The following is a 132,633-nucleotide window of genomic DNA, read 5'->3' as shown; positions in this document are numbered from 1 at the left end:
GCAAGAAACAGCGGGGTTTTTTTGCGATTTTTAAAATTCATAGTCTCACACCTCATGTATGTTTTGATAAGGTTTGTATCACAACTAAAGTAACTTCTTAAAATTAAGCACATTAATCCGCTTCACACCGGGTGTAGAGCCTAACTGGCATACAAACACAACAAGTGAGTTTCAAGTTTGGGGAAGATCATTTACACCATTAAAAAATGCAACTTTATAATAAAAGTATTACGTGCTTATTCGCATTACATCCTCATTGCTATTAAACAGTTTTTTTTTTAGGATCTACCGCATCCCACAACTGCCCCAGGCTATGTTTGGAATATTTCTTTCTCGCAAAGAATAGCATAAGTCAACTTTTGTACTATGTGGGATAACAGATTAACATAGAATAGTGCAGGGATCATCAACTAGATTCAGCCGTGGGCCAATTTTTTCAATATTCTTTTATATATACAGTGCCTTGCGAAAGTATTCGGCCCCCTTGAACTTTGCGACCTTTTGCCACATTTCAGGCTTCAAACATAAAGATATAAAACGGTATTTTTTTGTGAAGAATCAACAACAAGTGGGACACAATCATGAAGTGGAACGACATTTATTGGATATTTCAAACTTTTTTAACAAATCAAAAACGGAAAAATTGGGCGTGCAAAATTATTCAGCCCCTTTACTTTCAGTGCAGCAAACTCTCTCCAGAAGTTCAGTGAGGATCTCTGAATTATCCAATGTTGACCTAAATGACTAATGATGATAAATACAATCCACCTGTGTGTAATCAAGTCTCCGTATAAATGCACCTGCACTGTGATAGTCTCAGAGGTCCGTTAAAAGCGCAGAGAGCATCATGAAGAACAAGGAACACACCAGGCAGGTCCGAGATACTGTTGTGAAGAAGTTTAAAGCATGATTTGGATACAAAAAGATTTCCCAAGCTTTAAACATCCCAAGGAGCACTGTGCAAGCGATAATATTGAAATGGAAGGAGTATCAGACCACTGCAAATCTACCAAGACCTGGCCGTCCCTCTAAACTTTCAGCTCATACAAGGAGAAGACTGATCAGAGATGCAGCCAAGAGGCCCATGATCACTCTGGATGAACTGCAGAGATCTACAGCTGAGGTGGGAGACTCTGTTCATAGGACAACAATCAGTCGTATATTGCACAAATCTGGCCTTTATGGAAGAGTGGCAAGAAGAAAGCCATTTCTTAAAGATATCCATAAAAAATGTTGTTTAAAGTTTGCCACAAGCCACCTGGGAGACACACCAAACATGTGGAAGAAGGTGCTCTGGTCAGATGAAACCAAAATTGAACTTTTTGGCAACAATGCAAAACGTTATGTTTGGCGTAAAAGCAACACAGCTGAACACACCATGGGAAGATGGATGGAACCAAATACAGGACCATTCTGGAAGAAAACCTGATGGAGTCTGCAAAAGACCTGAGACTGGGACGGAGATTTGTCTTCCAACAAGACAATGATCCAAAACATAAAGCAAAATCTACAATGGAATGGTTCAAAAATAAACATATCCAGGTGTTAGAATGGCCAAGTCAAAGTCCAGACCTGAATCCAATCGAGAATCTGTGGAAAGAACTGAAAACTGCTGTTCACAAATGCTCTCCATCCAACCTCACTGAGCTCGAGCTGTTTTGCAAGGAGGAATGGGAAAAAATGTCAGTCTCTCGATGTGCAAAACTGATAGAGACATACCCCAAGCGACTTACAGCTGTAATCGCAGCAAAAGGTGGCGCTACAAAGTATTAACTTAAGGGGGCTGAATAATTTTGCACGCCCAATTTTTCAGTTTTTGATTTGTTAAAAAAGTTTGAAATATCCAATAAATGTCGTTCCACTTCATGATTGTGTCCCACTTGTTGTTGATTCTTCACAAAAAAATACAGTTTTATATCTTTATGTTTGAAGCCTGAAATGTGGCAAAAGGTCGCAAAGTTCAAGGGGGCCGAATACTTTCGCAAGGCACTGTATATATACACACACTACTGGTCAAAAGTTTTAGAACAGCTACTCGTTCAAGGGTTTTACAATTTTTACTATTTTCTACATTGTTGAATAATAGTGAAGACATCACAACTATGAAATAACACATATGGAATCATGTAGTAACCAAAAAAGTGTTAAACAAATCAAAATATATTTTATATTTCAGATTCTTCCAAAAGCCGCCCTTTGCCTTGATGACAGCTTTGCACACTTGGCATTCTTTCAACTAGCTTCATGAGATAGTCACCTGGAATTATTTTCAATTAACAGGTGGGCCTTCTTAAAAGTTCATTTGTGGAAATTCTTCCCATCTTAATGCATTTGAGACAATCATTTGTATTATGACAAGGTAGGGGAGTATACAGAAGATAGCCCTATTTGGTAAAAGACCAAGTCCATATTATGGCAAGAACAGCTCAAATAAGCAAAGAGAAATGACAGTCCATCATTACTTTAAGACATGAAGGTCAATCAATACGGAACATTTCAAGGAACTTTGAAAGTTACTTCAAGTGCAGTTGCAAAAACCATCAAGCGCTATGATGAAACTGGCTCTCATGAGGACCACCACAGGAATGGAAGACCCAGAGTTTCCTCTGCTGCAGAGGACAAGTTCATTAGAGTTGCCAGTCTCAGAACTTGCAGCCAAAATAAATGCATCAGAGTTCATGTAACAGACTCATCTCAACATCAACTGTTCAGAGGAGACTGTGTGAATCAGGCCTTCATGGTTGAATTGCTGCAAAGAAACCACCACGTGCTTTGCTGGTGACACTGTCTGTGATTTATTTCGAATTCAAGGCACACTTAACCAGAATGGCCATCACATTATTCTGCAGCAATACGCCATCCCATCTGGTTTGGTGGGACTATTATTTGTTTTTCAACAGGACAATGACCCAACACACCTCCAGGCTGTGTAAGGGTTATTTGACCAAGAAGGAGAGTGATGGAGTGCTGCATCACATGACCTGGCCTCCACAATCCCCCAACCTCAACCCAATTGAGATGGTTAGGGATGAGTCGGACCGCAGAGTGAACGAAAAGCATCCAGCAAGTGCTCAGCATATGTGGGAACTCCTTCAAGACTGTTGGAAAAGCATTCCAGGTGAAGCTGGTTCAGAGAATTCCAAGAGTGTGCAAAGCTGTCACCAAGGCAAAGGGTGGCTACAATGTAGAAAATAGTAAAAATTAAGAAAAACCCTTGAATGAGTAGGTGTTCTAAAACTTTTGACCGGTAGTGTGTATATACCGCAAATTGGTCGCTAGAAGCCTAAACCGATATAATATTTGACTAAAACATAATAATTTCACACCTTGATTACATCTGGGAACATTTTCCTGCGTTGGGTGCCATCTTTGGATAGGACGTGAAAATGGGTGTCCTGACTCTGGCAATTAGAAATCCCATGGTGCTTATTGTAAGAGTAGGGGTGTTTTCCCCGGTGTCATGGCGAAATTTCCAAACTGTCCACAATCCATCATGGCCACCTAATCATCCCCCTCATTACTAATTGGCGGCAGGTTAACCTAGTGGTTAGAGCATTCGACTCGCAACCGAAAGGTTGCAAAGTTCATATCCCTGAGCTAACAAGGTACAAATCTGCCGTTCTGCCCCTGAACAAGGCAGTTAACCCACTGTTCATTGAAAATAAGGCTGTCATTGAAAATAAGGTAAAAAATATATATATATCACTCCTCACCTCTCTACCTGAAAGCTGAAGTGTGGTTAGAGTTCTGGCACAAAAATGAAAATTCAGCAACAAATAAATTTGCTCAGAAAACTTGTGGGACCAAACAAAACCACCCGCGGGCCACCAGTTGGGGAACCCTGGTGTCGGCTCCATTACATGGATTTATTGGACTTTAAAATGTAATGTTCCAAAGGTCTGCATCAGTGGCTTCTGGGTCATGCATGGAAGCCAGGAGATGCTAAATGTGTTACTGTTAATTAACAGTCAATTACCATGAGACCGGCAGTTATTTGCTCAACAATCACTGGCAGACAAATGTCATGACCACCACAGCCCTCTAGTCTTGCCCATTTTCCCTCTGAATGGCACACACACAATCCCATGTCTCAATTGTCTCAAGGCTTAAAAATCCTTCTTCAACCTCTCTCCTCCCCCTCATCTGCACTGATTGAAGTGGATTTAATTCAAGTGACATCAATAAGGGATTCTATATTTCACCTGGATTCACCTGGTCAGTCTATGTCATTGAAAGAGCAGGTGTTCATAATGTTGTGTACATTCATTATATATGGCAATATTTTTATGACCCACTTTCAAACAACCCCTTATTTACTACTTACTTGTAGGTATATCCCTTTTATATATATCAGTGGCTAACTGGCAAATTAGGAGGGGTGGTAGGTGTTTACATTTCAAATTAAGAAGGTATTAAACAATGGAAGTGTTGATGAATTTACCTGCAAAAAAAGCAGAGAACCATTCACATAGACCTGATACCTGTATTTTGGTTACAGGGTTTGTGAAATTGACGGAATCAGGTCTTTAGGTGGGATTTAATTTGCCATGTTTTTTTTTACCCCCTATCTATTTCAGATACTCAGTAAAGCTAGTATTAAAACCATGGCATGGTAAAATAGTGGGATTTTTGTCTGTATATGAAAGGGATTGGAGACAGAATCTAGGGTCATGTTTATTAGGGCACACCGTAGAAAAATATTTTTTCAACAGAAAATGAAAACAAGGGTTTCTTATTGGACAAGTTCAGATAGTACCCCCCCCCCCCCCGGAACCTGGATCCTCATTCACTAATACTGTACATACTGTACTGTACATCTCTATACTTTCCCCTATCTGAACAGTGCACAAAGGGATGGAGCTCATGTTGTTTTGTGTTCATGTTTTTTTGGGGGGGGGCCCAGATTCATTGGTCGCTCAAGCTAGAATTACGGTAAAAGACCTCAGTGTTCTATATGGGCAGCTTACAAAGTACATGTATTAAATACACGGAACGCTTTAAAACAGATGCATTCAAGTGGCACTATAAGGTTAAGCATACTGTGTACGTATCATAAGTATTTGTTTGAGGGACGTTTGTGTTATGTTGTAAAAAATGTTATTATAAAGTTTTTTTCTACTACTAAAACTACCCTCAAGTGAATCATAAAGATTGCTTCTGGAATTAGTTTGTCTTTTTATTCCCTCCTTAATAATATTTTCAAGCCTGTTATGTATAAGTGGAAGAAGAAAGCCAGAAATATTTTCCTATATTGTATGTGAGAGTAATTTGAAATTCATTTGTCTGGGTTACCATACTATAACACATCGCTTTGGTGCAATTTTCAGAAGTATGTGGTAGATTTTCACAACTCTTAGTAAAAGCCTCAAAACTGATCAGCCAAAGGCATTTGTTTCAAAACTGACCAAGTACAACACAAATTCATATTGAATTTGGTAAAAGGTGACTAAGTGTTTCATCTAGAAATATACTGAGCAAAAATATAGGTGCAACATGCAACAATTTCAATGATTTTACTGAGTTACAGTGCGAATAAGGAAAGCAGTCAATTGAAATGAATTTATTAGGCCCTGATCTATGGATTTCACGACTGGGCAGGGGCGCAGCCATGGGTGGGCCTGGGAGGGCATAGGTCCACCCACTTGGGAGCCAGGCTCACCCACTTGGGAGTCAGGCCCAGCCAATCAGAATGAGTTTTTCCCTACAAAAGATCTTTATTACAGACAGAAATACTCAGTTTCATCAGCTCTTCGGGTGGCTGGTCTCAGACGATCCCGCAGGTGAAGAAGCTAGATGTGGAGGACCTGGGCTGGTGTGGATACACCTGGTCTACAGTTGTCAGGCCGGTTGGACGTACTGCCAAATTCTCTAATATGACGTTGGAGGCGGCTTATGGTAGAGAAATTAACATTCAGTTCTCTGGCAACTGCTCTGGTGGACATTCCTGCAGTCAGCATGCCAATTACACACTCACTCAAAACATGAGACAACTGGCCATTTTTTTACCCCTTTTTCGTGATATCCAATAGGCAGTCTTGTCCCATCGCTGCAACTCCCGTATGGACTCGGGAGAGGTGAAGGTCGAGAGCCATGCACCATCCTCCGAAACACGAAGCCGCCAAGAAGCACTGCTTCTTGACACAATGCTCGCTTAACCTGGAAGCCAGCCGCATGTGTCGGAGGAAACACCGTACACCTGGCGACTGAAGTCAACGTGCACTGCGCCCGGCCTGGCCTGCCACAGGAGTCACTAGAGCGCAAAGGAACAAGGACATCCCGGCCGACCAAACCATCCCCAAACCCGGACGATGCTAGACCAATTATGCACCGCCTCATGGGTATCCCGGTATCAGATATGTCTATGTCCTAGGAAATGTTCTTGTTACTTACAAACTCATGCTAATCGCATTAGCCTACATTAGCTCAACCGTCCCATAGAAGGGACACCGATCCCTGAAGAAGTTTTAATCAGTATCTTAGTATACCACACATGTCAGGTGGATGGATTATCTTGGCAGAGGAGAAGTCCACATTAACAGGGATGTAAACAAATGTGTGCACAAAATTCAAAAGAAATAAGCTTTTTGTGCATATGGAACATTTCTGGGATATTTTATTTCAGCTCATAAAACATGGGACCAACACTGTACATGTTGCGTTTATATTTTTGCGTTTCACTTTGCAATACATAGTCAAAGTAATTGCTTTTCACAATGTAATGCTCACATTACTTTTGATATGATTCTCTTCTCTTTTGTTAAAACAGATTTTAGTATTGCTAAATCCAACTGCCCTTAATTGATGATCACTTTGGTAAACCTATAGATTTTACATGCAAATTGGTTTGTACAGATTTTGAGAGCCACGTGTCCGTAAAGTAAAAAATATATATTCAGAAAATATTCAGACCACTTGACATTTTCCACATTTTGTTATGTTACAGCCTTATTCTAAAAAATACTTATCAATCTACACACAATAACCAATAATTACAAAGGGAAAACAGGTTAATCAAATTTTTTGTCCCCAAAAAATATTGATTTGGAAAGGCACACACCTGTCTAAATAACATCACACAGTTGACAGTGCATGTCAGAGCAAAAAACAATCCACAAGGTCAAAGGAATTATCCGTAGAGCTCCGAGACAGGATTGTATGGAGGAACAGATCTGGGGAAGGGTACCAGTACCAAAAAAATTATTCAGCATTCAAGGTCCCCAAAGAACAGAGTGGACCTCCATGATTCTTAGAGCTGGCTGCCCGGCCAAACTGAGCAATCGGGGGAGAAGGGCCTTGGTCAGGGAGGTGACCAAAAATCCGATGGTCACTCTGACAGAGCTCCAGAGTTCCTCTGTAGAGATTGGGGAACCTTCCAGAAGGACAACCCTCTTTGCAGAACTCCACCAATCAGGCCTTTATGGTAGCGTGGCCAGACAGAAGCAACTACTCAGTAAAATGCACTGCTTTTCCTTCACTCTGAGGTCCATTTCATTGAAGAGGGAAGGAAAAGCATATGTGGGAACCCCTTCAAGACTGTTGGAAAATCATTCCTCTTGAAGCTGGTTGAGAGAATGCCAAGAGTGCGCAAAGCTGTCATCAAGGCAATGGGTGGTTCCTTTGAAGAATCTGAAATATAAACTATATTTTAATATGTTTAACAATTTTTTGGTTACTACATGATACCATATGTGTTAATTCATAGTGTTGATGTCTTTACTATTATTATACAATGTAGAAAATAGTTTTAAAAAATAAGAAAAACCCTTGAATGAGTAGGTGTGTCCAAACTTTTGACTGGTACTGTATATCCAAAATGATTTAAATCCAGAGCTATGTCAGACTTGGATCTGCCTTCCCAAAAGGTATTTCCCCAGGTGCATGAACAGTGAGGATATTTACGGAAGTTTTGATGAGAACCTATGGCCAAATGCTTAAGATAGGCTTGATGCAAACTAGTGCCATCGAAACATCATTGTTGCTTTAATTTCTTTAATTTGTTTATGTTGTGAAAGATGTCTTCAGTGATCACACCTTTGATCCACATGGGATATAAATGATGGAAATTGGACGTTTAGACAATTTTATGAGTAGTGCAAGTGTATTGCCTAGTGTGAAAACAGTGTAATGTACAACACTGTAGCATACTACATTCAAATGGCAATTCTGAAACATGTATCAACACAGTTTTTTGCTATTGGATTAACTGGTTGTTAAACTAACAACATTGAGATGACATCATTGTGTTGTGTTTTGGTGATTAAACAAATGTACTTGGGATCAATGGTTATGTGGTGAAAGACGTCTACAAACAAAATGAATGAAAAATGAAAGGTTTTGAATGTACGACTGGCTGCGTTACAGGTGTTACCAGTTTGGAGTTTTGTACGAAGAGTTTTGAAAATTCACCACATACTTGTAAAGAATTGTGCCAAAGCAATAAAAAAAAGTATTATATTTTAGAAGGAAATATTTGTTTTTGTACATGTGTTTTAAATTATGAAAAAGTTGCCATTATAAGAACTAGAATAAAAAGTAATTTAATCCAACTTTGTCAATGGAATATGTCATTGTTTTAAAGTCACTATGTGGTGAAGATGGTGACAATAATGTTTTGAAGCCAGTTACAAACACAAGACAAAAAAACATTAAAGTATCAAACTCTATGACAAACATGCAAAAACTTCAAGGCCACAAACCTGGCTGGTGCTTTAACGTGCTTCAAGGAGGAGGCCATTTTGAACCAGATGAATCCAGCTACCCAAACGGCTCAAACTGTGTCTTAGCAAAGTACTATTTTATACCAAGATTAAATGGAGGTGGAGAGATGGTTTAATCCTTCATTGACAACGGTAAAAGGTTCCACTTATAAATCCAAGAATTATGAACATCCGGCATATTACATTTACCCAATCTTATGAGAGGGTAAACTTCTCGTTCTAAGGTGAACCCACTTTAACACAGCCCAACGTGTGTGTGTGTGTGTGTGTGTGTGTGTGTGTGTGTGTGTGTGTGTGTGTGTGTGTGTGTGTGTGTGTGTGTGTGTGTGTGTGTGAGCGCACGTGGTGTGTGTGTGATGTGACTGATGCCGCTATAGAACATTGGCGGACACAAGAAACAACCAGGCAGTAATTAAGATGTCATCCACTTGAATTTCATAAGAAGGAGCATTGCACTTCCCCTCGCTACCCATCTGTGCCCCCTTCAAGAGGAGAATACGTTTGAGCGCAGGATGCTCCCCTCAATGGCCTTTTTCCCCTTATGGGTGATTTCACTCCTCTTGAACTGAGACTCTTGTCAGCCTGTCATTCAGTCCCTAAGACCCTCACAGAGTAAACAGGTTGTCACTATTTGGCTATGAACAATTTGAATTGATTTAGCCTAAGATAGGCTAGCCTACTTACTGTACTTTCTAATCATAGTTGTTAAATTGGTACAGAGTTTGCATGCAGAGCGAGCTACACACACACCTACTGGTCATGTAGGCCTAATATAAGAGTTTTACATTTTTCTGTATTCAACTTCAGTGTATGAAAGTGCGAGAAGTTCATTACCTTGAGATTACAAACTGTAGCCTTGACATTCCCTATGTTGACAGACTGATGAGTTCAATGAGGGTAGTAGTGAGATCGTTCAACAAGAAGGAGTCCTCTAAATACCCTGTAGCCTACTTTTAAATCATGAGAAATATTTGGGCAATCATCTTTTCACACTAGACCATTTGTGCAAGTACAATAATGGTAATAGCATACCATGATGCCAAATATTAGAGTTGTGGCCTACTGAGTTGAAGACAGATTTCAGGTCAGTTCATTTAAAAAAATGTCCTGTGTCTCTGAACAGCCTCGGGGTCCAGCAGCTGTGCTCTGTTTCCGGCGGTCCGACTCCCTTCAGACCAGCAGCACAGGGCTGAAATTTAACCCCGACGTCAGCTGCAATCAGCATCATGCGTGAAAATCCTGTCGAGCCGTCAGCTTAATATGCAAATGTGGTTCAAAGCCTCCGTTCAGGGAAGAACCACAGTATTCCTGTTTTATAAATAAAGTGCAGTTTAGCTGGGAGGGCTAAGGGCAATATTTGGATTTCCAAATGGAGACGGAACAATTAATGGAGGATATGAAGGCAGCTATTATGAGACGACAGAGGATTTTCTGTGCTCGTCTGAAACGGGTCTTTCCGCAAGTGATTAGAACCCGAGGCGAACCGTCATTCTGTTAATTAGGAGGACTAATATTGTGTGGATTTATATAATCACATTCACATTTATTCTGTAATGTCTTAAACAGAACTATGATTGTTTAACTGAATAGTCACAGTCAGAGTCTGTGTTTCCACGGTGAATGCTATTGGGTTTGGTTACGTTGTGATTGAACTCAGAGAGGTCGAGGCCTGACTTACCCATGAACCTTCAGAGCCTGGTACCTACTTCCCGCCTCATTTGCCTGCAACAGAGAGGTAATGTCTGTAGGCCAGGTTTACCCTGCAGCCTCAATTTAGGTTTAGGGTGTTTTCACCAAAAAAAGTCATTATCTTTAAATAGTTTCTATACAAGAGTGAAACTGAAAACTCTGTACGGACTTAGGGTAGCGCAGTTATACAGACTCAAAACAAGTTACATGCCGTATCTGCAAGAAGATATTGGTTACTTTGGTTAAACAAAGGATGCCTTTCTTAAAATTAATCACTAAAAAGTCAATATGGTAAATAGATTCAGATGCTTCCATTTCAACCCCTAACTTCTATGCTGACCATGTGGTGTTCAGTTCACTATGACTATCTGAAAGGACTAGACAGTCAGCAATATGGCTGAAGCGCCCCTCTAAAGGCATCACTCTTCTGTCAGATCTATGAGAACACTTAGGGCAGGGGAAAGAGACTTGGGCTGAGCACCTGACTTCTGAAATGGAATTGGACCTGGTCAATCATGTGGAAAGAGCTCACTCTAGAGGTGAGTTCAATCTTAACAAGTAAAACTGAGAAGAAATGTCATCTTTCCGGCTTTATCAATGTGAGAAATTGCCAAATGGTTGACCTTGTGTGCCATTTGATACGGGTTATTTTTGTCTTCAGGTTACAGACTAACAATGACTTTGCCCCCTATAGGCCACCGTAGACAAACCATTATATCCAGTGATTAAAGGTAGAATCTTTAGTTACTACATACAATTTTGGACTTGTTCATTCATGCAATATACTCATTGATTCTTGAAGACTATAGCTCATGAGCTTAGTTCAACTGTCGTACCAATCAGAACCCAAAATATAGGCTTTTTTTTATTCCAATGTTTGTAAACAATGCAAATGCGAACAAAAACTGTATAGCCCGAAAAACATGGTTAAAACTACACTTTTGACATCATGGATGGTCAGTCCTTGGATCCATAGCTCTGTCTATGAATTTGAGAGTGGTTGCATTTCTCCAGGCCCATCCATAAGCTTTTTCAAAAGCAGAGGTGTGATGACCGCTTTGTTGTTGATTAAATTAAGGATTTTTTTTCTTCAATGTTCAGCATAATTAACCAGACATTGTTCAACTTGGCAGATTTAGGGCCAGATTCAAGCAGATCCGCTTTAGCCGATATTCGTATAGCTGGTGTTTTGTTGGAGGTGGAACTGTGATATGCCTCATTCACATTAACCATAAATAAGCACTCTGTTACGCGCCGGATGTCGTTCATTTGAATGGGGAACTATATATTTTTTTTATGGTTAGAAAAACATCAAATATATCAATTTAATTTGAATTTCCACAACCTATCTGCAATTCCATAAAAGTTTCAAACATACTGGGAAGATGTCTTTGACAATCCGTAATCATGGAAGCAGGTCTTCAAACTCACATACAAAACAACAACAGATACATACTCAAGAGCCTTTCAGTTAAAGATATTTATTAAATTTGTCAACAAAGATAATGCTTTGCGTTTGGGGTATTGAGCAAGACTCTAAATGCAGATTCTGTAATGAAGAGGAGGAGGACATAATCCATCTGAATTGGTAATGTCCAACAATGAGCTCATTTTGGCTACAAGTTCAAGGCCGGCTTTCTCATCACTCCATCAAACTACATATTAACCCTTAGCCTACAATTTCCACAACTAATTAACATAATACAAAAAATCAGTCTGTTTAAGGTAGCTGTTTGCATGGACTGATCATCTTAAAACAATTCCATATGTTAGCTTAACCGCCCCCCCCCCCCCTCCCCCGGCTGAGACAGGGCTTAGAATCTAGAGGGATAACCCTCGGCTTGTCATCTTTGGTGACCTCAATGTTCATAGTCCTTCAAATAACAACACGGTACTTATTCTAGGTAAAATATTTATATACAAAACACACATTTTGACATCTCTAACATCAAACCTTTTTGAGCAATTTTCAATACACCGATTCATTTTTTAAAAGTACAATTTACTAGAAATCAGAAAATTCAACAGCATCAAAGAAAGTGGGAGAAGCTAAGCAAGGCGGAGTGTTGGGAAGCTCTTTAGGCATATTTCTTTGACAAAGTCGACTAGTGTTTTTGAACAATAACAATTCAAGTAAATATATGTTACTATAAAGGCAAAATGCTCCATATGCCATGGAATGTAAGCTAACAATGGTTTTCCTTATTTATTTATTTTGGTATTAGGCTACACCATGGCATTGCCGATAACTGTTTTGTCCAAATGTGTTGTATCGTGTGTGTTTGTCTGTTTGAGTATTGTCATGTATATACATCGTCCTCACTTCTCATGATTGTCTTGTCTTGTTGTTGTCATGATCGTGTTTTGTTTAATAAAAAATATATTTTAAAAAGTATGAATTAATTAACAAACAAAGCATACTGACACTTCAGGCACTTCAATATCATGGATTGCATTTTCAACACTACAATAAATAAACTATGTCAATCTTGTCAAAAACAGAAAATACATCCTCCTACCTTGTAGGCTTACCAATTATCGAAGGCTTGGCTCGACAAACTCTGATTGTCATTTTTAAAAATTATGTTTTGTAACAGATGTCTCTTTCCATTCAACAAGTGACCACTGCACAGTTCAGAATGATTGATTTTAGTTATCAGAAGAAAAAAATACATATATATATATATATATACAGTGCCTTGCGAAAGTATTCGGCCCCCTTGAACTTTGTCACCTTTTGCCACATTTCAGGATTCAAACATAAAGATATAAAACTGTATTTTTTTGTGAAGAATCAACAACAAGTGGGACACAATCATGAAGTGGAACGACATTTATTTGATATTTCCAACTTTTTTAACAAATCAAAAACTGAAAAATTGGGCGTGCAAAATTATTCAGCCCCTTTACTTTCAGTGCAGCAAACTCTCTCCAGAAGTTCAGTGAGGATCTCTGAATGATCCAATGTTGACCTAAATGACTAATGATGATAAATACAATCCACCTGTGTGTAATCAAGTCTCCGTATAAATGCACCTGCACTGTGATAGTCTCAGAGGTCCGTTAAAAGCGCAGAGAGCATCATGAAGAACAAGGAACACACCAGGCAGGTCCGAGATACTGTTGTGAAGAAGTTTAAAGCCGGATTTGGATACAAAAATATTTCCCAAGCTTTAAACATCCCAAGGAGCACTGTGCAAGCGATAATATTGAAATGGAAGGAGTATCAGACCACTGCAAATCTACCAAGACCTGGCCGTCCCTCTAAACTTTCAGCTCATACAAGGAGAAGACTGATCAGAGATGCAGCCAAGAGGCCCATGATCACTCTGGATGAACTGCAGAGATCTACAGCTGAGGGGGGAGACTCTGTCCATAGGACAACAATCAGTTGTATATTGCACAAATATGGCCTTTATGGAAGAGTGGCAAGAAGAAAGCCATTTCTTAAAGATATCCATAAAAAGTGTCGTTTAAAGTTTGCCACAAGCCACCTGGGAGACACACCAAACATGTGGAAGAAGGTGCTCTGGTCAGATGAAACCAAAATTGAACTTTTTGGCAACAATGCAAAACGTTATGTTTGGCGTAAAAGCAACACAGCTGAACACACCATCCCCACTGTCAAACATGGTGGTGGCAGCATCATGGTTTGGGCTTGCTTTTCTTCAGCAGGGACAGGGAAGATGGTTCAAATTGATGGGAAGATGGATGGAGCCAAATACAGGACCATTCTGGAAGAAAACCTGATGGAGTCTGCAAAAGACCTGAGACTGGGACGGAGATTTGTCTTCCAACAAGACAATGATCCAAAACATAAAGCAAAATCTACAATGGAATGGTTAAAAAATAAACATATCCAGGTGTTAGAATGGCCAAGTCAAAGTCCAGACCTGAATCCAATCGAGAATCTGTGGAAAGAACTGAAAACTGCTGTTCACAAATGCTCTCCATCCAACCTCACTGAGCTCGAGCTGTTTTGCAAGGAGGAATGGGAAAAAATGTCAGTCTCTCGATGTGCAAAACTGATAGACATACCCCAACCGACTTACAGCTGTAATCGCAGCAAAAGGTGGCGCTACAAAGTATTAACTTAAGGGGGCTGAATAATTTTGCACGGACAATTTTTCAGTTTTTGATTTGTTAAAAAAGTTTGAAATATCCAATAAATGTCGTTCCACTTCATGATTGTGTCCCACTTGTTGTTGATTCTTCACAAAAAAATACATTTTATATCTTTATGTTTGAAGCCTGAAATGTGGCAAAAGGTCGCAAAGTTCAAGGGGGCCGAATACTTTCGCAAGGCACTGTATATATATGCACACACAGTACGCACTGGGCACAGACGTCAATTCATTGTCTATTCCACAGTGATTCAACATCATTTCATTTAAATTACGTGGAAACAACGTTGATTCAACCAGTGTGTGCCCAGTGGGTACAAAGATTTGTTAAAGTGACTGGGATTGCTCAATAAAGTTGGGGACTTATTTCCGTTGTGGTCCCTATTTTTACATAAATACATATACAATTACATAGATACAGACACATTACAGAGATACAAACGAAAAAATGCTCAACCTCCTGATGAGTATGAAGGGGGGATTATCGGAACAATTTTTACAAGCTTGTTTGGCTGGTCTGTAGCTTATTCTTTAGATGTTTGGTTCTGCTGGTGAATCATGATGTGCAGCCATAATCAAAGTGACGCCGGACTAGCGCACTTGGCAGAGTCTTTAGGGTGTCTATAGCTAGGTTTCCATCCAATTGGCGACATATTTTCATGTGAACTAAACATTTAACTAAACATTTAGTTACATATACATACATACATGTCTTATATCGGTTGAGAGCTTAAATTCTTGTTAATCTAACTGCACTGTCTGATTTACAGTAGATATTACAGAGAAAACATGCCATGCAATTGTTTGAGGACGGCGCCCCACGTCAAATTATTTTTCCAGGTTTCATGAATTCACAATTGAATTAAATATTCACTTACTTTTTGAAAATCTTCCACTGATTTGTCATCCAAAGGGTCCCAGCTATAGTGTCGTTTTGTTAGACAAAATCCTTCTTTATATCCCAAAAAGTCAGTTTAGTTGGCACTATCGATTTGAGTAATCCACTCGTTCTACATGCAGAGAAAGTAATCTGAAAATCTAACTTTGTTTCAACAAGTCAAAATACATTTCTATTCACTCCTCTGATACCCTAAAATGTAATCAAACTATAATATTTCTTATGGAAAAAAGTATGCTCAATAGGAAACCGATTTTAGCAGGTGTGTCCTGTTTTCATGGCGCGCACAAACACGAATTTCCAAGACTGTGTCCCTGTACTGTGTCCCTGTTTTTGAAGTTACAAGCCTGAAACCTTGAACATAGACTACTGACACCCTGTGGAAGCCATAGGAATTGCATCCAGGGAGCTAATTCTCAGTATGACCTTATACTTGCCATTCTAAGAGGATGGTCTCTCAATAAACAAAATAAATCTGGTTGTTTTTTCTTTGGATTTTCTCCTACCATATCTACTGTGTTATATTCTCCTACATTATTTTAACATTTCTACAAACTACAAATTGTTTTCTTTCCAATGGTACCAATTATATGCATATTCTGGCTTCAGGGCCTGAGCAACAGGCAGTTTACTTTGGGCACGTCATTCAGGCGGAAATTGAGAAAAAAGGGGCCGAGCCCTAAGAATTAATGCGTTTGAGACGATCAATGATCATCAATATTGTGTTATTGTGTTGTACCTTTAACCAATAGCCTAAAAAATTAACAACTCTTGCAAATAAAGTATAAAGACTTTTACTTAATAAAGCCAACTTTTTATTGGCTTCATTAAGACATCCTCTATATCAAATTTGAGCCAGACTGCCCAGCCATTGTGGGAGGACAACCAACCTTCCAATTAATGGCAATGAATTTCTTAGCTGCTATAAATGCTGGGTTACTCAGTTTCTTCTGATAACAGTCTACAGTATCAACATTTCCAAGCAAACAAAAACAGGGAGAAGGGAAAATCTGTAGACATGCTGAGATAAAAGAACATACTCTTTGCCAGAATTCAGGCAGCCTTCAAAAGACCATAACACATGCAAATACAGTATGTCCCCTATAGTGTTTTACACCTCCAGCAGAGTAATTACATTTCTGAGTGCATGTAATTCAGTGGCATGTGGTACGTTCTGTGGATGGTCTTAGACTGCAGTAATATTATGTCAGATTATATGAACATGACTGGACATTCTAACATATCTGCATCCATTCATCATCAGTAATAGCGTCTCCCAGATATAGCGTCTTCCTCACATGTTTGTTTTATATGCTTTGTGTCAAAGCCTCTATCTACCCTTGATACAGTTTGGAAATCAACTTTAGAGGTTTGTCAGACTGCCTTGAAATAGGTTCAATCTTTGAAGTGTCTTACTTGTCCAGTGTTTGCTGCACAGAGAGAATAAAATGTTACATCTGCAGACGTTCACCTCTGCACCGTCGCAGACTGGTCTTCCCCCTGTCATAATCTGATCCTGCTCAGATGAGGTATGACAAACAATTACATTGGTGTACATTTATACATTATATTATCCATGAATCGAATCAATGGTTCAATAATTGAAATGAGCATTATTCCCAGATCCCAGACTGTATTCTACCCATCAACTCAAGATGGAACTTTGGATCCATTCACTGATTGTTATAATTTACTGCAAAATTCACCTGAGCTCCGTAGACTGGTTTTCCCTGGCTGTCTGACCCTGCAGGAACACCTGTCACCATCTGATCCAGCTAAGACTTGATGAGCATAGTGTTTTGCAGAGCTGTTTATACCGTGTCAGTGTGAAAAGTAGTGAATTAGCTGGGGAAACTGACAGATCAATAACATTAAATACCTATACTGACTAATAAAAAATCAATTCAGAATATCGGTATTCAATCGTTTGGCCGCTGGTTTCATTTGATTCCGGTCTAGTATGATTGAGAAAAAAATAATAGCTAAAGTTAGTGAGCTAGCTAGCTTGCTAACGTTAGCCAACTTTTGGCTAGTTCTAGCCAATGTACAGTGTACATTATGTACATTTATCATATTTACTTCTGTTGAAACGGGACAAAACAAAGGCTACAAAACTTTTCCATTCACACAACAGTTGTTAGATACTGCTACCTGACAGATAGCTAGTCAGAGACAAGCTAGCTGAACTGGCTGTGGTAGCTACTACCTAACTAGCTATTAGTAGTTCATGCACAATGAGTCTCAGACAGTTTGCAATAGAACATACCAGAAGGGGGGCATCGATTACTACCTAAATGATTGGGATAATCTGGTTACCACCAGTGTTTGGAATACATTGAGCTCATTGACAAAACAGACCATGGGACGCCTTTTCACAAGGAGATGTATTTGTCAAAGGTTTGCAGTAAGCTATGCGATTTATATTGGAGACAGGTTTATAACAGTGAATGTCATCTATTTGTTTACTGTTATAGTATTTGTAAGTAGCAGCCAAATTGCAGCCAGGGTCACTAATTGTTCTCACTTTATGATAGAACATTCTGCCTGTGTCACGCCCTGACCTTAGAGATCCTTTTAGTTGCGCTATTTGGTTAGGTCAGGGTGTGACTAGGGTGGGCAATCTATGTTGTCTATTTCTTTTTTGGCCGGGTGTGGTTCCCAATCAGAGGCAGCTGTCTATCGTTGTCTCTGATTGGGCATCATACTTAGGCAGTCTCTTTTTCCACCTTAGTTTGTGGGATCTTGTTTTTGTACTGTTGCTTTCCAGCCCTATAGAACAGTGCGTTTTGTTTTGTATTTGTTGTTTTTTCGGTGTCATCAATAAAAGAAAGATGTACGCCTACCACGCTGCACCTTGGTCTACTCCTTCCAACGACGAGAGTTACAGCCTGACTGGGATGCTCTTTACCTGAATTGTAATTATCGCTGTATAATTCCTTGCAAAGACTTGAGTGGCAATATTGAGTGAGTTTTGCAACTTAAGTCCTGCCCCTGTGTCTACATCACATATTTTCTGGTGTCCCTTTTGGTATAAACACTGAAGAGATGGACATACTTCTACTTCACTGCTATTACTTGCTATTCTACTTGCAAGGGTCCGTTTTGTGCTTTTATTTCGAGTTTTGCAATGCACAATATGTCCATGTTTCAAAGAAACATGGAGAAAGATTTGGGACCGGTGAAGGAGACGGGAATGGGGCCTCTGCCGGTGTGTGTGTCCTGCCAATTGTCCGAAAACTTTATCGGCTTCGTGTTTATGTGAAACATCTTCAGACAGACACCAATATGCCAGATATGGTATGTACTCTTGTCAGGCAGCCAAATCCTTTGGTACAGTGTGTGTGTTTGTGATCTTTTGTTTAAATCAGCTCTTTTCTGGATGGGAAACATTGTGAGTGTGAAATATTTGTTGCCTGTGCTATCATAATGATTAGCCGTGCTAGTTCAAACATCTGAAAACAGACACTGTGGTGCATGTGTGATAATTAAATCGATATGTTTATGAAATCATTTGTTTTGAGTAAGTATTTTATCTTAAAGGAGCCCATGGAGATTATTTAAAGATGTATTTATTTATTTATTTTACCTTTATTTAGTTGGTCAGTTGAGAATAAGTTCTCATTTACAACTGCGACCTGGCCAAGATAAAGCAAAGCAGTGCGACACAAACAACAACACAGAGTTACACATGGAATAAACGAACGTACAGTCAATAACACAATAGAAAAAAGTCTATATACATTGTGTGCAAATGGCATGAGGAGGTAAGGCAATATGTAGGCCATAGTAGCGAAGTAATTACAATTTAGCAAATTAACACTGGAGTGATAGATGTGCAGATGATGATGTGCAAGTAGAAATACTGATGTGCAAAAGAGTAAAAAAGTAAATAAAAACAATATATGAGGTAGGTAGATTGTATGGGGTATTTACAGATGGACTATGTACAGCTGCAGCGATCGGTTAGCTGCTCAGATAGCTGATGTTTAAAGTTAGTGAGGGAGATATAAGTCTCCAACTTCAGCGATTTTTGCAATTCGTTCTAGTCATTGGCAGCAGAGAACTGGAAGGAAAGGTGGCCAAAGGAAGTGTTGGCTTTGGGGATGACAAGTGAGATATACCTGCTGGAGCGTGCTACGGGTGGGTGTTGTTATCGTGACCAGGGAGCTAAGATAAGGCGGAGCTTTACCTAGAAAAGACTTATAGATTACCTGGAGCCTGTGGGTCTGGCGACGAATAGGTAGCGAGGGCCAGCCGACGAGAGCATACAGGTCGCAGTGGTGGGTGGTATTTGGCGCTTTGAGTGAAGGAGGCTTTGTTGTGAAATAGGAAGCAGATTCTAGATTTAATTTTGGATTGGAGATGTTTAATATGATTCTGGAAGGAGAGTTTATAGTCTAGCCAGACACCTAGGTATTTGTAGTTGTCCACATATTCTAAGTCAGAACCGTCCAGAGTAGTGATGCTAGTCGGGCTCCAAAAACACCCAAATATTGTATGTCCTTTTAGAAACGGCAAAGCTCTGAGCGTGGTAATGCAGGTCTTGACATGTTGTACACATGAAATTGTGTCATTCTGAACTTCATCCGCAACTTCATATTCCATTGTGTCTGGACCCTTCTACAGAATGCCATTTAAATCGAAAAATAGAGATTTGGTTGCAAAAAAAAAACGACTTCTCTTTAAAAGAAATGGCAGCAGGAGCTAGAGAAACGGCAGCAGTGTCCAGCAAAGGCCATCTACAACCTCATGGTACCATGGAATGTGTGTCTATTCCTCCTGATCGATGTCTCCCGTTTGTCAGGGACATGACGATGTACTTTCACAGGACCATCGATCAGTGCTGTGTTATTTTCCCACTCGCATGTTGAGGTGGTGGGTAATTTACGGATGTTTACTTTGTGTTTTTCCCTATTATTTGCCCCCTCATCACACTTTTGAGAGCACAGTCTTCTTAATGCATATTTTGTTTGACATGGCAAAATGCTCTTCTTATTGGCACCCTGTGTTTTTTGGGGTTGTTTAAATTGCCAGTCACTCAGTAAACGACATGTATGTCGATTTAGGTACATGTCTTGAGGGTCTAGCCTTCTTGTCTACAGCTGGACAGCCATTCTCACCCATGTACCATAGCAGGAAGGTCCTCCTTGAAAGGCCACTATACACATCACACAACGTTAGGTAAATATCTTCAGGGTCTAGCCTCCAAAAAAGATATGAAAAAATACAACAACATAAGGATGAAGTGACTGTCACTGTGGTAGTCTTTATTGTGATTTGTATGGTGTGAATAACATTTTCGACTCTACAGATAGTTTTGTAACAAAACCTCTGGTCTTGGCACGTGCACACGAGCCAACAGCTGGCATATAGCCAACAGGTAGTCTAGATGATGAAATTATTATGGATAACATCAAGAATATTTGTATTTGTCAAACGGCAGTTAAGCATCGATCATTATCATGACACCAGAATCAGACCGTCGATATTTATTGGAAAGGAGCATCAAGATCACCGTGCACTTTCACCGCCCTGTGAAGTTGATCATAAAGTATTTCATATGTAGCCTAATAAACTGCATGGTTTCCCTAGTCGTAGTGGGAGGACCACGCAACATATCATCGTGTGATTCCAAGTTAACTTCAATATGATGGTCATTCTATCAATATTCCCGCATAAATGCGTTCCCGTCCCCATTCCTCGCATAATTAATTTTACCGACACAAAAAGATCCCACCATGTCGAAGGAAGTAATTATCTGTTGGCATTTACCAAACTTCCGCCTTCCATCACAGCTGTCGAGATTCTTTTTTTTTAAATACACAGTATGACTACTCTCATAAAAACAGTAGATGGAAACGTGGTTATTGTCCCAACAATTTTCGAGCTCACTATAACAGACAGCTCAGCAAACTAAATGCTGAAAGTAGTTGCCTAGTTAATCATGCACCCAAACAAAAATACTGAATAGCAGTTTGGCTTAGTATACCGACACAACTGCGAATGTGAACGAATGAATGCAAACAGAACAAAACAGCGGTACCAAGAAGGCATTGTAAAAAAAAAGATCAGAATATTAATCTATATTTAGGCTAGTTACATTAGCAATAAACAAACGTAATAAACAAATGGCGAATAGAGATCCAAATAACCAAAACATCAGTGAGTTGCAGTGAGATACCTACATCAGTGAGTTGCAGCCATGCACAGTTGCCTTGCCAAACAAATAGGCCTATAAAACCGCTTCAAGCATGGGAAACCATGCCGCTCATGAGTACAGAAACAGGTTATTATATGGCAGCTTACGATGAACACGTTTCCAATACGTACAGTTCCATTTACAACCACGAAATAACAATAGGCTACAAAGAAAACCATAATAGAAGGTATCTATTTCTAGGATGAAACATACCGATATGTAGCTAGACCCAGGGGCGTAATTTGGGTTCTTACATTGGAATTATATTGAATTCTGCTTATATCATCGATACCACAATAAACCTAAAAGTTCAAATGCCGACACCATTGAGTGCTTTTGAAAAGGAAGTGACTGGTTGCAGCGAAATCTCCACTGCGCTCTATCAGCACCATGGACAGCGCCCTACACACTAAAGCAAGGCCGTTGAATAGCTTGCTTGCTATGGAAGTGACTTTGCCATTCCATACTCTCGATTTTTGCTGAAATGACGCCACTGGCTATACCACCAAGATGTTGATCTAAACCAACAAGCTGGATTGTTTTTCTGAGTAATCGATCATTCCATTCTCCTCGAAATATTATTGTAGGATCCCCTTCAATTGCCAGTTGGATTAGTTGAGCTTTCCTCAGGTGTAGCATGTTTCTTCTGTGCGCAGTAAACACATTTATCAAAGTGGAACATGAGTTTTCGCATGTAGCTGTGGACTCCCCACTCATGAGCCCTATTATTTAATTTTGAATATCGTGTGACATGTATGTGGCATAGTGAGGTATGGTGCTAAACACCTCGGCAAGTTAATTGTCTTTTCGGAGAGTATTCTCCATCATAGACAGAAAAAGTATACTGCCCCCTCCTCTCTTTACTCTATCGCGTCTAATGTCCGCCTCTGTGGTTGCTGGTTTGCAACAAGGAATTCAATAATGTCCACAATCGCCGACAAAATATATACGATTTCTTGCCAACTGCCCATCATTAACAAGTGTTGACACCGATGTACCTATAGCACTTGTTTTTCTTTCACAGTGCAATGCATTTCAAATGTTTTTTGCTTGATTCGTTCCTAGCTAATCGTTTGGTAATGTCAATATATAGGAAAAATGTATTTTTCAATATCATGCTTCCGGTTAAAAAACCCAGCTTGGGTGAAGGCCTTGTCTGCGTTAGCATTGGACGCAACACAGAACTTTCGAAATGGTAAACAAAATGCGCATCCGCAGTAACCGAGTACTCCAGCCATTCTCTCCTTATGCACCTGTGTCTAGAAAACCTGCGGCTAGGGTAGGATTCAAATATTACAGGCTGAGGTATATCACGTTATTCACGTAAACAGATGATAAGCATCCCCCCCCCCCCCCCCCCCTTTTTTTTTTTTGCTATTTTAATACAGGGACATCAAAGCAAAACTGAGGGGGCACAAGTTTGGGGAACAAGTTTCAACTGGGGGGGGGGGGGGGGGGGGGTCTGCTCATAGAGCTGATTTATGAGCGCTCTTTGAGATAAGTACTGCTCGTATCATCATAGTGCATCAGCTCGAGTTAACTCACCGCAACAGAGTTTTCGGGAAGCCGCGCTTGTGGATTTGACAGCGCAGTTCCACTTCGTCAAAACATCAGCTATGCGGATTTCGGGTAAAGTGGATCGGATTAAATGGGGACCAAGTGATTAAGACTGTTCTCGCTGTCACCTTGTAGATTATGTTTTATTAGCTTGATGGTTGATACACGAAGACATGAGTCAGACTATTGTGAATGAGATTAACAAAAAAAAATGTATGACGCAATTAGTTGATGTTTTTCAGCACTATAATGCATTTCCTAATAACACCTTGACCAGTATTGTTGGTTTGGGTACTAGCCCCACCTGGCCTCATAGATGAGTCGTTACCCACCTTTAAACAAGGTAAAAAGAGCAGCAAGTATCTTGGAATGAGATTGAGGCTACTGGACTCACTGGCCGTTGGATTGGAGGAAAATTGGTGGCTGATGCCACCTGTTGGAATATAATCGATTTACGGCAATGACGTCTCAAACATATGAGAGACAACTTGCTAAAATGGTTCTTCAAACAGATAAATGATGTGTTTCCATATTATCATCCACTGTGTTATTTACAGTCATTTTCATCTGTATATGTTTTTATTCAGCAATACATTAAATGGGCCAAAATGAAATGGGACAAATAGTTCAGGTTGTATGTCTTGTGTCACGTATGGGTGAAGCCAGGGAATATAGTGGGTCAAGTAATACAATGTCCATATGTTTCACACAAAATGTCTTTATGGAAGTTTAAAGAAAACACAGGGAAAGTAGAGTTTGGATCTGATGTTGTTGTTGTTTTTTTCCCATCAAAAACAGCTAAATTAATCTACACAATCTCTCTCCGTACAAGCTCTGGTAATACTGTATGTCTAGTCAAACAATGAGTAATGGACATAAACATGTTTATAACAATCAGAGGTCAAACGCAAGAGCTGCAAGCGACCTTCAGTCTCTCTCTTCAGTCCCACCCTGAGTTTCATAAGGCACGGATCAGACATACCGAGAGCTTGGGACTTTAAGGTTATATCTGCAAAAAATATGATTCTGAGATAATTGTCTTTAAAGTTCTGAACCCTCATTGGTTTGAATGGTGTCAGTAATTTTGATTGTGTACTGTTTTTTAACTTAACAACATTAATTGGGGGTATTTAGAGTACTATATAGAACACTGAGTAAAACAAGAATGCCAATTACTACATTTTGACAAAAATGCAGATAGAACCTTATAATCCCAATTACACACAATATTCCTCTCACCCACTGTGCAGATAATCAAAATGAATATGTTGTGTATTCAATTTCGTATTCTGTGGACATCTAGTGGACACTGTGTGAAATCCTGAATGAGAAACTACGTGCCCAAATACGCCCTAATGCGTAATGATCGATAATCACAAGTGGATGGTCCTACATTAAGATGTTAGTGACTTCAAATTGTCATTAAATGCTTAATTACTCTAAATTACTCTGTTCTACTCTTGTAATTACATACAGTATGTCCGATGTCGTTTTCTTTAAATATACGTTTTCTAATGGCTTTTCTTATGCCCAATGGGTTTTAATTGTGCGATGTCATGTGACGTGAAAGGTGGTGCCGTTCCCGGAAGAACTCGTGGCAGATAGGGCAGGTAAGTTTCTCCTCTCGCCTCCTCCTCACCTGGGACTCCGCCGCGAACTCCTTCTTGTGGTGCGAGCGCATGTGTAACACTAGGTCAGACGTCATGCGGAAGGAGAGGTTACACTTGGCGCACCAGTTTTGCACTGACACCCCAATGGTGGTAAACGTTGGTGGAAGAATTGTTAAAGACGACGTGGTTTGTAGTTGGTCTCCAATGCTCCTGGACCAGTGCTCTGGCGCGTACGGGAAAGCGTTTCCATTAACCGATGTGGGTAGTGTCTGTGCGCGAGGTAAATCACCATTCAACATATTAGTAGCCAATAGATTGTTGTATCCCAGAACCGTCTTTGAGGTAAAAACGTCTCTCACTTCCTCTAGGCGGTTCAATGGAGCAGGTAATGTGTTGGATGGGTGCGCTGTAGAGGGGTTAGAAGTCCTTTTACAGGGTTTACAGAAAGCGCTTTTCTGCTCCTCCGCTCCACTGCGCAGAACGAATGAAAAGGCACTGCTGTTGCTGTTTGAGTTTAAATCAGCGCTCATCTCCCGCACTGTCTCAGAATCAGCCTCCGTTGGCTTTTCTTTCTCGTGCGTAAAACTCATTTTCGCTGCTCCAACCTCTGTAAACGCACTGTTTTTACATTCCACGTGGTCCTTTTTGAGCTGGTACTTCTCCGCCTTCAGTTTCAATGCAGAGCCAGTTGACTCTGGCGCAGTGGGGTGGTAGTCTCTGGTTATCTGTGTGATGTTGTTGTTGTTCGATATGTTAGTTTTCTCAAGTAGCACAGGTTTCCTCCATCGGGGATAACCCGTCTCCTCGTGTTTCCATTTCCGCGGGGAAATCTCAGCGTCTTCACTGGCGCCGTATCTTTTATGTTCCAGATCCCTGGCGATATTGTGGAAGTCTGTGACGCGTCGTTGCCGCTTGATCTCCATGTGTTTGTGTTCGTAGAACTCTCTGCTCAGCGCGTCATACTTCACCTGCGCGCACAGGAAGCGGCAGTGGGCCAAATAGGGATGCTCATTCTTGAAGACCTGGTTACATGTTGCGCATTTAAGCTCTGTGAAGAGATTTACAATTTGTTCGTTAATATGTACATTAAAAAACACATTGGGGGAAAATTAACTCAGATATAAACTAATCAAATAACAATAGTCCATATATATTCTCTGAAAAGTTTCAGTCGTTTCCTCTTCCTTCTGTATTTTCCAATATGCATTACGCATTTACGCAGGCTACAACAAAACTCCTGGCAAAATGCTAAAACAAGCAAACAACATCGGTAACATTAGTAAGCCTATATGTTGAAATGAGGAGGATGATGATTAGGATGGTGACGAAGAGTGGTATTTCTATAGCGCTTTCCCAAGTGTCTATTTCTCTCTCACCTTCATTTTGTCCTCTGGCTGAGATGTCAGTGAAGCCCAGTAGATGTGACAATTCCTGGTCATACCACACCAACAGTTCCTCTTCCTGACGTATGTCCCTGGTGGTCCGGAAATACAGCTGGCCTCCCTTCAGGAACGCTTCGGTGTTCTGTTCCTCCCTGCCACACGCCGCCTGCACCAGTCGCAGCCAGGACAGCACTAGAGCAGAGCTCCGCATAGCCTCGGGGTCCACCTGTTGAGAGAAATCATTGTTAATATTCATTCATAGAGACAACATTGTCAAAGTTTCAATGAGGTTCACCTCTCCTCAGTCACAGTGAAAACACTGAATTGATTCGAATTTGTAAAGGTGCAAATGTGACCGAGTGGCATGGTCAATCATTTCCCACGGGTAGCCTATATGGAGGGCAATGAAAATGTACAACACACATATCTCATTGTAGAACATGTCATTTTTGTTGTTGATGGTTCTTTTTTTAATAAGATTTAGATTTAGCCTATGTTTTTATGAAGGTATGCACTCCCTTCTATATATAGAACGACGTCTAATGTGTTCATTGTCTCTGTGGTATCCTAGCTTGCAAGTTAAATTGTGTTATTAATACATATTTCCAAAAAACGAACTTACTCTGAACACGTATGATTTGCTTCTCTTGTCGCGGGATTTGAGCGCTATGAAGGCGACTGTGTCATAGAAAGTATTCTGAAGGATGCACGGGCCGAACTGTGCCCCAGCTGGGATGTTGCGAGTGACGTGCACGCTGGTATGGAGGTCTGTCGCGTGGTGCTGGAGGAATTTACCCTCAATGGTCCAGAGGGAACGAGATAAAAAACTCTGGTCCATGGTTAGCCTGTAGGAAAAACAAAATGCGTTAATAACAATCCATTGTTTAAAATGAATGTTATTTTATCGCCGTCTGATCCAAAGTGTAGGACATTTTAACGGTGAGGAATAGAGCGTTTGAATGTGATGCTTTTGTCAAATAATTGTGAAAATGTATTGCATTCTTATATTAAAACGTGGGCCTGATCAATTTGGCTTAAACATGCACAATCCCAAATAAGTAGCCCTATATAACTATAATTTATTCGTTTCGAAAATAGTAGACTAGATCTATGACTAGATGTTTTGATTAGTTTTCTATTTCTGAATAAATAGGCCTATTCATTTAAGCGAAATATTCGTTGTTTTCCATCAGAAATCCATTTTTTAATAGCAAATAGTTCAGACTCCAGATACAATTAGACCTATAGGAAAATGTGTTTTTTGGTTTATCATACTGTATCTTTATTATGCCACAATATGAATCACGTTCAATGTTATTACATATACATACTTTTAAATGTTTAAAACCACAGATTTGAGAGTTCATATCCCCGTGGCACCGTTGTCATTTATAAGTTGTTGTTTTTTAAACATGATTTGACTTTTTGTAGTTTATATTTTTCAACCATATTTTTGAGTGGCAAATTCTGATTTATGATATCATTCAGCTAAATTTCCTCCGACAATGTGTAGCAGCAGGCATGTAATAGGTTTGACTTCTAGCGTCCTTTGTCTCAGTTTTTCAGCCGGTTTGTCCAATTGTCTTCCCATCTGCGCTGCAACTGCCTCGTTGGTCTACATGCGTCTCTGCTTCGAGTCAGTTTGGTCATATTCATATATTCATTATAGCCACACTGAGATTTGTTGTAAACAATGTCCATTCACAGGTTTTGGTATATTTACTTGAGCTGGACGTTGTGTCTATTTTAGTGTAGGCTATAGGCTTTTGATTAATAAGGAATATTTATTCTGGATTTATCAAATACAATGCATATTAAATTAAAACATTTATATAAATATGTAGGTATTTTTCCAATAAATGTAATAGCCTAACAATGTCTGATGAGAAGGTTTTCATTCACAAACATACACCAGTTGTAGCATAAAGCTTTGCTAGAGATAACACTTTCCCTTTTCCAAAAAAACAACTAATCCAAGAGAACCCAAAAGTGTCTGTTGCATGCCCATAGCCCACTCACCGTCTGGTCGTGGAGGTAGCGTGTGGTTCGGTATGTCCGCGAGGAGGCTGGTTATCAGCAGGTACACTCGCCGCTAGAACGATTCTCCTTCCTTCGGTTGCTGTTACGGTCTGAAAACGAGAGTGATCACGACAGTGTCTGCCTCGTTACTGCCTCTCTGCTCGCTCACACACACACTTAATGGCCGTGTTCGAGAGGATCAAAACCGTATTGTATCATGGGTAAATTGTGACTGACTGACTGCTCTACAAATATTAATGAGTGGTTATTTATGATGCAAGGTCTTTGTTGATCGGCATTCGCCTGCACTCTCGGCTGCAATGTCGGAACAAGCCCATTATCTCCATCAGTGACAGGAGTAGTGAGGCGTGCTTGCGGGCGCGCACACCCACACCCACACACACACGCTCTACCTTACATCAGTCCCTCCAGGGGAACTCTGATTGGTTCTTTTCTGGTTTTACAGTCCGGATAATTAGCATAAGAGGAACTCTGAACTGGTAAAGAGAGAGAGATGCCCATTTTTGCTCAAGGTTGCACAATTCATCGTCAGTATTGTTTAGTAGAGTCGAATTGTTAGTTACAAAGAGATAACGTTATGCTTCATTTTTACCCAAACGAATTGTTATTAAGTGTTGTTATCCATCTTCTCTGGGAAAACCATACTACAAGTCATGCCTGTGTTGACAAATCGAACATGAAACTATCTAATGTTCTTGGTTAGGAGCATGGAAATGAGAAGGCTATGTAGCCATGTTAACTCAGCATAAATGTAGCCTCCATCGAAATGTATGTTCAATTGCATAAGAATGCTATTCAAATCCACAGAACAATGACACAATATTTCGAAGTGGTCCTATTCCAAATTAATTTACACCCAGCTGTATGCAGAAGTATTTCCTATGTGTCAGTGATATTTAGTGACAAAGTATAAGCATTTCATTTTCAATCTTCAAATACCAAATACATGTTAACATTATCCCTAAATAGTAGGCCACCAACCGAAGCTGAAACATTTCCAATAGTCCCATGGTAGTTCTACTGTATTTTACACATTTCTCAGCCTGGAAGAGATTATATTTACCCCAACTAAACCCGTGATGCAGAATAATCTACTAAATTCTCATTAGTTAAAAAAAGAAATAATAATAAAATCGTTTCCAGTTTAATTTGATGAATAATGCATTTGCCCAGTGGCTAGGCCGGATCAGATGGCATTTAGTAAGCTAATGCTCAATTTTACATTTAGCCCCTGCAAATTAACCAGTATCATGTCGTTATTATCACCTCAGCGAGAGAGCGAGAGCTAATGCATTTCCTGAAACTCAAATACATTTACTACCAATCACTTTTTAGTTGATGTCATACATTCGTTGAAATATGATGCGTAGGGACATTTATAAATTGTATGAAATATTGTATGAAATATGTATTTCTTTACTTTTTGCATCCACACCTCTACAATCCAGTCAATTCAGCATCCTTGTTTTATCAGACATTTTGGCTGAATCATATTGAGTAGACTTCTGAAGAACAGCGTTTCACCGGAAAGATGTTCTCTCTAACTAAACAACAAGATGTCAGGACACCTCTCCTCCGATACTCGATTCACCCTTACACTAATTGGTAGTTGGCATAAATTAAATCTGTGCCCGGGGGTGTGTGCGCCTCGCCACCGCCGCTAACTGGTATGCCCTCATCTGATGCGCTCGAAATCCAGACGTGGGGTGGAGAAAGAATTACAAAACATATATATATTTTTTTACAAGTAATTGCATTTTTAAATAACTTTATGTAAATGCAACTTTTAACAAGCATAACAATCCATATTGTGCTGTTTCAATCTTAAACAAATTGTTTTGCCGTCCATTTCCATTGCGCCATAATCTCAAAGCACAGCCTATACAGCAACTAAAACGTCTGGATCTCAAATTGAACTTTTTATGCACGGCAATGCATTTTTAAAGTCCACATCTCTCATCATCCGTCATGTTTTTGTAGGGTGGGGAGAAAGAGGCACTTTCTTGTGCATAGTGAAATGTGAGTTGTTTCCTATATCTTTGTTGCCTATTTAACTTCCCAACCTATTATAGGGCTATCGGGATATTCATTATGATGATTTTTATCCCGGAAATGGGAAGTATTCTGGCTGATTGGTGCCTGTCTAAGAAATCTTGAGCTGAGTCCTGTCCTCCACAACACCACCAGGAGCTGCTTGAGGCGAGAAATCCGGAGTGAAGAGGGACTTGGGACTGACGGCTGTTTATCGCGTCACCGTGGACTACCGATCAAATGACCACCATATCGAAATTTGCGCACCGTTACATTGTCCTGGAGTGAATCATTATCATCAAGACTATAATGTGAGAGACATTTCGGACTCGGTGATGTTTTGAGGTGTTAGTCTACACAGCTGTCCGGGAAAGATGGCGAGAGCTGCCATTAGCGTGTCTATAGCCGTGGTGTTTTTGGGATTAGCGATTTTTACTGTCAAACTTCCCTCCGTAAAAGGAGAGATGCAAGAAGAACAGCAGGAGGAGAGGTCCTGTCAAGGTGCCTTCGATTTATACTTTGTCCTCGACAAGTAAGTGTCCGTTTTCATTTATGACTTGTTACTTTCTCCTCACTGCACATCTACTTGCAACCCGCCCAGTTATTTGTCAAACTGACTGCTGCGAGAAGCAGCGCGCCGGTCTCCCAATTCTTTCTCTCATATCTTCAAAACCGCCCTGACAAGCAAGCTATGCCACCAGTAACTTTTTCTGCTATTATATTTTTACTCAAATTATGCTACATTTTTAGGTCTTTACTTGTGTGTGGTCTTAGATTCATTTGATTGAATAGGAGTGTCTGTCATTAACTTCATGTGGTCATTCGATTGTGTAGCCTGTTTTGATTTAAACACCTCGTTCATTGTGATAAATGCATAGTCCTCCCCTCCAGCCCACTGAAAGCTTCTGGGGCAAACAGTTGTTCTCCCCCAGGGGATAGGCAGGGCAGGCAGGATGCAGGGATTGAGTTACAGACTGATGACGCCAGTAGACACTGTTGCAGCTGCCAGGCAGACCATAGGAAGCTATCCCTCTAGACACTGATCTGAGGTCAGCGTGGTGCTTTCCCCCAATGGTTAAGGATAGGATATGGGGAGGGCAGAACTTCTCATAGGCACAGAACATCAGAGTGAATGGTTCACTGGCAGACAGACAGTGAAAACCTTGAAGAGTAATGGTATTTTTAAAGAATATATCACCCCTGAGGTGTACAGCAGCTGTATTCCCGACTGCACAAAGACCTACTGTTAGAGGCTGTGTTAAAGTCTTCAGTACGGTATCCTCTCTCTCATCTTGCTATTGTTTCTTGGCTGCTGTTGGGCTTTTGGATGCGAGCACTGTGCAGTAACAAGGTAGAATTAGGTGGCGTTTAACACAGCTTACTGATGTCTAACAAACTAGCAGTAACGGTTGACAAATTGTGTAACATGTCAATAAAACATGCGTTTATGAATTATCTATTAATGGCTTATACATGATTATGACGTGTTACAGACTAATGTTATGTCCTGTGACTATAGGGCCCAGAGTTTCGCCTGGCCAGGTCATTTTCAGGAAAACCTCCTGGCCCTACCTACAACGGCTGCTACTCGTTCAGAATAGGCCAATCCCCGCTACTGGAATGCCATGGACGATAGTCATCATAACAGCAGTAGGCTACTCTGTCTGTGTGATCGCTCCAGTTCCAGAGCAGAGGCTCGGGCCGTCTAACCTCGCAACATTTCTGATACAGATCAGAGAGGCGAGGAGAGGTTATAGAGGAGGACGCAGAATAGGCCGGCATGTCTGAACACGCCGAGAACTCTGAAAACAGCAGTCATCATAAGGTGCTAGGCTAAACTGGCAATGTGTTGTACATGAGCAATTTTCTCCCACTGAAACCGAGAGAGGTCTTGAATATAGGTAGTGTATAGACTTCCAGTCAATTTAACAGGTGTACATTTTACATTTACGTCAGACTTACACGATCAACTAAGGTTATGTACCTTGCTCAATGGCACATCGGCCGATTTTTCACCTTTGTCGGCTCGGGGATTCAAACCAGTGACCTTTCGTTTACTGACCCAACGCTCTCAACTGCTAGGTTACCTACCACCCCACAGGGTGTACAACACTGGTATTCATCACAAAGAATAAGTGTGAGAACAGACATTTGTCTGTGTAAAACTTGTGTTAGCTCCCCGACAGTCTTGTGACATACAATTGACCCAAGTTCAAACCCCAGTTAGTCACGTCCTCAGCATCACATCAGGCTAGCTGCAGTTCCTCACACTGTGTTTCAGTGTTGATCAACATTTTTATATCTTTCCCCTGTTGTGCCTTTTTTAAAAACCTTTTCTATTGTTGTGCCACTCCGAACATCTGTTAGTCAGCCTTCACACGTTACCCTTTAATCCTGAAAGTTTAAAACACGCCTGAGGTGGCTGAGCTGCCACGCATGGCCATGCCTCACTCACACACACACACACACACACACACACACTCACACACACACATCACCAAGCCTCTGGTACAGTGTCTCCACGTTGTTGTCTGGCTGTCTGGGGTTTTTAAATGCCAAGCAGTGACCTCCGAATAATCCTCAAGTATTAAAGTGTTTTAACTGTCTGTGATGTGTAGAAAGGCCTTGATTTGGTCCTGTTTAGGATCCTTTATGTTTCTGGGCCCAGCACCTAAGTATTCTGTGATGTGTGTATTACAATGTCACTTTCCAGTTATATACACAGCATAGCAGAGGAACAGACTTAAAAGGAGTCCCAGACAGTCGGCATATTTGAGTTTACACACACACGCACGCACGCACACACGAATCGTTTACATGAAATGACTCCCATCATTGACTGAGATTATATATCTTTATGTAATGTCTGATGTAGACATACTTATGAAAGCGCTTGTACTGCTCTTAGAGGTTATAATTAGTGTGGTTGGTGAAATACATACAGACACACTGAACACAGCTAGAGACATAACGAGATGGAGTTTCAACATGAAGTTTATGCCAATATGCCAAGAGGCAGCAATGTGTTAACGCACACGCACGCACACACACACACACACACACACACACACACACACACACACACACACACACACACACACACACACACACACTCAAAGTCTCTCTATTTATAACTTCCCCCCCCCCATTTATCCTCCCCCCCCCCCCCCCCCCACACACACTGCAGAGGTGAGCCCTGTGTCCCTCCGTTGTTCATACAGCAGCCTTTTCACTCCCCGGACCCCCAACCTGTTATTAGGTTTGCCCTGCTCACCAGGACCATCTGTTCCCCCTCACACAGACAGCCATTGTGGGGGAGGAGACAAGGGGAGGAGAGAGGGAGGACACCCCACTTTCCCTGCTGGAACATCTAGCCCCCAGCCTCCTGGCATTATTAGCATTTAGCATCAGCATTATTACCAGCAATTAGCCCTCATTAGCATTATTAGCGTTAGCCCCCTGGGAAATGAGCTCATCCAACTGGCTGCTGTTGAATCCTGGTTGTTAGCGCTCTGCAATTCCAAAGTTGTGTAGCTTACGTACGCTACACTTACAAGCAAACTTTCTTTCTTCACTTATACCATAGGCTTTACACCCGTACGTGGTGGTGCAGTTGTTTAAGCGTTGCGCACAGAGAAATGTGGCAAATGGACATTGCTATAGTGTTAGTTTTGTTTTGTTCCTTCAGATCTGGCAGTGTCAAACACCACTGGATAGAGATCTACTCCTTCGTGGAGCAGCTGGCTGAGAAGTTCCTCAGGTAGGATCTTTCATGCTGTAGTACAGCTTGCCTCTTTAGCTGCGTCTCTGTGGTCTCAAATGGCTCCCTTTCCTTGTGTCCTCTCCTGCACTTGCATAAAGAAGCCTCTGACAGGACTGTTTAACCCCGTCTGTCTACAGCCCCATGTTACGGATGTCCTTCATCGTCTTCTCCACTAGAGGAACCACCATCATGAAACTGACAGAGAGCAGGTATTGAGTTACACACCGTCATACAGTCACACTTTCGTCTGTCAATACTTTACCTGTCAAATCCCTCCAGGGGGATCTCTCTCTCTCTCTCAGTGTATCTTACCGCTGTGTGTCCCTTAGTGTTCTTATTCTTCCCCCACTGTATTTGATCAGCTGTCATTCCTCTCCTCTCCTCCCCTTCACAGGGAGTCCATTAACAGAGGTCTAACCACGCTGAGGAGGGAGGCGCCAGGAGGAGACACCTTCATGAACCTTGGCCTGGAGAAGGTAATACTATCGCCCTTCGATATATCACCTCTCACTAACTAGCTCATAGTATCCATACTGTTTTAATGCTTGACATCGATACTCTATCGTTCCATTTTTGTAGGCCAACGAACAGATACACTATGAGAACCATGGTAAGTGTCTGTGTGCTGTGCTGAGCACGTGTGTTTTGTATGGGTATGTGTTATACAGATTTCTGCAGACATGGCTCTGTTAGTATGTATTTGTATGCACAGGCTGGTATTAAGGAAATATGATGTTTTCTGCTTTTAAAGGGACAGCCAGTGTGATCATTGCACTGACTGATGGAGAACTGAATGAGTGGCAGTTTGCTACTGCACAACGAGAGGTGAGTACACACACCAGAGACAGCACTTGCAATTCAAGTCAAAATTGTGTTTTTTTTTGCAGGCACCCAGGATGTCGGGAGAGATCTTAAATTGTCCACTAGGAGCAAAAACAATTATAATCTAAATAAGTACCCAGAATTGGGTTTGAACACACAGTATATGGAGTGGGGGCTCACTGCTTAGACCACTGCACCATCCGTCCACAATGAGTTAGCAAGGCGAGTCTTAGTTAATAGCTCAAATTAACCGTATGGTTGTTCTTCTGTTTTAACCTTATCTCAAACCTTAATCCTTAACCAATCTGAATTAATGCCTGAAGTTAATTAACCCGATCCCAAACCTTAAACCTTAACCAATCTGAATTAATGCCTGAAGTTAATTAACCCGATCTCAAACCTTATGTCACGGTTTTCTGTAAGAGAAGGAGAGTCGGACCAAAATGCAGCGTGTCGATTGCGATTCATGTTTAATGAAAAAAACACACTAAACAATAAACGTAACGAAAACCGAAACAGCCTATACTTGTGTACATACACACAGAACAAGGACATCAAGACACCAAGGACAATCACCCACAAAACCCAACACCAAACAGGCTACCTAAATATGGTTCCTAATCAGAGACAATGACGAACACCTGCCTCTGATTGAGAACCATATCAGGCCAAACATAGAACTAGACAAACTAGACATGAAACATAGAATGCCCACTCAGCTCACACCCTGACCAACCAAAACATAGAAATATACAAAGTAAACTATGGTCAGGGTGTGACAGTACACCCCCCCCCCCCCCAAGGTGCGGACTCCGGCCGCAAAACCTGAACCTATAGGGGAGGGTCTGGGTGGGCATCTATCCGCGGTGGCGGCTCTGGTGCTGGACGTGGCCCCCACTTCACCTTAGTCTTCCCCCACCCTATCCTCTTCCGTGGCCTCCTCACCATGGCAACTCTTCTCAATGGACAGAGGGGCGGAAGCTCTGGACAGAGGGGCGGCAGCTCCTGGCTGACTGGCGACCCCTGGTCGACTGGCAGATCTGGAAGAGTCTGGTCGACTGGCAGATCTGGAAGAGTCTGGTCGACTGGCAGATCTGGAAGAGTCTGGTCGACTGGCAGATCTGGAAGAGTCTGGTCGACTGGCAGATCTGGAAGAGTCTGGTCGACTGGCAGATCTGGTCGACTGGCAGATCTGGAAGAGTCTGGTCGACTGGCAGATCTGGAAGCTCCATGCTGACTGGCTGCTCCATGCTGACTGGCAGCTCTGGCTGCTCCATGCTGACTGGCTGCTCTGGCTGCTCCATGCTGACTGGCTGCTCCATGCTGACTGGCTGATCTGGCTGCCCTGGCTGCTCCATGCTGACTGGTGGCCCTGGCTGCTCCATGCTGACTGGCGGCCCTGGCTGCTCCATGCTGACTGGCGGCCCTGGCTGCTCCATGCTAACTGGCGGCTCCTTGCAGACTGGCGGCTCTGGCGGCTCCTTGCAGACTGGCGGCTCTGGCGGCTCCTTGCAGACTGGCAGCTCTGGCGGCTCCTTGCAGACTGGCAGCTCTGGCGGCTCCTTGCAGACTGGCAGCTCTATGCAGACTAGCAGCTCCTTGCAGACTGGCAGCTCCTTGCAGACTGGCAGCTCCTTGCAGACTGGCAGTTCTGAACAGGCGGGAGACTCCGGCAGCGCTGTAGAGGAGGAAGGCTCTAACAGCGCTAGACAGGCGGGAGACTCCGGCAGCGCTGAAGAGGAGGAAGGCTCTGGCAGCGCTGGACAGGCGAGGCGCACTGTAGGCCTGATGCGTGGTGCTGGCACTGGTGGTACTGGGCCGAGGACACGCACAGGAAGCCTGGTGCGGGGCGGGAGACTCCGGCAGCGCTGTAGAGGAGGAAGGCTCTAACAGCGCTAGACAGGCGGGAGACTCCGGCAGCGCTGAAGAGGAGGAAGGCTCTGGCAGCGCTGGACAGGCGAGGCGCACTGTAGGCCTGATGCGTGGTGCTGGCACTGGTGGTACTGGGCCGAGGACACGCACAGGAAGCCTGGTGCTGCTACCGGAGGGCTGGGGTGTGGAGGTGGTACTGGAAAGACCGGACCGTGCAGGCGCACTGGAGCTCTTGAGCACCGAGCCTGCCCAACCTTACCCGGTTGAATGCTCACGGTCGCCCTGCCAGTGCGGCGAGGTGGAATAGCCCGCACTGGGCTATGCAGGCGAACCGGAGACACCGAGCGCAAGGCTGGTGCCATGTAAGCCGGCCCAAGGAGACGCACTGGAGACCAGATGCGTAGAGCCGGCTTCATGGCACTTGGCTCGATGCTCACTCTAGCCCGGCTGATACGCGGAGCTGGAATGTACCGCACCGGGCTATGCACCCGCACTGGAGACACCGTGCGCACCACAGCATAACACGGTGCCTGCCCGGTCTCTCTAGCCCCCCGGTAAGCACAGGGAGTTTGCGCAGGTCTCCTACCTGGCGTAGCCATACTCCCTGTTAGCCCCCCCAAGAAATTTTTGGGGCTGCCTCTCGGGCTTCCTTGCCAGCCGTGTTCCCTCATATCGCTGGCTCCTCTCTCCGGCTGCCTCTGCTCTCCTAGCTGCCTCCACCTGTTCCCACGGAAGGCAATCCTTTCCCGCCAGGATCTCCTCCCATGTGTAGCAACCCTTGCCGTCCAACACATCGTCCCAAGTCCATTCCTCTTTGCGCCGCTGTTGCCTGTCACCACGCCGCTTGGTCCTGTTGTGGTGGGTGATTCTGTCACGGTTTTCTGTAAGAGAAGGAGAGTCGGACCAAAATGCAGCGTGTCGATTGCGATTCATGTTTAATGAAAAAAAACACACTAAACACAAACACTACAAAACAATAAACGTAACGAAAACCAAAACAGCCTATACTTGTGTACATACACACAGAACAAGGACACTAAGGACAATCACCCACAAAACCCAACACCAAACAGGCTACCTAAATATGGTTCCCAATCAGAGACAATGACGAACACCTGCCTCTGATTGAGAACCATATCAGGCCAAACATAAAACTAGACAAACTAGACATGAAACATAGAATGCCCACTCAGCTCACACCCTGACCAACCAAAACATAGAAATATACAAAGTAAACTATGGTCAGGGTGTGACACCTTAATCCTTAACCAATCTGAATTAATGCCTGAAGTTAATTAACCCGATCTCAAACCTTAAACCTTAATCCTTAACCAATCTGAATTAATGCCTGAAGTTAATTAACCCGATCCCAAACCTTAATCCTTAACTTAATCAATCAGAATGAATGCCTGAATTGTTAACCAATCGAAATGAATGACTGAGGTTAACCTTGGAGTTGTTTCAGTATCCCAAACCGTAACCCCTAACTTAACCTAGTCAGTATTAATGTCTTAACTTGTTTCTTTGTGCCTAATATGCCTAAAACTTCTGGAGCTCATGCAGGACCTATATCCACTAAATACAATACAAGGGAAACGAAGTACAATTACCATCAAATAGGCTTGGGTTTTGCTAAGGCGTTGTGGACGGGGGTACTGGCTGTGCATAATCCATGAGCTCCAGCTCTGAGGGTTGTGTTTTTTTTTAACTTAAAATTTTTATATTTCATTCCAAACACGTCAAAATATTTTGACGTTTGGAGCAACATGCACACACAGTTTGACACTTCATAACGAGAGGTCAGTAGCGTCCTACTATAAAATCAAAGTTGCCATTAACAGATTGTCAAAACGGTGTGTGTTTTCTCCATGCAGGCGCAGAGGGCACGGTCGCTTGGAGCCATAGTTTACTGTGTGGGCGTCAAAGAGTTTAATGAGACGCAGGTAACTGACACTCATAAATACACACTCAATAGTCCATTCTGTGATCATCTGCAATGCAACAAGTTTATCTCCTCTCTGTGTGTGTGTGTGTGTGTGTGTGTGTGTGTGTGTGTGTGTGTGTGTGTGTGTGTGTGTGTGTGTGTGTGTGTGTGTGTGTGTGTGTGTGTGTGTCCTATAGCTGGCTACCATAGCAGACACCCTGGAGCATGTGTTCCCTGTCTGGGGGGGTTTCCAAGCCCTCAGGGGCATCATCAACTCGGTACGTATGGTATTTATGCCAGAATCAAAGGATAGTTTTTGGTACTTCAAGGAATTCAACACCATATTAATGGTTCAGTGGTCCATAGAAATAAGTGTATCTATCAGGTTATAGTTGTCGAATAACTATTTTACCATGTATTTTCTCAGTAGATAGAGTCCCAGATATACAGTATGTCTTGCCCACAACAACAAAATGTCTTCTGTGTTTTCATCTCTCAGATCATTAAGAAGTCCTGCATTGAGATTCTAGCTGCTGAACCGTCCAGTGTGTGTGCAGGAGGTAAGAGCTGGTCGTACCAAAGTTGGGTTACACTTCTTATGAATACCCTCTTCATAATGCATTATAGATGCGTTTGAATTGCCCCATGAGCTATGCACAATGGATCTTTTGCTGTCAAACTGGGCTGAAAATATTAGTTCTGCTACCGAGTCTCTTAGGAAAAACTTTAAAGACCAGATTAAGCCAACTCGTGGATTCAAATAAATACAGTGACTTCAGAAAGTATTCATACCCCTTGACTTATTCCATATTTTGTCGTGTTGCAGCCTTAATTCAGAATAGATTCAATTTATTATTAAAAAAAAACACATTTCTTAAAAAATGTATTCAGAAATATCTAATTTAGATTTCACACCTGTGAGTCAATAGATGTTAGAATCATCTTTGGCAGCAATTACAGCTGTGAGTCTTCGTGGGTAAGTTTCTAAGAGCTTTTCATAACCACATTGTACAATATTTGCACATGATTCTTTTTAAATTTCTTCAAGCTCTGTCAGGTTGGTTGTTGATCATCGCTAGACAGCCATTTTCAAGTCTTGCCATTGATTTTCAAGCCAATTTAATTCAAAACTAGGCCACTAAGGAACATTCACTGTCAGCTTGGTAAGGAACTCCAGGATATATTTGGCCTTGTGTTTTAAGTTATTGTCCTGCTGAAAGGTGAATTTGTCTCCCAGTGTCTGTTGTGAAGCAGACTGAACCAGGTTTTCCTCTAGGATTTTGCCTGTGCTGAGCTCTATTATGTTTCTTTTTATCCTAAAAAAAACTCCCAGGCCTTGCCGATGACAAGCATACCCATAACTTGATGCAGCCACCACCATGCTTGAAAATATGAAGAGTGGTACTCAGTGATGTGTTGTGTTGGATTTGCCCCAAACATAACGCTTTGTATTCAGGACATAAAGTTTATTTCTTTGGCACATTTTTTGCAGTTTTAATTGAGTGCCTTATTGCAAACAAGATTCTGTACATGCTACCTCCATTTCACTCTGTCATTTAGGTTAGTATGGTGGAGTAACTACAATGTTGTTGATCCATCCTCAGTTTTCTCCTATAACAGCCATTAAACTCTGTAACTGTTTTAAAGTCACCACCATTGGCCTCGTGGTGAAATCCCTGAGCGGTTAACTTCCTCTCCGGGAACTGAGTTTGGAAGGACGCCTGTATTTTTGTAGTGACCGGGTGACACACCACCCAAAGTGTAATGAATAACTTCACCATGCTCAAAGGGATATTCATTGTCTTCTTTTTTGAAACCCATCTACCAATAGGTGGCCTTCTTTGCGAGGCATTGGAAAACCTACCTTTTGTGGTTGAATCTGTGTTTTTAAATTCACTGCTCAACTGAGGGACCTTGCAGATAATTGTATGTGTCGGGGTACAGAGATGTGGTAGTCATTCAAAAACCAGGTTAAACACTATTATTGCACACAGAGTGAGTCCATGCAACTTATTATGTGGCTTGATAAGCACATTTTTAGTCGCACCATGAAAAAGGGGTTGAATACTTTTTGACACAAGACATTTCAGTTTTTAATTTCCTATTCATTTGTACAAAGTTCTAAAAATCATTATTCCACCCTGACTGTATGGGGTATTGTGACACAAAATCTCAATTGAATCCATTTGAAATTCAAGCTGTAACACAACAACATGTGGAAAAAGTCAAGAGGTGGGAATACTCTCTGATGGAGTTGTAGTTATTTGGATCAAACATATGGAATTTCGCCATTTCCGATTATGGTATTTGTCAAAAACTGACACCTGACAGTGAATGTGTTCTGGCCCACTGGTCCAGCTGAGTGGTGGTCATCAGAATATATTATCATAATGCGGTGTGTGAGGTGAGCGCATGGCCGACCAACCATGATGACCAAGGAAGTGACAGAGAGCGTATTGTCCTGAGAAATTAGTGTGTGTGTGTGTGTGTGTGTGTGTGTGTGTGTGTGTGTGTGTGTGCGTCAGGAAATTAGCTGTGCTTCTTTAAGCCTGGCTGCCTCTCTGGCCTAGTTTTCCACATCTGATACCTTAAGTAGCCACTCTGAAAGAAAATGTGTGTGTGTGTGTGTGTGTGTGTGTGAGTGAGTGAGTGAGAGAGAGTGGTCTGGTGTGTGTAGCCAGCAGGATGGATGAGGGCTGACATGACCTTATTAGGACTCACTTACCAGAGTGCTCCTACTGTTCTGTCTCTACAGCAACCAGCGGAAGGGATTAGTGTTCACCAGACATGATCAATGTTCATTATGGAATATGAGAGAATGGGGGCGGGGGGGTTAGAGATACAAAAAGAGAAGACAGAGACGGCCAAGTGCAAGAGGAAGAGAGGAAAAGAGGGAAAGAGCGAGGCAGGGAGGGAGAGAGGGGGAGAGAGTGAGAGGAAGAGAGAGATGGAAGATACAGAGACTGGGAGTGGGAGAGAGTGAGAGAGAGACAGACCCTTCATAAAGACTTGTCTGTATAATAATATGCTAATCAGGATCAGGAACAGCACGTCCTTGCCTGGTCAGCCTGTCCCCAAATGTCCCAAACAGCCTAATTTACTATTTGAATAATGAGAACAGTAATGGTCAGTGAACTAAGAGACATAATAAGTAGATTTAGAGGTTAAGTTGTCAATCAAGAGCAGCAAATGTAAATGTGATGTCTTTAATACAAAGATGACGTTAGATGAAACTCTGGACTAAATCTTTTTAAAACTTTGCAATAATCCAGGACTGTTTCAAGCACTGTCCATTAATCTGAGATGACACAGCTGTCTAAGGCACTGCAACTCAATGATAGAGGCGTCACTACAGACCCTGGTTCGATTCCAGGCTGTATCACAACCGGCCGTGATTGGGAGTCCCATAGGGCGGCGCACAATTGTCCCAGCGTCGTCCAGGTTAGGGTTTGGCCAGTGTAAGCCGTCATTGAAAATAAGAATTTGTTCTTAACTGACTTGCCTAGTTAAATAAATAAAACATTAATTTAAAAAAATACAATATAAATGTGTAAAAGTTTTAATGCATTTTCAATTAAGATATACTCTGGTATTAATTGAAAATACGTTTTCATATTACGGTGTGACAGAGTCATTCTTAACGAAGGTGCTGATAAACATGGGAACATACTGAGGCAATATGAAAGTATTTTTCCAGGACAGAAAATGCCCTAGTCCGGATGCTGTTATGAATGATAAGATGAGGGTAGAGAAGGACTGGGGCTGTTTTTCACCATGAAGCCTAACCAAAAAAGGTTATGAGATGAGATAACAAAATTGCACAGGAAATGTAAGTTAGTGCTACAGTCGCTTCAGGATTTAGATAAGGTTTAACTGTCTATATGGATCTCTCCTCCTGCCATGAGCCCAGCGCACAATGATGGCAGCAAACACACATACATACTAACACACAAACACACATAGACGTTCTTCCAGTCCACACACAAGCACAACCAGACGCTCTTTTAACCAGCATACACACACACGTCCCTCACACTGATATAAAGTGACCAGACCGCACTGCCTGCAAACAGGCCATCAGATTGGACAGTGAACGCCAGCCACGCTATCTAACCTGACAGCACTGATCAGGCACACACACACACACACACACACACACACACACACACACACACACACACACACACACACACACACACACAGGCCAGTGAGAGGTGGTCCTGCTATCTAACCTGACAGCAGAGATTGCTGCTTTCATTAACATCTGACCTCTCACCCCGCCTCCCCCTTCCCTCCCCCTTCTGTCCGCATTTCCCTGTACCCCCAACCCCTCGTCCCCATTACTGTCCCGTCGCACTAACGTGATTGAAGTGGCCACAATCGGACATGCCAAATCCCCCTACAAACACAGACACGCACATGCAAACACACACACAGCCCTGGCCTATCAACACACACAGTTTTGGCCACGCAAGGCGACAAGAGCACTAGTGACAAGTCACAAGCCCCTGACACTCTTATAAGATGGTGTCATACTGAATGGCCACCGTTTTGCGCGCTCTGACCCAACTTTGCTATTTTGTGATTCTTTTGGCGTTTATTGTTACATTATTTTCATGAAATGTATCCGCTATCGTTTCTTATAACTGACAATAACTTTTGAACATCAGATCGGCAGTTAATTACCTAAATTCCGGCTTTGACTCATCTGTACTTGGCTTTTTTGTAATTCCGACCCAATTTTTGGGTTATCCAAGAGGAAACACTGGCGTTATAGAGGCAAGAGAGGGGGAGTACTTGCTAGATGTAGGCGAAGGGAAAACTAGCCTCTGCTTCCCTCCATTCTATTGGTCAATGTACAGTCACCTGATAATAACATGGATGACTTCCGATCGCCGATTTGCTACCAATGGGACTCTTGTAACTGCAATAGTCTCTGCTTTTCTGAAACATGGCTTTCGGACAAGATACCTGATTGTCAAATGTCTTTTCAGCTGTTACTGCGACATTCCACCTCAGGAAAAGAAAAATAACAAGATAGCACTTAACAAACTATGAGGATATAAACAATCAGGAAAACTTGCACCCAGAGGCTACTTTCCTTGTTGCTGGCTATTTTAATTCTGCATCATTAAGTCACGTCATGCCCAACTTCCATCAATACGTCTCCTTTGCCACTAGGGCCGAAAAAGTCCTAGACCTCTATAACTCTACACACAAGCAAGAATACAAGGCTCTCCCTCGTCCCCCAGTCAGCAAATCAGATCATGACTCCGTACTCCTGCTTCCTGTTTACTCGCAGAATGTCAAACGGGAAGTACATGTGACTCGCTCCGTTGAGAATCAGAGATTATGCTGCTGGACTGCTTTGCTAGTGCTGATTGGAATAAGTTCAGAGCCTCCACCGATAACATCGACGAGCTAGCCACCTCTGCCACCGGCTTCATTAGAAATGAATCGGAGACGTTGTCCCCACAGCTGCTTCACCAATCAAAAGCCCTGGTTAACAGAGGTTGGTGCTAAACCAAAGGACAGCGCTACCGCACACAGGGCTGTCACAGACAACCCTAAGGCTACAGCTGAGGACAACAAGTACAAGAAGTCCCGCTATGACCTCCGCAGAGTCATAACATATAGATTTTTTAAAGCTACCAGGCATATTCACAGTCATTTTTAACCTCTTTGAAAAGCTATGAAAAGCTGGTTATGGCACACATCAACTCCATCATCCCAGACCCCCTAGACCCATTCCAGTTTGCATACCGCCCGAACAGATCCACAGACGACGCCATCTCAATTGCACTCCACACTGCCCTCACCCACCTAGATAAGAGGAAGACCTACAGTTGAAGTCGGAAGTTGACATACACCTTAGCCAAATACATTTTAACTCAGTTTTTCACAATGCCTGACATTTAATCCTAGTGAAAGTTAGGATCACCACTTTATTTTAAGAATGTGAAATGTCAGAATAATAGTATTTATTTCAGATTTTTTTTCTTTCATCACATTCACAGTGGGTCAGAAGTTGACATACACTCAGTTAGTATTTGGTAGCATTGCCTTTAAATTGTTTAACTTGGGTGAAACGTTTCAGGTAGCCTTCCACAAGCTTCCCACAATAAGTTGGGTGAATTTTGGCCCATTCCTCCTGACAGAGCTGGTGTAACTAAGACAGGCCTCCTTGCTCGCACACACTTTTTTCAGTTCTGCCCACACATTTTCTATAGGATTGAGGTCAGGACTTTGTGATGGCCCCTCCAATACCTTGACTTTGTTGTCCTTAAGCCATTTTGCCACAACTTTGGAAGTATGCTTGTGGTCATTGTCCCTTTGGAAGACCCATTTGCGACCAAGCTTTAACTTCCTGACTGATGTCTTGAGATGTTGCTTCAATATATCCGTATAATTTTCCTAATTTTCCTATTTCATCATCTATTTTGTGAAGTGCACCAGTCCTTCCTGCAGCAAAGCACCCCCACAACATGATGCTGCCATCCCCGTGCCTCATGGTTGGGATGGTGTTCTTTGGCTTGCAAGCCTCCCCCTTTTTCCTCCAAACATAACAATGGTCATTATGGCCAAACAGACCAGAGGACATTTCTCCAAAAAGTGTGATCTTTGTCCCCATGTGCAGTTGCAAACTGTAGTCTGGCTTTTTTGTTGCGGTTTTTGAGCAGTGGCTTCTTCTTTGCTGAGTGGCCTTTCAGGTTATGTCGATATAGGACTTGTTTTACTGTGGATATAGATACTTTTGTACCTGTTTCCTCCAGCATCTTCACAAGGTCCTTTTCTGTTGTTCTGGGATTGATTTGCACTTTTCGCCCCAAAGTACGTTCATCTCTAGGAGACAGAATGCGTCTACTTCCTGCGCGGTATGACAGCTGCGTTCTCCCATGGTGTTTATACTTGCGTACTATTGTTTGTAGAGATGAACGTGGTACCTTCAGGCGTTTGGAAATTTCTCCCAAGGATGAACCAGACTTGTGGAGGTCTACCATTTTTTTATGAGGTCTTGGCTGATTTCTTTTGAATTTCCCATAATGTCAAGCAAAGAGGCACTGAGTTTGAAGGTAGGCCTTGAAATACATGCACAGGTACACCTCCAATTGACTCAAATGATGTCAATTAGCCTATCAGAAGCTTCTAAGGCCATGACATAATTTTCCTGAATTTTCTAAGCTGTTTAAAGGCACAGTAAATTTAGTGTACGTAAACTTCTGACCCACTGAAATTGTGATACAGTGAATTATAAGTGAAATAATCTGTCTGTAAACAATTGTTGGAAAAATTACTTGTGTCATGCACAAAGTAGATGTCCTAAACGACTTGCCAAATATAGTTTGTTAACAAGAAATTTGTGGAGTAGTTGAAAAACAAGTTTTAATGACTCCAACAAGTGTATGTAAACTTCTGACTTCAACTGTACGTGAGAATGCTGTTCATTGACTACAGCTCAGTGTTCAACACCATTCAGAAAAACAATCCAAGGAATAATCCATAGTGTTGTGTTTCTAGGAAGTTTCATTGGTTCTTGTAGAATACTTTACAATTTCTCCCTTTCTTGTTAATATTCTTAGGTTTATCCTCCAAAAATAGACACAAAACAATTCTGGGAATGAGCAGGCGAATCTTCAATATTTACCCATTGTTCCTCTTTAAAGCATTTAACTATACAGTGGGGCAAAAAAGTATTTAGTCAGCCACCAATTGTGCAAGTTCTCCCACTTAAAAGGATGAGAGAGGCCTATAATTTTCATCATAGGTACACTTCAACTATGACAGACAAATTGAGGAACAAAAAATCCTGAAAATCACATTGTAGGATTTTTAATGAATTTATTTGCAAATTATGGTGGAAAATAAGTATTTGGTCAATAACAAAAGTTTATCTCAATACTTTGTTATATACCCTTTGTTGGCAATGACAGAGGTCAAATGTTTTCTGTAAGTCTTCACAAGGTTTTCACACACTGTTGCTGGTATTTTGGCCCATTCCTCCATGCAGATCTCCTCTAGAGCAGTGATGTTTTGGGGCTGTTACTGGGCAACACGGACTTTCATCTCCCTCCAAAGATTTTCTATGGGGTTGAGATCTGGAGACTGGCTAGGCCACTCCAGGACCTTGAAATGCTTCTTACGAAGCTACTCCTTCGTTGCCCGGGTGTGTTTGGGATCATTGTCATGCTGAAAGACCTAGCCACGTTTCATCTTCAATGCCCTTGCTGATGGAAGGAGGTTTTCACTCAAAATCTCACGATACATGGCCCCATTCATTCTTTCCTTTACACGGATCAGTCGTCCTGGTCCCTTTGCAGACAAACAGCCCCAAAGCATGATGTTTCCACCCCCATGCTTCACAGTAGGTATGATGTTCTTTGGATGCAACTCAGCATTCTTTGTCCTCCAAACACGACGAGTTGAGTTTTTATCAAAAGTTCTATTTTGGTTTCATCTGACCATATGACATTCTCCCAATCTTCTTCTGGATCATCCAAATGCTTTCTAGCAAACTTCAGACGGGCCTGGACATGTACTGGCTTAAGCAGGGGGACATGTCTGGCACTGCAGGATTTGAGTCCCTGGCGGCGTAGTGTGTTACTGATGGTAGGCTTTGTTACTTTGGTCCCAGCTCTCTGCAGGTCATTCACTAGGTCCCCCCGTGTGGTTCTGGGATTTTTGCTCACCGTTCTTGTGATCATTTTGACCCCACAGGTGAGATCTTGCATGGAGCCCCAGATCGAGGGAGATTATCAGTGGTCTTGTATGTCTTCCATTTCCTAATAATTGCTCCCACAGTTGATTTCTTCAAACCAAGCTGCTTACCTATTGCAGATTCAGTCTTCCCAGCCTGGTGCAGGTCTACAATTTTGTTTCTGGTGTCCTTTGACAGCTCTTTGGTCTTGGCCATAGTGGAGTTTGGAGTGTGACTGTTTGAGGTTGTGGACAGATGTCTTTTATACTGATAACAAGTTCAAACAGGTGCCATTAATACAGGTAACGAGTGGAGGACAGAGGAGCCTCTTAAAGAAGAAGTCACAGGTCTGTGAGAGCCAGAAATTTTACAGCGGGTTTGCACGTCACACATTTTTTAAATAAAATGACATTGTAATGTAATGAAGTCCTTCCTTTTCTCCCTCCCAAACCAAATCCATCCCTCTCCACCACCCCTCCCAGTACACCACCCACGTCCAGCTTATTTCCTGGATATACTTTATCTGTTCATTGCTCTAATTTGTATCTCCAAGTTGTTCTTCGTCTTTTCCTCTAAGGGAAGCAGCGTCGCTTTACCCACAGATTGGTCCGCTGTCGTATATAACTGACCGCTCACGCTCTCGTTTGCTTGGGGATATATTGAGTTAGCGATTGTTTTTAGTACTACATTGATATTTATAACTGCATTGTTGGGTTTTGAGCTTGCAAGAAAGGCATTTCACTTTACTTGTCCATGTGACATTAAAACTTGAAACTTAAACAGCACGCGCGCACACACACACACACACACACACACACACACACACACACACACACATGCACTAGATACAGCCAATGAATACAGCTCTCAGCGTCACAGGCAAACGCAAATGTGACCAACAGTGAGAGAAAGAGCAGAACATCTTCAAATGTGGCACTAAATATCACAACATGAAGAACATGAAGGACTTCATTTTTACATTAGTGCTGAACATGACATTCACTTCAATACAGCAACATAACTAATTATGGTGTATTGGTGGCATTTCAGTGAAAGTGACAATGTTTTACCTTAGTTGCCTTGACCTTTTTGAAACACTGTTTTTTCCCTTGTGGGGAACACACACACCATGATGTTTTTATCCAGTGAATTGTACACTTTCTGTAGCTTTAAATGTTAAAGGTGTGGCGAAGGTACATTTCTATTAAGAAGGGATGAGGCTAGAATATGCCTCAGTGCACAGCAAAGATCACACACAAACGTGCATGGAGGAATACACACACAGACACACCGTTGATGTCATAGGTAAGGTCAGAGCTACTCTGTTTCCACTGGTAACCCTGCAGACCGCTTTCTAAGCGAGCGTCCCCCCCCCCCCCCCCCCCCCCCCCTTCTCTACAACAAATGCTGTACACACATAGACACACACACTCACATTCCAGCATATGCTGGTTAGCTTCCATCAATGCGCTTTAGTGGTGCCTGGGGGTACCGAAAGGTCAGAGTCACACACACACATATTCCTGTCCACACACACATACAGTCACTCAAAACCCTCCCGGCTGTGCAGGCAGAGATTTGTGAACAGCAGCACTTTTAGCATTAGCACCAGTGGAGCATATGCCTGTACACACACGCACATCAGCACACACACAACGTTAGCACCAGTGAAGCATATGCTGGTTGTTTTTCTCCAGCTTGAGTTGAGTCTTCCTGAAAGGTTAAGCATGGAGCACATAAGAGAGCAGGCAAAGAGCCCCACACGCACACACACACACACACACACACACACACACACACACACACACACACACACACACACACACACACACACACACACACACACACGGCCTCAGGCTGTGAACACTTTCTAATGTAAAACAGGGCCACATGAGACAAAGGCAGAGAAGTGGCAGAGAAGTGCTGCTGCCATCCTCACGGTCATATTTTTAAAACAAATTTTCACGAGACTACTTTGCTAGAAAAGTATAATGCATTCAAATAATGTTGAATGGTTGGAGATAAATGGTTCTTACCGTTTCTGTTTCTTTCTCTCAGAGTCGTTTCAGGTGGTAGTTCGAGGGAACGGTTTTCTCCACGCCAGAAACACCGACCAGGTCCTCTGTAGCTTCAAACTCAACGACACACACACTCAGGGTGAGACACACAAACATAGATGTTTATGTAAGAAATGGGGACATCATTTTGTCTATAATTATATACTAAGAACATGTCTGATGAATCTGTCTCACACACACAAATGCTCACACACACATGTTTTCTGTGTTTATTTGCAACATGAAAGCTACAGTACACAGTTGAAACAAGTGGTCACTGCTCCTCTGTTTTGGTAAAAAGCTGAGGGATGGCCCTGGAGAAATGTAACCACTCTCAAATTCATAGACAAAGCCATGGACTGACCATCCAATTATAGTTTAAACCATGTTTTCAGGCTATACAGTGTTTGTTAATGCAAACATTGGAGTAAAACAAGCTTATAGTTTGGGTTCTGATGGGTTCCAAAAGTTGAACTAAGCTCATGAGGCATTTATAATTTATATTATTTAAGAATCAATGGGTATGGGCCTACCGACTGGCGCAGCAGTCTAAGGTGTCACTACAGACCCGGGTCTGATCCCGGGCTGTGTCGCAGCCGGCCTTGACCGGGAGACCCATGAGGCGGCACACAATTGGCCCAGCGTCGTCCGGGTTAGGGGAGGGTTTGGCCAGCTGGGATGTTCTTGTCCCATTGTGCTCTAGCTACTCCTTGTGGTGGGCTGGCCGCGTACACGCTGACTTTGGTCGCCAGTTGTACGGTGTTTCCTCCGGCACATTGGTGCAGCTGGCTTCTGGGGTTAAGCGAGCAGTGTGTCAAGAAGCAGTGCGGCTTGGCAGGGTTGTGTTTCGGAGGACGCATGGCTCTTGACTGTTGCCTCTCCCGAGTCCGTACGGGAGTTGCAGTGATGGGACAAGACTGTAACTACCAATTGGATATCACGAAATTGGGGTAAAAACAATCAAAAATAGTGAATCAATGGGTACGTATCATTAATTTACAAGTCCAAAAATGAATGCAGCAACTCAGGATTCTAGCTTTAATATGATGTTAAACCTCTTCAATTAACAGAATATAATGTTTCTTTAGATGAGAGGCCTGCTGGTGTAGAGGAAACTTTCCTGCTCTGTCCTGCTCCTGTTATAAAGGAAGTAGGAAGGTAAGTTACCCCTTTACCTACTGCAGTATTCCAGTGTATTCTTCAATCCTGCGTGGTCCTGGAGTGCTACAGGAAGTTAGGGCATTAGTTCCAGCCTACTAACCTGCACACTCTGTAGCGCTCTGCCAATGCTGCTGGATTGGTAGATTGGTTTAGCAGATCAGTGTCCTTGAACGAATTAGGGCCAAAGTCGTTTGTTGCTGTGATCAATCAGTCACCGCTAACAACCTTAGACAGTAATCAGAGAGAGAAGAGAGAAGAGTTAGAGAGAGGAAAGGAAAGAATAGAGGAGGAGAGATGTAGAGCCTAGGAACATGGTTTAATTAGACTTGGGGGAAAAAAAACGCAGGAGAAAGACAGGGTGTGTGTGCGTCGAGTTTGCTTGTGTGCACGTGAGTGTGTGTATGAACACAGTCACTACGGAAGAGAGAAGTATGCCCTGTCTAAACCCTTCACCCCAGCATCCTCCGTAGCCACCCCAAATTTGAGAGCACCTCAGGGGGCAGAGAAAGATCTACTCTGGGCTGGAAGCTGGGACAAACTGCCCTCCAGCCCAGCACATAATTATACCGCTGTCCCCGACCCACAGACACCTCCAGGTGATCAACTGTCTTGTTGCTGTCACTCAGAAGTCTGAGGAGGGCTTGAGATTTTCTTGACTCGCGGTTAGATCGATTCACCACTGCAACACCACTCTTAAAGACACAATTTGTTTGCAAGCTGTAGCAAGGAGAGAAAGTTTATTATGTGTCTTTGTTTACTGTGACATAGGATTTAGAAGTTGGTTTGGTGAGTGTATTTTATTTCTCAATTTCTTCGTCTGTCATTAGTCAGTCTGCTTAGGGATGGATCAAAATTTACAGAAGAAGAGGGAGGGTCATGCTTTTTAAATTTCAGTCAAAGGGAGGGTTTAGTATTTGTTAAATATAATCCAGTGGAGGGTCAATATTTCCATATTTCTCAGTGCTTAAGAATTAATACCTTATTAGGCTAGATATCGATGTGTGGCTGATGCTGTCCCCCATTTCTGATTCTCCACTTGGCGCGCAATATCATGTGCGCTTATAGGCTATTTAATGTAGTCTCAATCATTATCCATAACCTATAGGCTATAGGCTACAAAGTGCATGCTCGGAGAAGCACAAAGGTTATATTTTTAAGATAGCTGCTGGGATGGTGTAAATTAAACTAAACTGCATTACACACTGCAGGGGATATTCCAACCCTGAGTCCCAGCCTGCTCTGCTCTTGCTGATCAAAAAAAATGTTTTTGTGTGCTGCTTAACCAATGGCTGTGCTGTGTAGGAGGAGGAGAGTCAAAGGTTTCTTCTGACATTGTTTGTTGTTGATTAAGCCTAGTCCAAAAATCTTGCACGTGGACTAGCCTATAGCCTAAATTCTGTTCAGTTTGAGAATGAGAGCGTGAAGATTAGGAGGAGGACCAGAGGTCAACTTTGATAGCTTGCTATTACTATATTTGATTTGATTAAAAACAATAGGTTTCTTGCCTATTATGTATTTATCAGAGTTATTAAACTCTCAATAAGCCAGATTCAAGTCATTTAGAATGTGGTGCTGAAACATGATTCAACAGACACAATAACCCATATACTGTATGTTTACACATTTATTAAAAAAACAAAAAAACAGAAATACCTTATTTACATAAGTATTCAGACCCTTTGCTATGAGACTTGAAATTGAGCTCCGGTGCATCCTGTTTCCATTGATCATCCTTGAGTCCACCTGTTGTAAATGCAATTGATTGTACATGATTTGGAAAAGATTACCAACCTTATAAGTCCCCACAGTTGAGAGTGCCTGCCAGAGCATAAACCAAGCCATGAGGTCAAAGGAATTGTCCGTAGAGCTCCAATACATGATTGTTGGAGACTTTTATCTCCCTCACCAACTTTAAACATCTGCTATCTGAGCAGCTAACCGATCGCTGCAGCTGTACATAGTCCATCGGTAAATAGCCCACCCAATTGACCTACAGTGCCTTGCGAAAGTATTCGGCCCCCTTGAACTTTGCGACCTTTTGCCACATTTCAGGCTTCAAACATAAAGATATAAAACTGTATTTTTTTGTGAAGAATCAACAACAAGTGGGACACAATCATGAAGTGGAACGACATTTATTGGATATTTCAAACTTTTTTAACAAATCAAAAACTGAAAAATTGGGCGTGCAAAATTATTCAGCCCCCTTAAGTTAATACTTTGTAGCGCCACCTTTTGCTGCGATTACAGCTGTAAGTCGCTTGGGGTATGTCTCTATCAGTTTTGCACATCGAGAGACTGAAATCTTTTCCCATTCCTCCTTGCAAAACAGCTCGAGCTCAGTGAGGTTGGATGGAGAGCATTTGTGAACAGCAGTTTTCAGTTCTTTCCACAGATTCTCGATTGGATTCAGGTCTGGACTTAGAATGGCAAAGTCAAACACCTGGATATGTTTATTTTTTAACCATTCCATTGTAGATTTTGCTTTATGTTTTGGATCATTGTCTTGTTGGAAGACAAATCTCCGTCCCAGTCTCAGGTCTTTTGCAGACTCCATCAGGTTCTTCCAGAATGGTCCTGTATTTGGCTCCATCCATCTTCCCATCAATTTGAACCATCTTCCCTGTCCCTGCTGAAGAAAAGCAGGCCCAAACCATGATGTTGCCACCACCATGTTTGACAGTGGGGATGGTGTGTTCAGCTGTGTTGTTTTTACGCCAAACATAACGTTTTGCATTGTTGCCAAAAAGTTGCATTTTGGTTTCATCTGACCAGAGCACTTTCTTCCACATGTTTGGTGTGTCTCCCAGGTGGCTTGTGGCAAACTTTAAACAACACTTTTTATGGATATCTTTAAGAAATGGCTTTCTTCTTGCCACTCTTCCATAAAGGCCAGATTTGTGCAATATACGACTGATTGTTGTCCTATGGACAGAGTCTCCCACCTCAGCTGTAGATCTCTGCAGTTCATCCAGAGTGATCATGGGCCTCTTGGCTGCATCTCCGATCAGTCTTCTCCTTGTATAAGCTGAAAGTTTAGAGGGACGGCCAGGTCTTGGTAGATTTGCAGTGGTCTGATACTCCTTCCATTTCAATATTATCGCTTGCACATTGCTCCTTGGGATGTTTAAAGCTTGGGAAATCTTTTTGTATCCAAATCCGGCTTTAAACTTCTTCACAACAGTATCTCGGACCTGCCTGGTGTGTTCCTTGTTCTTCATGATGCTCTCTGCGCTTTTAACGGTCCTCTGAGACTATCACAGTGCAGGTGCATTTATACGGAGACTTGATTACACACAGGTGGATTGTATTTATCATCATTAGTCATTTAGGTCAACATTGGATCATTCAGAGATCCTCACTGAACTTCTGGAGAGAGTTTGCTGCACTGAAAGTAAAGGGGCTGAATAATTTTGCACGCCCAATTTTTCAGTTTTTGATTTGTTAAAAAAGTTTGAAATATCCAATAAATGTCGTTCCACTTCATGATTGTGTCCCACTTGTTGTTGATTCTTCACACAAAAATACAGTTTTATATATTTATGTTTGAAGCCTGAAATGTGGCAAAAGGTCGCAAAGTTCAAGGGGGCCGAATACCTTCGCAAGGCACTGTACCTCATCCCCATACTGTTTTTATTTATTTACTTTTCTGCTCTTTTGCACACCAGTATCTCTACCTGCACATGACCATCTGATCATTTATCACTCCAGTGTTAATCTGCTAAATTGTAATTATTTGCCTACCTCCTCATGCCTTTTGCACACAATGCATATAGACTCTTTTTTTTCTTTTTTCTACTGTGTTATTGACTTGTTTATTGTTTACTCCATGTGTAACTCTGTGTTGTTGTCTGTTCACACTGCTATGCTTTATCTTGGCCAGGTCGCAGTTGTAAATGAGAACTTGTTCTCAACTAGCCTACCTGGTTAAATAAAGGTTAAATAAAATTTTAAAAAACAATTGTGTGGAGGCACAGATCTGGGGAAAAGTACCCAAAAATGTCTGCAGCATTGAAAGTGCCAAAGAACACAGTGGCCTCCATAATTCTTAAATGGAAGAAGTTTGGAACCACCAAGACTTTTCCTAGAGCTGGCCGCCCAGCCAAACTGAGCAATTGGGGGAGAAGGGCCTTGTTCAGGGAGGTGACTAAGAACCCAATGGTCTCTATGACAGAGCTCCAAAGTTCCTATGTGGAGATGGGAGAACCTTCCAGAAGGACAGCCATCTCTACAGCACTCCACCAATCAGGCCTTTATGGTAGAGTGGCCAGACAGATGCCACTCCTCAGTAAAAGGCACATGACAGCCCACTTGGAGTTAGCTAAAAGGCACATAAAGGACTCTCAGACCATGAGAAACAAGATTCTCTGATCTGATGAAACCAAGATTGAACTCTTTGGCCTGTATGCCAAGCGTCACATCTGGAGTAAACCTGGCACCGCTCATCACCTGGCCAATACCATCCCTAAGGTGAAGCATGGTGGTGGCAGCATCATGCTGTGGGGATATATTTCAGTGGCAGGGAGACTAGTTAGGATCGATGGAAAGATGAACGGCGCAAAGTACAGAGAGAAACCTGATGAAAACCTGCTCCAGTGTGCTCAGGACATCAGACTGGGGTGGAGCTTCACCTTCCAACAGGACAATGACCCTAAGCACACAGCCAAGACAATGTAGGAGTGGCTTCGGGTCAAGTCTCTGAGTGTCCTTGACTGGCCCAGCCAGAGCCTGGACTTGAACACAATCAAACATCTCTGGAGAGACCTGAAAAATGAGAGAAACTCCCCAAATACAGGTGTGCTAAGCTTGTAGCATCATATCCAAGAAGACTCAATACGGAAGTGGTCAGATGCTACGCTACAGGACTGTTTTGCTAGCACAGACTGGAATATGCTTCAGGATTTATCCAATGGCATTGAGGAGTTTACCACCTCAGTCACCGGCTTCGTCAATAACTGCACCGATGGCGTCGTCCCCTCAGCGACCGCACGTACGTATCCCAACCAGAAGCCATGGATTACAGGCAACATCCGCACCAAGCTAAAGGCTAAAGCTGCCGCTTTCAAGGAGCGGGACACTAATCCGGACGCTTATAAGAAATCCTGCTATGCCCTCAGACGAACCATCAAACAGGCAAAGCGTCAATACAGGACTAAGATTGAATTATACTACACCGGCTCTGACGCTTGTCGGATGTGGCAGGGCTTGCAAACTATTACAGACTACAAAGGGAAACCCAGCCGCAAGCTGCCCCGTGACGCGAGTCTACCAGATGAGCTAAATGCCTTTTATGCTCGCTTCGAGGCAAGCAACACTGAAACATGCATGAGAGCACCAGCTGTTTGATCACGCTCTCTTTAGCCAAGGTGAGCAAGACCTTTAAACAGGTCAACATTCACAAAGCCGCGGGCCAGACGGATTACCAGGAAGTGTACTCAAAGCATGCGCAGACCAACAAAGCAGACCAACAAAGCATGTGCAGACCAGTCTTCACTGACATTTTGAAACTCTCCCTGACCGAGTCTATAATACCTACATGTTTCATACAGACCACCATAGTCCCTGTGCCCAAGAAAGCGAAGGTAATGTGCCTAAATGATTACCGCCCCAAAGCACTGAAGTTATTTTAAAGGCTGCTCATCAACACCATCATACCAGAAACTCTAGACCCACTCCAATTCGCAACAGATCCACAGATGACGCAATCTCAATCGCAATCCACACTGCCCTTTCCCACCTGGACTAAAGGAACACGTATGTGAGAATGCTGTTCTTTGACTACAGCTCAGTGTTCAACACCATAGTGCCCACAAAGCTCATCACTAAGCTAAGGAGCCTGGGACTGAACATCTCTCTCTGCAACTGGATCTTGGACTTCCTGACTGGCCACCCTCAGGTGGTAAGGGTAGGAAGCAACACATCTGCCATGCTGATACTTAACACGGGGGCCCCTCAGGGGTGCGTGCTTAGGCCACTCCTGTACTCCCTGTTCACCGACAGCTGCATGGCCAACCATGACTCCAACACCGTCATTAGGTTTGCTGACAACACAACAGTGGTAGGCCTGATCACAGACAACGATGAGATAGCCTATAGGGAGGAGGTCAGAGACCTGGCAATGTGGTGCTAGGAAAACAACCTCTCCCTCAATATGAACAAGACAAAGGAGTTGATTGTGGACTACAGGAAAAAGTGGTCTGAACAGGCCTGAAAATGCACCCCTGCCTGGTATGGCAACTGCTCGGTATCTGATCGTAAGGCGCTACAGAGGGTAGTGTGTATGGCCCAGTACATCACTTGTGCCAAGCTTCCTTTCATCCAGGACCTATTTATTAAGCGGTGTCAGAGGAAAGCCTACTTACAAGCCCTTAACCAACAATGCAGTTCAAGAAATAGACTATTCTCTCTGCTATCGCACGGCAATCAGTACCGGAGTGCAAAGTCTATGTCCAAAAGGCTCCTTAAAAGCTTCTATCCCCAAGCCTTAAGGCTATTGAACAATTTCTCAAATGACCACCCGGACTATTTACATTGACCCCCCTTTGTTTTTACACTGCTACTACTCACTGTTTATTATCTATTCATGGTCTCTTTACCCCTACCTGCAGTGCCTTGCAAAAGTATTCATCCCCATTGGCTTTTTTCCTATTTTGTTGCATTACAACCTGTAATTGAAATAGATTTTTATTTACATTTCATGTAATGGACATACACAAAACAGTCCAAATTGGTGAAGTGAAATTAAAAAAAGATCTTGTTTCAAAAAATTTGAGGAAAAAAAAATGGAAAAGTGGTGCATGAATATGTATTCACCCCCTTTGCTATGAAGCCTCGAATTAAGATATGGTGCAACCAATTACCTTCAGAAGTCACATAATTAGTTAAATAAAGTCCATCTGTGTGCAATCTAAGTGTCACATGATCTGTCACATGATCTCAGTATATATACACCTGTTCTGAAACGAAGTCTGTAACACCACTAAGCAAGGGGCACCACCACCAAGCAAGTGGCACCATGAAGACCAAGGAGCTCTCCAACAGGTCAGGGAGAAAGTTGTGGAGAAGTACAGATCAGGGTTGGGTTGTAAAAAATATGAGTATCTGTCCACAAGACCAATTCTGAGAGATTCCCCAAACATATGGAAGAAGTTACTCTGGTCAGGTTCGACTAAAATTGAGCTTTTGGCCATCAAGGATAACGCTATGTCTGGCACAAACCCAACACCTTTCATCACCCCGAGAACACCATCCACACAGTGAAGCATGTTGGTGGCAGCATCACGCTGGGATGTTTCATTGACAGGGACTGGGAAACTGGTGATGGATGGCGCTAAATACAGGGAAATTCTTGAGGGAAACCTGTTTCAGTCTTCCAGAGATTTGAGACTGGGACGGAGGTTCATGTTCCAGCAGGACAATGACCCTAAGCATACCGCTGGTTTAAGGGGAAACACTTAAATGTCTTGGAATGTCCTAGTCAAAGCCCGGACCTCAATTGACCTCAATTGAATTGAGAATCTGTGGTAAGACTTAAAACCTCTTAAGGATCCTCCCCCTTTTTTCTATTTTCGCCTAAAATGACATACCCAAATCTAACTGCCTGTAACTCAGGCCCTGAAGCAAGAATAAGCATATTATTGGTACCATTTGAAAGTAAACACTTTGACATTTGTGGAAATGTGAAAGGAATGTAGGAGAATATAACACAATAGATCTGGTAAAAGATAATACAAAGAAAAAAACAACCGTTCTTTTGTATTTTTTTTGTTAACTGCTAGCTACTCTTCTTCCGTGGCTTAACCCAACGAGAGAAGTGTTTCCCTAAAAGCTGTCTTTGTTTAAACATCTTCTATTGTACAGAATGTGAATAGCTTAACCAATTGATAGTGACAGACTTAGATTACTTCCCAAGCAAAATCAGCCTCAAAGAAATTAAACAATGAAATACAGTGCATTAGGAAAGTATTCAGACTCCATTACTTTTTCCACATTTTGTTACGTTAAAGACATATTCTAAAATGTATTAAAATGTTTTCCCCCCTCATCAATCTACACACAATACCCCATAATGACGAAGCAAAATCAGTTTTAGAATTTTTTGCAAAATTATAAAATAAAAAACTAAAGTATTCAGATATTTTACTCAGTACTTTGTTGAAGCACCTTTCGCACCTTTCAAATTTGATTTGTAATATATGCATATCCTTGCTTCCCTGAAGCAACAGGCAGTTAGATATGGGTATGTCATTTTAGGCTAAAATGGATAAAAAGGGGTGGGATCCTTAAGTTATTTAATAGCTTACATTTTTCTGTGTCTGTCTGGTGTGGAAAGATAGGCCTAACTTTTTTTTAAGTACCATGCTCAGTTGCCTAATGATGGCTCAGATTTATTAATTATTTGCAAACAGGGACAGTTTCGTTGCAAACAAGACACACTGATTTGGCATTGGAGAAACGTGACAAGATAAACACATAGGCCTATCTCTCTGTCCATTCTCAGCTTGTAATTTCAGTAATTTGTGTGGTATTAAGTTTCTGGTGATATGTAAAAAAAAAAAAAAAAAAGGTTGAATTGCATGAACATATTTTAAAAGGCACAATGCTTTTAATATAAAAGAGATCTTTCCACCCCTACTCTTGTCCACACGGTTTGCAAACCCACAACCTTCTGGCCCGTAGCCCACGTTGACACGTAATGCTTACTGAACAAATAACTTATTCTAAAACTGCATATCTAAAACTCTGGTCTGTCCAAGAAGCGAGGGTAAACAGTAGACATGTTCTCTTCTATTCACTTTGTTTTCATTATTATTTTGGTTATAGGGGAGGGTCACTTTTTTTTCAAGCTCTCAGGGACGGTTTAGGTAAAATACGTTTTGCTGAAGGGAGGGCCATCTATTTGCATTTCAGGGGTCTGATTTTCTCAATATAACCCTTATTATAAATCATGTTCACTCCCTTAAACCAACTGCTTGTATACTGTTCAGCAAAAACTAGAAGGGTAGAAAGGAGCAGTCAATACCTGGCTGTCAGGTTGGCTGGTGCCCACAACCACAGCCACACCCCCCCACTCCCTATGGGCATAATTGTGCTGCTTCTCCATTTCTGTGCCCATAATGGTGCCCATGAGTCTCTGTGTTGTTCTATTACTGTTACTGAGTCACCCCATTAGCACATGCTCGACCAACAACACTTGGGGCATGTGAGTAAGAGGAAATCAACTGTGAACAACCCAAGGGCGAGACGATGAGGCCTGTTTTTATGTGTTTACCCTAAAGGTCATCATATTTCTATCTTTCACACTTGTCTGAAAATGCAAAATCATAAGGTTATTTTTAAAAACATGATGGTTGATGGTTTGGTTATGTGTCATTAACAATACTGTATGTCAAACTGCACTTAGTATACCAAACCCCTCCCCTTTTTGCCCTCAGAACAGACTCAATTTGTCAGGGCATGGACTCTACAAGGTGTCGAAAGTGTTCCACAGTGATGCTGGCCCATGTTGACTTCAATGTTGTGTCAAGTTGGCTGGATGTCCTTTGATAGTGGGACCATTCTTGATAAACACGGGAAACTGATGAGCGTGAAAAACCCAGCAGCTTTGCAGTTCTTGACACAAACCGGTGCACCTGGCACCTACTACCATACCCCGTTTAAAGGCACTTAAATTCTTTGTCTTGCCCATTCACCCTCTGAACGGCACACATACACAATCTATGTCTCAATTATCTCAATGCTTAAAAATCCTTCTTTAACCTGTCTCCTCCCCTTCATATACACTGTTTGAAGTGGATTTAACAAGTGACATCACTAAGGGATCATAGCTTTCACCTGGATTCACCTGGTCAGTCTATGTCATGGAAAGAGCAGGTGTTTTAATGTTTTGAATACTCAGTGTATATTTGAAATGTTTAAGAGCATTTGAGGGCCCATGAGATGTAAGCCCCCCCCACCCACCCACCCACACACACACACACACACACACACACACACACACACACACACACACACACACACACCCCTCAGCCCTGTCTCATATGATGAAGTCATCATTGCTGCTGTCACGCAAGCATATGGTGACTGGAAACCTTCTGGAAGAAGCTACACAAACACATATACACACACACTCATGGCGGAGGGCTGATTGATGGGTGGTACGATGGCTCTGTCACCAGGGTGCTGATCGCACGCTGTGCCCCCTGCCTGCCCAGAGAGAGAAAGAGGGAGAGAGAGAGAGCGAGAGATAGAGATAGAGGTACAGAGGCAAAAGAAAAGGGGGAAAAGGGAGAGGGAATACATATTTTTCTGTGAGTCTCAGTAGTGATCTCTGGTTTTCTCTTGTTTTCTCTCTCCATTCTGTTAGAGAGAGAGGGAGGGGGAGGTCCTAGAAGGGAGTCTGGGGGGATGTACTCCCTCTCGCCTCTCCTCCCCTCCTCACCTCCCCCTTCTCCCTTTTCCATTTCCTGTCTTTGTCTGCTCCCTCCTTTCTCATCCACCCTCAAATGACCTCAACCCCCCTTCCCCTAGCCTCCCCCTTCCCTTCCCTCCCCTCCCTCAGTCCTAAACCACACTCTCAATGACCCCTCTCTTCTCTTGCCTCCTAAATCATTACAACTCACTTACACACTCTCCTCTCAAATATCAACCCACCAACCTCAAATCACTATTTAGTAGAGTTTTTTTTTGCAACAACCCTACACACACAAACAAACACACACACACACACACACACACACACAAACACACATGTACATTCCTCCCCTCTGTATGTGTCTCCACGATCTGTGTTGTAGATAGAAGCACTAACATTAGGGCGGGGAAGTCGTTCAGTGGCCTAATGACAACTTTCCACATTGGGACTCTGGAATCAACCCAAAGTCCACAGGTCCCATCCTTTTTAAAGACTTGCTGGCAGTCGACAATGCAATCCTAACAAATGTTACTTTGCTACCCTGACCCCGTAAAGACGCATTCCCCAACACGGTAAGCCTTACAGGTCCCATACCGAACCAAAGTCCACAGGGCCAAATGTGATGGCTGTCCGAAAGCAGATATTAGTGAAAGAGAGCAAGAACAGACAGAGACGGAGACAGGAATGTGTTAATGGCCTAGATCTTATTCATGCTTCAGATTTCTAAAGAAAGCCATGAGTATCAAACGTAGATCTGTGTGCAGGTGGGCATCCACGTGTCCCTTGACATGATGCATGTAATGTCTTGCGTTCATGCTACAGCCTCATTTCTACCTTTATCTTCAAAACAGAAACTATTTTCCCAATTAGCGAACATGCAATTGTGCAACTTCAGCAAGTATTTTGAGTAAGTATTCTTGGTCCTAGAGTCATGAAATGTTCAGAGTACATTGAGGGGAGTTACTGCTAAAATTGGCAAAGATGTTGTTACAAGTTTTTCATACGACAGCGACGTTATGCAAGTATGCAACGCAATAACTCAATTAACTATGCAAAATGGCGATCCTGCGTGATTGCATAGAGACTCAAATTGTGGGCTGCACATATTGGTACGCAAGTACGCAGAACAGCCATTGTAAGTAACTAATTGTGTACTTGCATTGTTTACTTACAGTACATAAGGTATATTAAGCTTAAGTCTGAAAAGAGCATGGATGTGTTTTTTTCAGGGGATTTGGGGGGGCAAAAAATATGGGTTCTGAAATGTGTGTTGTGAGGGTTGATGGGTAATGTAGTGCTGTGTGTGTGTTGCAGGGTGATCTATCTACAGGTCAGTATGAATGAAGGACTCTCCTACATCACCAGTTCTGTTCACATCACCACCATCGAATGTGTGAGTACAGCGATGTTCAACAACATGAACAAAGGCTCCAAAAGTGACAGAATAATAATAATTGTCTGGGACTTCCTGTGTGGAAGCACCTCATGCTTTCAATATACTTTGTATCCCTTATTTACTCAAGTGTTTCCTTTATTTCGGCAGTTACCTGTAGAGTGAAGGGAGAGGTATCGCTCGAGTCGCAACAAAATGAAATATAACTTTGCGAATGACACAGTTTCATGTGCACAACATTGAAAGACCTGCGTCACTATAATAAGAGCTTTTCCAGTTCTAACGGGATATATTTGAGTATTTCCGTGGCCTTTGTTCATGTGTTTTACGGGCTCCCATACCACACAACGAGGATGAAGAAGGGATTTTCTGTTTTGGGTTTCTCAAAAACATGTGAAATCACAAAAAAGTTGATTGGACCCTTCTTCTATAACACACCATTTACATCAAAAATGTTGATTTTGTTGTAAAAAAAAAAAAAAACTTATTTGGGGCGGCAGGTAGTCTAGTGGTTAGAGTGTTGGGCCAGTAACCAAAAGGTTACTGGATTGAATCCCCGAGCTGACAAGGTAAAAATCTGTTGTTCTGCCCCCTGAACAAGGCAGTTTTCCTAGGCCGTTTTCCTAGGCCGTCATTGCAAATAAGAATTTGTTCTTATTCACTTACTTGCATAGTTAAATAAATAAAAAATAAGCACTAAAGCAACGTTCTGAAATGGTAAGCAACATTCAGCAACACATATCCTGAAGCAATTCAAAATAATGTTCTTTGGTATAATCTTGCCCTTTTTGTATTTCTGTTCTTCCTATAGTTTCCTCCTCTTTTTTCCCTCTGCCTATTCTCTGCGGTCTCCTCTGCTCTCTCTGTCATCAGAGGAGGCTGTGGGTATGTTCTCTCCTTCATCTTTTGATCTGTCTGTAGTCACACCAGAATTGTACCGTAATCCAGTAAACAACCCCCCTTCAATCTCATCTCAGTCTAACTCCAAACAAGATACCATATTGGTTTGCAATTACACCTTTGCTGTGTCTCTCTGTGCAGTTTGATGGGACCCTCCTGCTGATCTCATTGCTAGTTCTGACACTTTTGTTGGGCTTGCTGTTCATGTGGTGGTTCTGGCCCCTCTGCTGCACCTTGGTAAGACTAGCTCTTGTGTCTTCATTCAGTAGAGTCAGGGGTATTACTATGGGAATTGTAGTTATTTTGCAAATAGAGAGGGAGGATGTTTTGTTGTGTTTAATGTATCTTCTTCCTGATTTACTTGTTCAATGTGAATGGTTCTCTCTCCAGGTCATTAAAGAGCCCCCACCACCTCCTCCCCCAGAGCCAGTAAGTCACACACATAGATATTATAAAATTCTGTTTTCCTGATGTTGCTAGGATGCAAATGTCCATTCTAGTGTTATATTTAATTGTGTGGTCACCCAAGGAAACTCCTCTACATGTCTGAATGGTTACACAGTGTACACCTCCACTCCCATACTCATATTTATACAAATAAAACCTTTAATTTAAACCTCAACTCCTAACTAACTCTTCCCATGTCAGGAGTCTGATGATGAAGATGGTATGCCCAAAATGCGATGGCCCACAGTGGATGCATCCTACTACGGAGGGAGAGGGGTGGGGGGCATCAAACGCATGGAGGTATACCTTCAAGCACGCACACACACGCGCGCGCACACACACACACAAATTATAGCAGTGCCGACCCTGTGCGGAAATGGATATCAGATAATATAGAATTGTCTGAAAGGAATTCCTGTATTTTGTGTGTGTGTGTGTGTGTGTGTGTGTAGGTGCGTTGGGGGGATAAAGGCTCTACAGAGGAAGGGGCTAAGCTAGACAAGCCTAAGAATGCAGTGGTGAAGATGCCTGAACAGGAGTATGAAGCGTACCAACCCAAACCACGCACACCCAAGCCCTGGAAACCTCCTCAGGACAGAAGGTGGTACACACCTATACAGGTAACACACAAACATAGAACATTGCTAGCTCATTCGGGTTTCAAAACACAATACCCCATAATGGCAAAGCGAAACACATCTTTTTTTGAATGTGTTGCAAATTTATTACAAATAAAATACAGAAATACCTTATTTACATAGGTATTCAGACCCTTTGATATGAGAGTTGAAATTGAGCTCAGGTGCATCCTGTGTCCCTTCATCATCCTCAAGATGTTTCGACAACTTGATTGGAGTCCACCTGTGGTAAATTCAATTGATTGGACATGACTTGGCACACACCTGTCTAAATAAGGTCCCACAGTTGACAGTGCATGTCAGAGTAAAACCAAGCCATGAAGTTGAAGGAATTGCCCGTAGAGCTCCGAGACAGGATTGTGGGTCGAGGCACAGATCTGGGAAGGGTTCCAAACATTTCTGCAGTATTTAAGATCCCCAAGAACACAGTGACCTCCATCATTCTTAAATGGAGTAAGTTTGGAACCACCAAGATCTTTCTAGAGCTGGCCGCCCGGCCAAACTGAACAATCGGGGCAGAAGGGCATTGGTCAGGGAGGTGACCAAGAACCTGATGGTCACTCTGTAGAGCTCCAGATTTCCTCTGTGGAGATGGGAGAATCTTCCAGAAGGACAACCATCTCTGCAGCACTCCAACAATTAGGACTTTATGGTAGAGTAGCCAGATGGAAGCCACTCCTCAGTAAAAGGCACATGACAGCCTGCTTGAAATTTGCTAAAAGGCACCTAAAAGATTCTCAGACCATGAGAAACAAGATCTGATCTGGTCTGATGAAACCAAGAGTGAACTTTTTGGCCTAAATACCAAGCGTCACTTCTGGAGGAAACATGGCACCATCCCTACGGTGAAGCATGGTGGTGGCAGCATCATGCTGTGGGGATGTTTTTCTTTGGCAGAGACTGGGAGACTAGTCAGGATTGAGGGAAAGATGAACGGAGCAAAGTACAGAGGCAAACCTTAATGAAAACCTGCTCCAGAGAGCTCAGGACTGAGGTGAACGTTCACCTTCCAACAGGACAACGACCCTAAGCACACAGCCAAGACAATGCAAGAGTGGCTTTGGGATAGTTTCTGAATGTCCTTGAGTGGCCCAGCCAGAGCCCGGACTTGAACCCGATCGAACATCTCTGGAGAGCCGTGAAAATATCTGTCCAGCGACACTTCCCATCCAACTTTACAGAAATTGAGAGGATCTGCAGAGAATGGGAGAATCTCCCCAAATACAGGTGTGCCAAGCTTGTAGCGTCACGCCCAAGAAGACTCGAGGCTGTAATCACTACCAAAGCTGCTTTAAAAAAGTACTGAGTAAAGGGTCTGAATACTTATGCAAATGTGATATCTTCACTCTTCTCTCTTAACTCCTCTTTTTTATTCACTCTCTTATTCCTCCTCTTCCTCCCCAGCTAACAATGTTTTTGTAATGTTAAGTTACCAAATGTTTGAGTTTCCAGTTTTCCATTAGTTCGGAGAACATTCCATCTATGTTAACAAAAACCTTCAGAGAATTTATTTTGCATTATTTGGTGTTAAAGTTAGGAGAACATTCCCTTAAGGTCAAGCAGAACTTATCTTATCTTATCTTATCTATTGGTTACAATGTTCTCAGAATATTTAGTGCCTTAAAGTATTCACACCCCTTGACTTTTTCCACATTTTGCTTTGATACAAGATGGGATTCAAATTGATTTAATTCAATTTTTTTGTCCACAATCTTTTTTTACATTTTTTTTAAAATAATTTTTATTTTACCCCTTTTTCTCCCCAATTTCGTGGTATCCAATTGTTTAGTAGCTACTTTCTTGTCTCATTGCTACAACCCCCGTACGGGCTCGGGAGAGACGAAGGTTGAAAGTCATGCGTCCTCCGATACACAACCCAACCAAGCCACACTGCTTCTTAACACAGCACGCATCCAACCCGGAAGCCAGCCGCACCAATGTGTCGGAGGAAACACCATGCACCTGGCAACCTTTGTTAGCACGCACTGTGCCCGGTCCGCCACAGGAGTCGCTGGTGCGCGATGAGACAAGGATATCCCTACCGGCCAAGCCCTCTCTAACCCGGACGACGCTAGGCCAATTGTGCATCACCCCACGGACCTCCCGGTCGCGGCCGGTTACGACAGAGCCTGGGCATGAACCCAGAGTCTCTGGTAGTACAGCGCCCTTAACCACTGCGCCACCCGGGAGGCCCTTTTTGTCCACAATCTACACAAAATCCTTTGTAATGTGAAAGTGGAAGATAAATTCTAAAATTTGCAAAACATTCCTACAAATACAGTATATCTTGGTTACATAATTTTTCAACACCCTGAGTCAATACATGTTAGAATCACCTTTGGCCGCGATTACAGCTGTGAGTCTTTCTGGGTAAGTCTCTAAGAGCTTTGCACACCTGGAATGTACAATATTTGCACATTATTCTTTTCAAAATCATTCAAGCTCTGTCAAATTGGTTGTTGAAAATTGCTAGACATCCATTTTCAAGTCTTGCCATAGATTTTCAAGACGATTTAAGTCAAAACTGTAACTAGGTCCACTCAGGAACAATCAACATCTTCAACTCCAGTGTGTAGTTGGCCTTGTGTTTTAGGTTATTGTCCGGCTGAAAGGTGAATTTGTCTCCCGGTTAAAATCTAACCTGTCTGGTAAAATAGTTATAAATTGCTGAGGTGTAGTCACTTTTGAGGACACAAGCTCAAGTACACAGTACAAATATGATCGAAAATATGAAATATTTAATTATGTATTTCCTATTCAATTAAACTATATGAATGAGGCTTAAAAGGACTTATATCAAATCAAATCAAATGTATTTATATAGCCCTTCGTACATCAGCTGATATCTTAAAGTGCTGTATAGAAACCCAGCCTAAAACCCCAAACAGCAAGCAATGTAGGTGTAGAAGCACGGTGGCTAGGAAAAACTCCCTAGAAAGGCCAAAACCTAGGAAGAAACCTAGAGAGGAACCAGGCTATGTGGGGTGGCCAGTCCTCTTCTGGCTGTGCCGGGTGGAGATTATAACAGAACATGGCCAAGATGTTCAAATGTTCATAAATGACCAGCATGGTCCAATAATAATAAGGCAGAACAGTTGAAACTGGAGCAGCAGCACGGCCAGGAGGACTGGGGACAGCAAGATGTCATCATGTCAGGTAGTCCTGAGGCATGGTCCTAGGGCTCAGGTCCTCCGAGAGAGAGAAAGAAAGAGAGAATTAGAGAGAGCACACTTAAATTCACACAGGACACCGAATAGGACAGGAAAAGTACTCCAGATATAACAAACTGACCCTAGCCCCCCGACACAAACTACTGCAGCATAAATACTGGAGGCTGAGACACTGTGGCCCCATCCGAGGACACCCCCAGACAGGGCCAAACAGGAAGGATATAACCCCACCCACTTTGCCAAAGCACAGCCTCCACACCACTAGAGGGATATCTTCAACCACCAACTTACCATCCTGAGACAAGGCTAAGTATAGCCCACAAAGATTTCCGCCACGGCACAACCCAAGGGGGGGGGCGCCAACCCAGACAGGATGATCACATCAGTGACTCAACCCACTCAGGTGACGCACCCCTCCCAGGGACGGTATGAGAGAGCCCCAGTAAGCCAGTGACTCAGCCCCTGTAATAGGGTTAGAGGCAGAGAATCCCAGTGGAAAGAGGGGAACCGGCCAGGCAGAGACAGCAAGGGCGGTTCGTTGCTCCAGAGCCTTTCCGTTCACCTTCCCACTCCTGGGCCAGACTACACTCAATCAACTGAGTCAGACTACACTTATATGCTTTCTAAATATGGTGTACGGTGTTTCCTCCGACATATTGGTGTGGCTGGCTTCCAGGTTAAGCGGGCATTGTGTCAAGAAGCAGTGCGGCTTGGCGGGGTCATGTGTCGGAGGACGCAGGGCTCTCGACCTTGTTTCCTCCGACACAATGGTGCAGCTGGCTTCTGGGTTAAGCGAGCAGTGTGTCAAGAAGCAGAGCAGCTTTGGGGGGTCGTGTTTTCAGGGGACGCACGGTTCTCGAACTTTGCCTCTCACGAGTCCGTACGGGAGTTGCAGCGATGGTACAAGACTGTAACTACAAATTGGATACAAGGAAATTAGGGAGAAAAAGGGGTAAAGAAAAACACGTTGCATGTTTAGTGAATATTTTCTAATGGTCTCTCTTGATCAAAACATCTGCCCCTATCGCTGTGAACGTCTCACAGAGCTCTACATTTGCTTCCTGAACTTGTTAGGAACTCGCCTTTCATCTCATATTAAACAGAACAGTTTTATTGTGTTTAAAATCTATCATTTATTTTAGATTAATGGCTATAAATCGATCTCTGAATGTGCTACCATGACAAAACCACTCCTTCCTGCTGTGCTATAATGTAAGGATTGCAGGCATGTGCTTTGTCAGTGGGTGTGATATATGGTTTAGCCAGGAGTTGATGGAGAGTCTAAAGAGTGAATGAAATGGTCGGAGAAACATCCCAGCTGCAAGTGGTTTCAGGTTTCACATCCTACATCAAACTGGCTCAGAAAATATACTACTGTGTCTGGGGGAAACAGGTCTATCGCTTAATGCAAGCTATTTGGTACCAGAACCACGCACGTCCCCTAAACAGGGGGACTTTACATCTAAAAGGTTTTAAGTCTTTATGCAACGCGGATGTGAAGGGTTAGACCTGTTAGACAGCAGCCGGCTTTCTTCAGCTTCAGATCTGACTATCAAACAGAAGTTGTCATACCTACTGGAAGAGTCATATGCTTTACCTTCTTCATATACAGTACCTTATGTCATGTTGTATCTTGGTCTGCATGGTTGGCGCTGATGAGAATAGCCAGTAGAATGTTCAGTATTGAACATTTTGTTCGAGGGTATCTGTCTGCTGGTTCCACACACTCTGTTTCTGCTTCTGACCTTGTGACACTTTCAAGCCACTGGCTTTATATCTTATCCCCCCTCACTTGTCTTACTCCTTTATGTTGCAATGCTGGTGGCCTCTTGATCCATATCTACTCATCTCTTTTTCTCCAGGCTTTTTTTATCAAGCCTGACGTACTTATCCATCCATCTTTCCTTCCTACTGCAGCTTTCTTTCTGTTGCAATTCTAGCCTCTGACAATTTAAACTTCTTCCACTAGCATAAAAAATTCAACTTTTACAGTGCCTTGCGAAAGTATTCGGCCCCCTTGAACTTTGCGACCTTTTGCCACATTTCAGGCTTCAAACATAAAGATATAAAACTGTATTTTTTTGCGAAGAATCAACAACAAGTGGGACACAATCATGAAGTGGAACAACATTTATTGGATATTTCAAACGTTTTTAACAAATCAAAAACTGAAAAATTGGGCGTGCAAAATTATTCAGCCCCCTTAAGTTAATACTTTGTAGCGCCACCTTTTGCTGCGATTATAGCTGTAAGTCGCTTGGGGTATGTCTCTATCAGTTTTGCACATCGAGAGACTGAAATTTTTTCCCATTCCTCCTTGCAAAACAGCTCGAGCTCAGTGAGGTTGGATGGAGAGCATTTGTGAACAGCAGTTTTCAGTTCTTTCCACAGATTCTCGATTGGATTCAGGTCTGGACTTTGACTTGGCCATTCTAACACCTGGATATGTTTATTTTTGAACCATTCCATTGTAGATTTTGCTTTATGTTTTGGATCATTGTCTTGTTAGAAGACAAATCTCCGTCCCAGTCTCAGGTCTTTTGCAGACTCCATCAGGTTTTCTTCCAGAATGGTCCTGTATTTGGCTCCATCCATCTTCCCATCAATTTTAACCATCTTCCCTGTCCCTGCTGAAGAAAAGCAGGCCCAAACCATGATGCTGCCACCACCATGTTTTACAGTGGGGATGGTACGTTCAGGGTGATAAGCTGTGTTGCTTTTACGCCAAACATAACGTTTTGCATTGTTGCCAAAAAGTTCAATTTTGGTTTCATCTGACCAGAGCACCTTCTTCCACATGTTTGGTGTGTCTCCCAGGTGGCTTGTGGCAAACTTTAAAGGACACTTTTTATGGATATCTTTAAGAAATGGCTTTCTTCTTGCCACTCTTCCATAAAGGCCAGATTTGTGCAATATACGACTGATTGTTGTCCTATGGACAGAGTCTCCCACCTCAGCTGTAGATCTCTGCAGTTCATCCAGAGTGATCATGGGCCTCTTGGCTGCATCTCTGATCAGTCTTCTCCTTGTATGAGCTGAAAGTTTAGAGTGACGGCCAGGTCTTGGTAGATTTGCGAGATCCTCACTGAACTTCTGGAGAGAGTTTGCTGCACTGAAAGTAAAGGGGCTGAATAATTTTGCACGCCCAATTTTTCAGTTTTTGATTTGTTAAAAAAGTTTGAAATATCCAATAAATGTCGTTCCACTTCATGATTGTGTCCCACTTGTTGTTGATTCTTCACAAAAAAAATACAGTTTTATATCTTTATGTTTGAAGCCTGAAATGTGGCAAAAGGTCGCAAAGTTCAAGGGGGCCGAATACTTTCGCAAGGCACTGTACATATGGGATGAGTAATGCAAGACATGTAAACATCATTATTAAAGAGACATTAATAAAGTGACTAGTGATCCATTTGTTAGAGTGGCCAATGATTTCAACACAGAGGCAGCAGTGATGGCTGTTTAACAGTCTGATGGCCTTGAGATAGAAGCTATTTTCCTGTGACATAGGGTGCTGTAGATGTCCTGGAGTGCAGGTACTTTGCCCCCGGTGACGCATTGTGCAGACCACACCACCCTCTGGAGAGCCCTGTGGTTGTGGGCGGTGCAGTTGTCATACCAGGCGGTGATACAGCCCGACAGGATGCTCTCAATTGTGCAACTGTAAAAGCTTTTGAGGGTTTTAGGTGACAAGCCAAATTTCCTCAGCCTCCTGAGTTTGAAGCGGCACTGTTGCGCCTTCTTCACCACACTGTCTGTGTTAGTGGACCATTTCAGTTTGTCCGTGATGTGTATGCCAAGGAACTTAAAACCTTCCACCTTCTCCTCTGCGGTCCCGTCGATGTGGATATGTGCGTGCTCCCTCTGCTGTCCACGATCAGCTTATTTGTTTTGTCGACATTTGTCAACATTGAGTAAGAGATTATTTTCCTGGCACCACACTCGTCATTGTTGGTGATCAAGCCTACTACTGTTGTGTCGTCTGTCAAATTGATGATCAAGTTGGAAGCGTACATGGCCACGCAGTCATGGGTGAACAGGGAGTACAGAAGGGGGCTGAGCACGCACCCTTGTGGGGCCCCACTTTTGAAGATCTACCTTCACCACCTGGGGCGGCCGTCAGGAAGTCCAGGGCCCAATTGCACAGCGCGAGGTTGAGACCCAGGACCTCAAGGTTAATGATGAGCTTGGAGGGTACTATGGCGTTGAAGGCTGAGCTGTAGTCAATGAACAGCATTCTTACATAGGTATTCCTCTTGTCCAGATGGGATAGGGCAGTCTGTAGTGTGATGGCGATTGCATTGTCTGTGGACCTATTGGTACGGTATGCAAATTGCAGTGGGTCTAGGGTGACAGTTAAGGTGGAGGTGATATGATCCTTGACTAGTCTCTCAAAGCACTTCATGATGACAGAAATGAGTGCTATAGTAGTCATTTAGATCAGTTACTTTCTTCTTGGGGACAGGAACAATAGTTGCCATCTTGAAGGATGTGGGGACAGCAGACTGGGATAGGGAGAGATTGAATATGTCCGTAAACACACCAGCCAGCTGGTCTGCGTATGCTCTGAAGATGCGGCTAGGGATGCCGTCTGGCCCGGCAGCCTTGCAAGGGTTAACACATTTAAATGTCTTATTGTATTATCCTCAAAGCGGGCAAAGAAGGTGTTATGTTTGTCTGGAAGCAAGACGTCGGTGTCCGTGGCTGGTTTTCTTTTTGTAGTCTGGGATTGTCTGTAGACCCTGCCACATACGCCTCGTGTCTGAGCTGTTGAATTGCGACTCCTTTCTCCCTATAGGAGGGGAGAAGCAAAATGGAGTAATGGTCCGATTTGCTGAAAGGAGGGCAGGGGAGGGCCTTGTATGCATCGCAGAAGTTAGAGTAGCAGGGATCCAGTGTTCTGCCAGCCCGGGTACCACAATCAATATGCTGATAGAATTTAGGTAGCCTTGTTCTCAAATTTTCTTTGTTAAAATCCCCAGCTACAATAAATGCAGCCTCAGGACTTATGGTTTCCAGTTTGCATAGAGTCCAGTGAAGTTCCTTGAGGACTGTTGTGGTATCGGCTTGAGGGGGGATATATTATACACGGCTGTGACAATAACCGACGAGAATTATCTTGGGAAATAATACGTCGGCATTTGATTGTGAGGAATTCTAGGTCAGGTGAACAAAAGGACTTGAGTCATGAAACATACACCCCCGCCCTTCTTCTTCCCGGAGAGATGTTTATTTCTGTCAGCGCGACGCACAAAGAATCCCGGTGGCTGTAACAACTCCGACAGCATATCCCCAGAGAGCCATGTTTCCATGAAACAGAGTATGTTACAATCCCTGATGTCTCTTTGGAAAGCAACCCTTGCCCTAATTTTGTCTAAATTGTTATCTAGAGACTGGACATTAGTGAGTAATATACTCGGAAGTGGTGGGTGGTGTGCACGCCTCCGAAGTCTGACCAGAATGCCGCTCAGTCTATCTATTCTGCGGCAACGTTGTTTTGGGTCAGCGTCTGGAATCAGTTTGAGTGCCTTGGATGGTTCAAACAAAGGATCTGCTTCGGGAAAATCGTATTCCTGGTCAAAATGCTGGTAAGTTGACGTCGCTCTGATATCCAATAGTTCTTCCCGGCTAACACTTAAGATTTTCTGGGATAACAATATAAGAAATAATACATAATAAAACAAAACACTGCCGTTTCCTAAGGACTAGAAGCGAGGCAACCCTCTCTACCTCTACCCATCTTCACAACAACTTTGTCAATATGAGTTCACCATGATAACTGACTATCCAATTTTACTCCTAGGAATTTAGCTTCTTCAACTTGTTCAGTGGTCACACCCTTTATACACAACTCCAGTTGAGGTTTAGGTCTAAGAGAATGCGTTGAATCAAATACAATGCTTACGGTTTTAGATGTATTTAAGACCAGTTTATTGTTAATTACCCATTCTGACACTGACTGTGACTCCTTGCTAAGAGTCTCAATGAGCTCACTGTCTCTGCACACTCTACACATCAGCACCCACAATCATCAGCATACATAGTCATTTTAGCTTCTTGTAATACAATTGTCAAACCATTTGTAAAAATACAGAAGAGTAACAACCCAAGGCAAATGCCCTGAGGGATATTGCACTGTACATATCTACCATGTAATGGCAGGTGATGTAAAGCCATAACGAGTTTAAATAACAAATGATGATCAGTAACATCAAAGGCTGCACTGAAATATAATACAGCGCCAACTATCATCTTATTATCAATGTCTTTTTCCAATCATCAGTCAACTGAGTCAGTGCAGTACAAGTTGAGGTCTCTTCCCTATATGCATGCTGAAAGTCAGTAGTCAGCTTTTTCTTTGAAGAATAGCATTGTATTTAAGAACACGACAGCAAACTGATTGGTCGGCTGTTAGACAGCAAATGGTGCGTTACTATTTTTAGGTTGTGGAATTGCATTAGCTTCCTTCCACTCCTGTGGACACACACACTCCTTTAGGCTTTGATTAAAGACATGGAAAATAGGGATGGCAATACGGTTTGCTACCATACTCAATAGTTTCCCATCTAGGTTGTCTATACCTGGTGGCTTATTATTGATGGATAACAATAGTTTTTCCACCTCTTCCGCACAAACTTGACCAACTTCAAAAGAGCAATCCTTCTCTTTCATTATTAGATCTACAATACAGACATGTTGGTTCACTGTTCAATGTTTTCATTTCACATCTCGGTTTGTCCACGTTACAAGTAAAGTAGTTGTAACGGTTTTCTGTATGAGAAGGAGAGTCGGACCAAAATGCAGCGTGTAGATTGCGATCCATGTTTTAATAAACAAAACGTAAAACACGAATCAATACAAACACTACAAAATAATGAACGTAACAAAAACCTAAACAGCCCTATCTGGTGAAAACACATAGACAGGAACAATCACCCACCAACACACAGTGAAAACCAGGCTCCCTAAATATGGTTCCCAATCAGAGACAATGACGAACACCTGCCTCTGATTGAGAACCATATCAGGCCGAACATAGAACTGGACAAACTAGGCATGTAACATAGAATGCCCACTCAGATCACACCCTGACCAACCAAAACATAGAAACATACAAAGCAAACTATGGTCAGGGTGTGACAGTACCCCCCCCCCCCCCCCCCCAAGCTGCGGACTCCGGCCGCAAAACCTGAACCTATAGGGGAGGGTCTGGGTGGGTATCTGTCCGCGGTGGCGGCTCTGGTGCTGGACGTGGACCCCACTCCATAATAGTCTTACTCCACCTCCTTAGCGTCCCTAGATAGGTTACCCTCCTTAATGACAGCTCGGGACAGAGGGTTAGCTCGGGACAGAGGGGCAGCTCGGGACAGAGGGGCAGCTCGGGACTGATGGGTAGCTCGGGACTGATGGGTAGCTCGGGACTGAGAGGAAGCTCAGCACTGAGAGGAAGCCCAGGCAGGTAGTTGGATCTGGAAGAGTCTGGTCGACTGGCAGATCTGGAAGAGTCTGGTCGACTGGCAGATCTGGAAGAGTCTGGTCGACTGGCAGATCTGGAAGAGTCTGGTCGACTGGCAGATCTGGAAGAGTCTGGTCGACTGGCAGATCTGGAAGCTCCATGCTGACTGGCTGCTCTGGCTGCTCCATGCTGACTGGCAGCTCTGGCTGCTCCATGCTGACTGGCTGCTCTATGCTGACTGGCTGCTCCATGCTGACTGGCTGCTCTGGCTGCTCCATGCTGACTGGCGGCCCTGGCTGCTCCATGCTGACTGGCGGCCCTGGCTGCTCCATGCTGACTGGCGGCCCTGGCTGCTCCATGCTGACTGGCGGCCCTGGCTGCTCCATGCTGACTGGCGGCCCTGGCTGCTCCATGCTGACTGGCGGCCCTGGCTGCTCCATGCTGACTGGCGGCCCTGGCTGCTCCATGCTGACTGGCGGCCCTGGCTGCTCCATGCTGACTGGCGGCCCTGGCTGCTCCATGCAGACTGGCGGCCCTGGCTGCTCCATGCAGACTGGCGGCTCTGGCGGCTCCTTGCAGACTGGCGGCTCTGGCGGCTCCTTGCAGACTGGCGGCTCTGGCGGCTCCTTGCAGACTGGCGGCTCTGGCGGCTCCTTGCAGACTGGCAGCTTTGGCGGAATCCTGCAGACTGGCAGCTTTGGCGGCATCCTGCAGACTGGCAGCTCTATGCAGACTGGCAGCTCCTTGCAGACTGGCAGCTCTATGCAGACTGGCAGCTCCTTGCAGACTGGCAGCTCCTTGCAGACTGGCAGCTCCTTGCAGACTGGCAGCTCCTTGCAGACTGGCAACGCGGGCAACTCCGGCAACGCTGTAGAGGCCGGAAAGCTCTGACAGCGCTAAACAGGCGGGAGACTCCGACAGCGCTGGAGAGGAGGAAGGCTCCGGCAGCGCTGGACAGGCGAGGCGCACTGTAGGCCTGATGCGTGGTGCTGGCACTGGTGGTACTGGGCCGAGGACACGCACAGGAAGCCTGGTGTGGGGAGCTGCTACCGGAGGGCTGGGGCGTGGAGGTGGTACTGGAAAGACCGGACCGTGCAGGAGCACTGGAGCTCTTGAGCACCGAGCCTGCCCAACCTTACCTGGTTGAATGCTCACGGTCGCCCTGCCAATGCGGCGAGGTGGAATAGCCCGCACTGGGCTATGCAGGCGAACCGGAGACACCGAGCGCAAGGCTGGTGCCATGTAAGCCGGCCCAAGGAGACGCACTGGGGACCAGATGCGTAGAGCCGGCTTCATGGCATTAGGCTCGACGCTCAATCTAGCCCGGCCGACACGCGGAGCTGGAATGTACCGCACCGGGCTATGCACCCGCACTGCGCACCACTGCATAACACGGTGCCTGTCCGGTCTGTCCAGCCCCCCGGTAAGCACAGGGAGTCTGCCCAGGTCTCCTACCTGGCGTAGCCATACTCCCTGTTAGCCCCCCCCCAGGAAATTTTTGGGGCTGACTCTCAGGCTTCCATCCGCGTCGCCGTGCTGCCTCCTCATACCAGCGCCTCTCTGCTTTCGCCGCCTCCAGTTCCTCTTTGGGACGGCAATATTCTCCAGGCTGTGCCCAGGGTCCTTTACCGTCCAAATCGTCCTCCCAAGTCCATTTCTCCAAGTAATGCAGCCTCTCCCACTGCTGCTGCTGCTCCTGCCTCTGTTCCTTCTCCTGCTGCTGCTGCCTGTTGACACACCGCTTGGTCCAGTTGTGGTGGGTGATTCTGTAACGGTTTTCTGTATGCGAAGGAGAGTCGGACCAAAATGCAGCCTGTAGATTGCGATCCATGTTTTAATAAACAAACGTAAAACACGAATCAATACAAACACTACAAAATAATGAACGTAACGAAAACCTAAACAGCCCTATCTGGTGAAAACACATAGACAGGAACAATCACCCACCAACACACAGTGAAAACCAGGCTACCTAAATATGGTTCCCAATCAGAGACAATGACGAACACCTGCCTCTGATTGAGAACCATATCAGGCCGAACATAGAACTGGACAAACTAGACATGTAACATAGAATGCCCACTCAGATCACACCCTGACCAACCAAAACATAGAAACATACAAAGCAAACTATGGTCAGGGTGTGACAGTAGTCATTGAAATGAATGGCTATATCAATCATATCAACTTCAATGAACGATGAAGATTAATTGCATTTTCAGCCCATAATATCATTTAAGGTGCTCCAAAGTTTTTTTCCATGGTAATATGAAATGTCTCTTGTTTTGGTAATATCATTTCTTAAGCCACCAAATTTCAATATATACAGTATGTCAACCAATCAGCTGAGCAGCCTGACTTGTTTGCCACCTTCGTTGCATAATTTCTTTGAACCATACCATTTTTCAATTCATCATCAATCCAGGGGGCTCACAGTAGTTCTCACAGTTAGTTTCTTAGCAAGTGCATGAAGAATAATTTTACAAATAGTCCCAAGTGTTGGATCTGAATTCTCCTCCTTAAACACGTCAGACCAACATACATGTTTTACATCGTCAACAAAAGAGTCCCGAGAAAACAGTTTGTATGATCTCTGATAAATAATTGTAGGCCCTGCCTTTGCTACTTTTGCTGTCATTGTTATTGCCACAATGTTATGGTCACTAGAGCCAATGGGTACTGATATTGCTTTGTAGCAAAGTTCTGCAGCATTAGTGAAGATAGGATCAATACAAGTGGATGTCACAGATCCAACACTGTTGGTATACTTTCTAGTTCGGGGGTAGGCAACCCTGGTCCTGGAGTGCCGCAGCCACTTCATGTTTTTGATTTAACCGACCTGGAAGACCAGGTGAGTTGAATTTAGGAAATCACTGAACTGATCAATTAGCTCAATTGGTCAGGTGTGGCGCCAAGTTTGAACAGAATTCTGCAGTACCTGCGGCACTCCAGAAACAGTGTTTACTACCCCTGCTTTAGTTGGTTGAATGATAACCTGGGTCATGGTACATCATTAGAAACAGTAAGACGCTTCCTCTTGAGAGGACAACTAGATTATAATAATCCAATGTTCAGGTCACCAAGAAAACACATTTCTTTCTTGGCATCAGAGACCTTATCTGACATTTACACACATTCTCCAGATACGGACCGTTTGCACTTGGTGACCTATAGCAGCACCCTAAAAGGCTTTCGATGAGGCAGGTGAAGCTGCAACCACAGAACTTGAATTTCATTTGTCATGAGATTCTCTTTGAGCTTTACAAGAATATAATCCACAGAGACACTGTGCCACAAAATGAGTGACAAAACGGTCCAAAACCTGGCCAGATCATTCGAGTCCTGAGTCTAGGGTTCAAGTCTCAAGTTATTTTATTTGATATCAAATTGGTGACTCGAGTCCATAACTCTGGCTTGAACCCCCGGCATGGCTGCTTGAAACTATATTTTTGTCGTTATCAGTCCTGACATTATACAACAACAGTTTATTAGCTCGATGCAATAGCCTTCTATGGTAGAATGTTCCGCTGTGAATAAGGACTATGGTATTCACCAAGATAAATAAAGAATTAATAGAGCACCATAGAAAAGCTTCTTTTTTTTACCCCCAGCTTTTAATATGATCCCCTGATGGAACCTTTTTCTTCCACTCCCCTTTCTCTATCCGCAGGGGAAGTTGGATGCTCTGCGGGCTCTGTGTCGTCGAGGATATGATCAGGTGTCCCTGATGAGACCTCAGCCTGGAGACAAGGTGAGACTGTTACTATTCACACACAGGCACACACACACACACACACACACACACACACACACACACAGGAATCCCCCTATCTGGTTCCTCTAAAGCGCTCTTCTGGGTCGTTTGTGTGTGTTCCAGTGATCCTTTTCAATGAAGCATCTGCACTCTCTGTACCATAGAAATGGCAGGTGCTATTGAAACAATCACAGTACTATACTATTAGTCACTGGTCGCTCCCATAGTACAGCTATCGGCCTCACACACACACACTTACACACACACACAGATGGATGTCTCTATATAAACTCTGTGAATAAGCTGCTGAAATCTGTCTCTTACTGACACACACATGTGCACACATACTTTCTGAATGAACCGCCAATAACACTCTTTCTGTCCTACACACACAAAGCTACTATTGTTCAAACACAGGGAGAGTTATGTACTGATACTGACCGGGAGTTGATGGAGTTTCCAGCTTTGTGTAGGAGTCCTCTGCTACTCTCCTGAGAGAAACTGCGAGCTCAGATACAGTAGTTTGCCTAAAAAGAGATTTTAAAAAAGGATCAGGCAGAGATGATGTCATTTAACACGACAGTGAGTACAGATAGGAGCCACCTTTCCAGTAGTCTCTGTTTCATTCACTGGGAAGAAAATATGTTTTGGGATGTGACAGGGTCAGGTTTACTTCATGACTGCTATTGTTTGTGTTATGTTGGTGTTATTGTTGTGCAAAGAAGGGGAGGGGACCACCCGCCCTCTCTATCTCTCTTCCTTTTCAATGAGAATCTTCTTCACATTACTCCTCTCTTTCATCCTCTTTCTCTTCTTCTCCCTCTGTCTCTCTCTTTGTCTCTCTCCTTCTCTGTCCTTCTCTCTCACTATCTCTATTTCCGTCTTTCTCTCATTCTCCCTCTCAGTGCTCTTTGTTTTTATCTCTCTGTACCCTTATCCTGTCTTTCACACCTTCTTGACTGGGTGAATGGGTTAGGGTTAGAGGGGAGAGAGGTTAGAGGTGCCTTTAACAGAACCTTGGTGGTCTGATTTAACACCTTATTAAACAGTGAGGCCCTAAATTCGCACACTCACACATGCATACATGTGCACACATGCACAAACACACATCGATAGGTCCTAAAGTCACACACACAAAAACACAGAGCGAGAGGCCCTAAAGTCACACAGGGGACATTACACAGCCCATTGAGAAGGAGTCCCATTGTTGAGTTGAGAGGGGAAAAGAGAGTGTAGCAACAGTAGATTGATGTGGGCAGCCTGGTTGGTTCTGACTGCGGTGGTCTGGTCGTGAAAAGGGAAGCAGCAGAGCAGCAGACCTACACCAGAGACAGCATATGGACACAATGAGAACACAAGCTCATGAATATCAGAGAGAGAGGGAGGAGGGAATCCCCTCCATATGCTGCTGTAAACCAGCGTGGCGAGCCGGGTGTATTGTAACCAATGTGGTTTGGGGTAGGGGAGAGTTGTGGCTCAGATGCTTATTGCCAACATTCTCTCACTGTAGAATTATATAGGTTTTTGCACTTTTCTCCAAACATCAAATTTCAAATTGTTTTTGACATCCGGGGTTGACTCCTGCTCAGCATTGTTCAGTTTCTCCAAACTTCAAATATCGAAGTTGCTCCAAACGTCAAATTTCTAAGTTAAAGGGGAAGTTCACCCAAAACCACTTCTGGCCACTTTATAACATTTGCCTGGCAGTACCCCAGACAGTTTTCAGGTCCATTGTTTAATATAAAAATGCAGAATTTCCAAAAGTACTTCAAATGCATTCAAAACTATGTGTATTTATTGTTACATGAACAGCGATTGATGTCTCGGCACTGAATTGCCAAATAAATGTTGTTATTTTTATGTAAAAAGTGTAAAAAAAACATAGTCCTACTTCATGCTAGTGCAAAGGCCTTTCATTTCATCTGTAATCTGGTAGATACTCTTCTTCGTGGTTCCTAGATTGATAATTACAGGAGGCAGGACGAAGGTGGGACAAAGGAGCATCTTACTATTGGTCTTCAAGCAAGGAAGTCAGAACGAAAGTTAAAGTAAACAATGAGATGTTAACGTGTCAAAAGTATATTTGCCGTTGCAAATGTCAGACTCCACTCTGTGATCTTGGAGTTACAGTCTAGCGGAAAGATGACAGAAGTGGATGCTGAGTTAGAATGAAGTAAGTAAATTTGGTCAAGAGAATGTTCTGGCTGGACAACAGTAGCATTTGAAAACTGGGCCAAAAAGGAAATGGTCTAAATTGGAGTAGAGGATAGGTGTAAATGATAATGAATCGCTTCTTATTGGGATGCGTTGGTTGAATAATAATGCATATGTGGGAAACTCGTTTGAGTTATTGAAAATTGGGAAGTATGCGCTTGGAAAAGTGGAGTCTGTCAGCGTGACCAGGATTGGTTTTATTTGGATTAATTGTATTTCTGAAGAGCAGAGGAAGATTGCAGCGGGCCTCAAAAGAATCCGGACAACAGAAGTTTTGTGTTTTGAAATTCGGAGTAGAGCACCCGTCAAAGAAGTCATCTCAGGGGTGACGACAGATGTTCAAGTTGAATACCTGAAGAGAATTCCTGGTGTAGTTGGTGCCTGGCATCTGACCCGCTGGGTGAATGGAGAAAAAGAAGAAAGTCTGTCGCTCCTGTTGTTTTTTGATAAAGAGCAAATATCTACACATGTGAAGCTTGGTTATGTAAAATATGCTGTGAGAGCGTTCGTCCCCAAACCATTACAGTGTAAGAATTGTAAAGGATTTGGCCATGTTTCAAGTGTGTGCAGACGAACAGAGTATATTGAAGAACGGTGTGTAGAAGGACGACAGTGTTGCAATTGTGGTGGGAATCATGATCCTCAGTTCCTGTGCCCTTTAAGGGTGAAGGAAATTGTGGTGGCAAAAGTTAGAGCGGTCAATCGAATCTCCTATGTGGAGGCGATTAAAAGAATTGAGAAAACAAGTGATGCTAGTGAAGATATGGTTGTGTATACACAACAGCCTGTAGTAAATGTTTGCTGCTAGACAAAATATATCCTGTGTGTTAAAAAGGTGGATTTTTTTGCGTTCTTTGCCACAGTTATAAACTGTACAGCACAAGTCTCAAAGAAGTCGAAGAAACTGGACATTATTGTGGCTGAGGCAGAATTTTTTTGGAGACTCAAGGATTTTACATCTGAAGACTTGCAAAGGGGTACTGGTGACGGAAGACCAGCCCTCCCAGGTTCCCCTTGAGCCTGTGTAGGGATCAGATCTGTTTTATTTTTTAAAAGAAAAGTTGATTTAGTTTATTCTATCTTTTTGGGTAGTTTTTTGATAGTTCAGTTTTTGGGGGAATCCTGTTTCCATAGAAGAAGAAAAAGAAGAAGCGATGATAACGTTAGCTAGTAGCTAGGCTAGCGGTTAGTCATCTCTGAAGTAAAGTAAGGTGAACAATGTTAGTAGTTGAGTAGCTAAGTCAAGTTGGACAAAATTAAGTGCATTGTACCAGGGTGCGATAATGTTCCGGTCAGATACAAATATAGTACACTGCACATTTCCACTCTTTTCCTGTCCGTGATGGAGCTGTTTGTCAGGCATGGCTGCAGGCCATCCGACATATTTGTCACATGCGCCGAATACAACGGGTGTACAGTGAAATGCTTACAACGGTGTGTTGTAATAATTTCCTGCTTATTATGGTGTCGATATGACACCTGAAGTCATTCACCAGCTGCGGTTGATCATGTGATCCCTTTGTGGCCACTGACTACAATGATGACCTGTTGAAACCGGGTTCTGTTTCCACCGTCTTTCCACCATGGACAGGAAAGATCCAACCATTCAAGGTATGTTGCTAGCTAGCTAAGTTGCTAACACCTGTAGCTAGTCACCATAAAGTCATTTATAACATTATTTGTTTGCCATTCCCTGAAATAGTTTGTGATATTTTAAGCTTAGCTACTAACTTACTCTAACGTTATACTGTCCTACAGACTGTTTAAAAAACTTTTTAAGAACTTTGTGACAAAATTTCCATTTCCATTACACTGATAAGAAATTCTATATTCTTTGCTACTAGGCTTCACATTTTCCTGTAGTGCAATTGATTGCAAACAATTCCTTGCCCTAGCTATGGTCCATCAGTAGGACACTTATCCCTAGCCAGAGCCATATAGGTAAATGTATGGCTCTGGCCCTAGCTAGGTGAATGAGTTGTAATGACGGCAAACTAGCCCAACCTTTACATTATTTCAATTAAAACATTTACAATATCAGCTTATGCCCTGAACTGACATGTAATGACTGAATCTCTGCTACACAAGCCAACATCACCATTGAAACCAAGCCAGATGTCACTTGTCCTGCGCTTGCAATTGAGAAGCCCTTTACAGCCTCATCCCTTTATGGTCTGCCGAGGAGGTCCCTTAACATCAGGGAGTTACTATGAACCGAGCTATGGAGCAAACAACACATAGTACGAAGGTAGACTATACTCCACACACCTGATAGACTGCAATTACCATTTCATTTTATTTTGACTTCTGACTTCCATTTTTTCTCTGTGAGTAGGAGGTTGAATCAATAACCCTTGCAACAGAGAGACAGCCATGTTTTGCTCACTTTAAGTATCCATTTATTGAGGCAAGGACCTCTCTTGTCATCCTGGATCACAACGGAAATTCAGGACGTGCACAAGCCACTACAGCTTCAGGTATAGGACACATCACATTGTCTGGTTTAATGCCTCTTATGAACAGATTGAACCTCTCCCTTTCTCACCTCTCCACCCATCTACAGTGCCTTGTAAAAGTATTCATCCCCCTTGGCGTTTTTCCTATTTTGTTGCATTACAACCAGTAATTTAAATACATTTTTATTTGTATTTAGTGTGATGGACATACACAAAATAGTCCAAATTGGTGAAGTGAAATTTTAAAAATTACTAGTTTCAATAAAATCTACAAAATAAACAATGGAAAAGTGGTGCGTGTATATATATTCACCCTGTTTGCTATGAAGCCCCTAAATAAGATCTGGTGCAACCTATTACCTTCAGAAGTCACATAATTAGTTAAATAAAGTCCACCTGATCAAGTGTCACATGATCTCAGTATATATATATATGCCGTCCCTACACATTCATCACAATAGGACAGCTGGAGATCGAATTTGATTATTGAAAAAAATTTGCAAATGTCGGAGAGAAAGAAGGCAAGATTTATACAAATCTCCGCTGTTGAAAACTAAATATTAGTCTAAAAGAAATGTGAGATAATGTCTAGATACTTTTTATAGTGGCGATCAAGTTCATAAATGGCTTGGCTGGGCTGATGAGACAGTGGATTGCACAGTCAGATGGAACAGAGTAAATAGGCATTTTAAAGTCATAGATGTAGCCAGTGTTAACTTGTAGAATAGACACATCGGGAATGCCGTTTTAACCAATCAGCATTCAGGATTAGACCCACCCATTGTATAAACTCGCAATGGCTGCCTGGTATTGTGATGCAATAATTTCCATGGTAACATTCAAATGATGCTAATTACATCAGCTTTGGCTCATACAATGGAATGGAATGTCTGTTGAGTGGTCTCAACAAATCACAGCACAGATTGATGGGTACACTTCCTGCTTTTACTTTATGCTTTAACTTCCTGCTTTGCTCTTATGGGTACACTCCCCAGTCCACCTATTATGCCACCATTGTCTTGAATGGGAACAACTGTTATATTCAATAAGGGGATTCGATGCATCTGGCCTGGGCACCCAGGTAGTAGGATGACCACGTCCCAGATTGTGTGGGACAGTCCCGCATTTTAGCCCTTTGTAATTTCCTCAAACGTGTGATGCTCTCCATGATCATTAGTTGCTCATTCAACATATTTGCTGCTTCTTCATGCAAAACTGTTTAAAGGTCTCCCTTCCTAACTGTTTTACATTCTCTGAGACGAACCAGAAATGTTTCATTGGCCAAATATTCCCAGATCTTCATAAAAGCCACACGTGGTCTCTTGTTTCGCCATCACCAAATGTTGCGGGAGGTAGGCTATAGTCTACTTGGTGCGCTTCGTTCGCTGCAGTGGAAGCATTGGTGTAGTGTCAAGCTACCACTTCTCACAATGGTGCTTGTTTAATCAAGGTAGATCAAAGCTGAATCAATGTCTTGGAAGATCACACAATGATTCATTTGTATTTTACATAACAGAACCCAATATATTTGCATAGTATGGCTTTACTGTTAATCCAAAAACATCACCTTTCTTATGAGATTTTAGGAGGGTTAGCTGAATAGTCACATTTTGTTTCTCATGCGGACAAAACTGTGCCACTAGGCAGAATGTGCTTGGATTGAAACAAAATACCGGAAGGCTATGTAGTATTAACACCATCTGCTCTAATTTGCTCACGAAACAGTGACACAGAGAGAAATAACAACTTGTCAGATAGTTCATTGAAGAATGATTCATTCCTGTCCTGACTTTTCCTAATATCATTGCAGATCTACATTAAAGCCCAAAAAAGACAGCCGTGGTGTCGCTCTTCATTTCTTGGTTCTTCCGTGGTACATATAACGACCGCTACAGATTTGGGCCGCGACCCGGATCAACATAGCCCTAGCAGAGTTAGTCAAACAACTGGGCCGTGAAATAGGAAATCAAGTTGCCACGAGTCTAGCAGGGGCTGCTCCAAGCACTCCCCAGCCCATAGTACTAATACCCAATTGGTCAATCTAATTCTGAAGTCAGACATCAGAGAACCACCCCACTTCAGGGGTTATAGCACATACCGGTGCACAGTGACTGAATGGCAAGAACTTATGCAAGTTCACTTGAAAAAGAAGGGATGCAGTATATCAGAACAGGGGCAAGAGATACAGGACTGACTAATGGGGCGGGCTAAATACATATTCAGGATTGGGCTCCGTGGAAACCCTCTCGTTAACTTAAGCAGAGACCCTGAAGCTAAATACAATATCCTGAGGCAGCACTTTGGAGAGACAATCTAATCCTCAATTACATTAGGATACTTCTTCTTCTAAGCCTCCCCCCGCTTCTCCTTTACCCAAATCCAGACAGCTGATGTTCTGAAAGAGCTGCAAAATCTAGATCCCTACAAATCAACTGGGTTAGACAATCTGAACCCTCTCTTCCTAAAATTATCCGCCGTCATTGTTGCAACCCCTATTACTAGTCTGTTCAACCTCTCTTTCATATCGTCTGAGATTCCTAAAGATTAGAAAGCGGCAGCGGTCATCCCCCTCTTCAAAGGGGGAGACACTCTAGACCCAAACTGTTACAGACCTATATTTATTCTACCCTGCCTTTATAAAGTCTTCGAAAGTCAAGTGAACAAACAGATCACCAACCATTTCGAGTCCCACCATACCTTCTCCGCTATGCAATCTAGCTTCCGAGCTGGTCACGGGTGCACATCAGCCACGCTCAAGGTCCTAAACGATATCATAATCGCCATTGATAAAAGACAGTACTGTGCAACCATCTTCATCGACCTGGCCAAGTCTTTCGACTCTGTCAATCAACGTATTCTTATCGGCAGACTCAGCAACCTTGGTTTCTCTAATGACTGCCTCGCCTGGTTCACTAACTACAGTGCCTTGCGAAAGTATTCGGCCCCCTTGAACTTTGCGACCTTTTGCCACATTTCAGGCTTCAAACATAAAGATATAAAACTGTATTTTTTTGTGAAGAATCAACAACACAATGAATCATGAAGTGGAACGACATTTATTGGATATTTCAAACTTTTTTAACAAATCAAAAACTGAAAAATTGGGCGTGCAAAATTATTCAGCCCCCTTAAGTTAATACTTTGTAGCGCCACCTTTTGCTCCGATTACAGCTGTAAGTCGCTTGGGGTAAATCTCTATCAGTTTTGCACATCGAGAGACTGACATTTTTTCCCATTCCTCCTTGCAAAACAGCTCGAGGTCAGTGAGGTTGGATGAGAGCATTTGTGAACAGCAGTTTTCAGTTCTTTCCACAGATTCTCGATTGGATTCAGGTCTGGACTTTGACTTGGCCATTCTAACACCTGGATATGTTTATTTTTGAACCATTCCATTGTAGATTTTGCTTTATGTTTTGGATCATTGTCTTGTTGGAAGACAAATCTCCGTCCCAGTCTCAGGTCTTTTGCAGACTCCATCAGGTTTTCTTCCAGAATGGTCCTGTATTTGGCTCCATCCATCTTCCCATCAATGTTAACCATCTTCCCTGTCCCTGCTGAAGAAAAGCAGGCCCAAACCATGATGCTGCCACCACCATGTTTGACACTGGGGATGGTGTGTTCAGCTGTGTTGCTTTTACGCCAAACATAACGTTTTGCATTGTTGCCAAAAAGTTCAATTTTGGTTTCATCTGACCAGAGCACCTTCTTCCACATGTTGGGTGTGTCTCCCAGGTGGCAAACTTTAAACGACACTTTTTATGGATATCTTTAAGAAATGGCTCTCTTCTTGCCACTCTTCCATAAAGGCCAGATTTGTGCAATATACGACTGATTGTTGTCCTATGGACAGAGTCTCCCACCTCAGCTGTAGATCTCTGCAGTTCATCCAGAGTGATCATGGGCCTCTTGGCTGCATCTCTGATCAGTCTTCTCCTTGTATGAGCTGAAAGTTTAGAGGGACGGCCAGGTCTTGGTAGATTTGCAGTGGTCTGATACTCCTTCCATTTCAATATTATCGCTTGCACAGTGCTCCTTGGGATGTTTAAAGCTTGGGAAATCTTTTTGTATCCAAATCCAGCTTTAAACTTCTTCACAACAGTATCTCGGACCTGCCTGATGTGTTTCTTGTTCTTCATGATGCTCTCTGCGCTTTTAACGGACCTCTGAGACTATCACAGTGCAGGTGCATTTATACGGAGACTTGATTACACACAGGTGGATTGTATTTATCATCATTAGTCATTTAGGTCAACATTGGATCATTCAGAGATCCTCACTGAACTTCTGGAGAGAGTTTGCTGCATTGAAAGTAAAGGGGCTGAATAATTTTGCACGCCCAATTTTTCAGTTTTTGATTTGTTAAAAAAGTTTGAAATATCCAATAAATGTCGTTCCACTTCATGATTGTGTCCCACTTGTTGTTGATTCTTCACAAAAAAATACAGTTTTATATATTTATGTTTGAAGCCTGAAATGTGGCAAAAGGTCGCAAAGTTCAAGGGGGCCGAATACTTTCGCAAGGCACTGTACTTCTCAGATAGAGTTCTGTGTGCCAAATTGAAGGGCCTGTTGTCCGGACCTCTGGCACAGGGTTCAATTCTCAGGCTGACTCTTTTCTCTGTATATATCAATGATGTCATTCTTCTGCGGGTGAATCTTTGATCCACCTCTACGCAGAAAACACCATTCTGTATACAGTACATCTGGCCCTTCTTTGGACAACAAACCTCCAAACGAGCTTCAACGCCATACAACACTCCTTCCGTGGCCTCCAACTGCTCTTAAACGCTAGTAAAACTAAATGCATGCTCTTCTAGACTGTAGACTGTAAACTCTCCTTCCAGACCCACATTAAGCATCTCCAATCCAAAGTTAAATCAAGAAACGGCTTCCTATTTCGCAACAAAGCCTCCTTCACTCATGCTGCGTAAAACAAAACTGACTATCCTCGTAAAACTGACTATCCTACCGATCCTTGACTTCGGCGATGTAATTTACAAAATAGCAAATAGCTAATTGGATGCAGTCTATCACAGTCTCATCCGTGTTGTCACCAAAGCCCCATATACTACCCACCACTGCGACCTATATGCTCTCGTTGGCTGGTCCTCGCTACATATTCGACGCCAAACCCACTGGCTCCAGGTCATCTATAAGTCTTTGCTAGGTAAAGCTCCGCCTTATCTCAGCTCACTGGTCACCGTAGCATGCGCTCCAGCAGGTATATTTCACTGGTCATCCCCAAAGCCAACATCTCCTTTGGCCGCCTTTCTTTCCAGTTCTCTGCTGCCAATGACTGGAACGAATTGCAAAAATCGCTGAAGTTGTAGACTTATATCTCCCTCACTAACTTTAAGCGTCAGCTGTCAGAGCAGCTTACCGATCGCTGCAGCCCATCTGTAAATAGCTCATCCAACCAACTACCTACCTAATCCCCATATTTGTTTTTGTTTTTCTGCTCTTTTACACACCTGTATTTCTACTTGCACATCCTCATCTGCACATCTATCACTCCAGTGTAAATTGATCAATTGTAATTACTTCGCCACTATTGGCCTATTTATTGCCTTACCTCCTTACTTCATTTGCACACACTGTATACAGATTTTTTCTATTATGTTAATGACTGTATGTTTGTTTATCCCATGTGTAACTCTGTGTTGTTGTTTTTGTCGCACTGCTTTGCTTTATCTTGGCCAGGTTGCAGTTATAAACAAGAACTTGTTCTCAACTGGCCTACCTGTTTAAATAAAGGTGAAAGATAAAGATAGAAGGTGCAAGCCTTTTGAAAATTGGACCGTTGGAGATTTACAGGAAATGATTGACAGCCATCACAGAGACGAACAGTCAGCCAGACACAAGGCGCAGAGTACTGCCAAGGTAGAAGACGCGATGACCCCCAACGCTTGGTGTATGACTCAACAACAAGCTGTCGGTCATCATAATTCAGCCACACCCACTAACTAACAGTGATCAGGCTTCATTAAACAAAGTGATTTCTCTCTTGGAAAAGCATATAAAGACATACTTTTTTTAGTGTTGTTTGTAAACTTATTTTTTTACTTATTTTGTACATAATGTTGCTGCTACCGAAAATAACTTCTGGACATCAGAACAGCGATTACTCACCTCGAATTGGAAGAAGCTTTCATCGCCGAAACAATGAATTTAAGACATTTTGCAGGAGAATGTAAGGCTATCTGTCCACCAATTGAAGCTCAATCGAAGATCGGTGATGCAACAGGACAACAGAAGTCCATGTAATTCACATACTTTTTCTTGCTGCTGTTATTTACAATGACGGTCTACCCCGGCCAAACCTTACCCGGACGACGCTGGGCAAATTGCGCACTGCCCAATGGGACTCCCAATCACAGCCCGGGAATTGAACGAGGGTCTGTAATGACACCTCTAGCACTGAGATGCAGTACCTTAGACCACTGCACCACTCAGGAGCCCAAAGGACATCAATAAGAAAGAGACTTGCTTGGGCCAAGAAACACATTAGCCAGGTGGAAATCTGTCCTTTGGTCTGATGAATCCAAATTTGCGATTTTTGGTTCCAACCGCCATGTCTTTGTGAGATGCAGAATAGGTGAATGGATGATCTCCGCATGTGGTTCCCACTGTGAAGCATGGAGGAGGTGGTGTGATGGTGCTTTGCTAGTGACATGGTCTGTGATTTATTTCAAATTCAAGGCATACTTAACCAGCATGGCTACCACAGCATTCTGCAGCGATATGCCATCCCATCTAGTTTGCGCTTAGTGGGACTATCATTTGTTTTTCTTTCTTTTTTTTTTTGAATTTTACCCCTTTTTCTCCCCAATTTCGTGGTATCCAATTGTTGTAGTAGCTACTATCTTGTCTCATCGCTACAACTCCCGTACGGGCTCGGGAGAGACGAAGGTTGAAAGTCATGCGTCCTCCGATACACAACCCAACCAAGTCGCACTGCTTCTTAACACAGCGCACATCCAACCCGGAAGCCAGCCGCACCAATGCGCCAGAGGAAACACCGTGCACCTGCGCCCAGCCCGCCACAGGAGTCGCTGGTGCGCGATGAGACAAGGACACCCCTACCGACCAAGCCCTCCCTAACCCGGGCGACGCTAGGCCAATTGTGCGTCGCCCCACGGACCTCCCGGTCACGGCCGGTTACGACAGAGCCTGGGCGCGAACCCAGGGACTCTGATGGCACAGCTGGCGCTGCAGTCCCTTCATTTGTTTTTCAACAGGACAATTACCCAACACACCTCCAGGTTGTGTATGGGCTATTTGACCAAGAAGGAGAGTGATGGAGTGATGCATCAGATGACCTGGCCTCCACAATCACCCGACCTCAACCCAATTGAGATGGTTTGGGACGAGTTGGACCACAAAGTGAAGGAAAAGCAGCCAACAAATGCTCAGCATGTGTGGGAACTACTTCAAGACTGTTGGAAAAGCATTCCAGGTGAAGCTGGTTGAGAGAATACCAAGATTGTGCAAAGGGTGTTTACTTTGAAGAATCTAAAATTTCAAATATATTTTGATTTGTATAACATTTTTTTTTGGTTACTACATGATTCCATATGTGTCTTCACTATTATTCTACAATGTAGAAAATAATAAAAATAAAGAAAAACCCTTGAACGAGTAGGTCTTTTCAAACTGTGGACTGGTATTGTATATAAACATGTCTAGTTAGGCTACTTCAAAGTAGCCTTATCCATTTGATCCCCGATTAATTGAATTGGGGAATGATTTTATATAAATACAACAAAGTATTTGGTTGTAATTAAACAATATTTTATATCAAGGGTAGCAACCATCCTCCAGGATAGCTACTGCGTGTGCAGGCATTTCGTCGAGCCTTGGACTAACCTCGTTGTAGCCTAAACACCAATTGCTCAACAGGACCTTGATAAGCAGACTTGGGTGTTTCAGGGCTGGATCAAAAGCCAAGCCTGCCAAGCCTGCACACCCAGGAGCTCTGCAGATGGTGGGTTGGCCACATGTGACTTACAGTGCAGTTCTACTTTGCAGGGGTTTAAGTGCCTCAATCAAGTGTACAACGGCATTAGACGGTAGGCCTGCATGCGATCAGATACAGCAGCATTCCAGTGTCATTAATGGTTACTTTTTTCATGTCGGCTATAATAATACTAGTCATGGACAATGTGTATGAAACCTTAACAGTGAATAAATAATAAGAAGTCTCTATAGCATAATGTAATTTGTGAATTTCGGCGAACAGTCTAATGTACCAACTTGGGGGGGAAAAAACAGTTTCTGTACTTCTCGCATACTTCTTTCATATCAAGCACTGATCAGCATGTGTTCGAGGAATGACGACAGGTGGCCGGTTTTTGAGTTTCTTTCCTCTCATTAATGGAATGCAACTGAAGCAAACGCGGCTCGATTAAATCTTGTAGGCTGATATTTTCCAAATATTTTTTTTCTCTCATTACGGAGTCCTCTCTCGCCACTTGACTTTGAACAACGTGATCTTGCAGTGACACACAATGAACGCAGCAGGTCATCAATGTATTGTTTGATAATGGGAATTGATGGGAAATTATGTAAAATATATCACTAGCCACTTTAAACAATGCTACCTAATATAATGTTTACATACCCTACATTATTCATCTCATATGTATACGTATATACTGTACTCTATATCATCTACTGCATCTTTATGTAATACATGTATTACTAGCCACTTTAACTATGCCACTTTGTTTACATACTCATCTCATATGTATATACTGCACTCAATACCATCTACTGTATCTTGTCTATGCCGCTCTGTACCATCACTCATTCATATATCTTTATGTACATATTCTTTATCCCCTTACACTTGTGTCTGTCTATAAGGTAGTAGTTTTGGAATTGTTAGCTAGATTACTTGTTGGTTATTACTGCATTGTCGGAACTAGAAGCACAAGCATTTCGCTACACTCGCATTAACATCTGCTAACCATGTGTATGTGACAAATAAAATTTGATTTGATTTGATTTTGTTCTTAAAAAATTCTACATTGCGCCAAATTTGCTCGCACCCTGTGTTCCATAACGTCATAGAAAATATTCATGTTGTTTCCAACTACCAATCAACAACTACATATTGAAAGTTGAGATCATAGTTAAGATTGCCGAAAGCAGTGGTAAGGAGTGGAATGTTAACTAAAGATACTGGTACTCACTACTCAGGCAAGTCATAACCTGCCTCTGGTGGGAAACAAACACAGCTCCATTACAACCCTCAGCATACCCAGCCTCTCAGTCCCTCTCTCACACACACCCACACACTTGTTTTTCTATCCTCATGGGGACCTAAAATGTATTTCCATTCAATATCCTATTTTCCCTAACCCCAATTGTAACCCTAAACCTAGCCCCTAAACTAACCTTTGTCCTCGTGTGGATGTGGGAAATGTCCTCACGAAGGAGAATTTTCCTGAAACCTAACCCTAGCTTTAGGGTTAACTCCTAATTCTAATCGTAATCCTAGCCCCCTAAAGTCAAAATAGCCTTTGTCCTCGAGGGAAATGTCCCCCACAAGGGAGAATTTTCCTTGTTTTACTATCCTTGTGGGGACTTTTAGGTCCCTGCGAGGATAGAACAAAACCACACGCATCGCGGCGTTTCATGAGAGTGCGCTCTGAACTGACAACTCTGCATGTCACCTCACATGACCTTAAAAGGATCCACTCACACACACACTTCACAGGCAACTGTATAAGATCCCTCCATCTCACAACCAAGGATCCACTTACACACGCTATGCATATAGCGGAACAAGACCCTTATTCTGCAGATGTGATATCTCTATTTGGCCAGAGGTTCCTGTGAGTTTGGTGGAGAGAGAAGATGGGAGGTCCTGATTTGCGTTGCCTATTTAATAAACAAGGCCCTCTCCTCCCTCTTTCCTACTTTTCCCTATTTCCTCTCCTCTCCGCTGTATGACAGGGCCATCAGGGGACAATGAAAGGGAATCTCTTCTGTCACAATTTGGCTTGTGGCCTTTCAACTTCCCATCTGGTTGGGTGACGCGCTTTCACAGAGGATGACATACACACACACACACACACACACACACATTGTGGCAGAAACTGGTAACCTGCTGATGGCCATTCATGAGCCCATTAGAGTGAGAGTAATGTGGAGAGATGGGAGAGTGAGATGTGTGTGTTTGTCAGAGATGGGAGATTTTCATAATTGATCTGGATGTCTTAGTGCTTTGTGTTATATTGTTGAGCTCGTTATCCCTGTGCCTTTTCTTGTTGTGCTTTTCGTAGTTGATGTGCTTTTTAACCGTGTGCTTTTGTCGTTTTTGTTACACTTTTTGTCGTTGTGCCTTTTGTTGTTTTGATTAAAATACATCCAACACCTATGTATGAATAAAACCCTGGAAGATAACTCAAAAACATACAGAGATGAGATAATGCTTTGTCTTTTCACAGAAATGTGTGTTTGCATCTGAAATTGGCTCCCTAAATATCAATACAGAAATACAACAGTTAGAGAAGTCATTGTCTTTTGATTTCTCCCCCATTGAAGATGTATTCTGCCCAGTTAATGACGTGTGAAGGACTTGTAAAGGGGCTTGTGTGTGTGTGTGTGTGTGTGTGTGTGTGTGTGTGTGTGTGTGTGTGTGTGTGTGTGTGTGTGTGTGTGTGTGTGTGTGTGTGTGGCTCAGAGACGATGTGTTACAGACTCTGGAAAGTTGTTTCCAATTAAACGGCCCAGTTCTAAATTCTCTGCAACACTCGGACCACTTAGAGGAGTGGATTCTTTAACACTTGTTTTTATTAGCACCCTAATACCATTATTCTTAGTTTGCATTGTTCCCCCCAATCTTCACCTATCTTGATGCAAACAGGACATATACACACGCACATGTGTGTATGTGCGTGCTGGTTTACTTTGTCACCTTTTAATCAGAGGTCTCTGCAGCCAAACAGTGATGTAACTAACTGGAAAAGGCGTCTGTGTTCTGAACCCCTGGTCTAACTTGGTTCCGTCTGTCTGTGTTGCAGGGTCGTTGTATCAACTTCACACGCGTAAAAAACAAGGAGTCCATTCGACCCCCTTCTGCCCGTCGCTCTCAAACCCTTCCCCCTCCTCCAGTTCAGAGGCCTCTAGTCCAACCGCCCTCTCCTCCCCCACACTCCACTCCTCCCTCCGTCTCCATCCCTCCCTCCCGTGCCCCCCCGTCCAGCCGACTTCCCCCAGGCCCCCCTCCAGCCCGTGCACCCCCAGGCCCCCCTCCCTCTCGCCCGCCACCCAGGCCTTGAGGACAAGACAAACCCCTATTACGCCCTCACAGTAGTAACACCCCCCAAAAACACTCTCCTCACACCACCAAGAGCAAAGGTATTTATTTAATACACGGGTTCAGGCTTTGATCTCAAAGGTTTGTTGCTGGACAGCAAATATCATATTTTGGTGAATACCAAATCAACTACTGAGTTCACAGTAAATGCCTCTGGTCTTTAGGAGGTGCAGACAAATTCTGTTTCCTCAAATTGTGTTGTCTTATGAACAGAAATCCAATTGTAATGGTATTGAATCGTACATGGATTGAATCGTAAATAGGTCAACTCGGCCACAGAGGGATATTGTGAACCTTGACATTGGAAGTTTACAATATCCCTCTGCTGGCCGAGTTGACATATTTAAAGAAATGCCATTGGTTGGTGGAGAAAAAGTTGAATATCTTTGATAGGCTGATGAGGAATTAAATGTAACCTCAAACTTAAACTTTATAATGTTTGTCTGGAGGCCAGGCTAAAGGTCCCTCACTAGAGACTAAAATGATAATCTGCTTTGTGTTCATCTGTTAACAGTGAAAAACATTTTTGTCCATCATTAAAGCATTTTCTTTCCAATATTTGCATCCAGCATTATTATTCTGTGTACCAAGTAAAATAATTGTCCATATTTGCCTTTAAAAATGTTTTAAAATACACTACATTACCAAAGGTATGTGGACACCTGCTCATCTAACATCTCATTTCAATATCATGGGCATTAATATAGAGTTGGTTCCCCCTTTGCTGCTACAACAGCCTCCACTATTCTGGGAAGGCTATCCACTAGATGTTGGAACATTGCTGCGGGGACTTGCTTCCACACAGCCACGAGCATTAGGCACTGATGTTGGGTGATAAGGCCTGGCTCGCAGTCGGCGTTCCGATCCAAAGGTGTTTGATGCGGTTGAGGTCAGGGCTCTGTGCAGGCCATTCAAGTTCTTCCACACCGATCTCATCAAACCACTTCTGTATGGACCTCGCTTTGTGCACTGGGGCATTGTCATGCCGAAACAGGAAATGGCCTTCCCCAAACTGTTGCCACAAAGTTGGAAGCACAGAATCGTCTAGAATGTAATTTTATGCTGTAGCATTTCCCTAGCCCGAACTACGAAAAACAGTCCCAGACCATTATTCCTCCTCCACCAAACTTTACAGTTAGCACAGTGCATTGGGTCAGGTAGCGTTCTCCTGGCATCCGCCAAACCCAGTGCCAGATGGAGAAACGTGATTCATCACTCCAGAGAACGGCGGTGAGCTTTACACCACTACAGCCAACATTTGGCATTGCGCATGGTGATCTTTGGCTTGTGCTGGGCTGCTTGGCCATGGAAACCCATTTCATGAAGCTCCCGACTAACAGTTATTGTGCTGACGTTGCTTCCAGAGGCAGATTGGAAGTCAGTAGCGAGTGTTCTAACCGAGGACAGACCATTTTTACACGCTTCGCACTTCAGCGGTCCCGTTTCTGTGAGCTTGTGTGGCCTACCACTTCGCAGCTGAGCCGTTGTTGCTCCTAGACGTTTCCACTTCACAATAACAGCACTTAGTTGACCGGGGCAGCTCTAGCAGGGCAGACATTTGACAAACTGACTTGTTGGGAAGGTGGCATCCTATGAAAGGATGCCACATTGAAAGTCACTTAGGTCTTCAGTATTCTATGGCCAATGTTTGTCTATGGAGATTGCATGGCTGTGTGATCGATTTTATACACCTGTCAGCAACAGGTGTGGCTGAAATACCTGAATCCGCTAATTTGAAGGGGTGTATCTTTATACACCAGCCCTATATGCGAGTGACTTTCCCAGTCATGTTAACCAGTTGAGCTGATATGACGAGTATAATAAATAAGTTATGGTGCTGAAACCTAGACATATTTATTATTTTATGTTAATAAAATGTCATGTTTTTATCTTCGGTAAATGTGCTTTTAATTAAACAGATTACACTTTCGGTTCTGTTAAGGCCCTCATTGGAAAATGTAGTTAATTTATCGTACTGTAAGGAAACTCTTGATGGATTATCAGAATGAGTTCATAATTACTCAGTGCTCCCAAATATCAAAAAGGCAATAAAGAGTTTGTCTATTTATTCCCAGAATGGGCCAGAACATCTGCCTACCCCCTCAGAGAGGCCTGAGAACAGAGAAGCATGGGAAAGTCTCCTCAGAGAGCCTCTGGTTTAGATAGATAATTACTCAAATGGTCATCGGTTCCGTGTGCAGCCCTACGATTCATTTATGTAACAAGTGACGGCTTCACATGACTCGCGTGTCTGGTGACTCTTTCTTGGTCTGTACAAAACCCACTTCTTTCCCTAGCCCCCCCCCCCCCCCCCCCCCCCGCCCCCCCCCCTTCTCTTACCCCCTGCTCTTTTCCTCCCTAGACCCTCCTACCCCTTAAATATTTGAATTTACATGAATAATTTGCTGACCACAAGCCAAAGACAAGAACTCAGACTTCAAGTGATGACAGATCTCACACTCACCAACCCTTGTGCACAGTCTCATGGTCTTCATTATCTTGAAATCTGCTCAGGTTACAGAGGGCATTCTCGCATGAGACTTACATAGATAGCACAGCTATTTGGGTCTGGGTGACGAGATTAGAAAGAGTGTGAGGGAAGGAAGGAGAGCAAGCAGGCCAGACTTCCTTTGCTCTGCTGTGTCAGAGGGGTTGGTCAGAACAATGAACAGTAGGAGTGTTGTAGTACTCTAGTCATCTCATGAATGGAGCCATTCTGTTGCTCTCCTGTTCACTGTTGCTTTAGTACGGCGTGAACAGGGCTCCCCCACAGCAATGACGGACTGCTTCATTCAAACACTACAGCCAAAGCCTCCCAAGGATAAACTCCCAGCCTCTCCAACCCTACAGCCAATTTGGTATGCCGCCTTGTAGATCTGGAAGAAAGGGATGAGTGTACGTCTTATAGAAGCCATATTGCTGATGTTAATCAAATCTAAATGGAGAAGTGTCTGGGGCTAGTTGTGGGTTTTTGCCGAATTCAAAATCAACTTCTGTTAACTACTTCCTTCATGTCAATCTTAAACAAAGAAAACTGTTTTAAGTCTGATGAATCAATAGTTTAATACATTCAAACAGTAATCCTAATTTCATGCGCTGGAATATGAATTTTAACCAACTCTTGTTTATATTCAACCGCAATCTAGACCACCATCTAGTGGTCAAACAGAGCAATAACAAGTCATTCTTAATTTTCACACCATCAACATTTTTTTTCCCATCCTTTAAAGTAGGGAACATAAATACATTTAAAAACAGATGTTTATCCATCTTTACACATTTTAATTGAACACACCTATAAAGCTAAAGTTTCATGTGTATGCCTGATTGTATCCATTGATAACAATGGGAATTAGGCAAGACCCCCCAAAAGAGAAATCTACAGATCCATTTGAAGACCTTTTCAAATCCTCTTCTCGTTCCTTCTCCCATTCTGTTTCTCGCAGACATACATGGACTGCTTGTTCAGGGGGGGTATGCCTGAGCAATAAACTGCATAGACTCAGACCCATAGAATTAGCTTTAATTAGATTTCTATGCACAGACCCTCTTGGAAAACAGGCAGAAGGACACACATTCAACCATTGGGATGTAAACTTTTCAGGCCCTCCTCTTGTTCCTTTGCATCCTCTTCCCAGACTGCGCTCCCTTCTGGGCCCCTCTCACCATGCCTTTAAACTGGCCCTGCATCTTTGCTTTCTTCCTACACACACAAACAACAAAGGGTTATTAAGCTTTCGCCATTACAACTCTACTACAATGTTTATTACTAGTTCATTGCTATGCGTTTACCTGCGGTTGAGCTGTGCTTTCCTCAGAGGGATGTAGGCATATGGATCAACCTTTCCTTTCCTCTTCACATCTCCTTTACCCTTCTGGAGAAAAAACAAACAAACAAAAACAACACACTTCAGCCTTGCGGAGATTCAACAAAGAGCTGACCAATAGTCCACGCTTGAAATCAACCTAAACACACTGCCTGTGTGCATGTGTCACCTTGGCCTTGTAGTCTCCCCCCAGGTCTCTGCTCCCACCCAGAGGTCTGTGGATCCCTGAGCCTCCAGCTGAAAGAAAGAAAATTTGCATGAATGCATACACACAAGAGATGGCTGAGACCAGCAACCAGAACACACAGACAGATAGAGACAGACTTATAGTCAGCTGTACCTTTGTATTTCAGCTGGGGTTCAATCTCCATGTCATCATCGTAGTGACCATCCCGGAATGTCCTCCTCTTAGTCTTTATCTGAGAGAGAAAGAGATGGGGGGGGGGGGGTTCAAAGGTTTCAGAAGTTGTGTCAGCAGAGGTAGGAAGTAACACATTTCAAATACTCTTGTTACTGTCAGAGTAGCTTTTACGAGTACTGGTACTCAAGTATTTTTTTTAGTCAGTAACAGTTATTCTACTTGAGTGGGATTTTTCATTACTCTCTCCACCCTGGTGAGTGGGGGAGCATGTGAGTGAGGGAAAGAGTGTAAATGGGTGATTGAGTGAATATCAGCCAGTTCCATGACAGTAAAAAAGTAACAGAGGGGTGAATGAGTGATTGATGGTTGAAAGAATTACAATTGTTTATTTCTGGAGTCTGAAGAATATTGAAGTCTGATAAAATAAATTAACCTAGTTCCTTCCTTTAATGCATGGAAAAGATAAGATTACCTGAAAATTGTTATACTAACGAAATTAGCTAATTCTCAAGGTCAATCTTTAATAACTCAATTACTTTTACTCTGAGTACCTTTTAAATAAGCTACTTATTACGTTGTTTTTTACACCAGTAATTTGACTTCTACTTGAGTAAAATTTCATTACCCTCTTAATTGTAAAGTCTGGTATGAGAACGATAGGGGCTATCTGCAAAAGCTGGGTGTCTACGGAAAGCTGAAATTCTTGGCTATTGATCGGTGCCTTAAATCTTGGGTGTGATTTACTACCATATATTTTGGCATACAAATATATAAGGGGAGGCCGAGCCGATGACCTAATTTCAAGATGGCTACTACCTACATTCAGGTTAGCGTTGTGAAGCATAAACAAAATAAACACTGAATACATTGATACACACCGACAGCCAGGACTCCACAAATCATGGGAATATATTATTTGTCTGCCTGTGACCTACAGTTATTGATCACCAGCCCCAAGAGTCAAAATGTTTATTTTGCTCAACGTTTTCACCAAACATCTTACAAGGTAAGCTTCGATTTGGTCTGTGTTTGACCTATAGCAACATGGGGGTATCAAAATGAATCCTTAGGTTGGTAGGAACAAATCTAACATATTGACAATGTTATCGGAAAATGACTTAATAGCAACATTGAATGTCCACCGAGTGACTATATCTTTGCGCATCAAAAATATGTTGCTTGCTTACACACTGTAGGCATCCATTACACAGTGGATTGGTTATGGCACATTGACAGTTTTGTAGCCAATGAGATAAGCTTTCCAGGGATATGCAGTTCACCTGGGTGGGACAAAGCAAGGCCTAGAACCTTTTATGCGTAATGCAAAATATTGCTACCTGGCTCAGAGACAAGACGCACAGAGCACGCTACATTAACAATGTAAACAGACTGAAATTAAAGTGACATCGCTTTAGCATAAAATATGGCTTCTCAAGGGGAGGGAAAAAAAACATACAAAATATTTGGACAACGAGGATTTCGACTTGGCCGATTGCTTTCCAGGAGGATTGGATCCCCTTTTAGAGTTATAAGTTGTCTGCATTTTGCGCTTTTTATTTAGTTTACATAGGCCTATGTAACAAGTCATTTCAATGTTATATAATTCCAAAGTAGTTATTGTCCATGTTTCATTTTAGTTCACTGTATGCCGTTTCACCCTTGTAACTTTGGAGAGGCCAATAAACTCTCATGACCATTGTTTATTTGTGCTTCTATTTGCACTACTACCAGGTCCTCCACAAGACCAGGAAATAGTAGAAGACTATTTCAACACTTTGTGGACATTGCTACAATAAAATAGCTTTAATTCTCCACAAGCAGATGACCAAAGCAAAAAGGTCAAACCCCTCTTTCCCAGTTGGCCTTCCGAGAGCAGTTGGTGTTGGGAATGGCTGAATTGGGGGCCCAAATCAACCTCACAACTATCAACAAGGTGAGTGCCACTATCCAACTCGCATGCCAAGAGACAAGTAACGACATGCACAAGCTATGGTGAAAGTGGAATCTAATCTACACTTTTGATGCAAAACAAAAGCCATTTGTAAAGTTCAGCTTATTTCTATTCTTGCACCTTTTTTAGTGAAGGACACGTGTGTAACCAAGTTGATAAGACATTTTTCTATATTATTGTGTGTATATCTGTTGCTTTTATATGTTTGTTTTATTTTAGAAACAGTTCATTTGTATGTGGGGACAATACATTGGATATGTCTAGGCTAAATGTTTAGGCACTTTCGGGAGTTTGAAAAATAAATATTCATCGCTAGTCTGACCAATCGTAATCCACGCTTCAAGATTGTTTTGATCACGCGGACTGGGATATGTTCCGGGAAGCATCTGAGAATAACATAGACGAATAGACTGATACGGTGACTGAGTTTATCAGGAAGTGTATAGGAGATGTTGTACCCACTGTGACTATTAGAATCTACCCTAACCAGAAACTGTGGACATATGAACGTTTACATAAACTTAAGTTTAAATGTATTTGGCTAAAGTGTTTCACAATTCCTGACATTTAATAATAGAAACAAATTCTCGGGTCATAGGTCAGTTAGGATGACCACTTTATTTTAACAATGTGAAATGTCAGAATAAAAGTAGAGAGAATTATTTATTTCAGCTTTTATTTCTTTCATCACATTCCCAGTGGGTCAGAAGTTTATTAGTATTTGGTAGCATTGCCTTTAAACTGTTTAACTTGGGTCAAACGTTTCAGGTAACCTTTCACAAGCTTCCCACAATAAGTTGGGGGAATTTTGGCCCGTACCTGCTGACAGAGCTGGTGTAACTGAGTCAGGTTTGCATGCCTCCTTGCTCGCACACACTTTTTCAGTTCTGCCCACAAATTTTCTAGGATTGAGGTCAGGGCTTTGTGATGGCCACTCCAATACCTTGACTTTGTTGTCCTTAAGCCATTTTGTCACAACTTTGGTAGTATGCTTGGGGTCATTGTCCATTTGGAAGACCCATTTGCAAACAAGCTTAAACTTCCAGACTAAATGTCTTGAGATGTTGCATCAATATATCCACATCATTTTCTTTCCTCATGATGCCATCTATTTTGTGAAGTGCACCAGTCCCTCCTGCAGCAAAGCACCCCCACAACATGATGCTGTCACCCCGTGCTTCATGGGTGGGATGGTATTCTTCGTAATGATGGTCATTATGGCCAAACAGTTCTATTTTTGTTTCATCAGACCAGAGGACATTTCTCCAAAAAGTATGATCTTTGTCCCCATGTGCAGCTGCAAACCGTAGACTGGCTTTTTATGGCTGTTTTGGAGCAGTGGCTTCTTCTTTGCTGAGCGACCTTTCAGTTTATGTCAATATAGGACTCGTTTTTACTGTGGATATAGATACTTTTGTACCGGTTTCCTCCAGCATCTTCACAAGGTCCTTTGCTGCTGTTCTGAGATTTGTGCTTTTCGTACTAAAGCACATTCATCTCTAGGAGACAGAACGCCTCTCTTTCCTGAGCGGTATGACGGCTGTGTGGTCCCATGGTGTTTATACTGGCATACTATTGTTTGTACAGATGAACGTGGTACCTTCAGGTGTTTAGAAATTGCTCCCAAGGATGAACCAGACTTGTGGCGGTCTACAATATTTTGTGTGAAGTCTTTGCTAATTTTTTTTGATTTTCCCATGATGTCAAGCAAAGTGGCAGTGAGTTTGAAGGTAGGCCTTGAAATACATCCACAGGTACACCTCCAATTGACTCAAATGATGTCAATTAGCCTATTAGAAGCTTCTAAAGCCATGACATCATTTTCTGGAATTTTCCAAGATGTTTAAAGGCGCAGTCAACTTAGTGTATGTAAACTTCTGACCCACTGGAATTGTGATAGTGAGTTATAAGTGAAATAATCTGTCTGTAAACAATTGTTGGAAAAATTACTTGTGTTATGCCAAAGTAGATATCCTAACCGACTTGCCAAAACAATAGTTCGTTAACAAGAAATTTGTGGAGTGGTTGAAAAAAAACAAGTTAATGACTCCAACCTAAGTGTATGTAAACTTCCGACTTCAACTCCTATCATTTCCTCAATCTCCCAGTTGTTTCTTTCCAAATATATACCAAGTTGTTGCATGTCAAAATCATGTAATTACACATGAATAGCATGCACTTTTGGGTATGTCTATTTAGGCGGAAATCTACGTTTTGCCATTACATCGAATGAGGTTAAACTGTACTTCTACCTTAAGTAGAATATTCAGTACTCTTCCCACCCTTGTCATTAATCTCAGCAGGCAACTTCTTACGCAATGATATTCATTTTTTGGCAAATCCTAACTTTATCCAACCTAATTAATGACAATGGGAGACTTGGGCTGCGTTTACATGGGCAGCCCAATTCTGACATGTTGCACAATTATCAAATGATTTGTCAAAAGACCAATTAAGCGGCCCAAAAAAAAAAAAAATCGGAATTAGGCTGCCTGTGTAAATGCAGCCGAAGTGAAAATGTGGCTTGACTGGACTTTAGGGTTGACGCATTTAACAGGTTGGGTTGTAATCAAACGGGTTGTAATCCCTCCGATGAAGCCGGTTTCACGAGTGTTTGTGCATATTGTCCCGATGCTACAACATGAAAGGAGCTTTATTCGGGACATGGGGAGGTCGTGTACCGCGTCTAGGAAAGGAAGTCGCCACAGTGAGCACAGATCCCATGGTAACGTGGAAAATCAGTAGGCAACGCTAATGGATACTCACACTCTTGACTCCAGCCTCCTCCAGAATGTCTTTCATCTCTCCCTCATCATCTGTAAGGGAAGAGAGAAACATCATACTGAAATGTGAACAAAAAAATATGGATTTGTGGATTTATAAAGCCCTTTTCACATCATAATTTAGCTACACAGTAACCCAACCTGGACCGCAAAGAGAAAGCAGAAGCAGGTTATGATAGACTATTACTAGATGTGGGGTAATGTGGGTGAAGGCAAAATACTAATTTCCATTTCCACAAACTGGAAGATAAAGTATATATTTTATTTTAATTAGTTAGATGAAAATGTGGTTGAAGAGAATTTCAGATCACTTCTCTCTCTCCTCCCATAACAAAGAGTGAGTTTGGGTGTCTGTGTGTGTGTGTGTGTCCTACTACCTTTAGTCTTGTCTCCCTCGTCATTGTCCTCTTTGATGATGAGTCTTCCGTCTGACGTGACCTTGAAGTTGTGCTGAACTTTTGCCCTCTTCTTCATGTCTGGGTTGGTGGCTGAAACACACACACACACTCCCAGGTCAATACATACACTCTCCATACAAAACAATTAATCTCCTTGTCTACCAAAAACCATGGGTCGTGATCCTTAAGCACCAAAAAGAAAACTGACATTAACAGCAAGAAACTACATTGACTTGTCAAATAAGAACTGCTCATTTTCATATCGCAAAATGTTTAAAACATTTTCCTTTGCATGTCCTAATGAACAAATCTAGATCAACATTAGTCATATTTAATTCCAGACAATCCTTCCTTCCCCCGATCACTTCTCTTTGTTGATCGGAGACAACTGGGTGGATGTTAGCAGTAGTTCTAGACGTTTCATCCTGATCTGAATGACCAAAGGGAAGGAAATACGCTCCCTGGAATGAAACACAGCAGTAGTTTCAACACCACAAAGTTGAGAGTAAAGGCTCCATTACCCAAGACCCTCTGGGAGACAGTGGGATCCAGGAAGTTGAGTGGTTCGTCTCCTTGTCCCTCCTTCAGCCAGGCCCGCCCCTTCTGCTTTGTGGGCTTCTTCTGGGTCTTAGCGCCCTTAGGCCTTTCGTCATCTGACATATCAGAGTCCGACTCGGCCAAGATCTCCTCAATACTGAGGGAGGGAAGAGGAAAGAAGAAGTGATGAAGAAAGTCACAAATCGAATGTTAAGATGTGTATTACGGAGTCAAGAGTAGTGTATACCTCGCTCCCCGGGCTTTTGGCTTGTCGTCCCCGCTGTCTGAGTCGTCGTGGTCTTCGTCCGCCAGTCTCGATCTCTTGGTTCTGGCCTCAGCCTTACGGATGTTCACCAACACCTTATGATGCTCCACAGGCAGCTTGCTTTTCACCAACTCAAACCTACAAATCAAGTCAAATTTATTTATATAGCCCTTCTTACATCAGCTGATGTCACAAAGTGCTGTACAGAAATCCAGCCTAAAACCCCAAATAGCAAGCAATGCAGATGTAGAAGCACGGTGGTTAGGAAAAACTCCCTAGAAAGGCCAAAACCTAGGAAGAAACAGGCTGAGGGCTGGCCAGTCCCCTTCACAATGCACATTGCCCTAAATGTACATATCGTCATGGATTTCACTTGTTTTTTAACTTGAATGTTTTATAACGTGCAGGTAACTGTGAAAATGATGGAATCACTTGAGTAAATGAGGGAACAAAGTACACTGAACAAAAATATAAATGCAACAATTATACTGAGTTACAGTTCATATAAGGAAATCAGTCAATATAAATGAATTAGGCCCTAATCAATGTACTTCACATGATTTAATCAGCTTCTTTCTATGCCACACCTATCAAGTGGATGGATTATACTGGCAAAGGAGAAATGCTCACTAACAGGGATATAAACAAATTAGTGCACAACATTTTAGAGTAAAGCTTTTTGTGCGTATGGAAAATTTCTGGGATCTTTTATTTCAACTCATGAAACATGGGACCAACACTTTAAATGTTGCGTTTATATATATTTTTCAGTGTACACTATCGGTCAAAAGTTTTAGAACACCTACTCATTTAAGGGTTTTTCTTTATTTTTACTATTTTCTACATTATATAATAGTAGTGAATACGTCAAAACTATGAAATAACACATATGTAGTAACCAAAAAAAGTGTTAAACAAATACAAATATATTTTATTTTTGAGATTCGTCAAAGTAGCCACCCGTTGCCTTGATGACAGCTTAGCACACTCTTGGCATTCTCCCAACCAGCTTCATGTGGTAGTCACCTGGAATGCATTTCAATTAACAGGTGTGCCTTGTTAAGTTAATTTGTGGAAATTCTTTCCTTCTTAATGCGTTTGACCCAATCAGTTGTGTTGTGACAAGGTGGGGAGGTATACAGAACATACCTCTATTTGGTAAAAGGCCAAGTCCATATTATGGCAAGAACAGCTCAAATAAGCAAAGAGAAAATGACAGTCGATCATCACATTAAGACATGAAGGTCAGTCAATACGGAACATTTCAAGAACTTTGAAAGTATCTTCAAGTGCTGTCACAAAAACCATCAGGCCTTCATGGTTGAATTGCTGCAAAGAAACCACTACTAAAGGACACCAATAAGAAGAAGAGACTTGCTTGGGCCAAGAAACACAAGCAATGGACATTAGACCGGTAGAAATGTGTCCTTTGGTCTGGAGTCCAAATTGGAGATTTTGGGTGTGGGTGAACGATCTCCGCATGTGTATTTCCCACCGTGAAGCATGGTGGTGTTATGGTGTGGGGGTGTTTTTCTGGTGACACTGATTTATTTAGAATTTAAGGCACACTTAACCAGCATGGCTACCACAGCATTCTGCATCGATACCCCATCCCATCTGGTTTGAGCTTAGTGGGACTATCATTGGATTTTCAACAGGACAATGACCCAACACACCTCCATGCTTAGTATGGGCTATTTGACCAAGAAGGAGACTGATGGAGTGCTGATGTGTTATTTCATAGTTTTGATGTCTTCACTATTATTCTACAATGTAGAAAATTGTAAAAAATAAAAACCTTGAATGAGTAGGTGTTCTAAAACTTTTGACCGATAGTATATATTGAAAGCAGATACTTCCACACAGGTGTGGTTCCGGAGTTAAGTCTACATCCTTGGTTCGCGATATCTAGGTAACATATGGAATTGTTGTAAGAGTCATACCATGGATCATTTAGCCATTTGAGTTGGGATTTTAGAACCCCTGTAGGTAGGTATAACATCCCCGACTAACATCCCATAATGCTTAAAGTCATCTATAAAAATTTGGGGCAGGCCGGTATTTTGGCTACCATGGCAATGCCCCCATCCACAGGGCAAGCGTGGTCACAATGGTTTGATGAGCATGAAAATGATGTAAACCATATGCCCATGTAGTGTTGAACAGCGTACTGAAACTTCTGTACTTCTTCCAATACTGAACATGAAATAAGTTGTTTTCGGTACTAGAGTGTGTTACTTCCTTTAATGTCAACTGTGTCTCACGGATCAAGTCAGTCTATCAGCGCAGCCGATGTCCCCATTCTGTGCAGCATGAGTGGGGAGCTAACACTCTTGAAAAATGCAACACGGCATGTAGAAGCGGTTACAAAAACAATGCCTTTACAATGCAAGGTGATACCGATAAGATTTCAGCTTGGCCGTCTAACCTTCCTTGCTAGCTTACAGTTGAAGCTAACATCAATAAACTCCCCTTGTTCTTTGTGAAACGCCCGCAAAATATGCAAAGCGTATTGCCACAAACTTTATTAATTCACTTAAAATCAGTCCCTCTCGCACATCCCTCCCAAAGATTATCTACTGGCTCAGCAAACTGACTGTGTGTGTGTGTGTAAGAGAGAGGTCTTAGACGTGTGCCCCCCCCCCCCCCTTGTGAATGACATCATTATTAGGGGTGTACCAAGTACCTCGGACAAAACACGTATCATACAGGATATGGAACATCTATGCCAATGTATGTACAATATCCACGTATGTCCCTGTCCATTACTGCCATGTGGGTATTGATAAAAACAGCTACAGCATGCCACTCTTCAACTCAGATCCACATAAGGCTAATCCTCTAGCAAGCTAGAGTGAAAAGTGTCAAATCAAATATGTTTCCTAAACTTACCCAAACTTCCTGATGAACTTGGTGAAAATGTTTTTCAGTTTCGTCCTGAAGTGTCTTCTAACGTCATCCTTGATGTTCCCAACACCCTCCATCTGAGAGAGACACACAACCATGTTCAAGCAAAGTTTTGCAAACCAACTTCAGCACCAACATAAGTGGTTTTCTGATACACAGACCCAGAAACCCAACACAAACCGCACACAACCCTACCATCACAGTGACGTGTCCAGCCAGTGTCTTGGGATCCATGACGAAGAGGATGACCTTGACAAAGCTGAGCGCTGCTTTCACAATCTCCCTGGTCCGAGACGTCAGCAGCAGGCACACGTTGTGTAGGAGGTGCTCCATCGATCCCATGTCTATAGAGTCTGACACGCACACACACACACACTTTGTAACAGCTGCGCCAGTGATGAAATCAGCTAGAACAGGGCTGTCAAACTCATGCCACGGAGGGCCGAGTGTCTGCGATTTCCACTCTTCCCATGTACTAGATTGATCAACTAAGGTCACTGATGAGTTAGGAAGTCCCCTCACCTGGTTGTCTACGTCTTAATTGGATACAAATTGAAAGGAAAGAATGAAAAACAGCAGACACTCGACCCTCCATGAAACAAGTTTGAAAGCCCTGAACTAGAGGGACATAAACACACCATAAACACACACCGTAAACAGTGTCAGTGTGAGGGGAATAGAGTTGGTTTACCTTTGTACTCAAAGACCAGTCTGGTGAGAGCCAGGACTGTACATGTGATCATCGTGACCGAGCCGGTCAGCCCCACGTAGACCAACAGTAGGTACTGCTCCAAGGCTTCTACAGAGGGACAGGGACAGAAAGACAGGGAGTAACTCTCCGTGATAGTAAGAATCTAGAGGACATGTAAGCCTAACCAAATGCCTCTGGTCGAGTAATCCTTACCTTTGGCATCTCCACAGAACCTGATAAAAGCGTTTCCTATCTCCACCAGTAGAGTGTAGGCGCTTTTACGAGCTCCCACTGACACCTCCTTAGTACATATGATCACCTAGGAGAGTTAAAGAATAGTGTAAGTGTGTGAGTGCTAGCGTGAGTATGTGTGCGCGTGTGTGTGTGTGTGTGTATACCTCTGGTAGCAGGGCAGTGATGAAGTCTCTGTGTTCATCACTAAGCTGTTTCACAATGTGGATAAGACACTTTAGTCTGGGCTGAGAGAGGAAAAGGGAACGAGAGGGAGAGTTAGACAAAATTAAGCTGGTTGAGCCGTCCCTGCACTCAGTTAAGGGCGAGGAGCACACACAGTCTTACCCTCTTGGCGGGAGATGAAGCATTCTTCAGTGTCCCCAGCAGAACGTGTTTGAGCGTCTCTAGGTGAGAGAGAACGAAAGATCTACACTCCTCCCTCTCTCCACCGCACATCTCCTCCAATACGCGGTATGCCTTCTTCTGCATGTGTGGCTCCTTATTCTACACACCCAAAAATCAGAAAGGGAAACATGTATGAGTTGTGGGGGGAAATAAATCTGTTATTCAACTCCTGGTAATCTAAACAATATATTACGCTAAAAGTGACGTGTTTAGCATTTAAAATAATATGGCTGGTTTGGAAAACATCTCCACATCTTTGCGCAGTCAAAATGTCACGTGTCCTAACCTCCAGGTATGGCCTAATCAGCTCAAAGGTCTGACTCATTGTGACCTCATCTACACAGGGTGCCATGGCAACCATCAGGTCCATGACAGACAACCTGGGGGGAGACACAGATGTAAGATTCTGATTTCATTTAGTTAAATGTTAATAGGAATGTGGTCTTGGCATTGTACAGTAATGTAATTGGCAATTCAATTGTAATACAGAAATGTAATCTTATAATTCACCCCAAACACAACTAACTAAGCACATGCCTACCGTATGAACTCAGTGCTGTCTGGGCTGCTGAGTCTTTCTGTAGCTTTCGATAGGAAGGTACACACCATCTGAGAGGTAAAACATTACACCACCAGGAGGAGACAAAACTTACATTTTTGTTGGGCATTTTGTTGAGGCATGGAGGTGTGTGTCTAAATGAATGAGCATGAAAGAGGCTCTCAGTTTTTCCTAGATTCCGTGAATCTTCTCTTCTCGCCTTCTCAAAACTCAGGGGAGGAGAAGTCAGAGGAGAAGAATTTTGGAACTTGTCCTCCATTGCGTTTTGAGAAGGAGGCGAGGGAATCAAAAGAAAAATTGTGATCGTTAAGGAGCCAGTGTGTACCTGTGGGTCTGTGACAGTCAGGTAGACTTTAATGGTGTCTAGGACAGCCATCCTGTAGGGGGCAATGTCTCCAGGAGCAGGCTGCTGGCTGAACACGTTGAACAGGATGGGCAGGAAGTTCTTAGCAAAACGCCCCACCTCCGCCTTCTCCTCTTCTACAGGGGGAACATAGCAGAGGAGCGTTTAGCAACTGACCTACATTGTGTGTGTGTGTAATAGAGGAGATTCTGGGAACTATCATCACATGATGAGAAACTTGAGCTAATGCCTAGGCTTTATGTTTGTGTGCGTGCATGCGTGTACCGGTGTTACAGCTCTTGGTGATGAGTGTGCGTATGGCCTGGCAGATGGTCAGTCGTAGGTCAGGCCGTTCGTTGATGGCCATGCCCAGTGCCCTTGCTACACCTTTAAACGACACCAGCAGGTCCAAGGGCCCCACACAGAACCCTGGCAGCATGGTCCAGATCTGACGAGAGCAGAAACACACCAGTGAGTACGGTCCAGGAATGGACACACTATCACAGAACACACCATATCACCGGGAGAAAACGAAACACCTTGTCACGGTGCAGATGTGACAGGGACACACAACACCTCAGTGTCGGAACACCAAGAGGCCATACAAATTGTATTAAATGTTGTTTTTAAAGTGAGGCGAGCAAAAATAATAATAATTATAGTCAAAACCTAGCAGCCTAATCAAGAGATATGAGTTTAAGAGGCATAGTTCAGCCATAATTTGAGAAAGTTCTCTCTCTTTACTGGAAGCAATTTTTTTGTTTTATTAAGAAACATGAGGGGCATCCGTTAAACATGTCATTAAATGTATATGGCCTAAGTAGGAATAGTCCAGCTATGACAGGACGTACATAATGCAAGGAGAGAGACAACACTCAAGTCTGGTAGATATGTAAGGGATAAACACTGACACTGTCCTTTTGGGGGGGGGAATAATGGACGATGCGGAGCGGTTTATTCCACCCATACCAGGGTTGCCAATCAAAACTAAAGCACAAATTTACTGGTCAAATTGACTTTTATCGATACTTTCAGTCGGTAAGTAAATTCATACCATTTCATCCTTCCGCTAAACCTGGTCGTTCGTTCTATTGGTTAGGTTGCTAGAGAAGCGGACTGGCCATTTGTTATTTTGGTAAAAGGTTTCTAGAGACGTGCACCAGCAGTTATTTATAATATTCGATTGCTACGCAGGCTGGAAGCATTCTTATTCATTGCCTTCACAGCTAACAAAGTCACGTCAAACAGGGCCGCTAGATTAACAGCATTGGCTTAAGCTGTTTTCTAGTGACATTTATGTGGATACATCCATAACAAGTAGCCTATGCAGATGAGCGATTTCGGCTGGTACAGAAAAAGCATGTTGGAGTATGAGAGCACGAGCGCCACTTGCGTCATGACTGCAACATAGTAAAAGAGGGACCAGAGAAAATCATGCTCAAAGCTCACCATCTTCAGACGCTGTAAAAAATACATCTCTAGAAACAAATCTTTTTTTACCTTTATTTAAGTAGTCAGTTAAGAACAAATTCTTATTTACAATAACGGCCTAGCCCGGCCAAACCCCAGCTGGCCAATTGTGCGCTGCCCGATGGGACTCCCAATCATGGTCGGTTGTGATACAGCCTGGAATCGAACCAGGGTCTGTAGTGAAGCCTCTAGCACTGAGATGCAGTGTCTCAGACCGCTGTGCCACTCGGGAGCCCAAATCAATGCTTTTTTGTTGTTGGACCTCCGTTTCCAATGAAACGCACATCCATGAGCTACTTGCTATTAGCTTCACGACTGACATTTGGACCAGCGATGTCAGCCCCATGAGCATGCGGAGTCTGACAGCACAGTGGGTCGACGAGGATTTCGTACTGAGGAAAGCCGAACGCGCTGGTTCTCTTACCGCTGGCTGTCAGTTCAATGGCATTTGAGATGTTTGAAACATGAACACACACCAAGCTCCATTCAAACAACTGCCTCGAGAAATAAGCTCATCAACTGTGTCTGCAGCAGACGTGATACCCTCTGTCATGGCATTGAAACACCTGCTCAACAAAACTGCTGACACAGACCGTGGGGTTAACTTGGAAAAGTACTCTAGTAGAGGCTGTGAACAAGCGATTCGGTGGCATTCTCTCTGAGCCTCTTCACTGTGTTGCCACCGTGCTCGATGCTAGGTACAAGGACCGCTACTTCGACGCAGACAAGAAATGGGGTTTACGTGAAATGTTACAGACCCAGCTGGACAAGATGGAAACGGACACAATGACAGTGCGCACCGAGGAAGAGGACCCACAACAGAAGAGGCCACGGACAGACAGAGCTGAAACTTCACTGCTTGACATGTATGATGAAATCCTGGTTGAGAATGAAACGACGGAACAAAGGAAAACGAAACCGCACAGCAAGTAAGTGAAATAAATAGGTTTTGATTATGTTTCACTGGTAATGGGGACATACCTAAATGCCAACAAAATAACATTTTGGTCAGTGTGTGTGTTACAACTATTTAGCTGTACTAGAATGCTTAAAAGGCCATTACAATTTAAAATATCAGTATTGGGTTTTTTGGCAAGGAAAATATTGCTAATCGGCCAAAAATGTCATATCGGTGCATCCCTACTGCAGGGATTTAGAACAGTAAAAAGGTGCCTATTGTTGGAACTACTTCAGAGATGTCCGATATCTTTTCCAACTGTGCTTGGTTGGGTTTCGGAAGACGCATGGCTCTCGACCCTCGCCTCTCCCGAGTCCGTACGGGAGTTGCAGCGATGAGACAAGACTGTAACTACTATCAATTGGATACCACGAAATTGGGGAGAAAAAGGGGTATTTAAATTTGTTTTGTTTTTTTATATAAAAAATGACAGATAAGACGGAACACCCTCACAGCATGGAGACCTAATCTAACAAGATTCTTACCTGCAGCTGGAGTGTCTTGTAGACTTTAGCCTCCAGTTTCTGTCCAGCCTTCTCCAGCTCCTCAGCTACAACACAGACAGGCACAGAAATGAGCGATGCATTGTTTACGCTTACACCCACTCACACACAAACCATTAATTTACCTCTCTGTCGGAGCGTGGCAGCGAGCGGCAGGAGATATGATGTGTAGTAAGCCAGTTGCGTGTTCTTAACGTGATCCCGTATGACAGGGATCAACCAACTACGAGGGAACTCCAGATTGTCTCTGCCAACACACACACACACAATTATTAATCTGGTCAACTCTGAAAAGACAAGACAAACTAACCTTCAAAAAAACTAATACAATTCACTAACGTAATAAACAGCTATAACTTAGTAACAAACAGTAATCACAGTAGCAGACATACTCCAGTCCAGTGATGTTGAGCGGTACAGCGGTCAGCAGTACTTCAGGTCCCATGCTCTCTACAGCGCCACCTACAGCCAGGTCCAGCTCACCACAGAACGGGAACCGGGGGGTGGAGCGCAGGTCCGCTAGAGACTGGAGAGACTGAGAGAAACAAAGTTCAAATGATTGTCCAGTTCTAGAACAAGTGGTAAGTAGTTGGGCATAACAAAGCCACTGTGTGTGTGTGTTAACTTGGTCCTGTCGGGGAGCGTTACCTTGGTCATGACCGGGTGTGTGTGTTTCCCTGCTGCTCTGTAGAAACAGCCCAGCAACTGCAGAACAAACGGCCAGGAGGCGTGGAAACGATACGACAGACCCTCCTCCACGATACTACAATACACAGAGGCAGCATAAAACTGGACATCAAAACATAAATATCTATATATAAACTCCTTAATTATGCCTTGACCCCTGCGTGAGTCAGTGAGTGAGACAGAAATTGTTTTAGCGTGATGTTCCAAATGTCTGTATCATAAAAAAAAAAAATCAAGGACGTTCTTTGTTTCTTTAGCACAGAATCCAAGCCCCACCCCCTGCCACTCACAACAAACAGACGAAAGATCCCTTCCTCCTCTCTGACAAGCAGTTTCCACTTGCTAATTGCATTTGAGGTTTGCTCCGGCATAAAAAAACAATAATAATAAAAATCGGTCATATGGACACAAAGACATCGAGACATTAAAAAACGTAATAGAGGAAAACTTTACCTACGTAACAATACCCGTTTTAAGTATCAACTCCAAAAATGTTGGACTGGGCAGAGCCTACTAAGACAGGAGTATCAATGAACATGATTGTGGAAAACTAATACTCAATTTCATGCCGCGCGCACCGTAGTCTGCGTTTTATAAAATGTACACTGAGCATAAAAATATATTTGTGTAAGGAATTGGCAACTCGTTCTCATTCTGAGAAATAAGCTTCTTCTTATCCAGGTAGGCCATTTTGATTTCAACATCTAAAGAAAGTGAACAGTGTATGTTGTTCCAACAGTTGGAGACAGACAAGGGTGTATTCATAACTGCTCAACTGTTATACCTTGTAGGCAAGCAAATAGATCAAAGTTGGCTTGACTTTAAATATAAAGATTATCTGGCTACTCAGTGGGCTTGTCCTTGATTATGTGACCTGTATTAATTGTCTATAATGCCTTCTACCAGAAGTTGGTCATTAATAGCTGATGTGCATGGTTCTAGTTACACTTGTAACAAAAAGGTCATTTTTATAGAGAGACTTGAAAGCCAGATCAGTGACTATTGCAAAACAAAAACAGGTTAAACTATTTTGATATAACAATTAAACTATTAGTGGGTCTTATGGTTGAAGTCTTATGTTTAGCCTAGGTAAAACTTTATTCCTGACTGTTTGAAATACCTTTAATTATGCAACAAAGCTTATTTGGCAAAAAAAAAAAAGAGAACATGAATCGGCTATAAGTTTTAGGCCGTATCACCCAGCCCTAGTGAGCGAGCGCACTATCCCTAGGTGAGTGTGTGTGCGTTCTCACCGGAACATCTTGCAGACGTAGGAAGGGTTTCCAGAGGAAGCGGTGGGGCTGACGGGGCCGATCTCCTCCATGCGAGGAGCCACACACTCCGACAGCAAAGTCTACAGCACACGAGCACAGTTAGGGCCACTTAACAGAGTAGGTGTAAACAAAGTGGTGAGCTTGAAGTATCTTACCTTGAGTGTATTGGTGGCAGCAGAGACGACTTGTGGGTGAGGTGACAGGAGGCAGGACATGGCTGTGGAGAAGAGACGAGGGAGATGACCCAGACTTAGAGATGACTGAACACTGAGGAGAGAGAGAGAGAGAGAGAGAGTGAACATTCAGTTAACTAAAAATAAGAATATATTTTTACTGCTGCAGGTGTAGTGTACCCTGGTGTAGTGTACCCTGGTGTAGTGTACCCTCCCGGGTGCAGTACCCTACCCGGCCAGGTGAACGTGGGCTTTCTCCATGACAGCCAGCCAGGCTAGTAGAGGCTGCAAGTCATTCTCACTGGGCAGGTAGTCATACAGGGCCTGAAGAGAGAAAGAACATAACACAGCACCGTTAACCCATTTTCAGCCCAGGTTTACAGTGTAAAGGGGGTATGAAAATGTGGTGGTGTTTTTGGATCCCAGGCTGTGACTTTAGCTTTGTAACCTTACCGTGATGATCTGAGCATTGAGTTCAGCAGACAGGGTAACAGGGTTGGGTTTCCCACTGAACAGCTTATGGAAGGCCTGCATGGCACATGCTGTCACCAACTAGAGAGAGAAAGCAGGGAGAGGTCAGTTTGGGAAGGTGAGGTGTGTGTGTGTGTGTGTGTGTGTGTGTGTGTGTATGTATGTATGTATGTATGTTCTCACCACGTGGCTGAGGGTCATCACCCTGAGCAGAGTCTCACAGCAGGACTTGACGGCATTGAGAGGGAAGGTGACCATGAGGTCCTTCAGGAGACCCAGGACGTGCAGGGTGGTGGTGTCCTCCTTACTGCCTGAATAAAAAAAACAAATCCAGAGAAGCTTAATTAAAGGGTCATGTAGGGGCGATTTGAGTTCTCTAGCTTTGCTTCAGACCTTCTTAAAGACAGTGTTGCAGTAGCATAATCACAAGCCGCAAGCCCTGTCAATCAAAGCTTTGAGAGTAAAGAGTTAAAACAACGGACCTCATAAATAAAATTACAGATGTAAATCGTTGCCTCTACATTCAAATAAAACCATGGACAAAAAAAAAAAATCCCCAAAGGTTGGGGGTTGTACCTCCTGCCTGTTCAATCTCTTTGATGCAGAACTTGGCGGCCATCGCGGCAGCAGGGTGGTGGGTCGGGGCGTTGTCTGTAAACAGTAAGTCACTGCCTCTCAGGATGGAACACACACCGTGCTGCGCTGCTTTACGGATCTGAGGTGGAGAGTGGAAACAATTGATTGACAAATTATTGTGAATATAAGGTACTCTGTGTGTGTGCGCGGGCGCGTACCTTGGGCTTGCTGTGGACAGTGAAGCTGAGTAGACCGTGGTATGTCTGCAGAGTAGACGGGTAACTCCACACTGTAACATCCTGCTTCCGCAAAAGAGTGGAGAGGCACGACAGGATCTGGAGAAAGAAAACTTTATTTAAATGTTCAACGTGTTATGTTAAAAGGTACCCGCCGGACGGACACACACACACACTCACCCATCTGAGTGCGGAGGCGGACTCTGAGCTGGCCAGGGTGGACATGACGTCCATCAGAGCTTTGGCCGTGTCAGAGAACTTACAAATCAACACTGGTGCTGGAACCCTGAGGGACACAACATACATATTCAAATCACTTAAATACTTAAAACACATAAACCACAGTCAGACCTAAGACAGTAGGAAGGTTTCCATTGACCCAGGTTTATTTGACAAAAGCATTGTCGCAAAAAATATAATTATGACGTGTAATGGAAATGGCAGATATAGGAGACATTTTTTAAAGAGGCCGGTAGACGTACAGCCAAATTCTCCAAAATTTGGTGGCTCCGAGAGAGATTCTCGCGTAAAATACAAAGGTAGCCATTACTCCAATCGGTCAAAGTGAAAAACGAATTGTCCCGACTGATATATTATCAAATAGATATTAGAAAAACACCTTGAGGATGGATTCTAAACAACGTTTGCCATGTTTCTGTCGATATTATGGAGCTAATTTGGAATATTTTTCGGCATTGTGGTGACCGCAATTTCCGGGCGATTTCTCAGCCAAACATGAAGAACAAACGGAGCTATTTCGCCTACAAAAATAATACCTGGGAGTCTCGTGAGTGAAAACATCCGAAGTTCAGAGGTAAACGATTTAATTTGATTGCTTTTTTGATTTCCGTGACAAGCTTGCCTGCAGCTAGCGAGGCATAATGCTATGCTAGGCTATGATAAACTTACACAAGTGTTTGTCTAGCATTGGCTGTAAAGCATATTTTGAAAATCTGAGATGACAGGGTGATTAACAAAAGGCTAAGCTGTGTTCCAATATTTTTCACTTGTGATTTTCATGAATAGGAAGATTTTCTAGGAAGATTTATGTCCGTTGCGTTATGCTAATCAGATGATGATAACGGTCCCGTTCACGGGCTGGGCGTCACTACAGGTTAAATCACTGGACAAGTTTATGGAAACAGAGCTAGTGACCACAGTTGGCATGGGTGAGAGCTGTGACGAACTGTGGGACTAACCGTTTCATAACCAGGTTGAGGAGGTAGGCTACAGCAGCCAGAGACTCCCCTGAATCCACTGCCTCCAGGGTGGTCATCTGAAACCAGAGAGAGTGCGAAAGACACACACACCAAGTTTAGTCTGAAAACAAACTATTTTTCTCCTGGTTAGACAAGAGTATTGTCCACTGTACGTATGAATTCTGATCGACTCCAATGCAGGAGCATAATGCAACAGAGAATAACATTCATCTTAATATGCCTCCAGTTCGTACGCACATGCAAGCATCCAACGCAATTACACCTTTGTAGGAGGATCATTCATCTAGTGATATTGAAACTATGATAGACAGGCACAAGCGGTAATTAGGCCCTACTCACCAGAGCTGCAAAGTACTCTGTTTCCGTCTCCTTCCCTCCCTGAGATCGAATCACCTCAGTCACCGCAGCCAGCACTGCACATATCTATGGGACGAGACCGATACGAATAGTGAATATCTTTGGCAAGTAATTGGTTTAGACCCTATGCAGCGGCGAGGTTAACATAACATCAATACAACAGTGATACACCGTTGATGTCAGCTTCTGTTACAACATTTTCATCTCACCTTTATTTAACTAGGCAAGTCAGTTAAGAACAAATTCTTGTTTACAATGACGGCCTACCCCGGCCAAACCCTGACATACAACGCATTCGGAAAGTATTTTCCCACATTTTTTACGTTACAGCCTTATTCTAAAATTGATTAAATACATTTTTCCCCTCATCAATCTACACACAATACCCCATAATGACTAAGCGAAAACATGTTTAGAAATGTTTGAAAATGTATTAACAGAAATACCATATTTACATAAGCATTCACAGACTTTGCTATGAGACACAAAATTGAGCTCAGGTGCATCCTATTTCCATTGATCCTCCTTGAGATGTTTCTACAACTTGATTGGAGGCGACCTGTGGTAAATTCAATTGATTGGACATGATTTGGAAAGGCTTAACTGTCTATATAAAGGTCCCACAGTTGACAGTGCACGTCAGAGCAAAAACCAAGTCATGAGATTGAAGGAATTGTCCGTAGAGCTCAGAGACAGGATTGTGTTTAGGCACAGATCTGGCGATGGGTAACAAAATATTTCTGAAGCATTGAAGGTCCCCAAGAACACAACGGCCTCCATTCTTAAATGGAAGTTTGGAAAACACCAGGACTCTTCCTAGAGCTGGCCGTCCGACCAAACTGAGCAATCGGTGGAGAAGGGCCTTGGTCAGGGAGGTGACCAAGAACCCGATGGTCTCTCTGACAGAGCTCTAGAGTTCCTGTGTAGAGATGGGAGAGCTTTCCAGAAGGACAACCATCTCTGCAGCACTCCACCAATCAGGACTTTATGGTAAAGTGACTAGACGGAAGCCACTCCTCAGTAAAAGGCACATGACAGCCGGCTTGGAAAAGGCAACCAAAGACTCTCAGACCATGAGAAACAAGAAAACCCTGAATGCCAAGCGTCACGTATGGAGGACACCTGGCACCATCCCTACGGTGAAGCATGGTGGTGGCAGCATCATCATGCTGTGGGGATGTTTTTCAGAGGCAGGGACTGGGAGATTAGTCAGGATCGAGGGAAAGATGAATGGAGCAAAGTACAGAGAGATCCTTGATGCAAACCTGCTCCAGAGCCCCCAGACTGGGGTGAAGGTTCATCTTCCAACAGGAAAACAAACCTAAACACACAGCCAAGACAGCGCAGGAGTGGCTACAAGACAAGTCTCTCACTGCTGTGCAGTGACACTCCCCATCCAACCGGACAGAGCTTGAGAGGATCTGCAGAGAATTATAGGAGAAACTCTCCAAATACAGTTGTGTTAAGCTTGTAGCATCTTACCCAATAATACTTGAGGCTGTAATCTATGCCCAAGGTGCTTCAAAAAAAGTACTGAGTAAAGGGTCTGAATACTTATGTAAATGTTATTTAATAAATTGCAAACATTTATAAAAAAACGATTTTTGCATTGTCATTATGGGGTACTGTGTGTAGATTGATGGAACAAAAACAATTTAATACTTTTTTAGAATGCTGTAATGTAACAAAATGTGGAAAAAGTCAAAGGGTCTGAATACTTTCCGAATGCACTGTACGTACACTTACCAGGTCATTTAGAATAGTACAGTCCCCCAGAGTTACACACCTCTTTATGGGCAGCTGAGTTGGACTCCCAGAAGCGCTGCACCTTTCTGAAGGTGAGGTTAGAGCAGTCCGACAACCCGCTGAGGAAGGTCCCTGCGCTCCTCTCTGAAAGGGCCTGCTCTGCCGTCTCCTCCATACAGGCATCTCCCCGGTCACCCGCACCCCTCTCCAGGGTTCCTGCCTGCAGCTCGTTGTGCAGCTTGAGTGCATCAACTGTCAGGTCACTCTTCTCTGGAGAGCGAGAGAAGATATCAGTATCTAAGGGGCGTGTACTATTGACTGACATTAGGTTCTCTTTGTGGATGATGGTTTTAAAATTGGGTAATGCAATTACAAATTCAATCATTTTCTAATCAAGTGACAATGCCCAAGAAGTCTGTGTTTGGAGGATATTATGGAACCAGTGTTAGGCCCGAGACAAACGAGTTACCAACATATTCAAATAATGATTGACGTATTTTAATTAACTTATTTAGATGCATTTATTCATACTATTTCATTCTTGCACAAGATATTGTCCAGAAACAAATCTAGGGTTGCTACCCAAGCCGGCTTGTCGTTCTATTGGTTCGGTTGCCAGAGACGCAACCCAGTCGTTCAGTCTTTCTGTTCTGTATCTATGGACGCGATCCTGTCGTTCTTTCCAAATGTTCCATTGCCATACTGGATTGCAACGTTCTTATCCCTTGCTTGATAGCCAACTACGGCCAACTTACAGTCACGTCAAACATTGCAGACAGAATAACAGTAGCTGCATTTGTTTACGCTGTTTTCTAGTGAAATTAATTTTAATACTTCCATAACAATGAGCTAATGAGGCGCGATTTCACCTGGCATAGAAACTGTGCTCTCTCGTCAGGACACTGTTGTTCAGAGGAGCTAGCCAACAACACAGCTAACAACTTTGGGGCGGCAGGGTAGCCTAGTGGTTAGAGCGTTGGACTAGTAACCGGAAGGCTGCGAGTTCAAACCCCCGAGCTGACAAGGTACAAATCTGTCGTTCTGCCCCTGAACAGGCAGTTAACCCACTGTTCCCAGGCCGTCATTGAAAATAAGAATTTGTTCTTAACTGACTTGCCTGGTTAAATAAAGGTAAAAAAAAAAAAAAAAAAAAAAAAAAAAAAAAACTTCAAACTGAAGCTGGAAAGACGGCAAACTAGCTGCACTTCTTTTCATTTCACCTTTTTTCAATTTACATGTCTGTTTACATCCATAAACTATGCCAGCTGATTCATGATTTCGACTGGCTGAGAAACACTGCCTGCATCCCTCTCGACCTGACTCCCGACCCCTAACGTTCATTACAATGGACAGTTGGAGATCGAATTTGAATATTTTAACCATGTTGCAAATGTCGGAGACAGACAGTAAGGTTTACAAATCCACACTGTTGAAAACGAAAAGTTAGTTTAAAATAAGTGTGCGATAATGTCTAGATGCTTTTTAAAGTGGAGATCAAGTTTATATGCCTGTGCTGATGAGACAGTGGGTTGCGCAGACAGATGGAACAGAGTAAATAGGCTGATCAAAAAGAAAGGAGGACCAAGGCACTTCATACAATTAATTAAAACGTCTTTAGTATGGCATGTTCAATAGAAACAAAGTTTTACAAATCTGAGTGTTTCAGCTGCATGGCCTTAGTCAGGGACTACAAAAAAATAATACAATGGCATTGTATTTTTTTTGTACTCCCTGACTAAGGCCATGCAGCCTAAACGCGTCAGATTTTTAAAACTTTGTTTAACTATATGAAGAGTGCCTTGGTCCTCCTTTCTTTTTGATGACCAATTTACGCCTTTTACCAAAGAGCACCTTCTGTCTACCAAAATGTACTATTGTGTACCTTAGTAGCGCTTCCCTTCCTCTTTCTAAGAGTAAATAGGCTTTTTAATGTCATAGATTTAGCCGGTGGTAACTTGTGGAATAGACACCGGCTGGAATGCACTTTTAACCAATCAGCATTCAGGATCAGACCTACCCGCTGTATAAACGCAGTTCTGAGGCATGACGGATCACGTGGTTTATTGCTTAAATATAGACTGAAGGATGTACAATAGGTTGTTGTTTTGGGGTCGAATGTTTAGAAATATTCCATTAAATAGTGTATTGCACTAACAAAACTTTCTAGGTCAAGATGAGCCCAACCATAAAACCGTCCAAAGCCCGTAGCATAGGATTGTGTTAGTTAGAACTATGGTCGGCACTAGGCTAGTTGGAGCTAGCATATGATGTGGCTCATATGTCAGCATAGCTGTATTATTAACACAGCAATGAGAATGGCCTCAAACGACACTGACAACTTTCCAGAAAGTTGGACACGTTACAAAAGTTGAAAACAGCTAGCCTTTCTTTGTTTAGAAATTGTGTAATACAGACTGCTTGCTAACTTCGCTGAGTGACTGACTTTCCACGTGTTGTCTCGTCTCAGGCCGAGCACGCTGCAAATGCTTACCCGAGGGGCGGCTGAAGAAACGGCTTTTGGCAGCCTGTCTGAATCGGCTCGTCTGGGGGTTCGAGTCGCTGCTGTGTCCCTTTTTCCATCGCTTCAGTTTTGATGCGGTCCCAGATTTTAATTTTCCAGATTTCACCATATTTTCAAATAATACAAACCACTCTGGCTCAGCAAAGCATTTGTCGCAAGTAGCTCTGTCGCTCTCCTGATGACGTTGCGGGGATGCGTTCGCCCAATTCTTCTTCTTCTTCTGGGGCTTTTATGTCAGACTACAACCCAAAAAGGTTTATTACTGCCACCAACTGGACGGGGTTGAAAATACTACGTATAAATAAAACCCATACGTGACAGGAAAAACTAACTTAATCCACCCAAAATAAAACAATAAAAAACATATTCAAATCTCCCTTCTCAGGCTTTATGACCTGAGAGGATGGTAAAGGCTTTTGACGTTACTCCGTGCAACTCCTCAGCCGAGAAGTCTTTCAGTCCATGGAACAGTTCCGCCTCATCCACAATAATGTCTATTTTCCTGGACTTCCTTTCCACCTTGACAGTGCAATTAATCACCACAGGCTAGATAAGGATCATATCACCTCCAGCTTACCTGACACCCTAGACCCACTTCAATTTACATACCGCCCTAATAGATCCACCGACGATGCAACGACCATCGCACTACACTCTGCCCTATCCCACCTGAACAAGAGGAATACCTATGTAAGAATGCTGTTCATTGACTACAGCTCAGCCTTCAAATCCATAGTACCCTCCAAGCTCATCATTAAGCTCAGGGACCTGGGTCTGAACCCCGCCCTGTGCAACTGGGTCCTGGACTTCCTGACGGGCCGCCCCAAGGTGGTGAAGATAGGAAACAACACCCCCACTAAGCTGACCCTCAACACAGGAGCCCAATAAGGGTGCATGCTCAGCCCCCTCCTGTACTCCCTGTTCACCCATGACTGTGTGGCCACGCACGCCTCCAACTCAATCATCAAGTTTGCAGACAAGACAGCCTACAGGGAAGAGGTGAGGGCCCTGGCGGAGTGGTGCCAGGAAAATAACCTCTCCCTCAACATCAACAAAACTAAGGAGCTGATCGTGGACTTCAGGAGACAGCATGCCCCCATCCACATCAACAGGCCGCAGTGGAGAAGATGAAAAGCTTAAAGTTCCTCAGCGTACACATCACTGAAAATTTAAAATGGGCCACCCACACAGACAGTGTGGTGAAGAAGGTGCAACAGCGCCTCTTCAACTTCAGGAGGCTGAAGAAATTGCTGAGTGGTTATCGAAAGGGAAACCCTCAAACTTTTACAGATGCACCATTGAGAACATCCTTTTGGGCCTTGTCACCACCTGGTACGGCAACTGCACTGCCCGCAACCGCAGGGCTCTCCAGAGGGTGGTGCGGTCTGCCCAACGCATCACCGGGGGCACACTGCCTGCCCTCCAGGACACCTACAGCACCTGATGTCACAGGAAGACCAAAAAGATCATCAAGGACACCAACCACCCGAGCCACTGCCTGTTCACCCCGCTATCATCCAGAAGGAGAGGTCAGTATAGGTGCATCAAAGCTGGGACAGAGCGATTGAAAAGCAGCTTCTATCTCAAGACCATCAGATTGTTAAATAGCCATCACTAGCTGGCCTCCACCCAGTACCCTGCCTTGAACTTAGTCACTGTCATTACCGGCTACCACCCAGTTACTCAACCCTGCACCTTAGAGGCTGCTGCCCTATGTACATAGACATGGACTCACTGGTCACTTTAATAATGTAACGCTTGTCTCTTTAATAATGTAATGCTTGTCACTTTAATAATGTTTACATACTGTTATACTAATTTAACTATTGCTGTATACTAGGCCTGCCCCGACCCCAAAAAAATCTAGGTCGACCAAATGTCGTATGTTCTTTCGATCAATCGATTGGTCCAAATTTTGAAACGTCAATTTTCCATATAAAGACACACCAAATGTGTTTTAATAAGACAAATGCCTCAATAAGGCGCCAGAGATCTAGATAACCTGACCCAACTATGCCTCAGCGGTATTCGGCACTGCATCGCAGTGCTTGAGGAGTCACTACAGACCCGGGTTTGAACCCAGGTTGTATCACAGCCGGCCATGACTGGGAGACCCATGAGGTGGCGCACAATTGGCCCAGCGTCGTCTGGGTTAGGGGAGGGTTTGGCCGTCCAGGATGTCCTTGACCCATCGTGCTCTAGTGAATCCTTGTGGCGGGCTCAGCACCTGCAAGCTGACCTCGGTCACAAGTTGTACAGTGTTTCCTCCAACACATTGGTGTGGCTGGCTTCCGGGTTACAGGAGCAGTGTGTCAAGAAGCAGTGCGGCTTGGCAGGGTCGTGTTTCGGAGGACACAAGGCTCTCGACCTTCACCTCTCTCGAGTCCGTACGGGAGTTGCAGTGATGGGACCAGACTGTAACTACCAACTGGATATCATGAAATTGGGCAGAACAATGGGTAACAGTATGGGTAACCTCCTAAAAATATATATATATATTCTCCTGCTTGCTTTCGCAGATTCTGCCATTACTCTCCTTAAGTTCCCGGCAATAGGATACAACCTTTCTCATATGGAATGCTAATTTATCTTACCATTTCTACCGATTTGAGTGACAGTTATGGTTTTCATATGCAAATTTACGTGAAACAGTTTATTTATTTTTTTATAACGTCTTCATATCTTAAAACCATTGACATGTAGTTAATCAAAATTCGATCCAAATCTAAAGGAAAAATGTAAAACCTAAAAAGTAACTTCTGCCAACTATGTATCAACTATTAACTAGGTCCGGCCCGAATATGCTAGCAACCTTGCAACATTGTATAAAATATTCTGGGCCCTCAGAGTTTCCTGTGCTAGTGAGCTCAGGACAGAAACAGCTGTAGGCTATTTGCACAAGGGATCAGAAACCGTGCTTGATTTAGGCAGGAGCTCACTTGAGCTGAGAACCGGCACCTCAAATGTTTCACTGCTTGAGCTCCTGTTTCTCTTATAGAATATTAGCTAAAAACTATTGTGGAGCTCCTGCACCTAAATATAAAAAGTACCAGCACACAAAATGATATCGGAACCTATTTCAGTCCAAGTCAAGCACTGATAAGAAGTAATCAGGTAGGCCTATTTTATGACGTTTCCACTGGATCAGAGCATTAGATTTTTCCTTTTCATACTGAGTGGTTATCGAAAGGGAAAGAGCTGGAAAGATTTTTGCTGGAAAGATTGGCCATGCAGCATTTATGGTGATGCGGCCACGCAGAAGTCAGGGCATTCATACTTCTTGCGCTTTGCGGAGCAGTGCAGAGCTGTTGTCAAGGAAGTGAGTTTGTGTTTCTACAGGATGTACCGCCCCCACCTACAGTCAACCAGTCATGTCAATGCGGAGCTATACAGGGCCCTCTGCATTGTTACAACATTTGGGAGGCGCATTGCGATGCAGTACGGAGCTCAAGTCAGCCTCTGCATGACTCTGAAGGCTCTTATATAGCGTCACACCCTCCATATGGAGCCTCCGACCACATTTTCAGATCAAGCATAAATTGGCTTTTAGTCTAGGTGTCCGCAATGGATTAGTTCACTGAGATAAGCGCAAATATATACAGTATCAGTCAAAAGTTTGGACACACCTACTCATTCAAGGGTTTTTCTTAATTTTTACTATTTTCGACATTGTAGAATAATACTGAAGACATCAAATATATGAAATAACAGATATGGAATCATGTAGTAACCAAAAAAGTGTTTTCTTATTGCGTGGATTGATCACTTTAAGTGTGAACTTCCCCAGTGGTGTCAGAGTACTCTTGTTATACATCACCAATACCTGACTGCAGGGCTCTAGGTGACTGGCTTTTGTGAGGTTTGCAGGGATAACATTACAACTAGCAGCACAATCCAGCTGAAATCTGACTGACTTTATGTTGACCAGGATGGTTGCAAAGAGAGCTGCATTGGGGTCTGTGGTTTTCTCCTCCACAACATTGATGCTCTCTGACTTTGGCCCTAGTGTGATGCAGAGAACATCCTCACCGCTCTCTGAGTCAGCTAACACATTTTCCATTGCCAGGACTCTGTTTCTCTTGCTGGTCCCTGTAAATTTTGCAAACCGTAGAGAAGTGATTGTTTTTTCCACAAGATTTACATTTTTGTCCATATGCAGGGCATTTTTCCTTTTTTCTCCCATGTATCTGTCCATAGTATCTGTATTGTATAATGCTCTGTCCCTCTGGTCTTTCTTTCTGTGTTACTGCATGCACTGCTACAGGGCCCTGCACATTTATGTCTTTAGCTCTCTGTCTGGACAGTTCTGCAGCTCTTCCAATCTGTAAGCATTTCTCTAAACTGAGATCAGTCTCTCTGAGTAAGAGCTCTCTTAAGTGTGGGTCACACGTGCCACACACAATCCTGTCGCTGATAAGAGAGTCTGCGATTACTCCAAAGTTGCAGGTGGCCACTAGAGTCCTCAATTCAGTGAGATATTTGTATAAACACCCCTACTCTTACGATAAGTGCCATGGGATCTTTAATGACCTCAGAGAGTCAGGACACCCGTTTAACGTCCCATCCGAAAATGGTGTGCAGGGTGGTATGCCAGCAGCATACCACCCTGCATACCACTGCTGGCTTGCTTCTGAAGCTAAGCAGGGTTGGTCCTGGTCAGTCCCTGGATGGGAGACCAGATGCTGCTGGAAGTGGTGTTGGAGGGCCAGTAGAAGGCACTCTTTCCTCTGGTCTAAAAAATATCCCAGGGCAATGATTGGGGACATTGCCCTGTGTAGGGTGCTGTCTTTCGGCTGGGAAGTTAAACGGGTGTCCTGACTTTCTGAGGTCATTAAAGATCCCATGGCACTTATTGTAAGAGTAGGGGTGTTAACCCTGGTGTCCTGGCTAAATTCTTAATCTGGCCCTCAAACCATCACGGTCAGCTAATAATCCCCAGTTTACAATTGGCTCATTAATCTCCCCTGTAACTATTCCCCAGGTCTTTGCTGCAAATGAGAACATGTTCTCAGTCAATTTACCTGGTAAAATAACAGATATATAAATAAACACTCATCTTGGCCCTGACTTTGCATGAAAAAATTATATCTCTCAATTGTGTCATTTTTCTTGGGATCAGAAAATGCATCCAGTGCTGCAATTACTTCCTCTTTTGTACTGCCCACACATAGGGTCTCACAAATCCCTCTGCCTTTTTCCCCAATGAGATAATACAGTATCTTCACTTTGTAGTCCTCAGGTTTTTCTCTCATTGTAAGAGCCATGTACAAATTGAATTCCTCTTTCCATCTTTTCAAGGTCAGTGCTAAATTACAATCATTAAAGTCTATTTTTCCAGGAGGTTTCAGTGAATTTTCCATGGCGATTTATTTGTAAAATGGAACGTTAGCTACTCACAAATCTGCTTGTATTCAATAGCCAGCTAGCTTTTAGCATAGAGTCACTCACGATACCCAGCTAACGTTGACGTTCGGCGCGATGTCAAGCCTGTAAACGCGGAACTTTTTCAAACTGCCGCCTGGGATGTATTCTTCATTTACATCGATGAGACCCAGGTTCTTTTGAGTAACGCTGTCACCATGTTTCAATATGCTTTGTGTTGTAGTCATGACAGACAAAGATATACAGTGGGGAGAACAAGTATTTGATGCACTGCCGATTTTGCAGGTTTTCCTACTTACAAAGCATCTACAGGTCTGTAATTTTTTTCATAGGTACACTTCAACTCTGAGAGAAGGAATCCAAAACAAAAATCCAGAAAATTACATTGTATGATTTTTAAGTAATTTATTTGCATTTTATTGCATGACATAAGTATTTGATAAATCAGAAAAGCAGAACTTAATATTTGGTACAGAAATCTTTGTTTGCAATTACAGAGATCATACGTTTCCTGTAGTTCTTGACCAGGTTTGCACACACTGCAGCAGGGATGTTGGCCCACTCCTCCATACAGACCTTCTCCAGATCCTTCAGGTTTCGGGGCTGTCGCTGGGCAATAAGGGACTTTCAGCTCCCTCCAAAGATTTTCTATTGGGTTCAGGTCTGGAGACTGGCTAGGCCACTCCAGGACATTGAGATGCTTCTTACGGAGCCACTCCTTAGTTGCCCTGGCTGTGTGTTTTGAGTCGTTGTCATGCTGGAAGACCCAGCCACGACCCATCTTCAATGCTCTTACTGAGGGAAGGAGGTTGTTGGCCAAGAACTCGCGATACATGGCCCCATCCATCCTCCCCTCAATATGGTGCAGTCGTCCTGTCCCCTTTGCAGAAAGGCATCCCCAAAGAATGATGTTTCCACCTCCATGCTTCACTGTTGGGATGGTGTTCTTGGGGTTGTACTCATCCCTCTTCTTCCTCCAAACACGGCGAGTGGAGTTTAGACCAAAAAGCTCTATTTTTGTCTCATCAGATCACATGACCTTCTACCATTCCTCCACTGGATCATCCAGATGGTCATTGGCAAACTTCAGACGGGCCTGGACATGCGCTGGCTTGAGCAGGGGGACCTTGCATGCGCTGCAGGATTTTAATCCATGACGGCGCAGTGTGTTACTAATGGTTTTCTTTGAGACTATGGTCCCAGCTCTCTTCAGGTCATTGACCAGGTCCTGCCGTGTAGTTCTGGGCTGATCCCTCACCTTTCTCATGATCATTGATGCCCCAGGAGGTGAGATCTTGCATGGAGCCCAAGACCGAGGGTGATTGACCGTCATCTTGAACTTCTTCCATTATCTAATAATTGCGCCAACAGTTGTTGCCTTCTCACCAAGCTGCTTGCCTATTGTCCTGTAGCCCATCCCAGCCTCGTGCAGGTCTACAATTTTATCCCTGATGTCCTTACACAGCTTTCTGGTCTTGGCCGTTGTGGAGAGGTTGGAGTCTGTTAGATTGAGTGTGTGGACAGGTGTCTTTCATACAGGTAACGAGTTCAAACAGGTGCAGTTAATACAGATGGAGAACAGGCGGTCTTCTTAAATAAAAAACTAACAGGTCTGTGAGAGCCGGAATTCTTACTGGTTGGTAGGTGATCAAATACTTATGTCATGCAATAAAATGCAAATTAATTACTTAATCATACAATGTGATTTTCTGGATTTTTGTTTTGGATTCCGTCTCTCACAGTTGAAGTGTACCTATGATAAAAATTACAGACCTCTACATGCTTTGTAAGTAGGAAAACCTGTAAAATCGGCACTGTATATATATATATATATATATATATATATAGTTAAGCAAACTTTACTAGGCATGTTGTCAATCAGCACATTAATAAAGTAAGTAACAACTGGTTTCCGTTTCCTGTATAGTATCAATATTGCAACAAAGCCTACAAACATTTACAATAGCAAAATCACAAGAATGGCTTCAGATCAAAGTCTACGTTAAGACCGAAGGGAGCAAGGGTCTTTAAATTAAAGACAAGTTCCAAGTAGTGTAACAAACTTCTTCTTCGTCTGATGATGAGTAGGAAGGATCGGACCAAAATGCAGCATGGTACGTGTCCATGTCAACTTTATTAAATCAGAACATGAGAAAATACAAAATAACAAAGTGCAGGAAAGAAATGAAAATCGAAACCGTTCTGTATGGTAAAACACAGACACAGAAAACAGCTACCCACCAACACCAGGTGGGAACAGGCTAGCTAAGTATGGTTCTCAATCAGAGACAACGATTGACAGCTGCCTCTGATTAGGAACCATACCAGGCCAAACACATAGAACTATAACACCCCCCCCGCCCCCAAGGTGCGGACTCCGGCCGCAAAACCTAAACTCATCTGTCCGCGGTCGCGGCTCTGAGTAAAACAAAGCGCAAATTAAAAGTACGTATCTCGGAGCACCAGTAGGTGCAAAAACTCGACTTACCCTGTTGCGGCCCACTTTTTGGAAGAAAACCACTCGATTTCGTCTCTGTTATATAGGCATCGAAATTGTCACCCTCCCCAGCAAAGGGGGTGACCTCGACAATTTATTGTTAAAACGAGAGGCTTGCTTGGGTCTTTAATTTAAAGACCCTTGCTCCCTTCGGTCTCAAAGTAGACTTTGATCTAAAGCCATTCTTGTGATTATTGTGATTTTGCTATTGTAAATGTTTGTAGGCTTATGTAGCCAAATTGTATCTATGATCGTACGCTATCCATTTATGTTTTTTTGTATGCTATATATTAATGAGAATTAACCAATGACATCAGGCCACACCCGGCCATGATTAGACACCTGTGTGTCTTTTGACACTGTATAAATGAGTCATCCCGCAGTGTTTGTCATTATACCCTGATGAAGACAGCTTGTCTTAAATATTAAATATTTTTGCATCTGAGCCCCTAGAGTGTGCGGCTCTCCTTTATTTTTTTAGATAGCTAGCTATCTTCAGAGTTACATTCCTACCACACCACCCTCATAACGTGCGCGAGCGTTGCAAATTAATGTACACATGTTATTCAATCGTTGCACCCACACTGCTTGCACGCATCAACGAGTGTCTGCGTAGCCAGGCGCTAAAATAGTTATTGGTTCTATTTGTGATGCTTAATGTGCTGCGAGTCCAGCCTCTCCCATCTCCTCATTGGTTTTTAGGAGTGTTAGGTTTTAAATATCAGAGTAAGAACTCGACGGACTCTATGAAAGCTTAAACCAAGTTTATTCACCCCAAAGGGTCGAACAGCTGAACAGACAAAGACACATTTCCCCAATTTTGGGTGCAATCTCCTCCTTCTCTCTAAACACTCCATCTCTATTGCTAGGCAGGAAATTAAGTGACGCAGGAAATAAACTGCTCCTTCTCCTTTAACGTGACCTGACCTGACCTCGGCCCCCTTCATCACTAATCCACGGCTCCCCACCCTTATCAGTGCCTGCCAACATGTGATAGTTTTCCCTGCACTCAGCACATTCCAAGCTTAATTGCACCCACTATATACATTCCTCCTACAGATACAATGCCTTGCAAAAGTATTCGGCCCCCTTGAACTTTGCGACCTTTTGCCACATTTCAGGCTTCAAACATAAAGATATAAAACTGTATTTTTTTGTGAAGAATCAACAACAAGTGGGACACAATCATGAAGTGGAACGACATTTATTGGATATTTCAAACTTTTTTAACAAATCAAAAACTGAAAAATTGGGCGTGCAAAATTATTCAGCCCCCTTAAGTTAATACTTTGTCGCGCCACCTTTTGCTGCGATTACAGCTGTAAGTCGCTTGGGGTATGTCTCTATCAGTTTTGCACATTGAGAGACTGAAATGTTTTCCCATTCCTCCTTGCAAAACAGCTCGAGCTCAGTGAGGTTGGATGGAGAGCATTTGTGAACAGCAGTTTTCAGTTCTTTCCACAGATTCTCGATTGGATTCAGGTCTGGACTTTGACTTGGCCATTCTAACACCTGGATATGTTTATTTTTGAACCATTCCATTGTAGATTTTGCTTTATGTTTTGGATCATTGTCTTGTTGGAAGACAAATCTCTGTCCCAGTCTCAGGTCTTTTGCAGATTCCATCAGGTTTTCTTCCAGAATGGTCCTGTATTTGGCTCCATCCATCTCCCCATCAATTTTAACCATCTTCCCTGTCCCTGCTGAAGAAAAGCAGGCCCAAACCATGATGCTGCCACCACCATGTTTGACAGTGGGGATGGTGTATTCAGCTGTGTTGCTTTTATGCCAAACATAACGTTTTGCATTGTTGCCATAAAGTTCAATTTTGGTTTCATCTGACCAGAGCACTTTCTTCCACATGTTTGGTGTGTCTCCCAGGTGGCTTGTGGCAAACTTTAAACAACACTTTTTATGGATATCTTTAAGAAATGGCTTTCTTCTTGCCACTCTTCCATAAAGGCCAGATTTGTGCAATATACGACTGATTGTTGTCCTATGGACAGAGTCTCCCACCTCAGCTGTAGATCTCTGCAGTTCATCCAGAGTGATCATGGGCCTCTTGGCTGCATCTCTGATCAGTCTTCTCCTTGTATGAGCTGAAAGTTTAGAGGGACGGCCAGGTCTTGGTAAATTTGCAGTGGTCTGATACTCCTTCCATTTCAATATTATCGCTTGCACAGTGCTCCTTGGGATGTTTAAAGCTTGGGAAATCTTTTTGTATCCAAATCCAGCTTTAAACTTCTTCACAACAGTATCTCGGACCTGCCTGGTGTGTTCCTTGTTCTTCATGATGCTCTCTGCGCTTTTAACGGACCTCTGAGACTATCACAGTGCAGGTGCATTTATACGGAGACTTGATTACACACAGGTGGATTGTATTTATCATCATTAGTCATTTAGGTCAACATTGGGTCATTCAGAGATCCTCACTGAACTTCTGGAGAGAGTTTGCTGCACTGAAAGTAAAGGGGCTGAATAATTTCGCACGCCCAAATTTTCAGTTTTTGATTTGTTAAAAAAGTTTGAAATATCCAATAAATGTCGTTCCACTTCATGATTGTGTCCCACTTGTTGTTGATTCTTCACAAA

The 132,633-nt window shown here is 43.0% G+C and overlaps 3 protein-coding genes across 3 annotated transcripts; 1 reads left to right on the top strand and 2 right to left on the bottom strand.

Moving 5' to 3' along the window:
• Window positions 1–23,727: 23,727 nt before the first annotated feature.
• On the bottom strand, window positions 23,728–28,622 carry znf488 (zinc finger protein 488). Its single transcript, XM_021606732.3, has 4 exons — window positions 28,196–28,622; window positions 26,799–27,021; window positions 26,171–26,402; window positions 23,728–25,842 (listed from the first exon to the last, which is right to left on the bottom strand). Exons 2-4 carry the CDS (start codon window positions 27,012–27,014, stop codon window positions 24,725–24,727), a joined length of 1,566 nt encoding a protein of 521 aa, XP_021462407.1. The 5' UTR covers window positions 27,015–27,021; window positions 28,196–28,622; the 3' UTR covers window positions 23,728–24,724.
• A 1,452-nt stretch (window positions 28,623–30,074) lies between these two features.
• On the top strand, window positions 30,075–95,265 carry LOC110526097 (anthrax toxin receptor 1). The gene is made up of 18 exons (XM_021606720.3): window positions 30,075–30,779; window positions 33,936–34,007; window positions 34,148–34,219; window positions 34,405–34,486; window positions 34,590–34,620; window positions 34,762–34,835; window positions 38,579–38,647; window positions 38,826–38,906; window positions 39,128–39,188; window positions 49,382–49,480; window positions 50,469–50,538; window positions 62,270–62,348; window positions 63,390–63,485; window positions 63,639–63,677; window positions 63,897–63,995; window positions 64,148–64,315; window positions 78,630–78,710; window positions 94,414–95,265. The coding sequence occupies exons 1-18, from the start codon at window positions 30,622–30,624 to the stop codon at window positions 94,669–94,671; spliced, it is 1,689 nt and encodes a 562-aa protein (XP_021462395.2). The 5' UTR covers window positions 30,075–30,621; the 3' UTR covers window positions 94,672–95,265.
• Window positions 95,266–97,746: 2,481 nt separating this feature from the next.
• rrp12 (ribosomal RNA processing 12 homolog) lies at window positions 97,747–122,405 on the bottom strand. The gene is made up of 34 exons (XM_021606709.3): window positions 122,133–122,405; window positions 119,682–119,911; window positions 117,878–117,961; window positions 117,518–117,594; window positions 116,499–116,604; window positions 116,301–116,417; window positions 116,083–116,221; window positions 115,690–115,817; window positions 115,489–115,587; window positions 115,268–115,359; window positions 115,018–115,129; window positions 114,842–114,942; window positions 113,550–113,664; window positions 113,294–113,436; window positions 113,027–113,148; window positions 112,884–112,948; window positions 110,256–110,418; window positions 109,953–110,107; window positions 109,610–109,677; window positions 109,355–109,448; window positions 109,009–109,167; window positions 108,828–108,908; window positions 108,643–108,748; window positions 108,430–108,537; window positions 107,934–108,091; window positions 107,724–107,815; window positions 104,814–104,969; window positions 104,551–104,723; window positions 104,009–104,119; window positions 103,615–103,664; window positions 98,877–98,955; window positions 98,706–98,773; window positions 98,502–98,584; window positions 97,747–98,412 (listed from the first exon to the last, which is right to left on the bottom strand). Exons 1-34 carry the CDS (start codon window positions 122,269–122,271, stop codon window positions 98,310–98,312), a joined length of 3,876 nt encoding a protein of 1,291 aa, XP_021462384.2. The 5' UTR covers window positions 122,272–122,405; the 3' UTR covers window positions 97,747–98,309.
• Between the last annotated feature and the right edge of the window lie 10,228 nt (window positions 122,406–132,633).

The sequence above is a fragment of the Oncorhynchus mykiss genome, chromosome 1 (genome assembly GCF_057628025.1).
Source record: "Oncorhynchus mykiss isolate SJ-2025 chromosome 1, ASM5762802v1, whole genome shotgun sequence".
Lineage (NCBI taxonomy): Eukaryota > Metazoa > Chordata > Actinopteri > Salmoniformes > Salmonidae > Oncorhynchus > Oncorhynchus mykiss.
The sequence above is the reverse complement of the archived record's forward strand: the minus strand, read 5'-3'. Positions and strand labels throughout refer to the sequence as shown.

Coding starts and splice junctions, on each gene's coding strand:
- LOC110526097 (XM_021606720.3), top strand. CDS start 30,622: ATGGCGAGAGCTGCCATTAGCGTGTCTATAGCCGTGGTGTTTTTGGGA. Junction 39,189..49,381: donor GTCCAGTGTGTGTGCAGGAG/GTAAGAGCTGGT, acceptor TCTTTCTCTCAG/AGTCGTTTCAGGTGGTAGTT. Junction 78,711..94,413: donor GACCTCAGCCTGGAGACAAG/GTGAGACTGTTA, acceptor TCTGTGTTGCAG/GGTCGTTGTATCAACTTCAC.
- rrp12 (XM_021606709.3), bottom strand. CDS start 122,271: ATGGTGAAATCTGGAAAATTAAAATCTGGGACCGCATCAAAACTGAAG. Junction 116,222..116,300: donor CTGTCCACAGCAAGCCCAAG/GTACGCGCCCGC, acceptor TCTCCACCTCAG/ATCCGTAAAGCAGCGCAGCA. Junction 103,665..104,008: donor CGAGGGAGACAAGACTAAAG/GTAGTAGGACAC, acceptor CTTCCCTTACAG/ATGATGAGGGAGAGATGAAA.
- znf488 (XM_021606732.3), bottom strand. CDS start 27,014: ATGGACCAGAGTTTTTTATCTCGTTCCCTCTGGACCATTGAGGGTAAA. Junction 26,403..26,798: donor GCAAATCATACGTGTTCAGA/GTAAGTTCGTTT, acceptor TTCTCTCAACAG/GTGGACCCCGAGGCTATGCG. Junction 25,843..26,170: donor AGCCAGAGGACAAAATGAAG/GTGAGAGAGAAA, acceptor ATCTCTTCACAG/AGCTTAAATGCGCAACATGT.